This window comes from Saccostrea echinata, unplaced genomic scaffold, assembly GCF_033153115.1.
Source record: "Saccostrea echinata isolate AGI-Se365-2 ecotype Australia unplaced genomic scaffold, CSIRO_AGI_Sech_v1 ptg000008l, whole genome shotgun sequence".
In the NCBI taxonomy this organism is placed as follows: domain Eukaryota; kingdom Metazoa; phylum Mollusca; class Bivalvia; order Ostreida; family Ostreidae; genus Saccostrea; species Saccostrea echinata.
The window spans coordinates 10,747,600-10,857,453 of NW_026889757.1; the positions used below are offsets into that span (position 1 = coordinate 10,747,600).

General features: G+C 33.4%; 6 protein-coding genes across 7 annotated transcripts; 2 read left to right on the forward strand and 4 right to left on the reverse strand.

The window, feature by feature from the left end:
• Positions 1–9,761: 9,761 nt before the first annotated feature.
• LOC133181412 (tetraspanin-33-like) lies at positions 9,762–24,679 on the reverse strand. The gene is made up of 7 exons (XM_061315923.1): positions 24,526–24,679; positions 17,820–18,020; positions 17,038–17,211; positions 13,313–13,444; positions 11,156–11,200; positions 10,521–10,634; positions 9,762–10,125 (listed from the first exon to the last, which is right to left on the reverse strand). The coding sequence occupies exons 1-7, from the start codon at positions 24,604–24,606 to the stop codon at positions 10,057–10,059; spliced, it is 816 nt and encodes a 271-aa protein (XP_061171907.1). The 5' UTR covers positions 24,607–24,679; the 3' UTR covers positions 9,762–10,056.
• Positions 24,680–34,642: 9,963 nt separating this feature from the next.
• LOC133181353 (uncharacterized) lies at positions 34,643–37,684 on the reverse strand. Its single transcript, XM_061315872.1, has 4 exons — positions 37,675–37,684; positions 35,649–35,884; positions 35,186–35,284; positions 34,643–34,984 (listed from the first exon to the last, which is right to left on the reverse strand). Exons 1-4 carry the CDS (start codon positions 37,682–37,684, stop codon positions 34,643–34,645), a joined length of 687 nt encoding a protein of 228 aa, XP_061171856.1.
• Positions 37,685–47,080: 9,396 nt separating this feature from the next.
• On the reverse strand, positions 47,081–65,896 carry LOC133181413 (uncharacterized). The gene is made up of 9 exons (XM_061315925.1): positions 65,792–65,896; positions 64,315–64,501; positions 63,677–63,827; positions 61,101–61,381; positions 58,302–58,368; positions 57,695–57,853; positions 57,256–57,437; positions 54,215–54,310; positions 47,081–47,195 (listed from the first exon to the last, which is right to left on the reverse strand). Exons 1-9 carry the CDS (start codon positions 65,797–65,799, stop codon positions 47,160–47,162), a joined length of 1,167 nt encoding a protein of 388 aa, XP_061171909.1. The 5' UTR covers positions 65,800–65,896; the 3' UTR covers positions 47,081–47,159.
• A 2,072-nt stretch (positions 65,897–67,968) lies between these two features.
• Positions 67,969–88,620, forward strand: LOC133181414 (cell growth-regulating nucleolar protein-like). Of its 2 annotated transcripts, XM_061315927.1 has the most exons (8): positions 67,969–67,987; positions 68,343–68,467; positions 70,367–70,487; positions 71,057–71,164; positions 71,850–71,933; positions 72,507–72,816; positions 79,467–79,609; positions 88,259–88,620. In XM_061315927.1, the coding sequence occupies exons 2-8, from the start codon at positions 68,343–68,345 to the stop codon at positions 88,388–88,390; spliced, it is 1,023 nt and encodes a 340-aa protein (XP_061171911.1). In that variant the 5' UTR covers positions 67,969–67,987; the 3' UTR covers positions 88,391–88,620. The 2 variants fall into 2 exon arrangements, with proteins under 2 accessions (XP_061171911.1, XP_061171910.1); XM_061315926.1 differs by lacking the exon at positions 67,969–67,987 and having other exon boundaries at positions 68,338–68,467; positions 88,259–88,619.
• Positions 88,621–100,422: 11,802 nt separating this feature from the next.
• LOC133181356 (uncharacterized) lies at positions 100,423–104,936 on the forward strand. Its single transcript, XM_061315874.1, has 9 exons — positions 100,423–101,688; positions 101,876–101,975; positions 102,794–102,844; positions 102,933–103,112; positions 103,391–103,561; positions 103,808–103,975; positions 104,159–104,355; positions 104,512–104,674; positions 104,863–104,936. Exons 1-9 carry the CDS (start codon positions 100,453–100,455, stop codon positions 104,934–104,936), a joined length of 2,340 nt encoding a protein of 779 aa, XP_061171858.1. The 5' UTR covers positions 100,423–100,452.
• A 444-nt stretch (positions 104,937–105,380) lies between these two features.
• On the reverse strand, positions 105,381–107,889 carry LOC133181360 (mannan endo-1,4-beta-mannosidase-like). Its single transcript, XM_061315877.1, has 7 exons — positions 107,880–107,889; positions 107,605–107,784; positions 107,116–107,310; positions 106,553–106,784; positions 106,269–106,422; positions 105,828–105,905; positions 105,381–105,667 (listed from the first exon to the last, which is right to left on the reverse strand). The coding sequence occupies exons 1-7, from the start codon at positions 107,887–107,889 to the stop codon at positions 105,416–105,418; spliced, it is 1,101 nt and encodes a 366-aa protein (XP_061171861.1). The 3' UTR covers positions 105,381–105,415.
• Positions 107,890–109,854: the final 1,965 nt, after the last annotated feature.

A 109,854-nucleotide genomic window follows, 5' to 3' on the forward strand; every position in this document is an offset into this window, starting at 1 on the left:
CTATTGAAATCCAAAAATAAAAGTTAAATTCAATTAATCTAAACAGAATATATCATTTAAAGAATAGTATGTTGTCAATAATTAAAAAAAAGTCAAAGATGCAAAGCAGTTTAATTTCTAATCCTTGTTTTAGAATCCTTGTTAATATGCTTACCCTATTAAAATTAACTTTAGATATTTGAAATTTGTTGCCGAGTACTCATCACGCATTTGCATTGAGCGTGGGATAAGGGAAAAACGCGCATTGTCAATTTAATTGACACTTTAAGAACCCACAGTATTCAAATCTGGGGGGGGGGGGTTAATCCGAGATTCCTCTGACTCTAACCCCTGCTTTTATATTTTGACATGTGCAGGGGAGATCCCCTGCACATGTCAAAATATAAAAGCAGGGGTTAGAGTCAGAGGAATATCGGGATAAGGGGGGGGGGTCAAAATTTTATTCATTATCATACCCATCTTATCTGCTATCGCCAAACACGCAAAGTAAAAAAAAAATAAAATAAATACATAAATAAAAACTAATATAAAGTATGAGAAAACCAACGAACAGGAATTGAAAGAATATTTAGACGATTTCACTATACTGCAACAAAAAGGGGGAGGGGCTGCTATGAATTTAACATTTTCAACAGAAAAGGGTATTTTCTGAGAAAATTTCCCCACCCCACATACTACGAGCCTGCATTGTGCTGTCTCCCTACATAATGTACTGTACTGATTATACGACAATGAAGCAATGCGATTTTTTTTAAAGTTGGTTTCTGCATGGGTCTTCTCTCCATTTTTAAAGCAAATGTTTGCTCGTTTCTTTGAGGCAAAATGCATACAAATAACGTTTTAAATATCGTGGATAGATACTTTATAGAAAGCAAATTTATAGAAAAACGTTTTTAACATTTTGTACTAAGTAACTCATCTAGCGATCTTTCATAGCATATTTAGCAAATTAAAACACAATATCGGAAATGCTTGAAACCAGTTCATACCATTATGAACTAAATGTCACTTTGACATTTTAACTCTGGCCTCAAAATCATAAAGAATCTTTCTTTTAAGAGTTAGAAAGAGATATCACCTTAAGTTTAATTGCAAAAGCTAAAAGAGAACTAAAAATATATTGAAACCATATTATATACATGTATATAAATTTCTTCTTACCTTGGCCTTCGATCTTTTGACATCATTTTCAGTATTCAGTAGCTGTGATATAAAATTTCATTGCAAAATCTACTTAAGGACTTTAGAGACATCACCTAGAAACTGAAGTACATGTATATTATTCATATATATCATTCGTGAAATAAATGACTTTGACCTTTCACCTTTTGGACTCAAAATCAATAGGGGATTCATAACCTTTAGTTTCCTTGCAAAAACTCAAATAAGTGAACTAATTGAAATATTTTTTGCAATACATATTTATGAATTTCTGACTTTGACCTTTGACTTAGCTGATCTCCTAATGTGGCCCCATCCTATCCCCAGGGGCCATTATTTGAACAACTTGAATCTGTGCAACCTGCATGAGGGTGATTGCATATTAATATCAAAAGAAATACATGTTTTTGTTAATGATAAATAACACAATCTTCTTTTTTCTTTCAAAATTCAAATATCTTTGCTTAATAGGTCCCCTCTCACTAAAGAAGTGATATATACGTGCATCGTCGGAAAGCTATGGGAGATCTCGTCTTTTGAGTAAAAGTGAGTAAAAAAAAAAGCCGAGATCACAGATGGGAATCTGACAATCTGATATCTGTTTAGTTTAGCCATGACTAAAGTACACAAACCTTGGATCTATACTTTGTCAGGAAGCATCTGTCCTGGCCCATTGGTCCTTGAAAAGATTTAAATGACCCCAACTAACTTTCACTATATTTCTTAGTTATCTACCTTGGAAAAAAAAAGAACAAATCTGAATCTCCTTAACTAAAGGATGCTTTGTGGCAAGTTGTTAGGTGAATCTGGCCCAGTGGTTCTGGAGAAAAAGTCGAAAATATATGGAAAGTTTACAGATGATAGATGCCAAACGACGGATAGACAAAAGGACAGAGATGCAGGACACTCTTAGATTAGAAAAGCTCAGTTGAGCCTTTGGCATGAATAGTAGATGCAAATTTGGTCATGTTTGGGTTTACAGTTACTTGGTAAAAGACTTTCTTCAAAAAGTTTATACTTTTTATGCCCCCGTATTGAAGATTCGGGGGTATATAGTTTTTACCCTATCCATCCGTCTGTCCGTTTGTCAGCAAAAACTTTAACATTGCTCATAACTTTTGATTGGTTGGAGCTATGGCTTTCATATTTCACATGTGTATTCCTTGTGACAAGACCTTTCTTTAGTACCATCATATTTGACGTTTTGACCTTGATCTTGGAGTTTGACCCAGTTTTACAAAATTTTACCAAACTTTAACCTTGGCCATAACTTTTGAACAATTGGTGCAAGGGCTTTCATACTTCACATATGTAATCCTTGTGACAAGATCTTCCTTTGGATACCAACAGCATTGACCCTTTGACCTTGACCTTAGAATTTGACCTGCTTTTGGAAAACTTTAACCTTGGCCATAACTCTTGAATTGTTTTTGCTAGGGCTTTCATACCTTCCTTAAGATACCAACAATTGCAGCCCATTGACCTTGATCTTGGAGTTTGACCTACCTTTGAAAAACTTTAATCTTGGCCATAACTTTTGAACAGTTGGTGCTAGGGCTTTCATACTTCACATGTAATCCTGGTGACAAGCCCTTACTTTGGATACCAACAACTTTAACCCTTTGACCTTGGAGTTTCTACTTTTGAAAAACTTTAACCTTGGCCATATCTTTGGAATGGTTGGTGTTAGGGCTTTCATATTTCACATGTCTATTTCTTGTGAGAAGGCCTTTCCTTGGGCACCATTAATTTTGACCATTTGACCTTGATGTTTGACTTACTTTTGAAAATCTTTAACCTTTTCCATATCTATTCAATGGTTGCTGCTAGGGCTTTCATATTTAACAGGTACATTCCTCAGGACAAAACCTTACTTTGGGTTCCAACATATTTGATTTGCATTTGAGAAAGTTTAACCTTCGCTGTAAGTTGCCATATGGGTGCATCAGTGTTTCACCAACACATCTTGTTTCTCTTCTGGAAAATGTAGACCAGATGCATCATCAGTAGCAAGGCTAGTTACAACAATCCTACTAGGCTAACTCAAGTATTATTTATGTATAAACCAGAGTAAAGACACAATAAAATAAAACGAGGAGATTATTGTTTATTAAACACTATTATAATGTTTCTTATCTGCTGTAGTTTGACAGAAATTGATAATTCATAATGAACTCAGTATTATAAATATACATGATTAACAAATTATTATTTCTGGTTTCTTAAACCACATGCAAATGTAAACATGAATATGAAAAATTAATTTCCAAAAACAAAATAAATAAATATTAATATACCTCTTCTTGAGTATAAACTTGGTGACAAGTTTAAGATAAAAATATAGTAAAAAAAACATGACAGATCAATGTATCAATGTTGGCTGCTTATTCCATCCAAGATTTCTGAATATTAATGGCAAGCAAGTAAACATTATAATTTTCAACAAATAAATATTATTGTAAATGTCTTCTATGATAAAATTCCAATGAAACTCTTTATATAACCTCCAACATTTAGATAAAGTCGGGTACTGGAAGATTTTGCAAACAGCAGCAAAACAACCTTCATTTACTAAGCAGGCTTAAACTCTTACAATATACAGTCAAACCAAGTTATCTTGATGGGGTCTAGAAGAAACTTTTGAGATATCCAAGGATTCAAGATATTGAAGTTTAAAAACATAAAGTGATCTAGACTTCAAACTCACTTCAACATATCCATGATATTTGAGATATTGATGTTTGAGATACAGAAGTTTAAAAGTATATTTACGAAAGATATTCCTGGAGTTATTTACTCTTTTGAAAAGTAGCAAATGCAGCTGCCAATTTCCTGAATTTAAAGTCAAAGAGTCAAAATCATACTGAGAAATTGATGTGAAAGTTATAGAGAACCCACACATATTTTAACTTTTCTGTCAGATATTTTAACATTACACTGTATGTACTTATTTGAACAGGTTAGTTGGAACATATGTATTTTTGTTGTCCTCTAAAAAAATCATTTTAACTCATACCTAATGGAATTATTCTGTTTTCATGGCATCTTGTTGAAAAAATCAAATAAATTCAAAAATTTACTGTGAGAGAAAGATTATTATAAAAATCTTTAGAATTTGATTGCTATTGCTAAAGGTTCTTTAATTCTTTGCTTTTAACAATGTGGACCCTATATTCCCAAATCGAATTTTACATAAACACCTCAAAATTATTTTTTATCATTCTCCTGAGTGATTTATATATAACTTGCATATATTTTCATGATTAAGATGGAAATATACATTTGCAATTATAATCCTGGGTATTATATTTCTATACATGTGTAATATGGATATATTGCACAAAGTAAACATTCATAACATGAATAAATTCAGTCCTACAGTATATTCTGAATAGAACAAAAACGTGAGCAAAAAAAAAATTACGATTTTAAAAAATACATATTTACTGTAACTAACAAACCAAATTTTTTAATCATTGAGAACCTGCAATTTTCAATAATAAAAAAAATCATAAATATACATATAATTTGTGAAAATATAATTTGCTTATTGAGGGGGTTTAACATCGTATCAAAAAATGATTTTTAATACTATAACCTGCAATTGATAAATTTAACAAAGAATTCAGAACCAACCTGCAATTCACCTGCAACGTTCATACAAACAATACAGAAATTTAAAAAAAAAAGGAAAAATTTGACACTCCATGCATAATATGTACAATAAAAAACAAGCTTTTCTCTGAAGATGAGCAGAAACAAAGACAGAGCAGGGAATACAAAAAAAAAAATCATCCAAAAGGACTGTTTAGGAGAAAAGGAATGTCTAACTGGCTAAACCTTATGGCATACAATGAAAAAAATGTATATATTTAGTATTATATACAAAAAATATATTGCTTGTACTGTAGAAGAACAGGAAGCTTTCTTTAAACAAGCCGTTCTTGTACATAATTAAACTTATTGCTAATGTATATGCAAATGTAAAAACTTTTAAAATCTGAAAAATAACGACTAGAGGAAGGAATTTTCAATTAAGACGGATTTCTCGTTTCCTTAATAGGATTTTGATAGAAATCCACACTTATAATGAATTCATGCTTATAGTGAAGTGATTTTCATTCCAAGTAACTTTAGAAAATATTATGAACTTGACTGGTATACTGAATTACGTTTCTATCGAATCAAAATTGTTCGTATTTGCTATAAGCATGTTTTACAGTACAGTTGAGCCTTGGTGATCCAGACACTTCATCTTTCAGAAAAAAAATTGTGGGAAACAGTGTTCACATTCATACCTACCTACCAAATGTAAAAGGTATGCTTCAGTAATTTGGAGGCTTGCTTAATAATCTTGACAATTTACTCGGGGACACAAGGTTTTGGAATAACAAGGCTGGACTGTATGGATGACATGACAAGTGACTTGATTTGGTTAAAAAAATATTCAAAACAAAATGTAATGGAAACACTACTTAATAGAATTCATTGTTAGTTACTTAAATAATTTTCAAAATGGAATAAATGCACACAAAATTAAGGCACAAGCAATTAAATTGCCATATAAACTCGATGTGAAGATTTCGCAAGCTATATTACATAATTATTATGACGTGTTTAATTGGAGTATTTCATATATTTTTGAAAGCTACAGAAATATATCTATTTAAAAAAAGTATTTTTTTAAGCTTTAAACCTTTGAACATGTATTACTTGTAATTATATTTACAAAAAAAATGACACAAATTGTGAAAGATTAATGTCTCAAACCAAGAAAAAAAATCATATGGAAGTGTGACCATTGTTATACTTTGTTACTTGCAGAATATTAAAATGGATGCATTTGGCAAGAATATGTTTAATCTACAGATTTTCTCTGAGTAAAGAGTTTGATACATGTATTAAAAATCAAACCACAAAAATCACTGTATCATTATACGCAAAATCAATAAAGTAAAGCAAATGAATTGGAGATTTGGAAAAATACAAGATATGTTTGAGATTACACAATGCCCAAGATTATTTAAAACTTCTGTATGTGCGGACAAGTACATGTAATTCCTATCTGTCCTCTCACCTTCAAACATAAGTCTGATATTGAACTGACAAGACTTAAAATGGTGCATACATGTTTGTAAATCTCTCATGGTTCCAAAGTTATGACAAAAGTTATGTAATGAACAAACATACATAAATTATATACTCATAAAGTATGGTACACATGCTTGCAAGTTATTCTACAAATAAATACTAAAAGCCATTCTCTCTAATGACTTGATCTTTTACATGTATATAAATAATCTAAGATTTTCTTCGAACTCTCTTTGATGAGAGTGTTTGATGCCATTTACTCAAATCAGTCAAATGTGACATGGTTACCATGGCAATATACCTTAGTTTAAAAAATGGCACTTTTGCACATGTTAAGACTCCCATATTTAATGATTGCAGAAATGCAAACAAGTGGCAATGACTGTATTCAAAAGTTGAATGTCTGAAATCTTAAATTTGGGAAATCAACATAATTTACTCTATAAACAGAGTACATGTGTATTCAAAAGTTGTAATTTTATTCATTCATTTATAAAAAGTCAAATACTCTAAATTGAAAGCAATTACAGGTTGAAATGCAACCATCTTAGTAACATATACCTAGGATGAAATGCGATATTTCTTATTGTTTGGCAGCTGTTGCCATGGCTTTAATACTGTAAAGGGATTTCAAATATGTTCTCTTTATGTTTTCAATCTTATCTATCTTTTTAAAAAGCACATTTCTACATAACTGGTTATCAAATTTGAAAGGCAACAGTGAAGTCTTAATTTTTCACATTTTCAAATAATTCAAATTAAATTCTTTAATGGAATTTAATGTTGCTATGGAAATTATAGGAAAAAAATGGATAAAAAGCTGAAAAATATTTTTCAATTCTGACTATCACACAATCTCCAACTGGATGCCAGAAGCTACCACACAGGGTTTAATATTGCTACAAAATCAAACATTTTCCCTTCTAGGTAACCATAACAGTGTTATTTTCTTCATCAAACTTTATCAATTTATGATATTCAACTCTAGTTCTGTCAGATGATATGTTTCTTGACTAAAAGGTAACTAAATTCCTAAAGCTGCAAAAATTATCACTTTAAACCAATGGGTTGTTTCCATGACTCAGTACTAAATAGCAATTAATCCCAATTTTTCTTATACTATCTGTGTTACAAGGTTCTAACAATGTATATTTGCTTGTCTTGAATTTCCATGTTTTTCCTCAAGATAGCAGCATTAACCAAAACATCAACAATTTTTGTAGGCTACACCGTGCAGGGGTGTGCAATTAGCATCGCCCGACACCCGGGGCTACCATTTAACTTGGCATGTATACTGAAGTCAATGTAAGGTATATAGGGTATAAAACTAAAGAGATTCTCTATAGTAGTTTTCACACTATGAAACCCCAGTCGGCTCCCTCAAGTATTGGCAATATTCTAAAAATAACTTATGGTTACCATGGTAGCAGGGGTGTACAATTAAAAAAATTAAGCACTAGCCCACGGGCTAGTGGCAGAAATAAAGTTACTAGCCCCAAGTAAAAAGTTACTAGCCCAAATGTAGGGGAATGTGGGGGGGGGGGGGTAACAACTAATATTAAAAGAAAATAGTTTATCATTGAAAAAGTCAGATAGGGTTTTAATGTGATTCTTTTTAATTCTCACAAGTAAAATTTAATCGTGTATAAATTAATAATTATGATAGATAATAAAAATGAATTCAAATAAATTATCTTATCTAAAATGAAATGACAATCATTTTTTTTTTCATCTTAAATCATTAAATATGCTGGAGTATATTTTATATAAACCGCATAACACTAATCTTTCAATTGATTGAGTGATCGTAAATAATTTAATGAGATATCTGCATGTGTATTTACCATAAACAGAGGAATAGAGGGAATTCGGATTAGGAAAAACGATCGTTATTATCTATCATAATTATTAATTTATACATGATTAAATTTTACTTGTGAGAATTAAAAAGAATCACATTAAAACCCTATCTGACTTTTTCAATGATAAACTATTTTCTTTTAATATTAGTTGTTACCCCCCCCCCCCCCCCCCATTCCCCTACATTTGGGCTAGTAACTTTTTACTTGGGGCTAGTAACTTTATTTCTGCCACTAGCCCGTGGGCTAGTGCTTAATTTTTTTAATTGTACACCCCTGCTACCATGGTAACCATAAGTTATTTTTAGAATATTGCCAATACTTAAGGGAGCTGACTGGGGTTTCATTGTGTGAAAACTACTATAAAGAAACTCTTTAGTTTTATACCCTATATACCTTACATTGACTTCAGTATACATGCCAAGTTAAATGAAAATCTACCGTCTGGTTATTTTTCAGGGACCGTCTCAAAATACAGGTACATTTACTATAGGATTATATAGGAAAATACCATTTTTTCGCACTTCGGAGCAAATTATACAAATACTACTATAGACTTTTTGCTCAAATTTTATTATTTGATGGGTAATACTATATTGTAAATTTTGTGCAAGAAACACAAAATTCTACCGTCTGGTTTCCAGAGGGGGCATCTCAAAATGTCAAAATTCATGATATTTTCCTGTTTTTATGGAGTAAAACAAAACATGACAGATACCACAGATTTACATAAAAAATAATAACAATGATTGCTATATTCTCAATTTCCTATGTTTAAAATTCCAAGAGCATACATTTGATACTTTTTATTTTATGGCATAATTAATGACCCCGCTGAAAGAACTTCGGTTATTCATAACGTCAAAAACACACTATTACGGCGTCTTTCTACCCATCATTTGAAAATCGTTAAAAAAATCAGTTAATTAAAAACGTAATTAGATTTTTTGACCTCATATTTCCTAAATTTGTTATTTTTTATAAATTATGTAAAACTAGTTGCTTTAAAAGAGTAAATACGCTTTATTTTACTATGCTGCGCGAAGTATTGCGCAATGAAAACCCCAGTCGGCCCCCTTAAATACTTAAGGTAAATATTTTTATTTTTTATTTTTGTTTGACATGTTGATTGAGTTTGATCATGTTACGCCTATTATTAGTGAATATTGAGCATTTTTTCAGCATTTACATGTAAAATGTATTCCAAATGTACCCATGGTTACCACTTTCTTAGAGATATATTTTTAACAGTTTATTTATAGCATAAGTAGTAACAAAGTGTCATATTTTTGTGAGAATGGTTTGTTTGATTTTTCTTAGTCTTTATTACGACTCAATAAAGATTCAAATTAGCTGAAAATCTCAATTTTTCAAACTTTTCTGGCTGTTACCATGGCAACCATGACACAAAGCAGGTTTCTGGTGTCAAGTTGTAATAATGGACAAAGTTTCATCAAAATTGTTGACCATGGTGGCAAAAAAGTTTAAGAAGTCACAGACAATAGCTCTTAAAATTTTAAATCTACACTATGAAATCAAAGTGAAAGCTGTAATGGATTAGAGATCTGACAGCAGTTCTGAGATTTCTTTCTTCCGAGGCAGCATATAAATCTAAACAAACTTAAGTGACAAAATGATATAGCCCTGGAAACTGAAATTGAGTATGAACATGTCCAGCATAAATAGAAAAACAAATAAAAAGCTCCTTAATCTAGGATCCATATTTAGGTTCCTTATAACATTCTGTATATAATTGTGCATGCATTATAAAGACTTCTATTAATACATGACTCTGAATCTACACTGCCAGCAAAGCTGATGGTTATGGATGGATAAGATGTGTGTACATGTATCATTATGCATGATGAGGACTATGATATTTTCCATTGTTTCCTGGTTCTGTTGGCCTGCCTGTACTCTCATTGGAATGGGCAACCTCTTCACTTCATCTCCATTGGCTTCTCTGGTCCAGAATTTGACCTTCTAACAACCTTGACAGGCAAATAGCAACCAGCTACAACAACAAACCATAAACATACAAGTCTATGCAGTACAAACCATAAACATACAAGTCTATGCAGTATATACATATAACTACTGCCAAATCATAATTGTTTGTGGGGGACCAATGTTCATGGATTTCGTGGGTCACACTAACAAATTTACATCCCTATGAAGGATTATTTTGTCAATATATCGATACACTGTATTTTCTGTATAAACAAGCTTCCCATGAAATTATGTCAACATGAACCCACAAATTTGCTTTCCCCCAAACACTGACCCTCATGAATTAAAAGGATTCCACAGTACCATATATGGAATTTATTTTGTTATAATTTTTTTAAATTACCTCTAATACATGCATAATTAAATGTAAACAGATACTGATACTTTGTGTTAACTTACCAGGGGTACAGCAATTCCTATGACAATGCCCCCTACAATAGGGAGCTGAGTCTCTGCTAAGTTAAGAAACATGTCCACACAGCCTATTGTGTAAATCAGAGACAAATCCCCACCCTGTAAAGACAATACACAGACAATTTATTACATGCAAAGAGGAGGATATTTTTTTTTTCATACGAACAGAATCTGATTAAACCTGAAAAAATGAATAAATTCTACATTTGTGATGTAAAGCTATACTGTGGTTTTATTGATAAATTCTACATTTCCGACTTAAGCCACAACTTCTTCCAGTTTTTAAAAAAAAATATTCATAAGTAACATCATGATTTTCTAAAATCAGACAAAATTTATAAAAGGAATACTATTTAATTTTTGATTATTATATAGTAGTAAATGCTGCATCTCTCTATTCACTACAATATAAATGGATTTAACCAAATCAGGATTTTCATTTAGTGTACACTTGTGCAGAGTTTTGTTCTAAATACATAACAATGGCACAGAAACCATGTAGGGGGTAGCCCTAATCTCACAGGCACTTTTTACAGCATCTGATGCTAGAGAGAAGGACACAAATAATAATTCTTTCACATTTACATAAAAAGTGTGTGTGTTTTTTATGTTATACTTACTGCTTTTAGGACTTCTTTTCCACAAAGAATGTTTGGAAGACCACTCTGTAAAAAAGGTAAAAAATAAGTCCCTCATCTTGCCTTGATTATGGTATAAACATAGTTAATCAAAGATTTCGAAGCTCAGCTTGGTGAAAGTTTTCTACGAGAAAGACAAAGTCTCATACCAAATAAATGTTTTGGTAATTTGCATCCCTAGACACAACATTCCATACAAGTTTGGTCAGGGTAGGACTTACAGTATAACTTAGGTATGTACCTATGGGGCTCTAATTGGCGACTAATTTTGTAAAAAATTTTGATTGGCACCTATAATTTTTCCACAAGAAGCCAAATTGGTGACCATTATAAATTGACTTGGGGATTGTCAAATTCATGAAATTTTAACATTTTTATTTTCTGAAACTTTGAAAGCTATATATGGCATATCTGAGCTAAAAAATAAAAATAAAAATATGAGATTGTGTGTAGATAAACATGATATATGTTTTTTACATTCAAATCATTTTCATCAATTTTAGACTTGAATAACCTCATGTTTCCATAGTTATATTGAATTAAACTGTGCCTGTTATTTAAATGTGGAGTCGGTAAATAAATCGGTTATTGTTTTATTGATTTATTTAAATTGTGTAATTTACAGGAAAGCCCTATCTTTACATAAAGCAATAAAACAAATAGAAAGATCTTTTTTTATTTTAGTTAGTCTGAACTTATAAAAAATATGGCATATATGACTTTAAAAGTAAAAGGATATTATTTTTAGCAATGGAGATGTCATGTTTTTTTAAGTCACGTACTTTTTGTGTTTTTAGTAAGCACATGTCCAAACAAAATTTCAAGTCGCATCAGTGCACACATAGGCACAGCTCAGGTAGACTAGGTAAGACAATAGCTTCCCCAGGTAATTGTTGGCTTCAGAAAATCAATAATTATGATATACGGTAAATTATATGGGCTGGTGATGTGGTCACTTGTTTGCCAATTAAATTCTCACTCATTAGAGATATTGACTACATCTTAGTGTTACGTCATACTTGTATGGACGATCATGTTAATCATGTAAACAATTCTCTATACTATTATAGTTTTAAAGAATATTTCATTCAGTCCAAGTTTCTTAAAAAAGAAATGATCTATTAAAATTTTTTGAATATTAAGTTTTATTAGAGTTTTACATGCATGCTTAAGTTAAAGATTGCGTATAACTGACTTATATTTTATGCTGATTTTTTTCTTTACAATTTCTATATTAGGTTTATATTAATTATGGAAAATTAAAAGCAAATATAAATATTTGAATAGCAAAATAAGTCTTCTTGTTTTTTGTTTTACAATTTTACATTGAATATTTCCTAGTTAACATATCTCCTACATATTATCATTCCAAACATGGGGTGGGCGGCAGAGATATTCAAGTCACAACTACTTTCAAAAGCAGAAGGGGCACTAGACACTGTCCTCCCTTGACTACCCAATCAAGGGTCCCTAAATTGATTACTATCTACTTTTAAAGTTGGTGCCTGGCGACTAAAAGTTTGCATTGGCAACAAAATCTTTTTGATAAAGCACCAGCGGCGCCTAAATTTAAGAAGTCACGTAGAGGCCTATACCTCTTACGAAAACTATACTCAATCATCAGCATCAAAAGCAAGTCTGTTAGTGTGAATTCTTTTATGCAAGTTTGTTTAAGGAAGGCCTTTAGTTATTTTGACATAGATACATGTATGTTTCAAAAACTTAAAACTGGTCACTCATAAGGAAAATTCAGGTCAGATATCAATCCAGCATCCAAAGCATGTTTAGTAATGTGAATCCTTAGATGCTTCATCCATGCAAGTTAAATCACTATATGGCTTGAAGGCTACTCAGGAATAGATTATACTCACTGATGTTGAGTCCTGTATTCTACAGCATGAGTATGGCATAGAACAAGCCAGGGGTCTCGGGTTGTCTATGATACAGTTCCCGGTTATACTCACTAATATTGAGTCCTGTATTCTACAGTATGAGAATGGCACAGAACAGGCCAGGGGACTTGGGTTGTCTGTGGTACAGTTGTAATACTCACTGATGTTGAGTCCTGTATTCTACAGTATGAGTATGGCACTGAACAGGCCAGGAGACTCGTATTGTCTATGATACAGTTATACTCACTGATATTGAGTCCTGTATTCTACAACATGAGTATGGTACAGAACAGGCCAGAGGACTCGGGTTGTCTGTTGTACAGTTGTAATATTCATTCTTAGTCCAGTCTTTGTAACTGGTTACACCACAGCATTCAATCTGAAACAACAAAACATTTGAATATCTGTTTTATGTTTTTTTGAAGTCTTCATTGTAATTAATTTTTTTTCTGACTAATTTTTCTACACCATTTTTAATAATGTAATACCAAACACTTTGACTTAGAGACTTTCTTCATTCATTATAGTTAACATATGATGAATGACATCACAAACTAAAATAGACTATTTTAAGTTTGTCTCCCTTTTAATCCACATTTAAGTAATCCACACGTTTAAAATAAAAATGAAAAGAAGGAAATTATGTGACCTCATGCACTTTCTAGGTCAAATAACTGTAAACCACTTTTGCTGCATGATAGACACCTATACTACAGTACATGTATATTCATGACCTTGTTTTTTTTTTTTTTTACCAGTTTTTAGCATACTACATGTAACCAAACACCCTTTAGCTAGATTGACACCCATTAGGTTCTGTTTTCTATTTTTTTCCACCATTAGGCTACATGAGCATTAAGTGTTAAAACATAACATACAGAGCTAATATATACCTTTATTTATGATTGTTGATCTTTTTGTCACAAGGATAAAATTCTTAACTCTATAAAGTTGAAAACAGATTACATTTGCCACAAAAATTTACCCATGTTTCCTTCATAAAAGGCTCAAAATTTTCATAATTTCAAGAAAAGCTACTGTTTTTAAATATATATCACTACTCATGGAGGATATTACAATGTAATGTTTTATGTGTAACTGATTTTATCCTATTACTTACTTCATATATTTAAAAAAAAATCAATAGCTGATATTTCCTTTGATGAGAATGTGTTAAAATAGCACATTTTAAAAAATAACAAAGAATGTGTTTGTACATGTAATACTTAAGTGTCCTTAAAAAAATACTCTCAAAGCCCTCTTATAAAGACAATTATTTACACTTATGACACTTGAACCTAATGATATTAGATAAAACTCAGAGAGAAGAGAAAGTATTTAAAAAATGTTCCTTTTTTAGGGGTATAGACTAACAATGCAGCCATTGGCTGCATTATTAGTCTATACCCCTAAAAAAAAAGTAAGTAAAAGATTTGCTTGCAAGCAATTATTGTTCATCATAAATGTTTATGGTGACATTTTTCTCAATCAGTTTTAATGAATCCATCAGTGTAAAAAAAAAACAAACAAAAAACAAACAAAAAACCCCTTATTTTTACCATATGTTTTAGTTTATAGTTTAGTTTTATAAAACTTGCGAACTAATGTACATGTGTTCGGTCCCTGCAATGCTCTACTCCAGCATTACAGGACATCTCAGAATCTCTGCATGAAAATTTATTGAAAAAGTTAGTTACTCAAATACAATATCTTTTGATTTTGTAAAAAACTCTGTGGTTTGAGATAGATTATCATCAATTTGGCATCTGACTATTCACTAAGATATAACTTTAAACAGGTAAGGTTAACATTCCTTCATTTTTTTTTTACCCACTTCATGCAATAAAGAAATAATAAAATAATAAAAGTACATTTTTTTTAGCAAATCATTAGGGTGGTGCAATATCAATATTTTCTCAACAGGGAAGCATTTACCACTTTTTTTACCTTTGTATTTCTTTGCAATGTCTTTATAATAAACAGGTCGAGGAAACTATTTTTTGTGACATCAGAATAAATTTACATGCTAAATGAGGCACCCAACGTGACTGGCAAACCGACCAATCAGCTAAATGAGTTGCATTATGGGTTACTACAAAAAAATACTACATGTACGTTTCGAAAAGGCCAGATTTTGAAATTGCTCTCGGAAAGGCATGATGCATTTTCGCAAGCATTTTACACATTTAATAAAATATGTACATCATTATCTACTAGTTCCATGCTCACATTTACATACAAATGTTTTATAATGGTAAAATTTGGGTTTTCTCCACTCCATTGTATAAGTCTGTTTGTTGACAATAGCCTGGCAGTTTTTCCCGTGCTGTACTATCAGTCAGTATGAATTTCACGAGACTATTCCCTGGTCCAAAACATATCGACTCTGAGGTGTACTCACGTATTGTCACTGTTTACTATGTATACAACTTTGATATATATGCTACTCAATACACGTTCTATGATCAATGTACATGAGAATTAAAATACCGTACAGCAATAGACTTATGTTTTTTATAACTGCATTAACTTTTAATTTCTATATAGTAAACAAATAACAAAGTAACAACGAATAACACCAGTAGCATGGCAAATTTACGAATATCAAGTTAAAAAACTGGGTTCTTATCTTCTTGTGAAGACTTTGTGAGCGGTATTTCAACGTACTATTTAACACGGAAAATTGACTTTGTTTGTTAATGTGAGCAGGGAAAATCTTAATTAGTACCTATTCTTCGTGTTTTTCACAAAAACATTAAAAATAATTATAAGTTGACTTTCCCGCAGTCATTTGAAATCGCGTCCTAAATTTGCCTGACCCACGTGTTTGTAGTAAAAATATAAACATGTAGTAGACCATCATGCTTTTCGGTTCATTCATTTGACTGGACGATTGCTCACTGTAAGCACCTCTGTGCGCAATGACAACAATATCCATATATGGTAGATTCCTCGACCTGTTAAATATGTAAAAGAATTGAAGCCAACTCATTTAACAGGAGCGAGACAAACATTGAACTCCTGGGTCAGAATCATGATTAACACTTGTAGCTAGTTTTCACCTAGCCAATGCCATGAACATTCAAGCAAAAATAAAACATATCAACTAACAAACTTTAGATTTAACATACATTGAACATAAATTTTCATGACACTTTAAACTATCATTACTTAAAGAAAAGACACAGCCTAGCATTGCCAGAGTACCAAATGTACTTACAGCTTTCTGTTTTATTTTTTTGTTAACACATATGTTTGAATTGTTCATAGATTTACAAGATAATTAGTATCATGCTGTGAAAATACTTCCTATATAACTAGTTCGCCAGAGGATAAATATATTAGAATATTGTATGAAGGACTAGGCAAATCCGTAACATTAATCAACAAAAACATGATATGTCAGAACTATATTTAATTTATATCATTATTTTATAAACAATGAGATGAACTCTACATTTATAACAGAACTATAAAAGTTTAGACAGGTCTTGTTGAAGCTTAAATGCTGTTTTTTTTAAAACTCAACTCTATCAGCAAACCTTTAAACAAAATTCTTGGTTTGCCCTCTCCCAAGCTACAGTCTAAAAATGGCCTGATTGACTCAAAACTGGTTTTTTTTTTTATAAATAACCGTTATGAAGATAATGTCTTGTGAGAACAGGCCAAATGCCTTGGTATTTATTGAATATTTATATTTCCTTCTACTGGCATCATACTTCCAACTCCATCCCTGCAAATGCTTTAAACTTCTTGGAAACTATTAGTTTTTAAAATTCATTTTAAAATTTTCTTTTTCCATCAAAAGCTATTTTAATTCATATTCGCAATTTTTTTTAATGATTTTTTTTTTATCTTGAGCTGAGAGAGGGCAAGAAAACATTTTTTTATAGATGGCCTCTCATGTTCATAATTAAATCAGATAAAGATACATGTAATTGCATCAAAATCTGCAATACAACTTTAACTCACATTCTCTTGTATCCAATCAATAGTGCTCTGTTTATCAGGGTCATCTTGGTATGTGGTGATTAGATTATCCTGCAAAATCTTGGTCACTTCCTCTTTGACAATGTCCCTGAAGACAAACGCTAAAACGATGCCCACTACTAAGACCAGGAAAATGAGGATCATAGAATAATAATACTGAAAAAAAAACACATATTGAGAAATATTGTAGAATCATTTTTGTTCCTAGGAATCAATGTTCGTGGGCAATCAACATTCCACTAGCTCATGGGATGTTATTTCATGAGCATCTTGTATTTATTATATTCAATGTGCCTATTTTTTGACAAAAATTATTGTTCTTGGGTAAGGGAGACCCTCTAAACTCATGGATATTGATCTTCCACAAACAATGATGACTGCACAGTAAATTACCCAAAATGTAAAACACACTGCATGTGTAACATTATACATTCATGTACTTTATATCTGTTTTAATATGAAGCAACTACTGATATATGCCGGTTTCAGAAGTTTAGTATGAACACTAAATCGACTATCAAATATACTTCTTTTGCCTGCATCTCCTCCCCTCTCCTTTCATTTCTGTAACATGCAATTCAAAATATTAAACAATATTGGAAAATTGCAAAACTTGTTCTTTCACCTAGTTGTCTAAAACTTTCTTTAATTCTTTATATAACACACAAAACAGATATCTCTTTACTTGTAAGCAACTCTCTGCTGGACAGACTAACATGAATACACACTTGCATTGTAAGTCTATTTGATATCATTATACTTACAACTTTAAGAAGGCAGATGTTTTCCCTGAGTGCCCCTATACATCCTGCATAGCCCAAAATGAAGATGATGATTCCGATGATAAGGAAGATGATTGAGATGTCAAATATCACATCATACACAGTAGAAATGTCTTTCTGATAATATTTGTTCTTCTCAATAAATGCCCATACACCGATGCCTATAATAACTCCACCAAATAACTGAAAAAATAACAAACATATGAAAGAAAGTTATAACAGTACCGTATTTAACAAAATAAATGATTTATAAAGAGCTTTGACAGAAAAACTGGGGAATGGGACTTGACATTGCTCATATTTGGATTTTGCAAAATAAAAAAAAAGGATACTAAAAACATTTCTGGTCGCTCTCAGACATCAACTGATAGGAAAACATATTGTGTTGTACATGTTGTAATGTCTAAAATATTAGAATAAGATAATCATTAAACACAATCTTGGTTTGAATATGCCATTATGGTTTAATCATTCATCCTCTCTGTAAAGCCACCAATGTTCCTGGTATTTTTCCACTCAAAGTTTATTAATCATGTTTTACTGAGCTGTGAAGAAAAAAGAATTTAAAAGCTGAACAGAACAGACAAACTTTAGTTAATTACTAGATATGCTACTGATAACTGCTTAGTAATTAACCCTGAGCATAAAAAACATTGACTGCCAGAGAGTTATTTTTTGATAATTTTAATAGATAATGTAAAGCTATTTTAAACATCACACTGTTTGAAGTAGGATTTTCCTCTAAATGGTATATCAATGTCATTTTATGGTACAAGGACATTAAAATAACTCTTGAATGGACTATCAAACTTAGTAATAATATATATCTAGTACATGTATATATAAAATCAATGACTTATGGTGCTCTTGAATTGAAATAAATGATACTTTACATTAATAACTGATTTCTTTGAGAAAAATCTTGAGGTCCTAACTCCTAGGTACATGTTTAATTGTTTATTGCAATATGAGTTTTGCAATTTGTATATTACTGAAATACTTTTTGGAAGTATACAACAGAGTTCTTGGAAAATGTCATTTTGAAAGATTTCCCAATTAAAAGTCTGCCTGTCTGAGGGGAAGTGCTATCTTAGCAGTTCAATCATCTGAAATCAAGAGGGGGGGGGGGGGGGGGGGAGTCTTCTTATACTTCCTGTATTTTTGATTTTCAAGACTTTTCTATGAAAGTTACTGATCTTTCAAATGAAAAGTTAATGATCTTTCAAACATTTATTTTCTTAATAAGTGATGAAGTAATATGTCTTACTGTGGAAGACTCTCAAAGGAATGGATGAATCATGCCCCCCCCCCCCCCCCCCCCAAGAAAAAACATAGGTAATCAAAGATTACGAAGCTCACCTCGACGAAGGTTATCTATAAGTAAAGCAAATCTCACATCATATTTTTTCTAGTTAGTGTACATCCCAAGATCAATATCTATACAAGTTTGGTTTAAGAAGGACTTATAATTACTTGGAAATAGACCTGCTCAAAAAACTTTAACCTGGTCACTCATCTGGAAAATCTAGGTCAGATTCAGCATCCAAAGCAAGTGTGTAGTGTTCATCCCTATATGCATCATCCATGCAAGTTTGGTCCAGGTAGGGCGTATAGTTACTTGGGAATGGACCTGCTCCAAAAACTTTAACCTGGTCACTCATCTGGAAAATCTAGGTCAGATCCAGCATCCGAAGCAAGTGTGGTAGTGTCCATCCCTAGATGCATCATCCATGCAAGTTTGGTTCAGGTAGGGCTTATAGTTACTTGGGAAAGGATCTGCTCCAAAAACTTTAACCTGGTCACTCATCTGGAAAATCTAGGTCAGATTCAGCATCCGAAGCAAGTGTGGTAGTGTCCATCCCTAGATGCATCATCCATGCAAGTTTGGTTCAGGTAGGGCGTATAGTTACTTGGGAATGGACCTGCTCCAAAAACTTTAACCTGGTCACTCATCTGGAAAATCTAGGTCAGATTCAGCATCTGAAGCAAGTGTTGTAGTGTCCATCCCTAGATGCATCATCCATGCAAGTTTGGTCCAGGTAGGGCTTATAGTTACTTGGGAATGGACCTGCTCCAAAAACTTTAACCTGGTCACTCATCTGGAAAATCTAGGTTAGATTCAGCATCTGAAGCAAGTGTTGTAGTGTCTATCCCTAGATGCATCATCCATGCAAGTTTGGTCCAGGTAGGGCTTATAGTTACTTGGGAATGGATCTGCTCCAAAAACTTTAACCTGGTCACTCATCTGGAAAATCTAGGTCAGATTCAGCATCCGAAGCAAGTGTGGTAGTGTTCATCCCTAGATGCATCATCCATGCAAGTTTGGTCCAGGTAGGGCGTATAGTTACTTGGGAATGGACCTGCTCCAAAAACTTTAACCTGGTCACTCATCTGGAAAATCTAGGTCAGATCCAGCAGCCGAAGCAAGTGTTGTAGTGTCCATCCCTAGATGCATCATCCATGCAAATTTGGTTCAGGTAGGGCCTATAGTTACTTGGGAATGGACCTGCTCCAAAAACTTTAACCTGGTCACTCATCTGGAAAATCTAGATTAGATTCAGCATCCGAAGCAAGTGTGGTAGTGTCCATCCCTAGATGCATCATCCATGCAAGTTTGGTCCAGGTAGGGCTTATAGTTACTTGGGAATGGATCTGCTCCAAAAACTTTAACCTGGTCACTCATCTGGAAAATCTAGGTCAGATTCAGCATCCAAAGCAAGTGTGTAGTGTTCATCCCTATATGCATCATCCATGCAAGTTTGGTCCAGGTAGGGCGTATAGTTACTTGGGAATGGACCTGCTCCAAAAACTTTAACCTGGTCACTCATCTGGAAAATCTAGGTCAGATACAGCATCCGAAGCAAGTGTGGTAGTGTCCATCCCTAGATGCATCATCCATGCAAGTTTGGTTCAGGTAGGGCTTATAGTTACTTGGGAAAGGATCTGCTCCAAAAACTTTAACCTGGTCACTCATCTGGAAAATCTAGGTCAGATTCAGCATCCGAAGCAAGTGTGGTAGTGTCCATCCCTATATGCATCATCCATGCAAGTTTGGTTCAGGTAGGGCGTATAGTTACTTGGGAATGGATCTGCTCCAAAAACTTTAACCTGTTCACTCATCTGGAAAATCTAGGTCAGATTCAGCATCCGAAGCAAGTGTGGTAGTGTCCATCCCTAGATGCATCATCCATGCAAATTTGGTTCAGGTAGGGCCTATAGTTACTTGAGAATGGACCTGCTCCAAAAACTTTAACCTGGTCACTCATCTGGAAAATCTAGATTAGATTCAGCATCCCAAGCAAGTGTGGTAGTGTCCATCCCTAGATGCATCATCCATGCAAGTTTGGTCCAGGTAGGGCTTATAGTTACTTGGGAATGGATCTGCTCCAAAAACTTTAACCTGGTCACTCATCTGGAAAATCTAGGTCAGATTCAGCATCCGAAGCAAGTGTGTAGTGTCCATCCCTAGATGCATCATCCATGTAAGTTTGGTCCAGGTAGGGCTTATAGTTACTTGGGAATGGATCTGCTCCAAAAACTTTAACCTGGTCACTCATCTGGAAAATCTAGGTCAGATACAGCATCCGAAGCAAGTGTGGTAGTGTCCATCCCTAGATGCATCATCCATACAAGTTTGGTTCAGGTGGGGCGTATAGTTACTTGGGAATGGACCTGCTCCAAAAACTTTAACCTGGTCACTCATCTGGAAAATCTAGGTCAGATCCAGCATCCGAAGCAAGTGTGGCAGTGTCAATCCCTAGATGCATCATCCATACAAGTTTGGTTCAGGTGGGGCGTATAGTTCCTTGGGAATGGACCTGCTCCAAAAACTTTAACCTGGTCACTCATCTGGAAAATCTAGGTCAGATCCAGCATCCGAAGCAAGTGTGGCAGTGTCCATTCTAGATGCATCATCCATGCAAGTTTGGTCCAGGTAGGGCTTATAGTAACTTGGGAATGGGACTTGCTCCTAAAACTTTAACCGGGACGCCGACGCTAACGCCGACGCCGGGGGTATAGCATAAGCTCATCTAGACTTCGTCGAGGTGAGCTAAAAATATAGATTATGAAATGTGAAATTGAGAAGGAATGTAATAAAACATACATACATGTAAAAGATTACAAGATCATATATTTGTTCTTCGTTTAATTTAAAAAGTGATATGGGAACAAAAAAAAAAGTACATTTCAGTCCTCAATGAATACTTATGACACAAGCTTAGCAATACTCAAGTGTATGCAATGTTCAGTTAAAAAGGGAAAGAATGAAGAACTTGAATCAGCTGTTTAAAGATCAAAAGTGTCCAAAATTCCTGTTAACAAATGAATATAATGCTGTATATCATAAACAAGCTTTTCCTCCAATTTTTAAGATTTATGGATCAGTCAGTGCATAGTATATAGTAAAGTGCAATAAAACAAAATAGCACTTGCTTTTATCTAAGAAGAGACCCTTTAATAACTGAGGGGAAAAAGACTCCTTAATTGAATGGGTCTGTATAAAGTGTTTAACTGCCTCTGATGTCATATCAGTCTGACTAAATCAATATCCTACAGGGGGTTACAATATCATGTAACAAACACTGGTCATTTACCCGCTAGGGCATGAATATGCATCTATACTGTTATGTCAACCGCAGGAACCACATCCATTATAAATAAAAATAATGTTTTGTCAGTAAAGTCAGAGTTCAGTCTAGTTCAAACATGCTGTATGAAAATTTACAATCAGTACATGAAGTACATGAAGTACTTGAAAATTTTGAATGCTGCTTTATATATGAAAACTTTGCATGGTACACTGAGTGTACTATTACTTTTTGACCTTTCATCAATGAGCTGTGTTACTGATGTCTACATTCCATTTCAATCTACATTTCCCACATTCTACAGATATTTAAAATCATAACAAGTGCAGATCAGATTATCTGTCTTTTTTTTTATACTATTTTTTTCATGAAAATATATATTCTGTGTATATGGCACAAGTAATAAGAAACTCAGTCTGTATATAGGAGTCTAATTTTAAATTTTATGTTTTAATTTTATATTGTATGTTAAAAAGACAGTAGCACACTATCCTGCATTGCATATTTCTTTAATATATATACATAATTAAATATACATGTAAATAATACTATATATTAAAAATTAACTCATTTAACACAGATTAAAACTAGGATCTATTTAATTTTTTTTTGTGTAAACAGGAACATAATCCATCATTCAAAATATCCCTGACAACAGGATGTGTATACTTAGATTGTCAATGTATGTTCATTTTATACACTACACTTACAGGGTTTTTTTTTTTTTTTTTAAATATAGCCATAAACGGAAAGATACAAGTCATCTGTTCAAATAGAGCATTAAAGAAATGGGTTTTCAACCTTTGACAAGTCAACCACAACTACATTTATTGACAAATAATTTACAACCAACCACTTCAGAAAGATTTTGTCAAAGATTTTGCCTGCAGATAAAAATATGTGCTTGATTTCTTTCGTTAGTGGGTGTGGTGCAAGGTTTGCTGACTCTCTATTTTTTAATTGTGCGTACACTTTAAAATTCATTGTTTTTTGTTGTCATTTTGTACTAAACAATTCAATCACTTGAAGTGAATTGGAAATACAGTCATGTAAATTTGGTATACAACCCAATAAACAATGAAACATTTTATTTTAAGTGCAAATTTCACAAGAAAATCATTTGTAGAAGATTGATAGAAATCCTTTTTTATGTGAGTTTTTATTTCGATACTGCATCATTAATACATGGGAAATGATTCATTACATTTCCTTATCTGAATATTTATTTAGAGTGATGTTTTGATATTACAGGTATTTTATTATATTCTAAATGCGTTTTAAGAAAAGAGATGTTTGTTGAACAGGAAGCTTTATAAATATGATGTAGGGTCGCTCTATATTTCTTCTTCTTGAGCTAAACTTTAAGTGCATTACTTGAATAAATGCACTTTATAAATTTTAATAAAGAAAAAAATTCTATAAATATTGTATCATTGTAAAGAGAAGACAGCAACCTGATCTGTACCATTGACAGAATATTTTAGACACAGAAGACACGTCAAGATGTTATGACTTCCTAGCTTTCAAAGAAATACTTACAACCACCTCCTTATACCATGATAAAAACTGAGAACATGATCTTATATTAAAAATGATATAAACACATGATAAATATTCATGATGAACTTAATCTTCTCTTTTTCTTTTTCTTAAAAAAAAATATGAATTTAACTCTTTTTTTTAATAACATAGTATTTATCACACTTAAATTTATACACCCTCTAAGGTATATTGTTATATATATATATATATATATATATATATATATATATATATATATATATATATATATATATATATATTGTCTTTATAAGTGTTTTATATATTTTAAGTATTTTATTTATCAAAATTATTAGATCTCACATCTATTATCATCTGTTCTGTGAATATGAAAGTACAACTGTTTTTCCAGCTTCTCTCTCTCTCTCTCTCTTTTTTAAAATACCAATTTTAAAAATACCAATATTATCTAGTCTAATACGACACACACACAGGCTAATGATAAATTTCACTTGTAACGGATAACGTTATGGATTGTACCCTTCGGGCAAAACTTAGTTCTCTATTAGAATCAGAATGGTCAGTATATATGTACTTACCCAACAAGCAAAATTGAAGAAAAAGAGTGTGTACTTGACACAGGGGCTGACTAAAGTTCTCTCATTGCTAAAACACCCCATATCAATAGAAAAATTTACTGTTTATACTGCGGGAGTGACATCATTCCAGGTCGGATGTGGGCTGTGAACTCATTCGCGCGTTATATTTTCGAAGGTCGAACCCGATCTATACATGCTTCCAGATCGTAGAGGAAGTGAAAATATCTTTTTTAATAGCTAACTTCTAACTGAATTTATTTATAAATTTCCTGTTCTAATTTTTTTGGCTTTGAAATTAGACCCAGATTGGTGGAGGTGTAAGGTTTTGAAAGAACTTCAAAGAAATGTTAATTTTACTACTACTTAATGTAACCAACCATATTCAAGAATTAATTATAATATATATCTTACTGACTACTGGTGTACCAAGTCTTATTGAAATCGGACCCAAAATAGAGGTATAGAGTTTTAAAAGAATTTCACATAATTTTTCATTTTTATATTAATCATATGACAACACTATTGCTAGCGCTGTTCGTCATATCAAAATCCAGTTCATATTCATAAACATGATAGGTAATCGAAGACTTCAGAGCTTACCTCAACGAGTGTTATCTTTAATAAGGCAAAGTACCACATTAAACCAAAAATCCAGTTCATATTCATAAACATGATAAGTAATCGTAGACTTCAGAGCTTACCTCAACGAATGCTATCTTTAAGGCAAAGTACCTTAATCTATTAATCAGCATCGCTTGATGCAATATTTATAATTTATATAAATGCAATTTCGGTCCGATTATGCTTGCAGTTACTTAAGAATGGACTTGTTCTAATTTAAACTTTAAACTAGTCACTCATCCAGAAAATGTAGGTCAGATCCAGCACCTGTAGAAAGTTTGAGAATGTTCATCCCTTGAAGCATCATTCCTGCAAGTTTGACCTAAGTAAGGCTTGAAGTTACACTGGAATAAGTCTGCTCCCAAAACTTGAACCCTATCTGGAAAATATAGGTCAAAACCAGATCTGAAGCAATTCTGGTAGTGTGCATCCCTTGATGCATCATGCATGCAAGTTTACTTGAGATAGGCCTTATATATATATATAGTATCTTGGTAAGGGGCCTACTCACCAACTTATCCTCTCCGTGGCCCGGAGGACGCATGAGACCGTTCAACAAAGAACGCCACCTACAGCGGTCACTGGCAACAACCTGCCCCTCCTTCCAGCTGCTCCAACCCAGTTCACGGTCAGAAAAGTTATGTGTAGATACAGGCCTTGTCATCATCTGCATTTTGCTCTTTTAAGGATTTTTTTAATTTCTAAATTTTAATCATTTTTTTTTTTGCATAAATACTTTTAGAGAGTGTTACTTTTATCTATTTGTTATGGTACCGGTGTTCTGCAGGTTTCATGCATTTCGCTCGGCCCAGTAAATCAAAATTAAGTCATTTTGTGTCGAAATATATTATATATCAAAAGAATGTGGTGCATTGGCAATGAAATTCAAATAAACAAAAGTACGAAAAAAGGGGGGAGAGAAGGGAAGATCTTTTACGGCTTCTCCTTCTCTCTCAACAGAGCGTCGCTAGGTGTTCTTTGACCGGCTCCTTCTTCTCTTTCCCGTAGAGGCCCACGTGTACACTGTTCTTATATGTGAGCTGTATTCCCTTCGGAGGATGTGGCCTATCCATCTCCATCTCCTTCCTTTGATCGTCCTTGATAGGGGTATGGATCATTTGTTGTTTGAATATCTTCTCAGGCCAGTATATTTTTAGGATCCTCCTAAGGCATCTCCGATGGAATGTGTCCAGCTTTTCATCGTCTTTCTCGGTGGTTCTCGATAGTTCAGAACAATACAGCAGTACAGATAAAACATTTGTGTTGAAGATCTTAAGTTTGGTCTTTGTGCTGTATTGTGCTGACTTCCATACTTTGGTAAGGGATGCGAAAGCAGTCCTGGCTAAGCCTAGCCTTCTCCCTATGTCTGCCTCAGTTCCTCCCGTCTTGTCCATTGTGGCACCCAGGTAGAGGAATGTTTCAACATCTACATCCTTGTCATTTATCCTGATGGCATTCTTTTTCCCGTTTATTCTATGATCAAATGACAATCAGGGATGTTTCAAATTCACAGAAAATTACAAAGGCAAACAACATTTCTTTTTATTTGATACTTAGACCAGAATACATGTGCACTGGTGGATTTAGAGGGGGGCCCGGGCCCCCCTTTTGTGTCCAAAATATACATAAGATTTAATAAATCAATTTTTTGGTGCGGCCATGGGACCCTACCCTGACCCCAAACTGGTCGGGCCCCCTTTTCAAGATTCCTGGATCCGCCACGGATGTGTAAAAAACATAATAAACTTTTTTTCACTATATAAAATCGCAATATTTTTTCGATTTTTTTTTTCATGGGGGATACCCCTCCCCCCACCCGCCCCTCAAGATAGGTTGAACCCTTCTCATACTGGCACTTCGCGCCTGATGAAGTGACTTCAATTAGCCTACACATGACCAGAAAGGAATATATACGCCACTGTCATCCATGCATATTTGGAAAACAAATGTGCACAAAGTCATGAAAGTTTAGGATGCAAAACACTTGTATATACATACGGAAGCCCATTTAGGACCTATCAAAAATATTTTTGAATTCTATATAACGCATTGTCGAATTTTAATTCGTTACTACAAAATTTTTGAATTCGTTATAACCCATTAAATCTGTTATAATACATGTTGAATTTGTTATTATGAAATCAAAAATATATCATAACAGATTAAATTCGTTTATAAGAATTCAAAAATTTGTTATAGCGAATTAGAATTATAGCGAATTTTAAATTTGTTAGATTTTTAACTTTTTTAAAATTTTGTTTAATCGAATCGAGATTTATGGCCTGTAGGAAAATATTTATGAATTCAATTTGTCAAATTCGTTTAAACGAATTAAATTTGTTATAACATATACATATAAAAGAGTTTGTAAATCAATAATTTTATTACGGAAGCCCATTTATAAATGAGAGTCAAGTATCTGTGCATACCCAATAATGTCAGGAGTGCAGCATTTGATGTTTTGCTCCCCAGCATGAATTTTTTTTTATCAGTATACGATTCTCTGGTTTTTATTTTGGAAAATAAAGAGACAAAGAACATTTTTACCAAATAAATGTATCAATTACAGAGTCTGTGTTTCAGATCTTTATATGTATGGTCAGGAGTGCAACACATTTTTTTTAAAGATTCAAGTTATATTATGAAAAGACCTCTATTCATGCTAAGAAATATTCTTTGATTAATAATGATCTATTTGAATAATATAGAACTAAATTAATGACAGTTTTATTATTCAAATCCTTTTCTTTTTCATTTTTATTAATTCAGACGTGTTTTTTCTTTACCTTTTCTCTTATTTTTTTATGAATGTAAAAAATAAACACACAGAAAAATTGTCATAAAATTCAAGTAATTCCACCTCAACTTCAATGAAACAACAGAAAAAGTTCTGATGTAATTTTCGCTTCACAATTCTACTTTTAAGACTCCCCTGCTCTTGGTCAGGAGTGCAACAAATATGTTAGAATTATTGCTGATCAAATATGAATAAATATAAAGAAAAAAAATAATGAGTGGAATGTTTCTGGTTGACCTCAGTTGCTTACGGTGTTTGTCCTGTGAAGGAAAGTATACTATAAAATATATTTTATCTTCTAAAAATATATTTAAAATATATATAAAAATATATTTTAGTTAGTTTTTTGACTTAAATAGGGAATGATTCAAGTCAAATTTAAATACTTTGATGTTTCATAATATTATGAAGTATTGGACTATAAATATTGCACAATTTCGTTACCACTTGAGTTGTCAACACTTTATGAATTTTTGTGTTCTATGGTTTTAATTTTTAATTTTACTGCATTCAGGGGTGCAACAAAACTGTTTTAGAATTATAAATAATCTTCGTCAAATTTTACTAAAAATGAATTTCAGAAACAAAAATGTTTGATACGACATGTATTTGATGTTCAAAACATGATGTCTACATTTAACAGTCAATTCAGAGAATAATTTTCATAACATATTTTTGAAAACAATGTATACACATTACACATTGCAAATAATCATGTTTTAAACTTGCCGTAAATGATAAAAAAATATCAAAACGATGAACTGATTTACAAAGTAAGAATGGGTTATTGTGTGTTATAATTTTTAAAACAATGTTAAATAAAATACATTTTAGATGTCAGGAGTGCACCACAATAATGTAAAATAGGGTAACTTCAAAATCTAGTATTTTTTGTATTAGAAACTTGTAGATCAAAATTCTTTCTTGGCTTAGATTTAAAGAATTGACATAAATGTACAAAAAGTGATTTTAGGGGAATCTTATTGTTTCATATTTCTTTCATATGAAAACTTTTCAAATCGGGATTGATAAAATAATGTAAAATTACAATCAACAAGCTAATTCAGAGAATTTGTGTCCCCCGCTTAGGGAAAAAAGACGAGCATGCGCAGTTCGGGGGGTTGGGGTTGGGTTGGACCCCCCTCCCCCCCGGATTTGTAGAATTATTAAATGTATACATGTATATTGAAGCAAATAAAAATGCCAATATGGATATAAAGATTTGATTGCTTATTTTTTAATATGCGTATAGAAGATTCTTTTTATATAGAATATTTATTACACTGTAATAATGATTTTATGGGTTTGTACAAGCCAGAGTCATAACTTTTTCATTTCACATGCTGAATACTATTATTTAGTAAATCCAAAAAAAAAACAAACAAACAAACAAACAAACAAACAAACAAAAAAAAAAAAAAAAAAGAAATTAAAAAAAAAAGGATTGTCCGGGATTTGAACCCGGGACCTCTCACATGCTAAGCGAGAGTCATACCCCTAGACCACGGAGGCACTTGATTATATAGCAAATTGACTGCAAACATTATGTCACATATAATGTTTATATTGTCAAAATTTTACACAATACATGGTGTCTAATATAGCCTTTACTAAACAGTTCTAATAGATGTTATTAGAATATAAAGTCCGCCAACAACCTGTATTATAACTCTCCACATGCCCCTGTGCTAAAAATAGTGCCAAGCGGCTTTTAATACAATAAATAATAATAATAAAAAAAACGGGGCGGGACACTTTGAGAGGGGCGAGAGAGGCCCTAGGGTGTTATGGTATTAAACTTCATTGCAAAAGCTCAAAAGTTTCTTGAGATATCGCCCGAAAACGAAAGTGTTACACACAGACGGAATGTATAAATTTACGACCTTGAACTTTGACCTCAAAATCAATAGGGGTCTTCCTTAGGCCACAGGGAATTGTTATGTAAAATTTCATTGCGAAAGCTCAAAGGGTTCTCGAGATATCGCGCGGAAACTAAAGTGTTACAGACAGATAGAAATACAGACGGACGGACGGACAGACAAACCCAAATTAATATCCCCCACTTTCAGTGAAAGTGGGGGAAAAAAGCAATTTTTTCCACATATACAAGACAAGAAACTAAATCAAGGTTTAGATCTAATCATTTATATCCCCGATACCATTTTGAAGCATGAAAAACTATAATTACTTTTGATTATGTATTTTAGAAAGTCTTTTAGGATGTAGTGATATTTTCTTTTTTCAAAGAAAAATTTACTTATAAAAATTCTGACACTTTTTGTTATCCAATTGCCTATTCTATCATGTCTATTGTAACTTCAGGAATTTTAACTAGAATGCACGTACAATATGTTGATAAAGTGAAAAATATTCTATGGGTAGTTGAATTTTTTCAAAAAAAAAAAAAAAAAAATCAAATCAATTTAGTGGTCATTATTTTTGAATTCACTCAACTTGCTCCTTATGGTCTACTTCCATGATTCTCCTCTTGCGCGTCATTTAAGACCGTATTTTGAGGATCTTGTTTGACCTTTGGATTGTTAATTGTTTCCAAGGTTGAACTTATATCTATTTCAATACATTCTTGTAAGAACTTAAAATTCATCCTGCCATGACCTATATACATAAATACTACATAAATGTACTTTTTTTTTTTTACGGAAGCCCATTTAGGACCTATCAAAAATATTTTTGAATTCGATATAACGAATTGTTGAATTTGTTAAAACGAATTTAATTCTTTTTGAATTCGTTATAACGACTTAAAATTTGTTATAACAATGGCCTTATCAGCAAATACAATTTATCATTAAGTCAAATGCTGACTGACGTTTTTCATTCTAATTGTTAGGCCATTATTCACACACTGAATTGTCCACGGATTTTTCCGTTATTTCCCGATCATGACAAGGAGCACACGACGGGTGTGGCCGGTCGGCAGGGGATGCTCACTCCTCCATGGCACCTGATCCCACCTCTGATGTTTTAGAGGTCCGTGTTTGCTCTGCTCCAAAATTTGCACTGTTTAATGGACTTTTGAGCTTGAATACAGTTCGTTATCTCCGTACATTTCATTATAATAAAATTGTTGAATTTGTATAACGAACTCAAAAATTTGTTATGACAGATAAAATTCGTTAAAACAAATTCTAAAATTTGTAATAACGAATTAAATTCGTTTAAATTAATTCTAAAATTTGTTATAACGAATCATATATAGTCATTTATATTAATCAAATTCTACAATTAGTACCCATGGAAAGTACATTTGTGAAGTGTATTTGAGAATTCGATATAAGGCATTGTCGAATTCTTTTTAACGAATTTTATTTATTTCAAAAAAAGTGATATCACTTATTCGAAAAGGTGATATCACGTATTCGAATAAGTGATATCAACTATTCAGTTTGAATGAATGATATCATTTATTCGAATAAGTGATATCACCTATTCGAATTGGTGATATCACTAAATGGCAATAATTACCAAAATGGCGCCTCATATAAATTCGTTTTAACAAATTCGACAATTCGTTATATCAAATTCAAAATATTTTTCTAAATGGGCTTCCGTATTTTTTTTAATCGATTCATTATAAATGATAAGTTTGACCATACCACAAGCTCCCTGTGGACTACTTCCAGCATCTTCCTCTTGAGCGTTTTGCTGATCTGGTTTGACTTTTTGGTTATTGTTTTGTAGGAGACGTCTTCTTCTCATGTGGAAGTTTCGAATAAATTCTTTTACAAAAAATGTAGAATATGTCGGCTATTAAGGACGAGAATTGGCGACCATGAGTTCTTTAAAAGTGGATTATAGTGTGATGGTTTTAATTTCGCTATGTTCGCGATCAAAGAATTTTCCAAGAACATTAAGCCATCGTGAATATTGTCGACATATCAAAATAGTGTATATATGTTAAATACAAAAAAAATTCCATACACCTTTAAAAAAAAGAAAACTATTATTTGTAATATAACTATTCTTTTTCCATATGTATAAAAGAGTTGACCATTGAAAATCATTTGGAAACGCGAGTTAATAACAACGGCTGTTTAAAGTTAGCTAAAATGTTATACATACATCTATTTATGTAGTTCACAATAACTTTCTTTGTATATAATAAGGAATTTTTTTTTTTCAAAATTACAAATATCTTCTGAAGGAAAATTTCATATCCGCCAAACTAAATAGAACGTGAAATGTACAAGTAAAGAAAATCGTGAAATATTGACGTTTACAGTACCCCAGCAGATTGTTGCTTTATTGGAAGAATTTGTTTACAAAGACTATATATAATTAGATGTTGTCAAGGAGGAACCCCAGCAGCCTTTTAATATCAACTTCGGAGTACTGGTGTGAAGAATCGAAGTGCTTTTTCCAAAGTAATTTGAAGATGGCCCATCACAAGATAAGACAATTTCCGAGTTCCATCTTTATAGAGGAAGCAGTCGTATATGATATCAAAAAGCATAGTTTTTAATTTATCATATGGACTGGTTGTATAATTATAGAAATTGTAGAAAAGTCATCATTTCAATGATAAACTTTTGAAAAAGTCTGTGATTTGAAATTTTGAAATCGAAATTTGACCTTTGAAGCAGTTAAAATTTTTGTAAAGTAAATTAGCGTGAAGTTTATTGTGAGTAAAGATAAGGGCTTGTTAGAGCTTTAGCTAGACAAGACAATACATTTTTCTTTGTAAGGATTTTTATATTACGTTTAAGAATTCAAATGGGCACTAATTGGGTTCATTCCTTTATTAGCCGATCTGTTTTCATAATGTTATGAAGAAGAATTTGATAAAAAATTTCTACGTGAGAAGAATAAAACTTTTGCTATGGCCTTCAATTCGACATTTAGATACAGTGTATATCGACGAGGTTTTATCAATAAACAATAGATACTTCCATTCGTTTGTCTACTTGATATACCCTAGTGAACTCGAAATAAAAGAAACCACAGCGTTTCCATATCTGTTTCACATTTAGATATTTTACTGACTATAGACGATAAGGACCAATTAACAACTAACTGTATGACAAACGAGATGATTTCAGCTTTTCCACCATCAACTTTCCTTATTTATGTAGTAATATTTTCGTCATCACCTGCATATTGTGTTTATGTCCCGCAGCTTATTCAATACCATGCTATGAGTACGATTAATTTTTTAAATCGAGACAGGCTATTGACAAATATGTTGATGTTACATGGATTTCAACAACCTTGTGCAATGTCAGTTAAATTTAATGTAAATGTTGATGACAGAAAAAGGTTTTTAAAAATACAAAATATCTTAACATCTCGTGACGTATAAGTACGTTTCAATATGGCGGCTTCCATGTTGAATAAAATAAAAAGTCGCTTCAAGACATCGTTCTAAAATAATATTTTAGTGGATTATGTCTGTTGTCATATAATATGTGAAGGAGAAATCTGTGAAATATTTTGTTCCTGGCATGAAAACCTTGATAAATTGCAAGAAATTTACTGCAAACGAGTGGCGAAATGGCAGAATGATAAGAAAAGAAACTAAACAAAATTCTTTTATAATTTTGGTTTGACAGTTTTTGGTTTGATTTCAAATAAAATTGGTACACAAGTGAACTAAACAATGAATTAAAATTTTGTATATTGGTTTAAGATTTTGTTGAATTGTGTTATAGTGTGACTAAAACAATAATCTTTGATATTTTTTTTTAAAAAGCTACCCCTACCACATTTTTGATTTGACTTCAATTATAGATGAAACATGGATTTAAAGCATCACGATTCATAATTTGTAAATGCGAAACTAAAAAACCTAACTTAATCACAAATTCTCGTGACCCATTTGAAAGTTATAAAATTCGAACAGTCTATAATTAATGTTGTAATGGAGAAAAAGTCTCTTCAATCCATCATTATATCACACCTCATTATACAATAGACAGTTCTTGATATCCATGTGCGATAATTCGTTCAATGTCATCACGCATTGAAGACATAAATCAAATCTTTAGATTAATTTACTATTACGAATAGGTGGTTTCTGAGCTTTAATATGTTACGTTACATTATCATTAATTACATTAAAGAAAACTTTTATTTATCAGCAAGGACAATATACGTCTTATTTAACAGTAAATACAGGAGAAAAAAACAGTGTCTGCCAGTATATGTAATAACCATATATGATGCTCGATTTTTTGTCGGATTTTGTAAATACTTATTTCTTTATAAGTTATCCCACTTTGTCCTTTAGAGACTCTGTGCCAGTATTCGTATTACGGCTTACAAGATTTTGTTGATGATTTCGTACACGCACAACTTGGTTGCTTTATGACAAAAACTAGCAGAACATAATTATTTAATTTTCTTTAGTCTTTATTTAATATTTGACAAAATACAATTTATTAGAAAAATTAAGAAATATATGGATATAAAAGAAAAAAATATCTGTTTTTCAAAGTGCAAGTTCAAAAAGCATTATAATAATTGAGAAAGATTTTATTAGTACATGTGAGTAGATTTTTTAAAGTGTTTTTTTCTATTAAAAATGTTTTGAAAATATACATTGCATCTCACATCAATATAGAAAATATCACCCGTAAAAACGATTAAATCTTCAATAAATAAATAAATAATTTCAGTAATATTAAAATTGAGAGAGAGAGAGAGAGAGAGAGAGAGAGAGAGAAATAGATTTTATGCAATTTAAAGATAAACTAAAGCCTGATTCCGGATTACACTATACGCTGATTCAATTTCTGGTATCAAAGCTACTGCAGTCTGTATTCTATTCAGCATCCACAAGGCAAACATTTTCCTTTTGCCAGTTCCTAAACGTCTGAATTTTACAATATATGAACAAGGAATATAAACATTGTCTTCAGAATTAACAGTGGGTAAAAATTGGAGATAACACAGAACATTTTGTAGGGTGTTGTCTGACCATCCGATCGTTAGAGATTTTTGTATGGCGTATCCAGTATGAAGAGGTTTCATCAATAAAGAGGTTTCTGTGAGGAGTTCCACCAATCGCAAATGAGCACGAGTCTTTGAAAAAAATATAAATTCTTTGTTATACTAATCAACGATAAAAGTATCAATAGCAACATGAACAGACACCAGTAATAAAAGTATTTGAATTTTTTTCATTTTTTTTTTTTGACATATACTTATATTGTACGAGGTAATTAATTGCTGGGAGAATGATGAGAGAGTAAAACATACAATTGAGGCAAATTGGAAACTTACAATTTCACAGCTTCCTGTGACTTCAGTAGAGATTGTCAAGTCCTCTGCAGTTTCAATTTGGTTAATAAGGGAGATGTCATCTCCAAAAATCGTTCTTTCCTGTCGAAAAAGGATTTTTCATATAATTGTTTAAGAAATAAATACACACGATATTCAAACACTCTCTACGACATTGCCTTTAACCTAGTCGATTTAATTGATTATATACACCATTTACTGGCTTAGCTTTAAGTCATTCGATTTAAATGATTATCAATACTAATTAATAGCTTATCTTCATGTTATCCATTTTTTTTTTTGGATTTAAATCCCTCCATATTACAGACGGGTAAACCGGGCATCTAAGATTTTAACTGCTTTATAAAAATCACATGTTAACTGGTACATCTAGTCTTTCGACTTTGATATTTTTCATCTGGTGACAAAATTATAAGCATCCACAGTGAAAAAAATATATTCTTACATATTCTCGTTTGGAGTTGTTAAGATGCTCGGTTAACTCCCAGACTGAGCTCCTGAGATTGTTTAAGGTATTCCGAAGGTTTTGCTGAACAAGAGGTAAACCAAAACCTTCTATCAAAGATCCAGAACAAGGATGACATACATCGATACAAAACTGGTGGCTTCTCAACCGCTCATTACATACAACAGATCCATCTGTTTGTAGAGATAGGGACAACGCAATGTGGATCGCAGTGACTGAAATGAATATAGACACTGTTAATTTTTAGTGCTCTTATGTTAGACGTGCCATCCATTAAGCATTTATGTAGTTTTTGGAGATCAGGTCTTCCAATGGGTACCTATTGTAAACTGTTATTTAGACAGATCCGTTTTTGTGTTCACAGAATTTATTCAGGGGATGCTCACTCCTTCATGGCATCTGATCCCACCTCTGTTTCTGGAAGTTCATGTTTGCTCTTCTCCCGATTTGTATCGTTAAATTGGACTTTGAGCTTGAATATTGTTCGTTATCTCCATATTTCTTACAAAAACTTCTACAAGAAAAGAAGACTTTTGCTCTTGAGAGATACATGTATATCGACGACGTTTTATCAATTAATATTCATTTTCATTTCAACGTTCATCTGATATATATATTCCATTTGAAGTTGAAATGAAAGACACCATAGAGTCTGACATTTCTGTGTTACATTTGGATATTTTTACTAGAGAAAGACACTGATGGCAAACTAACAACTTAACTTCTTGATAAACGTGATGACTTGAACTTTTCTATCGTCAACTTCCCTTATTTACATATATGTAGCAATGTACCATTTTTACCTGCATATGGAGTTTATGTTTCCCAATGGATTCGATACGCAAGAACATTTTCTACGTACAAATGAGGCACGGTTGATGATACAAGGATATCAGCAGTACCTTTTAAAGTCAGAGTTTTGCAAATTCTATTGTTGATACAATAGCTCTGTTAGCAAATAAAATCTATCCTGAAGAATCTTACAAAATGGTTCAAATTAAAAATTCAGGATGGAGACGGTATGTTTTTCCGAGAATTTACAAACCAAAGGCAGTGGATATAAACATTATTTTGTTTTAGCCTCATTCCTATCTATTTTTTTTTTATTGGGAAGAACTGATCTTCAATAAATCTTTCTTATAGAATATTTTAAATATTTGAATTACTAGTAACTGTTCAAATATTAAACTGTGTAAATTTCTGTAATTAACGAGAAACTTTAATAAAACAAAAGGCTTTTTGGTCATGTACGTTTATTAGTACCCGATTACCTGCGTTTCAAGAATTTCTTTGGCTTTGGCCAGTTAAATAAGGACCACCTGAGACTGAAATTCTGGACTTCTGTGCCATGAGTTTACAATTTGGGAGAAATATTGCATTTCATGAAATTTGTCTCTTATGATCAGGAGTGAAGAAAATTTTCGGAAGTGCAATGTATTTACAATACATTTTTCAATACAAACTGAGACTCACCCTGAGAACTGAAATCTAGACCCAGGGGGCATAAATTTAACAATTTTAATAAAAAGGCCTACTACTCATCGTAATTATACAGAGTTTGCCTGGGAGATGTCTTTAAGAACGGACGATTGCATGCACTGTAATAGTTGTGGTACGGCCCATACTGTTGGAGGAGGCTGCGACTATGAAATTAACAAGTTTTGTTTCCATTATTCTCTGGATGATATTTGCAAAATTGGTCAACACTGGACTAAAATTTTGAGGAAATTTCTGACTAAAACGTAGAAAATTCTAAAATAATCACCTCAAACATATCGTTTAAGATGGATATTTCTTTCAATCATGTTTATAAACAGTCGTTTTGAATTAAAAAAAACGTAAAGTAAAGAAAAAAAAAATCTTTCTACTTGGATTTTGCTTAAAAAAATTTACTCTTATTCAAAATCTGTAATGTAAGAAAAGATATGGTTTAAAGACATTAATTTAACATTGTTAAGAATACCACTAAAAGTTTTGGAAATAAGTGACAATGCTTAATCCTTACCCAGCTTCATCTTCTGTTTATAATCTAATATACACTTCTACAAATAATTGCCTTTTGTTGCACCCTTATATATACACTCAAAATGGAAACCGAAAAATTTAAAAATTATCTTAATCTTAAATAGTTAGATTTCCAAAAAAGTAAACGTACTATCACTTGATGGTAAAAATACATACATTTGATTAGCAAAATTCTTAAAACGTCAACTTTTTTGCGAAACATATTTTGTTCATTTTTACATGTGCTAGTTTTCTTCCTAATATGAATCATTCAACAAAAAAGGCGAAAGAAAAGGTGTTTGAAACAATAAAATTGTTTAGTTTAATGAGCTTTGTTTCTACATTCCTGTGGTTCCATTCTAGTAAAGAATTAGAAAGGAAATTGCAACAAAAAGGATACTCGATATTTAACTGTATTAAGGCTCCTAGGTCGATAGGTAAACCTGCCATTCATAAATCTTTACCAGATATATGACTGTTCACTTTTACACTTTAAGATCGTATCTCTTTGAACATTTTTCGCACCTTAAACCACAGTCAACGAGGGATTATTTTTCAAAGTCTGTGAAATTATTTTCATTTATTCGAAAACTTAAAAATATTTAAACATTTACAGGTCGTTCTTAAGATGAAACAAACGCCAGTCTGACTTCTTTACTAGGGTATGATAGATATTACATACTAGACGTACAATAGGATGAACAATATAGTTACAAAGGCTTAAAAAGTTTTATCATTTTTTCCCAAACATTAAAGTATATGAATACTAAAATAGATACAGAGATACTGTTATCATTTTCAAATAGCGAAAAAGACCATGATTGGATTTCTTTGATAATATAAAATTAAGCCACAGACAATATATTGTTATGCATAAATATTTGTATGATCTATTGCTAAGATATCCTTGTAGTGCATACTGGTACAAATTTTTTAACCTGAAAAGGCCATTCCTAGCGCGTTTGCGATGAATTCAAGGAAGTCAAAAATTCTCTGAAAATATTGATCTTTAGATCTTAATCAGCATGACAATTTGATAACATTCTCATGTAAATTTAAATTTGAAGGTATTTTTCATTAGTCCTTTTTCCATAATTATAGCTTCTTTTCAAAATACTTGCCTCTGAGTCAAATTCTATTGCAAAGGGCTTTTCCTAATCAAGAGCAAATTTCTTAACTTTCTAGTAAGTTCATTATTAAGAGGGAATTAACGACCTAAAGCCAGACATTTTGCAAGACTGTGTTTAAACTGGTTAAAATGTTTAGTTGTGTGAGAGGCAAGAGAGCCATAAGCCATCACCAGAGTTTCACGATTTTTGTAATTTGGTAAAAAGGTCATAGCTTACTGTCATTCAGTTTGGAAACGTTAAGATTTCAAATCCATGTATATGTATTACGCAACCTGCTTTTGAGGCCAATTCTATTTTAAAAGGCTTCTCCTAATGCAAATATCCGACTTGTTCATTGTAAAGAGAGAATTTACAGTCTAAAACCAGACATTTTGCAAGAATGCATTTAATTAAACTGGTTTAAAATGTACAGTAATGTAAGAACCAAGAAACCCATAGGCCTTTACATCACCAATGATCATTTCTCAAAATTTTCATTAATAACGAAGGTCGTGTCACAATATCATGATTTATGCTACGATTACCCACGAATCAAAAAAGTTGAAAATCGCCGTTCATCGCCAGGTTAGTCTTGCCATTTTTCCATAGCGTGTGGAATTTTTTGCTGCAAGAATTTAAGGGGGTGTCTGTGCGACAAAGTACGATGCTTGTACGATTTAAGTACAAACTGAGGCGACAGCATTACGAACTGCTTACGATATTTCCACGATTATGAAGGATTAAACGCGGTTACATACGATACTCGTGCGAAGGACTACGATATGGCACGATATACACACGATAATCCTATGATTAATGATGATTTCTTACGAATATATGTGTAATGAAATGCATATAGAAGAAAGGCGGAGTTGTTTGAAATTATTAAACATAGTAAAGTTAATTAATCAGAGTAAAAGCTACAGTGTGGAGCTTTTGATTATGTTCAATCTCTCCGTGAATTTATTGGACACGGTCTTTCTAGTTTCTGTGTAACATGCATTTTCTTATTTCACTTTTCTCAGCTTCTTTCCTTTTATTTTATGTGGTATTTGTCTTCGACAGTGTTAACTCAGACAACGTCTGCCTATATTGTATTAGTTCAATCACACAGTACTCGTAAACTAGCACACGCCATCAATCGTCCTTCTTCGTATCAGCTTGGAGGGAAAGTCGTACTATGTTCCTATCAATTCGAAGAACACTCACAGTATCTCGTAGGACACTCACAGTAACTCGAACGACACTCGCAGTAACTTGCAGGACACTCGCATTGTCGCTAGTACTACGAAGTTCCACGAATGTCGAAGATTTAATTTGAACATGCCGAAACAATCGCCGAGTTTTGCGATTTGCTGTGATTCAACACGATTAAGGAGGATATCCTTCGACTACCTCTACGATAAATCCCGATTTGCTTCGATTTTTGAATTCGCAATGAATTGTAGCTATAAATCATGATAGTGTGACATGGGCTTAATTGGTAAAGAGTTCATAGCTCACTGTGATAACACATACAATTTACTTGTTTGATGTTTGGAATAATAAAGATTTCAAATGCAGAAATCAATATAGGACTAACTCATTAGTTCGTTAGTGTTATAAATGTAAGATAAAACCAGAGACTTCCGAGTATTTTATTCCATGGTCTCTGGTTTTATCCTACATTTATAACCCCAACCGGAAGTTTTGTATCCCATCTAAAGTCTTAATAATTATGTATCGAAGTAATTTTCGAGGAATAAATGAGTAGTTTACAAAAAAGAGACCAGAGACGTCTGAAGCGATTTATTTGAAAAGAAAGGTCTCTCGAAGCGAATGATGTCATTTTAAAAGTTGGTTAATGATTGAAGAGTGCCTTTGAGATTGCTACATTATTGCAGCTAGAGCCCCCCCCCCCCCCCCAAGATGTTGCTACGGGTCCGTTTCTCGTTAGGAAAAAATGTAAATTGTGCTGTGTGTACCATATGTGCCGTGTTTAGGTTTTCGATAAAAATATAAGCAACCCATAATCACGATTATTTTAAGTACTGTGTAAATAAACGGTGTAAAGAGAGTGCATTAATTGTCCAGAATGAAAAGTAAAAGTATAAAATGAAGAATTCAATACTGAATGGAACTCGCTCAAAATTGTTCTGATCGGAATCGGTTCACTGAAAACTTTATGAAACTGAATGTTTTACCCTGTGTTTCAGTATTTATACCAAACGATGGAGCGTTTTATTACCATATATGGTGTCCAAATACGGCCATTTGCAAAAGCTCAAAAGCGCGTTCAGAAAAACACGCCGTCGCGCTAACACACAACACGCCATCGCGCTAACACATCATTGAACAACACGCCGTCACGCTAACACAAGTCAGCACAACACCCTGTCGCGCTAACACACAACACGTTCGTCGCACTATCACAAAGTTGTGTTAGCGAGTTGTGTGGCAGCGTGACAGCGTGTTGTGTAAAGTTGCGTAAGCGCGACGGCGTGTTGAGTAAAGTTGTGTTAGCGCAACAGCTTGTTGTTTGAAAGCGTGTTAGCGCGACGGCGCCGACGTGTTGAGTATAAACGCGATGACGTGTTTTGTATAATTGTGTTAGCGTGATGGCGTGTTGTGTGCTAACGCGATGGCGTGTTTTTCTGAACGCGCTGTTAAGCTTTTGCAAATGGTCCTATCCGGACACCATAACCATATAATATTGTTGTCTAATTCAATGTTTACTACAGTGCAAGAACCCGGATGTAAATCTATCCCCGACTGACCTTTGATACAACGTGACGTCGGAGAGTGCAATAGGACTCATTTTCTACAGTGCAAGAACCCGGATGTAAAATCTATCCCCGATTTACCTTTGACACAACGTGACGTCGGAGAGAGCAATAGTACAATTTTGCTTGCTAGATTTTCATGAGTTTTTTGAAAAACAATTTTATTTCCCAGACCTATTCTATAACAAAGAAACTGTTCACTAAAACTAAAGAAAATAAAGCAGCTATCAGGGTGGGCCCTACTAAGCTCCAACTATACACCTATATATCTATTACTTCTAGCAGCATGCATATATTGAAGGTATATCATAGATTTTGTTAAATTTGAATTCTACATATAAATGATTCGTTGCAATGACTTTTGTACCGTTTACTTTAGTGCATGAGATATTATAATTATATATTTATAAATATAATTATGCCACGCTGCCATGATGAGTCCACATCATCCCACAAAAGTTCATAATTGACTCATTAGGCAGCTCTATAGATTTTTATGAGTTAAGATCAGGAAAAGTAAATTGAATTTTAAAACGTGAAAAACTTCGCACCACAGTAGAGCCTAAGTTAATTTCAAAATATTGATTTAGGGCTAACATATCCGTATTAAAATCATGCTAACAATTTGCCTCTTAGCTAGATCGTGTGTAGAATATTTTCAAAAATGATTTTTTTTTTTATTTTATAACTAGCTTAGTTCCAGCTTAGGACGTGAAGTCGTGAGACGTAAGCTTTATAATTATTTATTGGTACACGGCTTATTGCTAATATTTTATTTTGTAACCAGATTGCCTGCTGGATATTCATGAATATAAGAGATTTGAAAAGATATACAATGAAATTTCATCTTTGCTCCAATCTGAGATCTGATGCTTGCATGGGGACATGAATTTCGTTATTTGTAGAGGGGTTAACTAAACAATGCAGTACAACAAATAATAGGCGACCAATCTCCATAGATAATTCCTAGTTATTTTTTTTATTGGAATCGGACCAAAAGTGTAAGAGAACTAGAATTTTTGAAAGAAAGTTTTATGTTGAATGAACATGACAACAAAGATATCTGATTCAAATAACCGTTGAAAGGAAATAATAGTCTAAATGTATAGTCTTCTTTTCGTGTATAGTTCGTGCATACATGTAGTTCTATTATTCTAGTTTATTTAACCGCGGCATCATCGACATTTAAAAAAAAAACGATGCTTAGATACCATCTTCAAATGTTTAAGTTTTACTATAATAAGGTCAAAACTGTACTAGGAATAAGATTTTAAAAACAGACTTCTACATGTAACAAATGCGTAATGGTCTTTGACAATAACTAAATACTAAAAAAATAAAAATTAGTAAAAATAAATGAATTACTGTAAAAAAAAAATAATAATGAATAGAATAATCGCTTAGAAATATCGAAAGATGTCGCACTTTCACTATTTATATTTTCTTAAATTGATGCTAAGAAATTGTATCAAAATTCAATAGAGTAGAAGGGCATCTCCATCTGACCTATATTGCCATGAGATTACTATGATCTGATAGCAGATATGAATGTTTGTGCGCTCGCACACACAAACCAGAGAGAGAGAGAGAGAGAGAGAGAGAGAGATGTCCATATAATCTTTATACAATCCTGACCGACACAAACGTTGATGAAGAAGCTGTTTTATTTATTTTTTTTTTACATGCACATGTAATTTCTCTTTTCCATTGTCCAGGATACTAAATTGGGTGAAAAGTAGTTGATTCATTTAGTTAACTTTAAACTACTGCATATTTTCACTCTGTATGTTAATTACAAATCTTAAACTCGTTGACAAACAATACTCATCTAAGGTCAGACGACACGTTCCTCAAATATCTATTTTGTATCTCTTCGTAATATACAACAAATAAATAAGTATTATCATTATCTTGTGATTTATATTCTTTTTTCAGAATGTATCAAAAATAAGTACTGGAATAATTGTGATATTGGCAATATTGGTGATTTCCTATAGGATTATCTAAGAAACACTATCCTTTGGTATCTTGCGGTTAGGTATCCCAATTTTTTGTGAGGAAACTTCTTAAAGTAGCAATACTTCACTAACAAATTCTTGGGAGAAATTATATATCATTGAGGAACGTGTCGTCTGAAAGTGCTGTTCAAATGAATGCTTAGTCTTACTAGGGTACCTGTAAACTACGAAAAGAAAAGAAGCGCATAAAAAAGAAAACAAAAGAAACGAAATGAAAAGAGAAAAAAAAGAAGAAAAGAAAAAGAAAAAAAAGAAAACATAAATGAAAAGAAACGAAAAAAATTTTAAAAAGAAAAAAAATATATATACATTAAGTACTAATTTTAAGGTGGATCTTATAATATTGATTCAATAGGTAATTTAAAAGCACTTAATATGTACATGATTTTGTGTACATTGGAAGTAAATTAGTAGTGTGTGTGTGAAAGTTTGGGTCTAATTCTGAACGTTGATTACCATTTTTTGTTTTGTTTTGCAAGTACGAAAGCCTATTAGGATCAATTTTAAAAGGCGTTATAACGCCTTTCAGAAAGGTGTAATAACGCCTTTTTTGAAAAGGCGTAATTACGCCTTTTTTGAGTTAATAGAGAGGTTAAGCATTTGACCGTGTGCGTCTACGTGTACGTGTATACCTAGAAGTGATTTTACAAGTACACGTAACTAACATCGTGTTCTTTTTAACAAACTGTACGTGTAGAGGTACGTGTAAAACGTCATTTCAACAAGTCACTTTACAATCCATTTGTATCAAATAATTCTATGACTTTGATTAAAAAAGATTCATAGATGTACGTAATAAACTCTCAACATCACAACAAACACCGCCTGAAAAATATATAATATGTTGACGGTGCGACCGTTGGGGCGAGCGCATTGTTCACTTCATTTTAAGATCCGCCTCTTCAAACCGCACGAGACATTTGGAACGTCTTAGACTGTGACGTCACATGACGTCGTACATTAGCTGCATTTCCATAAACAAAGTTTAAAAAGTGCAAATATTTTAACAAAGAACGTTTAATCTACTATCTGCATGCAATAGCCATTAATTAAGGTGAGTTTATTTTTTGTGAAATTTTAGTTGTTGTCACCGCGTGAACGAAGTTAGCAGCGAGAACAAGAAGCGATGCATTGTGGGTCAGAATTACTGCGGAAAAAAATTCTATTGAATGAATGTGCAGTAGTCCGAATTTTCTCTTCGCCCAGGCTTTGTCGTTAGAGCTCGCAGTGACGAGCGGCGCTTCGCGCCGCTCGCTGCGCTCGCTATAAGTGACGAGCGCTCGCTATAATTTGGGTTTAAGAAGCTACACGTTCTTTCCTACGTGTACATATGAATCTACGCTGTGTACAACTTGTAGAATAACGCGCTATGCAAAACTGATGACGTAAATCGCAGTAAATTAGGGGATTTCCCTAGCTACACGTACACGGTCATCTGCTTAACCTCTCTATTACGCCTTTATTGACGTTAAAACACCTTTTTACTTCGCGTAATTACACCTTTTCTCGGGTTGAAAGGGTGTTATTACGCCTTTTAATTTTGTTTTTACGCAGATTGATCCTTATAGGCTTTCGTATGCAAGCACATTCATAGGATCGAAAGAGGGAGAATGTTGGGTCGCGGTTTAGCAATGTGCAAGATTTGTAAATTAAGGTATGTCACTCGTCAGCCTTTTAGAAAATTTCAGTCAGAACCTCTTGCTTAAAAACTATTTATTACAATTCAATCTTTATAACATATTTAAATTAAACGATGTAAAATGTTCAACATTCAATTAAAAAACTGCTCAAAAATTCACAAAGAAGCAAGATTTATAAGGGACTATTTCTTGTGGCGGAAGGATATTTAGCAGAAAATTCTGCAAATCTACACATTTATTAAATTTGATATCTTGGAACTTTAGCCTCACATACTTTTACTCAGAGAATATTTTCCGTTATGATATGCCTGGAATATTAAATATAGGTCTCAATTTATATTTTTATAACAATTTTTACACCTTCGCTCAACAAACATTGCCAAGAAATGAAGATATATTAAGGAAGTCGAGATAAAATTTACACAGTTTTTTGCCTGAAAATCGCATATTTTAACCAATATTTCAAAATTTACATCACTGACCCAAACTTTTTCTTTCATTATTTTAAACTACTCGATACTTTTGACCGATCAGCACTTAAGTCGTAAAAAGTTTGATACAAGAAAATATTCTATTGCCTATTTAGATTTTTAATACCCCAAATATGAGACTTTTTTAGTGCAAAAAGGTCACACAATAATTTACGCGCATTAATTTGCATGATTTGTTCAATGATAGATATTATTCAAACTATTTTACGTAAAATAAGATTATGTTTATTGCCATGGTTACATCTTATAAAATATGATAACGGTTAAAGTGATTAACCAAAGAGTTACAATTTAAGTGCAAAAAGGTCAACTTAATTGTACCGTAGTTCAGTTAGATGCACACTGACCCCCCATTTTCTCTGCGATTTTGAGTCATACTATTTGAGTACTTATCCAAAATATACTTCTCAAAAAATCCTTGATATAACAAATTTCACGAGTGACATACCTTAAGTGGTTTTGGACGCTGCATGCTATTGCAAAACGAATGGACACAAAAGTTAAACTACAGTAAACGGTACCATTGGACCGGAGCTCAGACAGAAGCTCTCTCAGAACTTTTTTTTAAAAATGATTCAGGATTTTATTTTTTATGTTCAGTATATGCGTTTATATACCAATCAGGGACCCTCGAATAGCAAAGGCTTCCCGGATAATTTCTGCAAGGGTAAACCTCGAGACTCAACGTCTGCAAACTCCTGTGTCTTCGATAATTCAAAAAAATGTTTCTATCCCATTTGTTGTCAAAAGAATGTCTCATTACATTTAACGCATACCCGTAGGAAGCAATTTCATTTTGGGACAGAGGGGGAACCAAACAATTTTTAGTTTGGGTGGACACTACCAAGCAAAAATTCCTTGACAAGAAGAAAATAGAAAAGGTTATCAGACCTAATTAATGAGGGGTATATCCATGAGGTAGCTTTTTTCCTCATTATAGGCCTACTACATGTATATATCGGCAAAAGTAATGGGGCTACCCCCCCCCCCCCTCCCAAGTTCCTACGGCCATGTAATGAGTGTCTGTTTTCTTATCTCCAAAGCTTTTAGATTATTTCCTGTACAACTTGGCACAAGTTTTAAAAAAAATATCAAGATTCGTAATTCTGTGAATGTAAATCTGAAAAATCATCATACTTTCTTTTATTGCAGCCGTTCTCCTAAACTATCATAAGTTTAAACAGTATCATACCATTCATCAATTGCATAAGCTTATTATTACAATAACTTTTGTTTGGTAAACCTCGTAGTTTATCCTGCATCAGACAATAACCTGAATAATGCAGAAAGGATTTATGAGATTATAAAAACAAGCTTACGTATTTTTCTTGTTTAAATATCACACTTTGATATATTCACATTTTATTTTACATATGTACAGGTAACAATACTTTATTCAAACATTTTGTTTGCATAGCACTTGGTCGGAATATTGCTCCGAGACATTGGTTTTGACTTCATTTACATCAGGTGATCCATTCTGGCCATGGTACCAACAAGTACTGAAAAAGAATCATTTGAACTATTATGAATTATAGAGTAAGAAACTACTGTTGAAGAAAGATCCTTTTCACTTGTTTCTATTCAATTTACAAGGGAACAAATCCTTTTCAAGCATTATTTGGGAGTCTTTATGTTTTTTTTTTGTTGTTGATAAAAACAGATTATAAAATCTTTGTAGCCCCTATCCCATTCCTGGTGAGATGGAGAGGAGAAAATCTCACATTTACTGTTATACTGTCATTACTAAATTGGTGTGCTTTAAACTTTAATCCCTTTAGTTGGGTAAACTCAAAATTAAAACTGGTTTTATATGTAAGGTACTAGCAAGTCAAATCTTTCTTTGAGGTATAAAGTATCAATTATATGTATATCTTAGTTGACGTCGTATATTGAATCATTGCCACTGGACTTTGCGATCCTATATTTGATTGATTAATTGGAGTTAACATAGCTGATATATAGCTTATGTATACTAAAGAAAACATAGTTACTTTATGCTCGTGCCCCTCAATGATAACATATGATGACCTTTTGATCTCCTTTATTTGCTTGTCAAGGAATATTTGCTGGGTAGAGCCTTCCCCAACTGAAAATGTTTGGTCATTGAAAGACGCAGCCAACTACATGTATAATTGAACAAATTTAGACTCGGGCTTTGAACCCAAACCAATGCATAGGGATTATTTCGTGCCAGTGCCTACGGACACGCGGATCCAACCTTGTTTGATATCTCCGACGAAAGATCAGTGACCTCAAAAATTGTAACAGTCACTACCTGTGATGAGCCGTGGGTTCAAACTTCACGAGGTAAAGAAATGTTGAAATCATGTCATAAAAAGTGTCTAGTAAGAAATTATAAAAACTTGATCATTGGATTTTCAAAACTTTGACACATCAAAATGTCAAGAAGGACTATGAAAAGGGAAAGGGGCAAACTTTTGCAAGCGCTGATCTAGGAATTTATTTCCAGGGAGGGGGGGGGGTCCACACCGGACCAGTCCCCCAAAAATCCAACTCAGAAATTACTTGACAAGCAAAATAAAATTTCAAATAATAACAAACGTAAACTCCTTTCCTAAATGTGAAACACTTATTTCGTGGGGGTGGATGGGTTTTCGGGGTGGTCGGGGGTTGGGGGTTAGACGCTCCACTTTTCTTCTTAAGCTTCATATGTATGACTTTTCCTAACAACTTAACAGGGGTCCACGTTTTTTTTTTGGGGGGGGGTCCAAGGTCAATTTTTAGTTTCTTTAGTATATCCATTTGATAACTCTGCAAATTCCAGGGGTTGGGGGTGGACCTCCCTTCCCCGATCCCCCTCTAGATCCACGCATGCATTGATGTGTGTCAACTTGATTTATTCGATTAGACCTTCAATTTGAATTCATAATACACACTGTACTAACTAGACTTCTTGTCAAAAAAAATCTACAATTTGTACAGAAAGATTTACTGTGAAACAAAAACAGAAAAGTGTAAACTTGTTTCTGGAGTATAGAAATACTACATAATACATTTTAAAGAGCCATTCTCTGTAATGATTTTAACTTTTATATAGGAGCTGTGGCACGCATAGTCTCAAAATTTATTCAAACTCTCTATGATAAAAGTCTTTGATAACGTATATTCAAATCAGGCAAAAATTGGTTGCTACGTGTCATGATTACCATAGCAACATGTCCTAAAGTTTGAAAAATGGCATTTTTTTTTAACATATTCAGAGTCCCACAGTTAACGTTTGCAGCAAAGCAAACAAGTGGCAATGACTGTTTCTGAAAGTTAAAGGCCCGATGTCTTAAATGCATGATAAACATGTTTGGTAAATCAACTATTACATGATTACTATGGAAACAAAATATTCAAAAGTAATAATTTTGTTCAGAATACATTAAAAGTCTGTTTGTGAGAACAAAAGTTAAGTGGATAGAAGAAGGGGAAAGCCAACAAAGTATTTTTTAAGTTTGGAAAAAAGAAATTTTATAAATAAAACAGTAACCAAACTAGTTCAAGATAGTGGTAATATAATAACAGAACAATCTGAAATTTTAACAGAAATTGAAACCTTTTATAAAAATCTATATGCATGTTGTGATGATAAACTAAATGATATTGACTTGAAAAGCATTTTAAATATGGAATATGTTAAAATATTAAAAAAAGAAACATGGCATCAGTTAGAAGGTGTAATAACCAAAGCCGAAGCTTTAACAGCATTGAAAAACATGAAAAATGACAAAAGCCCAGGAAGTGATGGAATAACAGCTGAGTTTTACAAATTTTTTTGGAAAGATATTGGACAGTTCCTTATTAGATCAATTAACTATGGATTTCAAAAGGGAGAATTATCTACCACTCAGAAACAAGGAATTATATCAATTTTACCAAAAGGAGAAAAATCGAGAGAATTTTTAAAAAATTGGCGACCAATATCATTGCTTAATGTTTCATACAAAATTGCTTCTGCATGCATTGCAAATAGAATAAAAGATGTATTAGATTATCTTATACACGACAATCAAAAAGGTTTTCTTAAGAATAGATTTATTGGTGAAAATACACGCATAATTTATGACATACTTCACAGTGCAAAGACAAGAAATATACCAGGAATTATTTTACTTATTGATTTTGAGAAGGCTTTTGACTCAGTGTCATGGAAATTTATGTACAAAACACTGAAATTTTTTAACTTTGGACCTGATCTTATTAGATGGATACATGTATTATTTAATCAAACTCGACTATGTGTAATCCAAAATGGTATATTTTCATCATTTTTCAAAATAGGGAGGGGTTGTCGCCAAGGAGATCCTGTCTCTCCATATATATTTAACCTGTGTGTAGAGATTATGGGATACATGATTAGACAAAATAAAAATATAAAGGGAATAAAAATAGGTGAGGAAAAAATATGTTTACTTCAATATGCAGATGACACAGTAATGTTTTTAGATGGTTCAGAAAAAGGCCTAAAAAGTGCTTTAGATCTTCTTTTTCAATTTTCAAAATTTTCAGGACTTAAACCAAATATTACTAAAACAAAAGCTGTATGGATAGGTTCTGAAATAAATTCCAGAAACACATTATGTAATGAAATAGGACTTCAGTGGACAGTGGAACCTTTACAGTCCTCGGCATTACATACACTGCTGATCTAAAAAATATGGAACAGCTAAATTTTGAGAAATGTTTTCAAAACATTAAAAAGGAAACAATATCATGGTCAAAAAGAAATATATCTCCATTAGGGAAAGTTACAGTAATAAAGGGTTTATTTTTATCAAAACTTACACATTTGTTTACTGTTCTCCCAAAGCCAAACAAAAAGTGGATTAAAGATTTGGAAAAACATTTTTATAAATTTATATGGAACAATAAAACAGAAAAAATCTCAAGAAAAACAATGCAACTTTCCAAAGAGAATGGTGGTCTTAAAATGACCAATATTGACTGTTTTATTAAATCTTTAAAATTAACTTGGATCAGAAGATTACTATTTACAAAGTCTAGTTGGATCCCACTGTTCACTGAAATAACAAAATGTAATATTGTAAACCTGTCCCATTTTGGGCCAGAATATTCAAAAGCTAAAGCAAAGAATACACAAAATAGCTTTTGGAAAGATGTACTGTATGTATTTTCAGAATTCTTAAGTCTTATAACATGTAACTTGAACCAAGGAGATATTTTGTTGGAACCTCTGTGGTATAATAATAAAATTATGACTCAAAATAAGTATGTTTTTTCAAGGCCATTGTATGAAAAGGGATTTATTGTAGTTGGTGATTTATTTGACAGTAATGGTAACTTTATATGCTTTGATGATCTTGTTAAAGAATTTTCTTTAAAAGTCCCTTTTACTATATATGAAGGCATAAAAAGGGCAATTTTGCATTCTTGGCCAAATGTTAGAAATGTTGGTATAAATTCTGTCACAAGACCTTAGCAGCCAAAATTTGTGGAAATCATCAATAAAGATAAAAAAGGTTCTAAAACAATTTATGATGCATATTTGTCATTACATGTATATACTTCACCAAAGTGTGAATCAAAATGGGCTAAAGAACTGCAGTTACAGCAGGATTTTAATTGGAAATTAATTCATAAAAAATATTATTCAACAACAAAAGACACAAGGCTTTTATGGTTTAATTTTAGAATCATACATAGGATTCTTGGTACAAATAAATATATTTTTGTTTTTGTCAAAAATGAGAGAAAATAATCTATGTTCTTTATGTCAGCAAAATGTTGAATCAATTGTACATATTTTCTTTTATTGTCCTAAAGTTAACCCATTGTGGTCTCTTTTAGAAGATTGGATATTTGAAAAAACTGGAAAAATAATAAGATTTGATGTATGCACAGTTATACTTGGTTCTTCTAAAGAAGACACAATTATCAATCTTATATTGCTACTTATTAAACAGTACATTTTTCAACAATCAAGAAAAAACCAAAATATAACTATCCAAAATATCATTAAATACTTGTATGTGTATTGTAAATTTGAAGAAAAATTGTATAAACAATGAACTTCATGTGTATAAAAGAAGATGGATTAACTGGAACCAGATATTTGAAAACATAAACATATAGATAAATTTATGTCATGTACATTATTATTTTAGTATATCTTGTGTATTCATTTTTTTTTTTATATATTTCATGTTCATTCCTAAAAATCTGTATGTAAGCTTTCCAGTGTTTGTGTATGTATGTTTGTTTATGTCTAAAGTCAGTCAAAAAAAAAAAAAATTAATTAAAAAAAAAAAAAAAAAAAAAAAAAAAAAAAAAAAAAAAAAAATTGTTCATTTAATTTTATAAAGTCATACACTTAAAAATAAAAGCAATTATAGGTTGAAATGCAAGCATATAATAGACAAGAAATCCTTGTAACATATACCAAGGACGAAATATGATATTTCTTATAGGTTGGCAATGGTTGCCATGGTTTTAATACCACAATGGGATTTTAAACTTACTCTCTTAGTGTTTTAATCTTATCCTATCTTTTTAAAAAGCATATTTCTATATAACTGATGATCAATTTTTAAAGGCGTTGGTGTGACCCTAATTTTTACATTTCAAAAAATTCATATTCAATTCTTTAAATAGAGCGTTGCTATGGAAATTAGCCGAAAAAATATGCATAAAAATCTGAAAAATATTCTGTTTCCTTGGATACGTACCCTTGTATGTAGATTCCCAAAACTTTTATGTTTGATATAAATGAACAACTAGCCTGACTTTCAATTTTGACTACCACCCAATCTCTAACTGGATGCAAAAAGCTGGCACATAGGATTTAATATTGATATAAAATTAACAAAATCGAGCATTTTCCCTTCTTAGTAACCATAGCAACAGTGTTGTATTATTCAACAAACTTTATCAATATATGATATTCAACTTTAGTTCTAGCTGATAAATACTATTCAAGGTGAGTCAAATAATATGTTTCTTGATTAAAAGGTAAGTAAATTCCTAAAGCAGCAAAAAAAAATATCACTTTAAACAACTGGTACGTTGTTTCCATGGTTACACTGCAAAGTAACAATTAATCCCAATTTTTCTTAGGTTGTCGGTGTTGCAAGGTCCTAAGGATGTATATGTGTCAGTCATGAATTTTATTGTTTTTCCTCAAGATAGTAGCATTAACCCAATCTTAGCAACAGATTTTGCATGGATACACTGTGCAACCATGGCAACCATAAAAAGTTATTTTTAGAATAATATTGCCAATACCTAATTACTTAAGGTCAAATATTTTTATTTTTATTGTTTTTCTTTGGTTGTTGATTGAGTTTGATCATGTAACATCTATCATTAGTGAATATTGAGCGTTTTTCAGCATCTAAAATGTATTCCAAATGTACCCATGGTTACCACTTACTTAGAGATAAATTCCTAATAGTTTCTTTATAGCATAAGTGGCGACAAGGTGTCAAGTTTTTGTGAAAATAGTTTGTTTGTTTTCCTTACTCTTTATTAAGGCTTAATAAAGATTCAAAGTAGCTGAAAATCTCAATTTTTTCAACTTTTCTGGCTGTTACCATGGCAACCAAGACACATAGCAACGAAATTTTATTTGATATATTTTTCTGGTGTCAAGTTGTAATAATGGGCAAAGTTTCATCAAAATCGGTGACCATGCGTGGCAAAGAAGTTTAAGTGGTTACAGAGAATCGCTATTAAATAGTAAGAGGATGTCACTTGCTATGTAACCTTTGTATGGCCAGAGGGTACCCCTTTTCTGGAAATCGTTGCATTTAATGTTTGAAGGCACTGTTGTGTTTACTTATAACGCGGTATCCATCCTCTAGGGTCTAGTGATCACTTGTGCAATTGAATGAAGTTTAAAAAACAAATCTTAATTGTGAGAGCAAAATATTATTTAACACTGGGAGTTTATCTACCGGTAATTAGTAGTAAGTAACCTGTGTGCTAAGTATCAGCTACAGAAAATCATTCACTGAAAACTGAAAAACCTTGCAGTCTTTATCCCGATTCTTCCTTTATGTATTTTTACTGAGTACTAATTAATGATAATATCTGCAGGATATTTTTCTTGCAAAGTAACAATGCAATTACTTTTTCCCCAATCGTGGAAATTAATTGTCGCGGATTGATTTCAATCTGACGAATCGCGAATAAAAGATGTCGCGAATAAAAGTTGGTTTACAGTAACCACATTGATACTGATGGTATTATCATGTTGTAATTATGAATTCACTGGAGGGAGGGGGGGGGGGGGGTAAATGCAAAAATTACAGCGTTATTTATAACTTATCATGTTGTAAATTTTGCAATTGGCTCTCCCCTAGTTAATTCAAAATTTGCAGCATGATATTATCTTATTTGAAAAGAATATTGCTCTTCGAAGCTATTGTTCGCTACATCTGGGACCATAACTTAATTTTATACTGAAATGTAAAAACACATAAATATGTAAGAATTAAAACTCTAAGCGCCATTTATTACTAATTTAATTGTCTTCTTTGTATCTAACATCCACCTTTAGATCTTTTCCTTTGTCCACCACCGTTGCCTGTACGCCGTAATGATCTGATGGAGTATATGGTAAACCTGGTACGTATTCTGTCAGAACTCGCTGTAAAATATAGATATATAAGTATAATGATTCTCTTTTGTATATCTTACCATCATATCTTTGAAATTATAATTGACATAAAAATTTACACTACAACTAAAATTGTGAATGTCATGGATTAGCTCCCCTAGGACCCTGAACAGTGGGGCCCAACTCCTTAAAATTCATGCAATCTTGCAATTTTTATTATGCCCCCGTAGTAATCGAAGATTCGGGGGCATATAGTTTTTGCCCTGTCCGTCCGTCTGTCTGTCTGTCTGTTTTTCCGCAAAAACCTTAACCTTGCCCATAACCTTTGATTGGTTGGAGCTATGGCTTTCATATTTCACACGTGTATTCTTTGTGACAAGATCTTTCTTTGGGTGCCATAAAATTTGACCTTTTGACCTTGACCTTGGAGTTTGATCCATTTTTGCAATATTTTTTCACACTTTAACCTTGGCCATAACTTTTGAATAGTTGGGGCTAGGGCTTTGAAACTTCACATGTGTATACCTTGTGACAAGACCTTCCTTCAGATACCAGCAACTTTGACCATTTGACCTTGACCTTGGAGTTTGACCTACTTCTGGAAAAACGTTAACCTTGGCCATAACTTTTATTTCATATTTCACAGGTGTATACCTTGTGACAAGACCTTTCTTTGGATACCAAAAACTTTAACACTTTGACTTTGACCTTGGAGTTTGACCTACTTTTGCAAAACTTTAACCTTGACCCTAACTTTTGAACGGTTTGTGCTAGGGCTTACATATTTCATATATGTAATTGATGTCACAAGACCTTCCTTTGGATATCAACAATTTTGACCAATTGACCTTGGAGTTTAACCTACTTTTGAAAAACTTTAATCGTGGCCATAACTTTTGAACGATTGGTGCTACGGCTTTCATATTTCACATGTGTATTTCTTGTGAGAAGGCAATTTCTTGGGCATCATTAATTTTGACCATTTGATCTTGACCTTGATGTTTGACTTACTTTTGAAAAACTTTAACCTTTTCCATATCTATTTAATGGTTGCTGCTAGGGCTTTCATATTTCATAGGTATATTCCTTGAGGCAAGACCTTAATTTGGGTACCAACATATTTGATATGCATTCGAGAAAGTTTAACCTTTGCTATAAGCTGCCATACGAGGACATTAGTGTTTCACAAACACATCTTGTTTTTTTCTTATAGGTTTCTCACGTTTGGGAAAGGAGTTTAAGTTTTTTATTAGTATTATTATTACATGTATTTTTCTCTTGTCAAGAAATTTCTGGGTTGGAAATAATTTGACAAATGGAAATGTAAAAAAAATTGTAGATGGAGAAAAAGAGGTCAACCTTGACTTCTCAGCCTTTGGATGAAGGCCACAAAAATTTACTTAAAAATTGGGGCGGGTGGGCGGATTTTATTTTCTATTACTGTAAACATCTACATAACGATCTTATACAAAATTTTCACATTGTAAATGCCAGTATGGATAATAGATTTGATTGCTTATTCTTTAAAATGTGTAAAGATTCTTTTGATATAAAATATTTATTTTTTTTAATTTGATTTATGAACGTTTGTACACGACACACGTCAAAACTGCTAGTATGAAATTAGTAGCGGATCCAAACTCTTTGTGTATATTGGTGCTTTACGTGTTATTCACCACTTCTCAATGGCTTTTTAAAAAAATATTTGAAGAACAAATACTTGTGCTTTGTCTGAAAATACCACAGATTTCCATAGTCCGAAGTATCTGACGTTTTCCAGGCTTTTTTTTTACGATTTTGATATGTTACGTGCCAGGAAAACTGGCACGTAATATATCAAAATCGTAAAAAAAAGCCTGGAAAACGCAAGATATTTCGGAATAAGATATCCATTGTCCTTATAACGTTCAACTTTTCGTTCTTGACACGTTCGATATTGTCAAAATTTTACAAAACACATGGTGTCTAAAATACTAAACAGTGCAGTTCTAATAGATTAACCATGTAATTATACAAGGTCCGCCGACAACCTGTACTCTCCAAATGCTCTTCTGCTAAAAATAGTGCCACGCGACTTTTCATATAAACGGGGAGTAACTCTAAAACTTTGAGCGTCATCGATGCCAACAAATTTCCAATTGACTTTTGATAAAAAAAAATTACTAAAATAAAAAAAAAAATACAACGGGGCGGGACACTAAGAGGAGCGGACGTAACCATATGGAGTTACGGTGTGAAATTGCATTGCAAAACTCAAAAGCTTCCTGAGATATCACCCGAAAATGAAAGAGTTACACACAGACAGAATGTATGAAATTCTGACCTTTACCTTTGGACCCCAAGGTCTTCTTTAGACCATAGGAAGTTGTGGTACAAAAGTTCACTGCAAAAGCTCAAAGGCTTCTCGAGAAATCGCCCGGAAATGAAAGTGTTACAAACAGACAGAATGTATGAATTTATGACCTTTTGACCTCAAAATCAGTAGGGGTCTTCTTTAGGCGATAGGGAGGTGTGATGTAAAATTTCATTGCAAAAGCTCAAAGGCTTCTCGAGATATCGCACGGAATTGAAAGTGTAACAGACGGAAATACAGCTAGACGGACGTACGGACGGACAGACAGAACAAAATTAATATCCCCCACTTTCAGTGAAAGCGGGGGACAAAAAACCCAAAAAAGTTTTCAGCATATTGTAAAATCCGTAAAATCCAGAATTTCTATCAGAATTTAGGTCGAGTAGAGTTGGTCATAACCTGAGATAACTCAACTGAAGATACTTTGGTGATCATCAAGGCCTTTTCGCCTCTAATTTCAAATAATAATCTGAGAATTCTTTAAATTATTGAAACACATGAAGTTTTGCTTGTTGTTACAGTTGTAGCTTTCCACTGATTATCATATAAGTACACCTAAAAAGAGTTCATAATCATTATTGTTCCAACATTTTACAAGCAAACCATACTCAATATAACTAACCTGTATAAAAACTACAGAGACACCGCGTACAAATATGTGATCAATGATGTTGCTCTGAATGCTTTGATTTGTCATATCGTACTGCGTCAGTCCCAAGGCATTGTCACTACAGTAGGTGCATAGACCGACACGTTCAACGTAGGGACTCTTGTAGCCAGCTAATTTAAATTGGTAGTATGATTCTACAACAAATAAAACATATACAAAATAATGATTTATAATTTTGGTTTTAGATTTCATTCCTCTTAAACAATACCAAGCTGTTTTTACAAATTTAAAGTAAACTTTTCTCCAAAGTCTTAATGCTGAATAAATTTACATGAAAACTTGATCACCCACTGATATTGTAAATTTTATGCGGTAACCTAAAGTATCTAGATCGTATATTATAGGGTCTAAATGTCGGAAAAGCAACAGCAAAGTTAATTAATACACATACTTTCACATTCCTCTACGATATTTTTTTCAGGAAGTCCTGGACCGCAGTTTAGGTCACCCATTATAACAGCCCGTGATGAGGACGATAAATAAATATCCAATGTGACGGTTTCAAAAAAGTTCTGATCAGCATAACCCTCGAAGATTCCCTGAAGATTTGCTATAATACACGCAATAGAATCAGCAGCAATTCTCTTACACATACAAATAAATGCAAAACATTTACAATTATTAATCATTAAAATGGATAAATAAATTTATAAAGTACGAGATTATGTTACGATTTCCCTACATAATATTTTTTTTTAAAAAATTGCAGTTGAATATTTGCTTCTGTAATTAACTACTAGAAATAACGCGTGTTTCAAAATGCTAAATGTAGCTGCAGAAACTGTAGCCTTATGGTTTTATATTTTAGTCTATGGTCAAAGACTAAAATATAAAACCATAACGCTACAGTTCTGCAGCTAGCTTAAATTTTAAGCATATTGTTATGGATATTTTAATTTAATACATTCCCATTTGAAGAAAACCATCAATGTTGTAATGACATTGATCATATCAGAAGAAGATAAAAAGTAATAACTATATAAGATAAATATACTTACGTTCAACATATATGGGTCCCAGTAATGGTGTTAAATGCGTACAAACTATGTCGCCGACTTTTACATCCTGAAGAAAAAAAGACTTCTTTCACAGAACGTTTCTTGAAAAACATGAGTTAAACTTTGCTGTTAAATAATCAAGATATTACCATTTGCTGTTAAAGAGCTTTTTAGCAGATGTTTGTCTTGACCTCTATTTAAAAAGTTCTGCAAAATGTTTTAGTTCTTACATTAAATTTGTATTCAACAATGCTAATTAAACTATATTCAATTAAAACCCCATGATTAAATTCCATACTGAAAGCATTAAGTAAGGAACTATATTTTGTGGCGGAAGGTTGTTTTAGAAGAAAATGATCAATTCTACAGAACACTGCATTCTTTTTTCCATTTCTGCCTTCGAGGAAAACCTGGGTACCCACCTCGCACCCACTTTCTTCATATTACAATCATTTTTCAAAATACTCTCTGTCGTTCCATATGATGTTACGATTTCAGTAGCAATGTCAAGCACAGTGCATCGGCGGTCCACATCCATTTTCGCTCTCAATTTGTCTACGAGGAAAGAACGACCTTCCAATAGGCTGCTAGACCTTTCATCATCTGAAGTTCTACTTTCCATAAATTTCTTACGCCACTTAAAAACCAGTTGCTTACCGTACTTTTGTTCTGCATGTATCATAAAAATATGCGTCTGAGTCAGAATGTATCCAAGATATTCACAAAACTTATTAACTGACCGAATTTTGATGTTGTCTAACGATGTCATAATGATCAACAAATCATTAATTAAAAAAATAAATATCCAGTGAAATCAATAATTTTCCCCACAAAGGTTTATAAAAGTTCAAGCAATCGTAATTATGATATCATTTTCGTTTTAGATGACACTTTTTCTCCCGCATTTTCTCCAACAGTGTGTATCAAGAATTGAAATGATAATGAGCAAATAAATATCTCCCCCGCATTTTCTAACGTCCGTTTCTATGGCAACTGCCACAGTGTTACTATCATGAATTTTAAAAATATTTTTATTCAGAAAATTCAACAAGCGTCTATATTTTCACCTGTAATTTTCAATCATTTCCATTAAAAAATAGAAAATAATGTAAAGAAATTCCACGAACTTTTGGATCAACCCTCGTATAAGTAAAAGAAAGCATTTCACGTGGAATTGACAGACAAACAAGGTAAAAAAAAAGGGATATGAGCAGTTTTTCAACTTTAAAGTGTGATTCCTCCCTGCTGAATAAATCTATATACCAACTCTTACCGGAGTTTCTCCTTAGAATTTTTGATTATCAAGAATTAAAATAGTTCTATATTTCCTAAAAGCTTCACAATAAGTTGATTTGAAATAATTCATTTTTTTCTGAAAGATAATATAATTACCCAGACAAACAGGGATCGACATTAACGGTTGTCCGATTGACCGGGGCAAGTAAATTCTCAGTACGGGCAAGTGAAACTGCTGATGTACTTGTCCGATCGGGCAAGTGAATATTTGATAGATTTTTTAAATCTTACATTAGTTTATAAACAAAACAATAATTTGAACATTTGATTTCTACCAGGAATATATGACATTCTTTTTGTAGTCGGAAATTCCTCGGTAGCGCCGTTTATTCAAAAATCGGGTTCGTTATTCCATTTTCTTTCGGGGTAGCTGACAAAACTGACTTCTTAACATTCTTATTATGAAATATGATATTTAAAAATAGCTCATTTATTTACTCACAGAACATAAAGAAAACCAGTTATTCTCGGCACACGATGTATTCTGATTAGGATATTTATGTTTCAAAACATGGCCAATGTTTTTCTTTAGCATGGCTTCAGTTTTTTCAGGGGGAAAAAAATCTAAATTCACAAAAAGATCATTAAGAAAATAATTTTCAAAAATATGAATTTTATTTAAAAGGAGATATTGCTGCATGGCAGTGTGAGTTTACAAGTATTTAAAATGTAGCATCACCTGCACATCAAGATATTTTTCTGGCACTTAACTTGCCAAATATAAAAAAAAAATATCTCACTTTATTTACAATAATAAATTAAAGTTATCGGTTTCCCTTCTTTCTAAATTTTGGGCAACCAAGTTTTGTATTCGGACAAGTCAAAGTTTGAGTTCACTTGCCCAAGGGGCAAGTGAATCTGTAAGTTGATGTCTATCCCTGACAAAGAAATCCTTCTACAGGCAACATTAGAAGTACGAAGAAACTCGTATTTATAAATGATTTTCCCAGAAAGCTGTGAAAGCTCATACGTTATACAGAGTTGTATCTTAACCGTAGGGTACACTATGCAAATCATGTGATACAGAATTTAAAAGTCATTGTTGTGGCCACAAAATTAATAAACAAAGAAACATTTTGAAGCTCATATTTTGAAATACTCAGGATGTTAATCATGTATTAAACAGAATTGTTAACAATAATATTTTCACTCTTGAATATCTGATAAACTTCACAATTTTGACAATTCACTTAAAAATTGTAAAAATTCATATTACATGTATGTGACTAGTCTTAATTCCAAGTTCCAGGTTTGTCTGAATTGTCATAGCTTTAGAAACTCGATACTCCAATGACCTTAAGCTTCAACGCCCATAGGCCTCTTTTCAAGTACATACACTTTCAGAAATTAATTTCACGACGGGGGAATTAGTCCATTATGGCAATCCTAGTTTTGCGATATGGACGTTTGAATGTTTCCTTCTGTATGTTACTCTAATACCAAAAGCGCGTGCATCCTTATATTAGAAACTCCAACATTTTCTGAAAGTATAATTCTAAATACCTGAAAGTGTATATATCCTCTGTAAGCTGTCTTCTTTGCAGATGGCAAAAAATATTTTACCACAGGGTAAAGCATGGGTCGTTTACTTAGAACCAAAAGTCCAGGAAGATTGACCTCCCCTTGGGTTGTCACGACACAGTCTCTAAGAAGGTTTGAAAACGAGAAGTCATTTGTAGATGATATTGCCAGACAGGAAATGCACTTTTGTGGTAGGTTGAGAACCCCGGTTTTTTCCGTCGCACACTGGGCTTTTTCTGCGGAGGTTGCTCGTTTCGTGCATCCTTGATATAAATAAAAACTATGTTCTGAATTAAATCAAAGAATAATCCAAATATATTTTTTAATTCAAATTGTTTTAATAAACATTATTCAGTTTTTAGCTCACCTGAGCCGAAGGCTCAAGTGAGCTTTTCTGATCACATTTTGTCTGTAGTCCGTCTGTCCGTCTGTCTGTCTGTCTGTCCGTCTGTAAACTTTTCACATTTTCCACTTCTTCTCCAGAACCACTGGGCCAATTTAAACCAAACTTGCCACAAAGTATTCTTGGGTGAAGGGGATTCAAGTTTGTTTAAATTAAGGGCCACGCCTTCTTCCAAGGGGAGATAATTAAGAATTCATTAAAAAATTAATGGCATCATTAAAAAATCTTCTTCTCAAGAACCACTGTGCTTGAAAATATGAAACTTATGTGGAAGCATCCTCAGTTAGTGTAGATTCAAGTTTGTTCAAATCATGACCCCCGGGGGTCGGGTGGGGCCACAATGGGCGATCAAAGTTTTACATAGGAATATATAGGAAAAATCTTTAAAAATCTTCTTCTCAAGAACAGCAAAGCCATGATTGGTCATATTTAAATGGAAGCATCCTCAGATAATGTAGATTCAGATTTGTTCAATTCATACCCCCCCCCCCCCCCGAACCACTTTTATATTTAAACTTTTCAACCTTTCAAGACTGAACTGATTTCTGCTTTTTCGTAGCCATAGTGCTCAGGTGAGCGATGTGGCCCCTGGGCCTCTTGTTTTTGTTTGTTTTGTCTTGTTTGTGATATTACATTGATTGATTGCTTTTAGTTTGACGTCAACCAGAAATACTTCAGCTTAGGACTAAGTAAACCAGTTAAAATGTATTCTTTTCCAGCACCAAAGTAACATGTGACTTGATTATATGGGGATTGTTAGATTCTTTGACACACAGTAACTACAAAAGAACATCTGACGAAAAAGGCCCGAGACTGTTAATTAAGTTTACTATTTATCTTCAGGGGTGAACTCAAAAATAATGACCAGCAAATTGAATTTTTTTTTAAATTCCACTAACCATAACATATTTATTTTTCAATTATAACATCATATTGTAAATACAGTTAAAATTTCGGAAGTGACAATAGAATAGACAAATGCATAAAAAAGTTTCAGAATTTTTTTAAGTACAACTTCATTTGAAAAAAAAATATTACTACATGCTAAAAGACTTTCTGAAATATATAATCAAAAGAAATTATAGCTTTTTATCCATTAGACTTGCATTAGGAATTATTCCCTATTAATGTCACAAAACTAGCTAAAATTTATTAAGAAGATAAATGTATATTTCAAAGGACATTTTACTTCATGTGACAAACACTGTAAGCAACTGAGGTCAACCAGAAACATTCTACTTATCAATTTTCCTTTACATTTATTCCTATTTGTAACATTTTTGTTGCACTCCTGACCTGTGTGAGTAGAATTGTGAAGCATAAATTACACCAGAAAGTGTTCTGTTGATTTATTGAAGTCGTTGTGGAATTGCTCGAATTTTATAACAATTTTTCAGTGTTTTTTTTTTAAATCATAAAAAATTAAAAGAAAAGAAAAAAAACACATTTGAATTGATAAAATTGAAAAAGAGACAGATTTCAACAATGAAATATGAAGATAACGAACTTGCCATGATCGGGTAATCACGGAGAAATTCGTAGATAGTTCAGTGTATAAATAATGGCCTAACAATTAGTATGAAAAACGTCAGTCAGCATTTGACTCAATGATAGGTTGTATATGCTGACATGGTCATTGAATCGACCGTAAAACTTGCGAAAAGATGACTTCAAACGAGACTGTTGATATCCTTGTTTCATCAACTTGTTTGTCAATAGCTTGCCTCGTCAATGATTTAGTATTAATATCAGAAAAAAAAATTACATGTGTTTATCATTTCAATTAATGCGCGCAGCAATTCTGTAAGAGAGAGAGAGAGAGAGAGAGAGAGAGAGAGAGAGAGGGAGCAACTATTTTTAAATTAGTGCTCTCTTCAATTCATTATATCCATAATTCAAATAATGATCTCTTAATTAAAGTAGGAGTGGTAATCTGTATTCGATTAACCGGTTAATCGGTCGGAACGATAGTAATCGGTTGGAAAATGTGTAATCGGTTGGTCGGGAAAAAAAAATACATGTATGTGTTAAGTTAAAACACAGTTTCCATAAAATTCAAGTTTTTATTAAAAAGTTAATATTAAAATTTAAAAAAAAAAACTATGAACGTTGATACTGTAACCTGAATTCAAAATTCACTTGATAGAAGACTTACCATTTGCCAATAACTTAAAAAATACACTAATGAGCGAGATGTTGGCGCATGGGGGCTTTGAGGAGGTTTCGGTGTTGACAGCGCTAAAGAAATAAGGATATTTGTACTGGTTGGTCGATGTTAGCAATTCTACATCCCTCCTGAGCCAAACCTGAAAAAAACATTATAACTGCATCAAAGTTCAAAATAATAAGAATTAAAATAATTATGTTTGCATATTTATATACTTCTAAAATCTATAAATCATTATTACATTCCATTTAGTCCCAAGATATATAATTCGATTGTTTTCTGTCAAATGAAAATAATAACCATGCTAGTGAAAACGGGGGTTATACCTTCATAATAGATCGTAAGACAGCAAGTTATAATAAGATTTCCTGATTTTTAAAACAGAGGCCAATAAAGGGTGGCTTTAATACAAAGAATATTTTTTATGCAAAAGCAAAAGGTAGATGTGTTAAGGTGTAAGTGTTTGCGGAGGATAGGACGAGCAGTCTGAACTGAGCACGTGATAATTTTTGCATAAATTTGGTTTAGACATGCTGCTTTCCAGATATTTTCAGTGATGTAGGAATTATATATTTATTTATCTATTTTAAAAAGTGTACTGGAAACGGGCCCCCTTTCTTTCTTACCTCCTGTAAACAGATGATGTCCGGGTCAGTGTGTCCGATGTTGGCCGCTATGTAGTCACCACGTTCCTGTTTATAAGGAATACTCCCCAAAAGTCCAGCATTGTAGGTCAGTAACTTTGTCTGTGCTTGACATAATTCAGCCACCACAACCAGGATGTACGAAAACAAGACAATAATTTTCTTCTTACTGAAATGAATTAGAATTTTGTCACGTAAATTTTGAATTTACCACATGGCAATAAATACAAAAGTTAGAGCTGTTGTAAATTTTGTATTTATATACTACTATACCCGGGAAATTCAAAATTTACAATATGTCAATTTTTTACTTAAGATCTACAAGTTGGGAAGCCGGTGTTTAATAAAAAGAAAGAGATATAGATGAAGGGGTTGGGGGTCATACTTTTAAAATTTAACTCTCATATACAGTAACTGTTCTGTGGTGTAGTCAAAACTTGCCCCATAAAGTTAAGTTTCACTTTTTAAAAAAATTGAAAGTCAATGTGCATCTAGTATTATTGCATGTTGGGTATTGGATACCCCCCCTTTAATTTTTTTGTCAGTTTTTTGGGGGAGGGGGTTTAACCCTCCATGGATTTCATTACACATGGGACACCTTTATCTTCCTCCTTTCTACTATCATACGATTTAATAAAGAAAGAAAGTAAAACAAATCCTAACTGCGCTTAGAAAACCGAAGTTATGAAATATTGTTAGACCGTATAAGTAGTACTATCTTTTTATAACCTATACATATGATTAAGTTATGAAAAATTAATTGTTGAAGCATATTACAATGTAGTAGATTTTTGTTTTTATATCCATTTTATTTCTGCACTATCCTTCTTTAATTGAACATTACATCATCAGGAATCATGAAATTATACATTTTATAATGTAGATATTGACTGGACAAAAAAAACAAAAAAAACAAACAAACAAAACAAAACAAAACCAAAAAACCATGCTTCAAAGAGTCAAATGAATGTAGTGTTGGTCGATATTACGCACTGATAGCTAAGCAAGAATTTCTTGTGGAAACCTATCTGTTAAAATTCTATCGGGGAAGAGATTTATTAAAATCTCGCTGGTACTCAACAAAAACAGAGGGCGAAAAACAAACAAACAAACAAACAAAAACAAAAAACAAGGCAATTTCTTTATTCTAATGTTAAACAAAGAAATTATTACTTTCATCCGCCAATATACCAGATAAGATAATTTTATTTTCCAATTTTTTGGGAGACCCAGAAGGCAAACAAGATTTTTACAATGATAAGATAGAAAGTTCTGAAAGAAAGGTTACATATATACATACATATCTATATAAATTGTACAGGCATATATACATGATACATATATAATCTATACAAGTAACTGTAGGTGCGGCAGTAGGGGTTATCAAATTTCAATTGACATGTGATCATAAACCAGTATTAACAATATATACTAGTACATGAAGTATAATAATGCTTACCTCATCATTTTCCTCACACCTAAATGTAAGGCGTTAGTATCAACTACAAAGGTACATCCTTGGCTTTACATTTAGTATTTATCACAGTTGTGCACTGAATTCTCATCTAATCCAAAAAATAATCACTAAACCGTACTTTGAAAAATTAAAACTCTGTCATCTTGATTAAGTTTCCAGTAGATATAGAATTCAATGAAGTCAAGAGAACAGTTATTTAAGGAAGTGTACGAAAAAGGAAAACAGTACGTAACATATGTCAAATTAGGTACCCACGGGGTGTCCTTGATATAGTACATATGTGTATTATCATCTATTTGATCAGATGCTTACGCAGGTATCATGGCGCATCTGTTTAACATGTCATTAAGCAGAATTGTTCAGAGATGGTTTAACGTTACGTTAACATTTTGTATCACCTTTGATAATTTGGCTGGGCATACACTAATTATACTCTTAACCAATTAATTAAATTTGGATAAAATCATCATAAATTTTGTATTGATTCAGTTAGTTTAAGTTTATGATTGATAATAGAAATATACATGCACCTAATAATAAAAGAAGGAAATCGTCATTTCATTATTGCTAGAATACAATACATAATTGGGGTTGGGGTGGGGGGTGGGGGGTTAAGTATGGAGCACGTTATAGACCTGTTTAATGCTATATACCGAGACTGAATTGAAGGTCGGTTAAATCATGCTTGGTTCAGTCGCTCTTCGAATTCAGTTTTCCCAGAATAGCATCTTAACATGATCCAGGTATAACATCTCAATTAATGTTCCATTTATGTACATGAACAATCCAAATGAACCGTTCCTCGGGCACACTTGTTGCCATCCACGTCCCAATATAAGGCCGTCGGAACGGGGGGGGGGGGGGAGGGGGGTTACGTTGCAGCTTTTCGGAAAGAAAGGTTTTAATTTTCCGAACTAGTTAATTTTTATTTATTTTATTTTAATATGTGAAACGACTTCAAGAATGACCAGATTCCAATTAAATGATACCCATGCACTTCTAAAAAAAAATCTGGCTCAGAGGAGAGGGTTGTTGAGTATCCCGCCCGACCCATACCCTTTTCCAGGAATCTGTCGACGGTCAACAGCGTACACCCTTCCACATATCCCAATATTTTTTTTCACAGTTTGTCAGTATTAAATTAATATTTTTCTATTTAAGTTGCAAATATCACCATTTTGAATATAATGAACATGTATATGACTGTAAAATGTGATAATTGCAAAACATTTGATTCTGAAGGGGCTGGCATTTTCTTTATTTTTATTTTCATGCCAGTCAAGGGCAGATTAGCTGTTTTCGAGATGATCAAGGGCAGATTATTTATTTCTTCTTCTTCGCTGGAATAAGTTTGATATATAAGCCCCCCCCCCCAATAAAAAATCGAACTCTAAAAACTATTTCGTGGTGGTGGTGAAGGGGGGGGGGGGGTGTAGCACCAGTCAAGGATTTTCTTGCCACTTGAGGACAAATTATTTATTTTCAATATTTTTGAGATTTATTTCTAAAGTCTGCCACCCCCTCCCTTCAGAATTAAACGGTCGTCCACTAAGGCAAAAGAAATTTATTTCCTCGGTACGAGATAAGACACGTGGTACCAAAGGGACCATGCATGGTGCTGCAGCCCCTCCCCCTTCCTTTTTTTTCAGAAACTCGTCATTTTCTGTTTATCAACTGTTATATATTAACTAAAGTATGTTACAAAGTTTTTTTTTTTTTTTTTTTTTTTTTTTTTTTTTTTTGGAGATTGTCAATTAAATTCATTCCACGTCATGGAGTAAAAAAATATTATTCGGAAAAGAATGTTTCAGTGATCTTATATACTGTGATTATGTAATGTTTATTAATATACACTGTACATGTACATGTATTTCTATTATAATTTAATTTTTAAATATTTTTCAGAAAAAAATCGAAGAACAGACCCCCCCCCCCCAACCCCCTTTCAGAACCAAGTCAGCTGCAGCTGAATTTGTACATTTTATTCAAATTTTTATTGATTATATATAAATTTAATAAATTATAGCTTTGCCTTCACCCTTTTCGGCACCTGAATATAGCTATATGTTTTATTAGGAGCGTTAACACGGAATTAAAAAGTGTGGGTTAGACAAGTTTCCAATTTAGTTTTATTTGTTGTTTTCCGCCACATGTTTGCGAGATTTTTTTGAAATTGAAGTGTCGAAGGTAAGCCGTGGCGTTTTGCCGTGGTGTTTGCTTTAATGAAAGGAAACTTTATTTAAGTATTATGCATAATGACTAATTTAGTCAGAAATTTTAAAGGGAGATTGCATATATGCTGTAAACATGGTACATGTGTAATAGGTGTATTTCATCTACATATGCTGGTATATGTGATTATCAATGTGGACTGTACAGTATGCTGATTTAAATCTATAGATGTTTCGAACTGTTTTTCAGATAAGTACATATGTACTGTTAATGACAGATATATTATCGTATTTTTTCCTTATTTGACTTAATAGTTATTTTCGTATGTTGTATTTTTGATAAACATCACATTTTTATACAGATGGTATTCTTTTCCTGCAATGCTTGTGGCGAATCACTGAAGAAAAACCAAGTGGAAAAGCATTACACAACAAAATGTCGCCAAGCTAAGTCGTTGTCCTGTATTGACTGTAGCAAGGAATTCTGGTATGATCAGTTCAAGTGTAGCAGATCCAATCACAGGAGTCAGCGATTTTATCAATAAAGTAAAAATAAAAGAGAAAACTCATAAATCCTACTGGTGAGTGTAGTGAACTTTTGCTTGGCTCGCAAAGCTCACTGGTAGGATTAATTTATTCTTATTTATTTTCACTTTATTATATGTCTGTTGATTAAATTGCCGACTCCTGTGATCCTATAACTAGTCTAAATGAACCCCGGAAACAGAGATATTGGAAATAGGGAATTGAAACTAAAAAATATGCTGAAAACAGAGTTCAGGCATGTGTACAAGCACAAAAAATGTCAATTTTTTTCCAGCAAGAACCAGGGGGTTTATGAAAATTGCTCGTACAAGGAGATGGAAATGCTGGCAATCATGACAGTACTCTGAAATGCTACATAAAGTCTTGGAAGAGATTGTATTTGTTAGATTTTCAATTCTATTTGCCAAAAAAAAGAGTTATTTACTTTCAAAGTTGAGTTTTACCTTGAGAAACTAAACACATTTCTTAAGTACATTGTAAGTCATCGTATTACACTTCCCTATCATTTTTTCATGGTGAAGTATCAATCTTTTTACTAAATTAATTTTAATTTAAGTCTTATGAATATTTCTCTTCTGTGTCATTCAGAAAATATTATAGCACATTCAATATTTACTGTGGCATGTAATAGGATGATATTTAAAGCGACAGTACGACTGCAAAACGTGTGTTTTTCAGTCAAATATACTCAATATATCATTAAGAAATGAGGTATAAAGTTGATGTCAACAGTTTGAGAAACATGAATATTCTCTCCTAAAACAAAATTAACTTAATTAGAATCTGCCGGAAATCAAAGGGTCGTACAAACTGGAGCAATCTTAGATCTGTTTATCTGTACCATGTGAATTCTGAATGACACATACCTATAAACTGTATAGATAACAATTATTATGGAATATGAGGTAAAAGCAATTCCCAAAAGCAAAATATTATAACTTTTCCAATAAATTATTAATCGTGAACCTTCAGACAAATTTTAAAGAATTAAAAGAATAAATATTGACGTTTTGTGTATTGGGGTCCGAGAGGGGAAAATCACCAAATCATGTGTTATCGCAGCAAAACGTCAAAAATGTTTTCAGGATAGTTGCATTAAAATTTGCACTTTAGATGGTAATAATATTTGTATATCATAGGTGTTGAGTTTACACTGCTTTTTTGAAAGCGATGGAGATATTAGAAATGATAACATGTATCAACAAACCTGTCGAGGAGAACCTTCGTGAGCCCTATTTGAGTCTCGCCGAGCTCCCGTTTCTTCTTCCACCATTAATCCCCCAAGTAAAATTTGGTCAGGAAATTTGCTTTTTCAAACTCTTCTTTCAGTTTTTTTCTTCTTGGTTGACTTTGTCAATGAAGCAGGCCTCTTTTACCATGCTGTTTTGTTTATGATAAGTATGATGCATGAATGACATGGAACGCGTTGCGATGTATATATTTATGGTCCATAAATAATAATAAATTTTAATGAAATAATTAAAGTTATTTAGTTATGAAACTTGTAATTTTCTGAAAGTTTATACATTTATGAGTAGTAAAAAAATTCCAAATCCTATCGGAAAATTTTATCAAGTCTGGTTTTTTGATGAGATGCGCCATTACTGTCTCTTTAAAGAATATTGACGTAACATTTTGAAGTTATTTCCCTTTGATCAAATTTAATGCAAGTTTGTTAGCCATTCACTTAACTTTTCATCTTTCACATAAAAGGGAGACAAAAAAAAAATTAATTGCTGCTTTTAAGAATACCTGTGCAAATTTTATTGAAAAGCCATATCCATCTATACACATTTCCATATTTATATGTAAAAATAAATTTCTTTTGTGAATTTTTCAGGGGGCAAGAGTATGATAAGCACACAAAATGTATATCTGAAGAAGAGAAATACTCTGGGAAAAACTATGTATCAAAGTCAGGGGCCAACAAAGGGGAACAGAAACAGAATCAGTGGTTGGAGGTAAATTCTGAATAATAAATGATATTCATCATATTTACAATGTATCCAGTACATGTATATTAGTGAAATGTTTAATGCGGTACAGTCAGAGTTTGTTATCTCAAACCCATTGGGACCAAGGAAAAACTTCAAGATACATGTATATATGAGGATTTAAGATATTCAGGGTTAGATTCTTAAAGAATTAGTGGTTGGGATTTCCAGATCACTTTGACATATTCATGGTATTTGAGATATCAGTGTTTGAGATACCGAAGTTCAACTGTATTTTAATAAAACTTTTATTGAAAATTTTAGAATTTTAAGAATGTATAAATCATCAGACTGAATAAAACAAATTTATATTATAAACCAGAATTGCCTCTTTCTTATCCATAAATTGTAATGTCTGGTTACTTGTACATTTTAATGAAGATATGTCTTAAAGTTTGTTTATTTAGCAGTATTCGCAATGTACGTCAGTCCTATTTGCTATAATTTTGCTAGCAAGAATAATCTGAAATGCAGAAATATCCCCCAAATAAACACATTTATATGGCTTTATTTATTGCGCACGTTTTAACTTTTAGCAAGTACATGCTGCCATCAATGGTGCACAATCTGACAAGAGTGTCCTCCACCTGTTACACCAAATTAAAGACTATCCTAACATCCCACGCAAGCAGGCAAAGTTTAAAGTAAGTGACAGGAATGTCCTACACATCAAATAAAGACTACACTAACATCCCAGGCAAACAGATATGGTTTAAAGTAACTAGTCATAATAAAAAAATAGTAGGTTTGTATAATGATGGGGTTCAGAAGATTGCCATTTTAAGTACAGTGAAGAATCAAATCTATCATTAAATTTATTTATTATTTTTTTGGAGGTATTATTTGAGCTAATTTTAGCAACTGTATTCTGATTGTCCATCTTAAGGCCATCTGACTTCTGATGTGTGTTGTGGTTTTCATTTTCTAAACACAAGCATTTATTGCTCCTTGTCATAAATCAGCTGTAATAAAACTATATGTATTCACCTCAACTGGAATCTTTTTCTGCAAGTGTATTAGGTGAAAACAGTTTGAAGTTTAATTCATTTTTGCAGCTATGTATGTCTCACACAATTGTTTTGTATGAAAAGAGTTTTTAAAATAATTTTAGTTTCATGTAAAATTTTCATGTGAATTTCAAATTATGTGAAAAAAAAAATTCTGGTGAAATTCAGAGACAAGGCAAATTTTCTCTTATCCATAATTATGTAATGCAATTTATTTCCATACATCTGAAAACACCATCATAATGATTCTAAGAGGATGATGTGGTTTATTGGACAATCATTTGTTTAAAAGTAAAACTTAAGAAAAAATTATTTTCCACAGAATTTCCTGAAGAATTCACTGCGAGTAAAGAAGGAATCATTAATAGACGAAGCCTGGAACCTTATAATGAAACACGCTGAACAGGTTAGTGAAACTGGAGAAGTATGAGTGACTGAGACTGATCAAATTTAGTATAGATACACTAAAACTCGTTTAGTATGAACACGGATAAGCGAATTCATGGATATATTGAAGTTTTCTTGGATCCCCAGCTATATAAATTTTACGAATTCCTTATACGGATATAATGAATTAAGGATATAACAAATTATGGATATAAGTAAGTAATTTCACAGGTCCCAGTGACTTCGTTATGATGGAGTTTTACTGTATACTGTATATGTGAGATTACAAACTGAGTAATACTTAAGGATAAGTGTGTGCAACGAAGTTAATTTGACCTTATTAGTTTCTGTAGGGAATTTATTTCAGACAAAATGACAGAGGCCACAGTAAAAATGTAAAAAATTAATGGACAGCACATTATAGTTGTGCCAAACATTCAAAAAGAGCTGTAATGAAACAGATTAAACTTTGGCAGTGATTGATTCTTACAGAGACCCATGAAATAAACAACTTAAATTTCTGAACTGATGATCCATGTCAATTATGATTATGACTTAGATTTTGAAATGATTTTCTTGTACAATTCTTCAGACCAAGACAACTGAGACACAATCACCAGAAGCTAAACCAATGAATGGAAATCATGAGCCACAGTCCAAAGCTGAGACAGAAATAATTCAGAAAGGTCAGACAAAAAAGGAAAAGAAGGAAGAAATGAAAAAGAAGAGGAAAGAAGAAAGAAAGAGGAAGAGAAAAGCAGATGAAAATGGAGATGTTAAGGAGGAGGAGGAGGAGGAAAAACCAAAGAAAAAGAAGAAGAGAAAGAAGGAGGAACATGAAGAGGAGGATATGGCAAATGGAGATGTGGAGGCCAGTACCTTAACGCAGGACCTCAGTCAAGGTATATTTATGAACTAGAGTATTCCAAGGAATGCATGTGTCACCCGCTTTGTAGCTTCATTAAAGATGTAAATAAATCTAAGAGAGGTCAGCTATTTATTTACTCCTAGAATGATAGCTTGTGCATTTGCCTGCACAGAAAAAAAAAATCCACAGATAGTATAAAACTGGGATAGAATCTGACAATCAAAGAAAATGTGGTTCCCAACCCTCAAATGAACAATTGAAATTAAGAAAAATTGTTATTCATCATTTAATAAATATATCCATCAAAAGAGATTTCAGTCTGTCTTTACTGCAATTGTCAGTCTTCATGATCCATTGTTGAATACTAATCCTGAAGTACTTTCATGGAATCTAAATATAAGTTTGTGTGGTAACTGAATATCATACAGTTTCAAAGTACACTATCATGAGCTCATAAACTTGTATAAAAATCGATTATCAAAATCCTGCATCTCAAAATTCAAAAGACATTTTTTGCAATATAGGTCAAAGGTCAAGGTCACATGGATTGTAACCTGATATTTTTCATTATGTTAAATGACAAACACTGCACATGCTAAATAGGATTGACTTACCTCTTAAGAGTCATTCTCTGTAAGCATCAAAATGGGCTGGAAATAGACTCTCACCGATTTTGTTCAAACTTGGTGACATAATTTCACTATAAGCCCATTTTAAAAAAACAGTATTGCAATTGATCAATTGGCATTGTTTCCATGGCAACGGGTCACCTATTTTTGCACGTAGGTGGGAAATAACAACAAAGGTCATTTCACCCTATTAATATTTATTTGATGAATTTAAATGACTATTATTAATTTTTATCTTTAAAATTATTTGTGAATTATATTTTCTAAACAAGAAAACTGCAAAAAAAAGTTTTGGACCTACCAAGAAATGCAAAGTAATGTCAAAAAATGCTACTAAAAAGGTTGGGAAAACATAACAGTGTACCCAAAAAAAACGCAGGCACTGGTGGAATATTTTGATGCTCCTAATTTTACCCTAAATAATTATTAAGAACATATCAAAAAATTGGAGTGGTAATATTTAATTTAAGAAAATAAATCAATTATAAAGTTTGTAAAAATCTCTGAAATTACATACTTTTTCACCAAGAGTTGTTTCCCTTTTCGGAAATCTTCAGCCAAATATCAAGAAAATGAAAGTGAAAGTAGAGAGCAGAACATGATTCAGAGGAGTTAATTCTGTCTGTTTTGGATATTTTCAGTCATTTTAAACCTACTTTGTATAGTATTTCGTATAACTGGAAGTTAAATGTTTGGTCAGGCCTTGCTGTGCCTGAGAAATATATGTGTTTGGTCGTGAAAAGCCTGAAAATGGATTTCACCTTACTGAAATTCCAAGTGTGACACGTACCGATGCACTGCATGAACAATAGAAGCATTGGAAACAAAATGTTTATAAGAAAGCAACATCAGTTACATGGATTCCAGAACTACAGTTAAGTTGCGTTTGGTGATAAGGCCGTGATGTTGATTTGAAAGATACCTGGCAGTAATAAGCCAACTAGGCAAGTATCAAAGTACAAAATCATGTAAAAATTATTTACCTTTGTCAATATTTACTCTTAACTCATGCATGTTGGTGAATTATAAGTAAATTAATTAATAACAGTGTATGAATATCTATAAGAAAGAAACATCAAAGTATCAAAAAAAAAAAAAAAAAAACATCAATGACATTTGAATTCAATTATTAAAAAAATTAATTAATAATCGTCAAGTTTTCAACCTGCATATAATAATATATACAACTGTTGTTGAAAATTATGTTATCCATACAGCATATATGATAAAATCTACATTGGTTTTAAAGTTACATCAAATTTCAGTGTTTGCATAAAGGGGGAGGGGAGGGGGGTTAACAATATATATATAGTTACTGTCTTGCATTCATTCAATCATTGACTGTTTTTACATGTTGATCCAGGTAGAATGTAAACACATGTAAAACCACCACATTGCTTAAACAAAACACAACATTGCAGGTTTTGTAGGTTTCAGTGTGTTCAGGGCTTAATTTTGTTTGTTGGTATGAATTTTTTTTTGGAGGGGGGGGGGGGGGGGGGGCTAGTGTCATGTGCTATTTCATTTAAGAACTAATTATATAAAATTAGAAAAACTTTTAAATTTGTTTTATAATCTCTAATTACATTATATAATTGCAACTACGTAAGAAGGTTTAAAATATGGAAAGAAATTTTCATTATTAAAACAGTACTACTTCACACTTAATAGAATTCTGTAATTAATGAGATATCCTTATAAAATTTGATATAAATTCAAGAATCAAAATATAAATTTTTGTATCTCGGTAATGCAAAGGCTTAAAAGTTCATTTTAACTTCAGATAATCTTGTGTATAGAGTGTAGTGGAGATTTGCTTTTGTTTAAAATATGGAAAAGAAAGGGGGATGATTGAAGCTATATTTTTATATAATAAAATTGATGCATGCAGTTGTCAATGTTTGCTGCGACTGTTGCCCGGGCTTTGTTTTGGGAGAACAAAAGAGATCTCACTGCATATTATTTTTATATGAGGTTGAGGGGTGGGGGTTGGGGACTTAATCATATCTCATGCATTATTTGCATTTAATGGCTCTTATTTTTTTTTTAAGTGTTTATGTATGTAAATGCCAATTGATCTGTATGTTTTTTTTTAGGAAACAGTGCACAAAATTGCTGGAATACTCATTTGGAACTGAGAAATTTATGCTTAATGTGGTGATTTTACAAAGAAATAATCAAAACCGAGAAAAAATTTGCAATGACATTATGTGATTGCACAAGTGAAATCATCTAAAATGCAGAATCCAGAAAGATGAAAAGAGAGATTTTTTTTTGATATTGAAGATTCACAAAATAATTTTTTTCATGAAATTATGCAACAATTATTGACAATAAGCATAATAGGGATGCTACTTGATGCCTAATTAGAAGTGAAGGATTGTTTTAGTCATATTATTTAGTAAATACATATTGGTATTAAGTGGTCAACTAAACAAAATCTTTACTCAGGGAAATTTCATGATTTGTCAACTAGAGCAAAATATGAATTTATAATTTTGTCAGATTTATAAAGTATCATTATGTTAATACAGGTTTTTTTTGTTGTTGTTGATCTTATTGAGTATGACAAGTTAAAAATGTTTGGGTAGACAGAGTACCCTCTAGTTCATGAGAGTAATTTTTCATTAAAGTCAGAATTTCATATTGTTCTGTTTCTTGGCATGCCAGCAAGAATATTTAGTTTTCTTTAACATAACTTTAATAATTTTAACTAAGGCCAAAACAAATAATTAGTCTTGTTTCCTGCTACCAGTCTGACCCTTTTTTTTGCGCCGACCCTAAAGTTTTAGTTTTGGAAGAAAAAATAGGGATTTTAATTTAATTTAAACAATATTTTATTCACAGATGTAAGAATGAATAGGATTGGGCAGCAGGCTCAGCCTATTTTAGCCCTCTCCCTACATCAAGGTCAAGGCAAATACATAGTAAATTAATTATTAAAGCAAAAGTAAGAATATACAAAAGAAGAAAGCAAACACAAAAATGAACAAAGTTACAGAAGGCAAAAGAAGCAAAATTGCAGAAGGAAAGAAAAAAGAAAATTAATAAAAAAATAAAAAAAAAATAAGCAAGAGTACAAAGTAGTACCGGTTTGGAAAAATTGAAAATATTACAATATACCACATATGTATATGACAGTGTTTATATAAATTGTTTTGTTGCTGCTATAAATGTATGTACTGCTTCAAATATTTGTATATTAATATCAAGTCCATGATTAGAACTACCATTTAACAATAAATCACATTCAGATATATGTTCACAATTTATAATATTATGTATTGATTGAAAAAGTACATTTCTTGGAATTATATATCTTGGACATACAAAAAAGTAATGGTAGCCATCTGTCATGGATAATGATTTCAGAGTCGAACATTAGCATGGTTGAAGTTCTGTCTTCAAGTTGTATGAAATTCAAGGTAGCAAGGTCAATGCAAAATTTGGTCAAGGTCAATGTCAGAGTCAATGAGTATAATCAACATTAGGAAATGTAATAGCAATGCAATGAATAGGGAGGGGCAACATCACAAAATCTTGAAATGTTTGAATTGTGATTATCAAAATTAATCAGTGTATGATGATAGACAGTTATATCTTCAACAGTTTCTTTTTAGACAAGCAAAAATGTAAACTGATGGAGGGCAGAAAGGAGAATGGAACAACAAAGACGAACATGACAAATTATATACTGCAAACCAATTTTCTTTCACGTGCGAAAAATATCTGCGATTTTCACTACCTATTTTAACTCGCGAATATTAATCGCCGCGAACTATTTATCTTGCTATATATTTGTAAAGGACATTTCCTCAGTTACGAAAAATAATCGTCACGGATTGTTTTCAAACTGAAGAATCGCGAATAAAAGATGACACGAATAATAGTAATGGTTTACAGTAATTTGTCATGTGAATCTTTGTTTGTTCCTTTCTCCTTACTGCCCTCCATCAAAAAAGGAGAATGGAACAACCAAAGATGCACATGACAAATTATATAACTTGTCATGTGCATTTTTGGTTGTTCCATTCTCCTTTCTGCCTTCTATCCAACCATATTTTGTATTGCAAAATATGAGGCACATAAAATTGACTTTCAAAAGGGGGGGGGTAACTGCAAAGGGAATTTCCATTGAATTCTATATGGGCAGTTATTGCTTATACATCCATTTATTGTTTGTTTCCAAGGAAACAACATAGTGCAAAACCACTCCTGTTGCAGTAATTTTGATATATTTGTATTTTATTAATTTAAGTGTTCGTCTGTGTATGTGAGGGTAAGTGCATGATTAGAAGTTGATCAAGCACCGAGTCTCTAGTTTTGTATTTTGTTAATATCAATATAATAGGGACTGTTCCTAAACTATGATAATGTGGTTGCCAAAGCAACTGTTTTTTTTTAAATGAATTTCTATTTTAATGCAACTGAAATGAAAAGGTTAATTAGCATGATTTATCTTATTGAAGAAGAAACATAACACATTCAACGATGTGTACATTGATAATATCAATAACAATAGGGATTGTTCCTGAACTATTTGGTTGCCATAGCAACTGTTTTTTTTAATTATGAATTGAAATGAAGTGAAATGATAAAGTTGATTAATTTGATTTATTTATTGTTTCAGAAGAAGAAATATAATAATGCAATGTGGCTATGGTTATTTTATATTGTTAATATCAATAATTATTTGAATAGTTCCTGAACTATTTGGTTGCCATAGCAACATGGTATTTTTTCAAATTTTAGATTTCTTTTTTGTTTAAATGTTAAGTGAAATGAAAAGGTAAATTAAAAAGTTATTTTTTCATTAAGGATTTAATGAAAAGCAGATATGTACAAAAAATCAGTCAAATACAGATTCTACAAATTAATCCAAATTCTCCATAGCAACCATTTTTGTTTTTATTTTATTTTATTTTAAGAAATATTACCACTCTAGAAATTTTATATTTTGTTGAGTATGGAATGAACTTTTACCTGATGGTGGTCATTTGCTATGGAGTGCCTGCATTTTTTTGCTATTATTTGTAGAAAATGTCCAAAATCTGCATTTTTCAAAATTTGTTAAATTTGTAAAAATTGACACTTTTCATTGAAAGATCATTCATTCATGACCAACTACTGAATTAATACACTAATTGCGGTAGTTACTCCTATAAATAATACATCAGAATAGGTAACCATCAATCCTGTATGAAATGTGTATAAAATAAAAAAATTAAGATGAAGTTGGTATAATTTTAGTAGAATGCTGCTCATTTATGAGCTAAAAATGGCGGTTTTGGTAACCATGGCAACCGGTGCTCAAATTTGTCTGTTGACCCCAAATATGATCTATACATGGCGTTTCTACATTACATGCAAAATATCAGCCAAATCTGTGATGTACCATTTCCAACCTTTTTCTAAATTCTTTGATGCTTACAGAGAATGACTCTTAAATGTCAAAAGTATGCTGTATATGGAGTTTCATAGGAATACATGGGGAAATTCTTTAAAATTCCTTTTCTCAAGAACAGCAAAGCCGTGATTAGTGATAATATTTATACTGAAGCATCTTTAGGTAGAGTAGATTCTAAATTTGTTCAAATCATGACCCATAGGAAAGGATGGGGCCAAAAAGGCCAATCAGAGGTTTACATAAGAATATATATATATATATATATATATATATATATATATATATATATATATATATATATATATATATATATATATATATATATTATATATATATATATGAAATTCTTTTAAAAGTCTTCTTCCTCAAAACAGAAAAGCCATGATTAGTCATATATTTGGAAGCACATCCTCAGATTTAAGTTTGTTCAGATCATGACTCCTGTGAAAAGGGTGGAGGTAAGAGTAAATTGGGGCCATGATATATTAGCTTAATTTTACATAGGAATATACTGGGGGAAAATCTGCTGAAAAGAACAGAAAGGCCATAGTTATTCGGGTGAGCTTTATGGCCCATGGGCCTCTTGTTTAAAATTTTATATCACCAAATATATTTATAACGTATTGTTTTTTAAATTACAATAAATAGACAAGCAAGTAGAAGAAAAGATAAATCAGGAAAATATGGATGAGAAGAGCAACAAAGTAAAGGCTAAATTTGATTGGGAGCAAGTCATAACTGAAGTCTTACATAAAAAAGGAGAAATTACACTCAAAAAATTGAGAAAGAAGGTAAGAAAAAAAAGACTATTAAAAAAAATTAATGTTATCTCCATTTTCCAGTGGAAATGAAGTCGCGTCTTGGAATTTTGTGACTCAATTTCAATTATTTCAAGTATAATGGAGGCTTGTATCAAACTGCAAATGAATCAAAGTAATCACTATTTTTGTCTCTGTATCCATGACACTTTCCTTTAATGTATCTTTCAACCTGATGCAGAGGCAGAAATTGCTGTGTGGTAAAGAACAAGTGTTTAACTTTTGAATATGAGGTGTGGATTTTCCAAATAACAACACTGTGGAATCCTTTCAATTGACTTTTTAGCTCACCTGAGCCAAATGCTCACTAAACTTTTCTGATTAAAGAGTGTCCTGCATCTGTCTCTCTAGCTGTCTGTCTGTTTTAGGTGTATTAGGTGTTGTCTGTAAACTGTCTACATATTCAACTTCTTCAGAACCACCAAGCCAATTTCAACCAAATTTGCTACAAAGCATCTTTGGGTGGAAGAAATTCAGATTTGTTCAAATGAAAACTACATCCTCTTTCAAAGGGACATAATTAAAAGTGAGTGAAAATTTAATGGCATTTAATAAGATTTCTTCTCAAGAAGAGATGAAAGTTAGTTAAAAGCTTCATTACAAAGTGAGGACAAATTCGTTAAAATTATGACCCTAGCCCTGGGGGTAGGATGGGGCCACAATAGGTGATCAAAGTTTTACATTAAAATATATATAGAAAATTTTTTTATATTACCCCCCCCCCCCTAAAATATACCTAAATCAAGATCAGTGCTTCACTACTTGTCAATCATACTAGAAACAATACCTACTGATTTGATTGACAGGCAAGCTACCAGTGCTACCTGATGTTTTGAAATTGGAAGTTTTGAATCACAATTACCTGACCAAATGTCAAGCTCTGTCATGTGTTGTTGGACTAGTGACTTGGAATAAACACTGGTACACAGAAAAATATATTCGCTGTAATAGGTATTGCAAAATTCATGGCCCTGGGGGGATAGGGTTGGGCCACATTAGGCAATCAAAGTTTTACATAGGAATATATAGGGGAAAATTGAAAAAAAAATTCTTCTTAAGAACAACAATGCTATGATTGGTCATATTCATATGGAAGCATCCACAGGCAGTGAAGATTCAACTTTGTTCCAGTCATGACCCCTTGGGGTAGGCTGGGGCCTTAGTAGGTGATCAAACTTCCACGTAGGAATATACATGGGAAAAAAAAGCCATGGTTAGTCACATTTCAATGAAAATATCCTTATGTAATGTAGATTCATGTTTGTTCAAATCATGACCCTGGTGAAAGGATAAAGCCACATTAGGCAATCAAAATTTACATTGGAATATGTAGGAATTTTTCTTAAAAATCTTCTCAAGAACAGCAAAGCCATGGTTAATCATGTTTATATGGAAGCATTCCCAAATATAGTTTTGATTAGGGCCCCACTCTGCGGGTGCCCTATAGTGATCAGTCCATCCCTCCATCCGTCCTTCCATCCATCTGTCTGTCCAAGATCTCTTGTCCGGAGCATATCTTCTCTCTCCTCGGCCCAATCTGGCTCATACTTCACCCACAGAGTGTCTTTGGGTAAAGGGTTTGCAGTGACCTTGAACCATGTTTCTAGGTCTAAGGTCAAGGTCAGCAGAATTATATGAAAAATCCTTGTCCGGAGCATAACTTCTCTCCCCCTTGGTCCAATGTGAACCATACTTCACTCACAGAGTGCCACTGGTCAATGGATGTGCAGTGACCTTGAACAAAGTTTCTAGGTCAAGGGTCAATTTCAAAAATAGCCTCTCTGTTTAAAATCTTTGTTCGGTGCATAATTTCTTTCCCTTAAGTCCAGACAGCCTCAAACCTTACCCATTGACTTAGGGTATGGAACATTTGTGATTTTCCTTTCATATTTCTGATAGAGGATATGCAACAATTTTCATAGAGGATATGCAGCATTCGTGATTTTTGTGCCGTTTTTCGATAGAAGAGGTATTGAGGACTCGTGATTTTCGTGCCATTTTTTAATATAATAAGGATAACATTGAAGCCCTTTAGACTCAAACAACACATCCCTTAATAGTACACAAATTTTCCTCTTCAAAATAAAACCTTTTCAGCTACCTTACATTTTCATGTTCATTGCTGAAAGCGGGGCCTTTTGAGATGGCCACCATCTCAATGATATCTAGTTCATGTTTGTTCAAATCATGACCCCTAGGAGTAGGGTGAGGCCACAATAGAAATTACTTAAAAATATATAGGAAAATTTTTTAAAAAATCCTCTTATGGACAACAAAGCCATTATCAGTCATAATAATAATGCAGGCATCTTCAGGTTTTGTTCATATTGGGGTCCTTGGGAATAGGTTGAGGCTACAATAGCACGGTGTAGTACCTAAACGGTTGCTATCAGAAAAAATGCGCGTACATTACTGCTATCTGAAAATTGTGCGATTGCTATTGGAAAAAAATGGACGAAATGGTAAGCATTTTTCTTCGCTGGCTCAATAAAATGGTCAATAATTCAATTATCAAAATTTAGCTGCTTATTATCCCCTCGCGCAACTAGTTGCGGAGGGGATATAGCATCGCTACTGTGCGTATGTGTGTGTGTTAGTGTGTCCGTTACAGCTTGTGGGCAAGATTTAAAGAGAACCTTTGCACTGTCAATTCTCAGCCTTCACATACTTATGTGGCATTGTTAAAGGACGAACCCTATTCATTTTCAAATTAATCGGTGAAATAGTTCTTAAAATATCGCGTTTCTACTACCTTCAAACCCTGCAATTTTATGTACGAGTTGACAATACTCACTTCCGGTAAATATAACAGGTTAAAATTCGGGTCGTTTCGATAGAGCCGCTTCTGTAAGTTCTTCTTTGTATTTGCGTATTGTCATATTATTGTGCGTATCTTGAAAAAATTTGTATGAATTAAAAGTGTCATATCTGTCACTGAGTAACTGAAATAATTTGATGAACGTCGCGGTTTCAATACCAAATTACCACAGGTACTTGGGTCTTGGTTTATAAATATGTATGTACCTTATTGATATGTAAAAAAAGTACTTTTTTTACATATCAATAAGGTACATACATATTTATAAACCAAGACCCAAGTACCTGTGCAAATTACCACACGTGTGTGTTTACTATAGGGGCCTGTGGAATCTAATCTTATCTTGAGGCGTACGTAATTCTTGAAAGCTATAAAGTTGCACAAGTTTCATTGACATCTCAACACAGGTATTGTCATTTTTCAATACAAAAAATATTACTTCCGTGCGTATTTTCAGATTAGATGCATATTGCATGCTACTGTGAGGTTTACTCAGGTAGGTAAATTAATGAAATTTAGAGCACACGTGATATGTTTCTGCTAGGAATAAGGGAAACTATGCTTGTTATGACAGCCCCCCCCCCCTCCACCTTGACTTTTGTTAAAATTTAATTCAGTCGGGTTCTAATACATTTTAATTTCTTTACCTTATTTTAAACTTTAAATAGTAATACTGGATACCCTTGATTACTAGGCCTAGATGATTGTATCTTGTTTAGCGTCCCTCTTGAGAATTTTTATGACGTCGAGCTCTTGGAGCTCGAACGTCATCTAGCGATCGGCCAAGTGAAATCGCCAAGGGATGTACGCGACCGAATGTGTCAGTGGATGCATCCGCAATAGAAAATAGCAATAGCTATAAACCAATTTCTTTTAAAACGCTCACAATGAATAATTATAGCTTGAAAATGAAATTGCATCAATTGTATCTACAATTAATTCTTTTACAAAACAACGATATTATGTTTTATTTTCACACAATAAAAACGTGATGGTTGTTGCGGATGAATTTCTACAGAAAGGTGCATCGAATGACATGAATAACATTTTGGAACGATAACCGTGGAACACAAACAACCCAACAGGCGGTAAAATAATTTACAAAATTACATAAACACGAATACTATAAGACTGAAAAGATTGAATTTGTAAATCTTAGCTTTACTTTTACAATCTTCTGACCAACTTTATCCTAAAAACCGATGATGTTGACCAGTATTACTGTATTTCTCCATTTCCTCCAATATACCACCCCCTATCGTAACTCGATCGTACTTGTAACAGAGCAGAGTCATGGTTGTAGTTTAGATGCAATCACCAAAACAACGCTTTGACATTGGCAATTAGAAAGAATAATATATAAATTCATGAAGTCCTTCATAGTTCTTCAATTGACTGAAAAGATATTAGTTTGATATTTAGCATGAACATGTTCGACGGTGTCTGGTCAATTCGAACCCTGCTCCATTCGGACCATGACATAAGGCCCCAGACTGTAATTGTGACATTTTGTTTAAAACTATTTTTTTATTATTATTATTATGTCACCAGAGTCACTCACTCGACCTATTGCTATCTTCAGATTCTTTTGAAATTATTTTTCTTGTTCGACGTCATTGAAGCCTTTCAGGCTTTTGATTCTCTCATATGGAGACATTGCCATTACCGGTGAAGTTCCTGGCGCGAGGGGATGCTCCGCTTAGCGGTGCTCTTGTTATTTCACCCTTACGGAATATACCATATCTTTTAAAACTAACATGTATCTCTAATTTTTTTATGAATAAAAGGATTGTTGATGTATAGCACGAAAACTGTCGAAAGTCTCGGACACACTTACATGCACATAAGACATATATTTGATTAGCGTCAAAATGTGTAGATATTTGATAAAAATGAATCGACAGATCGGTGTATTTTTGTAAAACGAATTGATTATTTCATAGAATTACCCATTTTAATCGGTTTCTTAAAAACAAAAGCATTTTCATGCGGAGAAACTTATGTTAAGGCTACTATTAGACAACAACACCGGTTTCTATTGGAAATGTCTTAAGTTTTCAATTTTTCATTAATACACGTCCTTAATTTACATCTATTATGCAGTAGTTTAGAAAACTATATTTGAAATGTTCATTCTATATTCTTTTTAATAACTGACTGTTTATATTACCTTAATTTCGATCCTATAAGAATAAATGGGTTTATTTCAATATCTATATGTATGGTATGACTAATAATAATAGTAGTGTTTGTAAATACCCTGTACATTTACGAAGTATCCTGCACACAATAAAATTGTTAGTCTTTAAATTATGTGCACCTTCTATTGAATTTATTAGACTTCACCTGGGTATATTACGCGTGATTCACAAATAAAAGATCTCTCATGTTTTTTGTTTTGTTATTATTTATTTATTTTTTTTGGGGGGGTGGGGGGGGGGGTGGGGTGGTGGTGGGGGGGGGTTGGATATAAACTTTTATCCAATGAGTTGTGGTAATATAATTTCTTTAGAATGGACTTGTTTCAAACACTTTTCAAAAATTTAAGGCCAGATCAGCAGCATCGGATCCTATGTATAAGCAAGGCAACCCTAGATACACCATCCTTACAAGTTTCATCCAAGAGAACTGCTCGCTCGAATAACAGACCTTATTATAGATGCTACTATATTATACATCCAGTTCAATAAACTACTTTTTGTAAATTCAATTTTTGATGTACGAGTACAGTATGGTCAAACACTCCTAATGTCCAAAAACTATGTACATGTATTGAAAATACGAAAGTATACACCCCTCTTTCTTTTTCGAAAAAGACTACATATGTCTGTAAATAACTGTAATGTTCTCTCCTTTAAATGAATTGTACATAATTATACATTACTTACTGGATAGAATATTAGTCTTTTTCATGTTCGGATCTCCACCTTTTTTAAGGGGGGGGGGGGTTCCAAGCCCACTCAAAAAAGACAGAGAGAGAAATAGAAGTAAATATAAGAAAATTGAAAAGCAAACAAGTAGCTCAGTCTTCTCCATCTGAAAAAACCTTCTTCTTTCGAGCCCTCCCTCCCCCGCGGGGGAGGGAGGGCTCGGGGGGGGGGGGGGATTGTCTCTTCTATCTGCATAAATGTAATAATCCAGAAAATCATCCAAAAGGAGGAATCGGACATCCTCTCCATTCAAGATCCGATGGTTTGAATAATGCGTGTTAATTGTATTTTCTGATGCAACAGCGTACCAAAGCACTACTGGCAAAGGTTATACTGAAAATTTACTAGATATTATATAGGTCTAAGTATACATATAGACTACAAAAATTTAAAAAGAAATAGTTTTCGAAAGCTTTCCAAAGCTTTTGAAGTACTGATGGTAAAGTTCTTTCATTTAATTTAAACTTACGTTTCCTTCGTATAGCTTTCTTTTTGATTTTGTATAGTGATGTTTTTCGAAGGTAAGCTCTACTTGGCAGAACACAAAAAAATCGAGTTAAGTTGATAAATGTCAATTGTACATGTAGACATTGTGTTCCATATGCTCTTTGGATGTTTTAAATATATTTTCTATGCCTGTGCAGCCCTAAGATTTTTAATTTTCTTTTTCTTGATTGAAAAACAAATTATATTTCAAATAGCAGCCGGTGCATTATATTCAGTTTATAGCCGGTGCATACATACCAACATTTCTGATAGTAACCGTAACTTAAGAAGATCATGTTTTGTCCAAAAATCTCTTTCAAAATACACTTTTTAATAGAAAAAATTATCATATCTACGAATTATTCTAGATTTTCACATCTTTACATACCAAAATGAACTCAAACTAACCTATAAATGATGTAAAGAAGCATGGAAACTTGGAGTATATTGACTTAAGAATGGGTACATGCTTCGGAAATTTTACTATATTTAAATTTTTAGAAGGTTGTTCTACAAAATACATCTGGCATCATTTAAAGAAATCCCTTACTTGTTTCGTGCACAATGATTTTTCTGAGACTTAATCTATTTGGGGTCACTTTCTGACACTTTTACCTCTTGTTCCAAGTTTTTCCGACATATTTATTTCAGCTAGTAGCCGTAAAATTTACGAATAGAAACAATGAACGCTTTTTTGTTCTGATAGCAACCGTTTAGGTACTACACTGTGAATAGGGGGTTAGAGTTCTAACAAGGGAGTATATATTCATGACATTAGGAAAAACTCTTTTCAGAAGTAGCAAGTATAAATAATCAAAACATTCAAAAGTTGTGTACAATCCATTTTTTTTTTAAAAATTATGATTGATCCTGGATTAGGGCTGGGCTGAAATCATATGTTCAAATTTTGTGCAGGAAAAAAAATCTTCTCCAAGAACAGCAGGGCTATGATGATCGTACTGATACTGAATCATCCCAGTGTTGTGGAGATTCAACTTTGATTAGATGATAGCTCCCTTATGGCTAGATTCTGGTCTGCAATAGGTTGTCCAATTCTTTTATGAAAACAAATGAGGAAATTTACAGATAAGATGGAGAACAGCAGGGCCAAAGTAACTCAGATAAGTATTGTGGCCCATGGATCTTTTGTTCATTTTTCTCATAAGTTTATAATCAGAGCTAATTTAATATCAGTGAAAATAGGACTGTTTAGTACAACTGACTCCTTCAATGACCTTTCTTAAGAATTTCATTTGTTTTTAACATATGCTTGCAGCAGACACACCTACTAATTTTGTGAAAAGAAATGACATCAAACACACTGGAAATTAGCTATACAGTGCTTTATTAAAAAAGAATTTAATTTTGAGCAGACATTGTGTCAAACATTGGAATTTGTTGTTTCATGGTTTTCATGACCAGGTCTGTGGTAGCTTCAAAAAAGCTTTAAGGTTATTCATTATATTAAGTTCATTTCTTATTAAGATTTTTTGACTCTGCATTTTTATCCAAGTTATTTTTTAGGCCAGAGTATTTTTCTTTGAAATTGTATGAGATGTAACAGTTTAGCTTAGGATATTAATGAAGTTAAAAAGGAATTGGCAACTTGGCATCTGTTTTTATATAACAGCAAGTCTTTGGTACAGACTTAAACAGCAAGTCTTAAGTTCAGACTTTTAAAGCAAGTCTTTGGTTCAGACTTTAACAGCAAGTCTTTGGTTCAGACTTTACAGCAAGACTTTGGTTCAAGCTTTTACAGCACATCTGTGGTTCAGACTTTTACAGCAAGACATTGGTTCAGGCTTTTACAGCAAGTTTTAGGTTCAGACTTTTACAGCAAGTTTTTGGTTCCGGCTTTAACAGGTCATTGGTTCTGACTTTTACAAGTCTTTGGTTGAAACTTTCCAGGAAGTCTTTGGTTTAGTCTTTTACAGAAAATCTTTGTTTCAAACTTTTACAGCATGTCTTTGTTTCAGGCTTTTACAGCAAGTCTTTGGTTTAGACTTTTACTGCAAGTCTTTGGTTTAGACTTTAACAGTCTTTGGCTCAGGTTTTGCCAAGTTTTGTGCCAAGATAAGCAAGTATTTTCTCAAACTTTTACAGTGTGTCTTTACAGCAAAAGTTTTGCTTAGATTTTACTGCAAATTTTTGACTCAAGTCCAAAGCAATTTTTTGGTTCAGACATTTACAGTGAGTCTTTGACCAAGACATTTCAACCAGTCTTTTGCTCATACATTTCCAGCTACTTTCTTGCTCAGTGTTTAACAGCAAGTCTTCTACTTTTGTAGCAAGTCTTTGACTCAGACTTTTGAAGCAAGTCTTTGACTCAGACTCTACAGTGAGTGTTTTTTTCAGACTGTCACCTAGACTCTCTTTTATTTGTGACAGGTTTTAGCTGAGTATGCCTCTGTGAGAGGGGAGCCTGGATCAGAAGAGAAAATATTGGCCAAATTCATGAAAAAAGTCAACAAGAATCCCAGAATCAAAGTTCACAAAGAGAGGGTCAAGTTAAAGAATTGAACTGGAATTACTATAATATGTGATATTAATTTTTTTTTTTAATTTAACTGTGTTCACTATGTTCAATAAGATTGTCAAGATTTTAAACTGGTTTAAAGGACATCTGACTTAACATCATTATATTTATACTGTACAACTTTTAAATGCAATCAATGTTATGATTTTTGTTGAATGTTAATGCAGTTTTGGTCTGGTATTATTAATTCACCCGGTTAAAATCATTGTGAAAGACTAAATTTTTTTATTTACTAAATATTGCAAATGTGATGAAGATTTGACTTTTTTCATCCCATCAAAAGGTTTGTGTTTATAGGTTTTTAATTGTAAATATTTATGGTATTTTTCTGTCTTAAAAACTATTATCAGTTTTATTCAGACTTAACACAAAAATGATGTGGGTAATAGAGACTCAGTTAGATGTAAATCTGTGACTATGGCCTTTGAAAAGCTTTTGTAGAATACTGTGCATCCTCCCAATGCCAGAGTTCCTGAGTCAACATATTGCCGTGGGATCCCTGGCCAATTTCATTCAGTGGGCTGACTGTAGTGACGTCTTTTGGAAAAATTACAAATCTTGATTGTTTTTCTTATCTCTCAGCCAATCACATTAAGCCATTCTATGATATAAAACTTGTAACACATGCATTTGAGGTGTTAACTGAATTTTTTTGTTTATATTATCTAACTATATTTATGAAAGCTTTAATTTGATTGTTGCTTCACAATTAGAGAAGCAAGCCCTAAAATTTCAAATGAAATTGGCCAGGGGTCCCAAGGCAACATGTTGACTCAGGACCCCTGGCATTGAGAGGATGAATACTGTGGGAAAAATAATTTAAAAAATCTGTAGAATCAGAGAGACAGAAATGGCCTGAAGCAGGATGAATGAAAAAAGATGTATAGAATTCTCTTACAACTAAATATTTAGCTCATCTGAGCCAAAGAATCAAATGTGGGCAACTTGTCAAATTTGTCACAGAGTATCTTGGCTTTCATTTGTAATAAAATCAGGGATGTGACCATTAAACAAAAGAAAATAATTAGGGACTTAAAATCAAAAGTAGTGGTTACTAAAAAGTCTCTTTCTCGTGAACCAATGTCCCTTGGGCAGAATATCATGAAACTTATAGACTATAGGATAAGGATATGTAGATTAATAAGAATTCAAAGCATCACCCTTAAGGGCAAAGAGCATGGTCTCAAAGTCACTTCAAAGTTGACCTAAAGTGATATTTTGATAAAACATTGGTATTTTGCACATTTTAAGTACTGGGATCATCAGGTCTTGTCACTTGATGCATCCTAGGACCTTGAGTTATGTTGCTCCAAAAGTAGGTCATGGTAACCTAAAAGAATTAAAAATGAATAGCTGCAAAATTCAAAAAGGTCATAGTGACCTACTTTTTAAATTTTGAAGCTATTCATTTTCAAATTCTTTTAGATGCATATCTTGGACATGGTGAGATCTAGGACCATCAAACTTCAAACTTTTTCAGCTGATGCATCTTGGGGTCTCAGGGCCTTGCAATGAAAAAGTGAGTTACAGTGACCTGCTTTCTGAATTTTATGGCTATTCATTTTCAATTTAATCTAAATATTTCAGATACTAAGAGGCTTAGAATCATCAAGCCTAGTTAGTTAATGCACCTATGGGCCTACTTTCAGAATTGTTTGGAAATTCATTTTTTTTTATATTAAATCTTTTAAACTACACTGTATATATTTTTAACACTATGACCTGCAGTCAACAAACTTACAAGTTGTTACATCTTAGGGTGTGGCATTTGTTCATTCAAAAGTAGGTCACAGTGACCTACATTTTGAATTTTATCATTATAAATTGACAAACCAGTATATCTTTAATACTAGGATCATTAGATCTTGTCCATTGTAAGTTGATATATCTAAGGACAAAGGATATAGAGACCCAAAAGTAGCTACAGTGTCCTACTTTTTGCATTTTATCATTTTTCATTTTCAAATCTTTCATTTGTTCATTTTTATCTTTGATGCTACAAGGCAAGGAATCATTAAACATTGTCAATTGATACATGTTAGGACCTCAGAATATACTGACCCCAAAGTAGGTCACTGTGATTTATTTTTAAATTTTCTTATTTTTTATTTTCAAATCTTTATATCTTTGACACTAAGAGGCCTATGAAAAGGAAAACCTTGTCATTTGATGCATTTTCAGACCTCAGGATATGTTGACCCAAAAGTAGGTCACTGAAACCTTCTTTTTACACTTAATAATTATTTTTTAAATCAAATTTTATATCTTTGATACTAAGAGGCCTAGGATCATCAACCTTACCAGTTGATGCATCTTTGAGCCTCAGGATATGATGGCTTAAAAGTTGGTCACAATGATCTACATTATGCATTTTATCGTTATTCATTGTCAAATCTTAAATCTGTAGCTAGGATCACCAAACCTTGTCAATTGATGCATCTTGAGGCTTGATAGTGTGGCAAACAAAAAGTAGATCACAATGACCTACTTTCTGTATTTACAGCTAATCATTTTTAAAACATTTTATCTAGATATTTCAGATTCGAAGAATCATCAACCTTTGTCAGTTGGTGAATTTGGTGCCATATAGCAACAAGATTTGCCAATTCAGAAGTAGGTTACAGTTTAATACACTGTTATTATTTTTCACCTTTTTCATCACCCGTAGATTGGTTTTTTGTTTGAAAGACATTTAGTCAAGACAGTGTCTCTTTTGTCATTATTTTTTATGCTTGTCATTTTTCTCCGAAATCAAACGTGTTATTAATTACTTGAGGCCAATTAATTGTGTTTTTCCAGCTTTATTAACCCGTGATTGGTTAAAAGTTAAAGTGTACTGAATTATTATAATATGACAAGGCTTGCAATAAACCTTAATTATGCATTTTTTGCAAACAACCAATTTAGTCATAAAATAAATACATACAAGACATCAAAAGAAAAATCAAAGTACGTTAACAGCTGTCTCCTCACATGTATGCATAAGTATGTAATAATTCTTGTTTTAAAAAAGTAAATTTATCCAGGCCAACTTTAAAATGTTTGCTTGCCCTCTCACGACTGAGGATGAAAAAATTGAGTCGGTTTGTTGGTGAGAATTTTTTTTAAAGAAAACTTCAAAATCAATGCTGAATTTTCAAAATTTATTTTCAGGAATGCATAAAAATAATTGCTTCTGGGAGGATAAAAAGGTTTTGAGTTGGGCCATTTTTAGCCAGTCGGTCGGGAGAGGGCAACCAAACATTTTTTTAAAGATGGCCCCATATCACAAAAGCTTTGACAACAATAGACTAGCTGAAAGAAAAAAAATTCTCTGTTTATCAACTTGAAAGCAGAGTTATACCATTAAATAGCATATTTTAATGAGTAACCGAGTAAAGAATAATAAAAGACCGAATGATAGTCGAGTGCTCGATATATTCGTTGTCAAGTTGATTTAGAGAGAAGAAATCTACTTTGTTCACTGTTCTACTGTGATACGGAAGGTGGCAAGTACTTTTATTTAATTACCTATCAATATGGATCAGTACATTTATTTAATTACCTATCAGTATGGAAGCCTACCTGCTGGTCCAGGAGCTTGATATTCTGTTGCTTTCATTCTATCTAAAATAGCTACTAAGTACTTTGTCTGGTACCGACAGGGGTAAAATTTCCTTGGTAGTCACTGCATTTCTTTCTTGGGTAGTTTATACTGATACCATCTTTCCATTCACTAGAGACCTATTCATTTTCCCAGATTTTATATTACTGAAGAGGACTTTGCAGCTTGTCACCTGTTGTCTCCATGTCAAATTTAAAAATATCTTCTGTCGGTATCACATCAAGTCCTGCTGTTTTCCCATTCCTTAAGGAATAATAATTTTCTTGATTTCTGCTTTTGACAGTGTAGCAGTGCTTAGGTTAGGACTTCCTTGATATGTTCTGACCATCTCTTCAGCTGCTTCTTTCCCTATTGTTTTGAGTAGGTCCCCATCTTTATCTTTTACAGGATTGTCAGTCTGATGAAATTTGCCTTCTTTGTCACCATGAAGAGAAATCGGAGGTTTCCCTGACCTGCTGCATCCTTTGCCAGTTTTTCAGGCTGTCATTGTGTTACCTCTTATCATTTTGAGACTGATCTTCACTTTTTAGCTCACCTGAGCCGAAGGCTCAAGTGAGCTTTTCTGATCACATTTTGTCTGTAGTCCGTCTGTCTGTCTGTCCGTCTGTCCGTCTGTAAACTTTTCACATTTTCGACTTCTTCTCAAGAACCACTGGGCCAATTTCAACCAAACTTGCCACAAAGTATCCTTGGGTAAAGGAGATTCAAGTTTGTTCAAATGAAGGGCCACGCCTTCTTCCAAGGGGAGATAATTAAGAATTTGTGAAAAATTAATGGCATCATTAAAAAATCTTCTTCTCAAGAACCACTGTGCTTGAAAACATGAAACTTATGTGGAAGCATCCTCAGGTAGTGTAGATTCAAGTTTGTTCAAATCATGACCCCCGGGGGTAGGGTGGGGCTGCAATGGGCAATCAAAGTTTTACATAGGAAATATACAGGAAAAATCTTTAAAAATCTTCTTCTCAAGAACAACAAAGCCATGATTGGTCATATTTATATGGTAGCATCCTCAGATAGTGTAGATTCAAGTTTGTTCAAATCATGACCCCTGGGGGTCGGGTGGGGCCACAATGGGCGATCAAAGTTTTACATAGGAATATATGGGAAAATCTTCAAAAATCTTCTTCTCAGGAACAGCAAAGCCAAGATTGGTCATATTTACTAGGAAGCATCCTCAGGTAGTGTAGATTCAAGTTTGTTCAAATCATGACCCCCTGGGGTCGGGTGGGGCCACAATGGGCGATCAAAGTTTTACATAGGAATATATAGGAAAAATCTTTAAAAATCTTCTTCTCAAGAACAGCAAAGCCATAATTGGTCATATTTACATGGAAGCATCCTCAGGTAGTGTAGATTCAAGTTTGTTCAAATCATGACCCCCGGGGGTCGGGTGGGGCCACAATGGGCGATCAAAGTTTTACATAGGAATATATAGGAAAAAATCTTTAAAAATCTTCTTCTCAAGAACAGCAAAGCCATAATTGGTCATATTTACCTGGAAGCATCCTCAGGTAGTGTAGATTCAAGTTTGTTCAAATCATGACCCCCTGGGGTTGGGTGGGGCCACAATGGGCGATCAAAGTTTTACATAGGAATATATAGGAAAAAATGTTTAAAAATCTTCTTCTCAAGAACAACAAAGCCATGATTGGTCATATTTATATGGTAGCATCCTCAGGTAGTGTAGATTCAAGTTTCTTCAACTCATGACCCCCGGGGGTCGGGTGGGGCCACAATGGGCGATCAAAGTTTTACATAGGAATATATGGGAAAATCTTCAAAAATCTTCTTCTCAAGAACAGCAAAGCCATGATTGGTCACATTTACATGGAAGCATCCTCAGATAGTGTACATTCAAATTTGTTCAAATCATGACCCCCGGGGGTCGGATGGGTCCACAATGGGCGATCAAAGTTTTACATGGGAATATATGGGAAAATCTTCAAAAATCTTCTTCTCAAGAACAGCAAAGCCATGATTGGTCACATTTACATGGAAGCATCCTCAGATAGTGTACATTCAAATTTGTTCAAATCATGACCCCCGGGGGTCAGGTGGGTCCACAATGGGCGATCAAAGTTTTACATAGGAACACATAGTAAAAATCTTAAAAAAAACTATTTGTTAAGAATAGCAGAGCCATGATTGGTCATATTTATATGGTAGCATCCTCAGATAGTGTACATACAAATTTGTTTGAATCATGACCCCCGGGGGTCGGGTGGGGCCACAATGGGCGATCAAAGTTTTACATAGGAACACATAGTAAAAATCTTTAAAAAAAACTATTTGTTAAGAATAGCAAAGCCATGATTGGTCATATTTATATGGAAGCATTCTTAGATATTGTACATTCAAGTTTTTTCAAACATGACCCCTGGGGGTCGGGTGGGGCCACAATGGGTGATCAAAGTTTTACATAGGAATACATAGGTTAAATCTTTAAAAATCTTCTACTCAAGAACAGCAAAGCCATGATTGGTCATATTTAAATGGAAGCATCCTCAGATAATGTAGATTCAAATTTGTTCAATTCATGACACCCCCCCCCCCAACCACTTTTATGTTTAAACTTTTCAACCTTTCAAGATTGAAGTGATTTCTGCTTTTTCCTAGCCATGGTGCTCAGGTGAGCGATGTGGCCCCTGGGCCTCTTGTCTTTCAGATGCCATGTATTCTTCCAATGCTTTTCCTTTCTCAGCTTATGTTTGGCTTTCGTTATGAGATTTTCATGAATTCTCTCACCTTTAGCTTTTGCAGGGTAGCAGTGGATATCCAACCGTTATGATGTGTTTTCCTTCTGCCCTGGACTTCTTCTCAAGTGTACAGTCAGACTTTCTTCATTTCCTGCCACTGTGACTTAATATCCATTTCTCTCTTTAGCAGCTCTTGTAGTGGCTGAAGCTTATCTAACAAGTTAAGCTGGAAGGTAATCTCTATATCCCTGTTCCCTAAGCAGGCCCACATTGACCCTTGTTCGAGAATTTATGGTGATGGAGTACTTCTTCAGTCTCAGGCTTAAGTGTTGACATCATTACAAAATGATGATCGGATGCCACATCAGCAACTGTTATCACATGTACATCATGTCAGTCATGATTTCCTGAACTTCTGACTGATGCCGAGATGATCATTTTGATTCATTATGTCATTGTGGTCTGTGGATATCCATATGGCTTCGTATGGCCTTGTCCTCTTATATGGGGAGAACCATTTGCTTCGAGGTATACAGGTCTGCAAAGCGTTCATCTCTTCCAGTCAATGTGTTCCCATAACCTCTTTATATACGATATACCCGTATTCCGATCCAACTTGGCATTAAAATCTCCTAATATTAAGATTGTTATATCCTTGGCACATCATTTGGCGTTGGGTACAAAAGTCATTTTTTGTCATCCTTTGCTTCGTAACCGGTCACGGTCGGTAGCCTAGAGGTAGGGCGTTCGCTTCTTAATCAGGAGGTTCGATTCTCGTTCGCCGTACCGCGTCAAACCTAAACCTAAGAGTGACTGTTCCTTTGCCAAGCGCCCGGCAGTGGAAGTAAAAGACACGGGTTTTCCTGATGATACCTCAAAAACTGAGGTCCCCTGTCATGATAGGCGTTGGTAAGATAAAGAACCCTCATTGCTCAATGGCCCCAAGTGCCGAGTATAGGTCTAAATTGAAAGCCCTTCACCGGTATATGGTGACGTCTGTATATGAATGAAAAATTCTCGAATAGGACGTTGAGTCATTGTGTGTTGTTTTACGTCCCATTCAAGGATTTTTCTCTCATAAAGAGACGTCACCATATACCAGTGAAGGGCTTCAAATTTTGACCTTTACTCTTCACTCAGGGCCATTGAGCAGTGAGTGATCTTTATCGTGCCAACGCCTGCCGTGACACGGTGACTCGGTTTTTAATGTCTCATCTGAAGGACCCGCAACTTTCACTTCAAAGTGCCGAGCGCATGGCGAAGGGACAGTTGCTACCCATTTTTTATCGACTTAGGTCAGTCGCGGCCGAGATTCAAATCACGACCTCCCGATCACGGAGCGAGCGCTCTACCGACTGAGGTGGCGGAGGATAGTTTCGGATTAAGTGACGTCAAAAATTAGACAAAAAAATAGAGGAACCTAAGGTTTGAATGTATATTATAGGTAATTTTATTGCTAGAATATTTTATGTGTGCATTTGGAGGGAATAGGTGGCCTGGTATATTTTATTGATATATGACACTTTAGTGTCACTACTATTGTTTATGGGATATGGACTAGAAATACGAAACTAAGATCAAAAATCACTCTTCCGGTATTTCACTAGAAAAGCGGGGTGGGTTCATAGGGTGAATTGTAGCTTGAAAACGAGGTGGTTGACCATTATCTCTTGCTGTTCAATGGTATGTACAAGTGTCGGTCTGCAATTTGTGTGGTAGCTTAGGGCAATAGCACGGGCCTGGAATCAGTTGCGGATCCGGCGAAATTGTGGAAATAGGCTTAATTTACATGAAATTTTGAGATTGTCCCTGTGCCATCATTAGGGCTTATTGTGTAAGTTGTACATGTTTTATTCCTAAAAAGTTCAAATTCCTCAAGGGACTGGACCATACTATTATTACATGTAGAGAGAATTTAAAATTTTCCAATGCACATTTTAAAAGCAGCTCAATATTAAGGAAACCGTCAGTCAAACGTTTTGATTGCCAAAAAATTATCCTATGCCACCTGAGCTACCGTGAACGGTGGAATAGGACGTAAAACTATCCACAATCAATCAATCCTCTGCTTTGTTGGTGGAATGACATTTAGTTTAATTTTTTATTCTTGGTTGCAAACTTTGCTGTGATAATGTGCACTGACAGGTTCTCAGCCGATGGGCGCATGATAAGCATCTGGGATAAAGCATAAAGGCCATGCTATCCATGTGGTAGACACATTCTTCTGTATGTCCAGTATACAACAGCCTTAAGCTTTCTCCTCATGTTAAATTCAGTTGGCTTGTCTGCAGCCATCCTTTCAGATTTGATTATTTAGTTTCTTTAAAGCTCTCTTGATATTTGGGAGTTCTCCCAGTTTCGTACAATGTTCTGATGTTCCAAAGCAGCTATCCGCATATTTTCCATGGTGGCAGAAAGATACTCGACCTTGCAATGTCCTTTCGGCTTTCACTGTTACCTCTCATTTGCCCTCTTCATGTATTTTTTCAAGACCATTCTTTTTTCAGAAGAGGTTGATTTTGGTTTGTCGACAATGCTTCTATAACTTGTCTTTTTTTACAGACAGTGATGTTGGCCCTACAAATCTCTCCTTCTTTTTTCTTGAGACGGACACTGGGCTGCCAATTTAGACCACTCAGAGGCGGGGTTGTTTGTTTGTTTTTATAATCTGGAAACATAAAGTTTGTTTATATTTAAAACAAGATGTGTTTGTGAAACACTGATGCCCCGGTATAGCAGCTCATACAATGTTTCTCAAATGCATGTCAAACTCCAAGGTCGAGGTCATGCGGTAAAAAATATTGGTACTTGGTATTGAAATACACTTGTGAAATATGAAAGCCCTAGCACACACCGTTTAAAGATTATGGCCAATGGTTTTAAAGTTTTTCAAAGTAGATCAAATTCCAAGGTCAAAAGGTCAAAATTGTTGGTACCGAAGGGAAGGTCTTGTCACAAGGAATATACGTGTGAAATATGAAAGCTCTATAGCACCAACTGTTTAAAAGTTGTGGCCAAGCTTAAAATCTTTCAAAAGTAGGTAAAACGTCAAGGTCAAAAGGTCTCAATGATGTTGGTACCCAAGAGGTAAGGTTTCTCACAAAATTGAGATGTAAAATATGAAAGCCCTAGCCCCAAACGTTCAAAAGTTATGGCGAAGGTTAAAGTTTGGTATAATTTTGCAAAAGTGGATAAAACTTCAAAGTTAAAAAGTAAAATGTGTTGGTACCCAAAGAAAGATCTTGTCATAGGGAATAGTCATGTGAAATATGAAAGCTCTAGCTCCAACCGATCAAAATTTATGGGCACGGTTAAAGTTTAAACGAACAGAGCGAAAATTATACGCCCCGAATATTCGATTACGAGGGCATAAAATTATTGAAAACTTATTTGTACATGTAATATGTTATTAAATTTACTTGTACATTATGTCTTAATTTAGTTCATTACGAGTAAGCTAATGTGCATTAGGTCAACAGGGTAATCCATTTTAATCTTTTGTAATGGTAAATTATGTGACTGACCTGGATTAGTTTTTAGAAATCCGGCCAAACTTTAATTTTATTTAATCCACGAAGAATCGTGTACAGGTACTCAGTGTCGGGTAAGTAAAGATGCTAATCAAGAGATATAGAACAAAAAAGTGGTAAAAGTTTTTGAAATTGATGAATATATATATTTTTTAAAATTTAATTATATCTATATAAAACTTTTTTCACATGAATTGAACAATATACCTAAAAGAATTTAGCGGTCGTAATTTTCCATAGTGCCTGAACAATATTTTGAAGATTTTTTTTTTAAAGATTTAAAGTTGGTAAAATTACACACTTAAAAGAAAATTTAATTCCGCTAGAAATATCAGTGTCGGGTGATTAAATACGTATTCACTGCATTTGACTTTAGATTTTTTCCTCTCAATATCTGCTATAAATAAACACAATATATCCTCGAAAACGGTTTTTTGTTACTGAAAATTTGAAAAAAAAATTGCGGATTTTGTTAAAATCGTCAAAGTTTGTGTTTTATGTAGGCGAAAGTATTACATGGCCAACCAAATGTCAGACATTTTCTCGGTTATACATAACTAAAGTTAGATTTATTGCATTTCATTTTCCATTTCAACCAGAGGCGAGAAAATAAAGAGATAAATCAATTAAAGGCACGTAAAAGACATTTCTGCTTCGCGTAGAGAAACATATCTTATTCATGTTTAATTATATACTACATAAAAAATGTATGTCATCCAAAAAAAAAAATGTTCTGCAGAATATAATATGTATCATTGCTTCTTCGTTAAGAGTGATATTCATAAGCTGTTATTTATTTTTTTCTTTTAAAAATGTTAATGATAATTTCATTTTTTTTTCCAGCCCTAATACTTTCTATGTTGGTTAGTAAAATAAAGTACAATGTATTACTGTAAATTACACATGTACATGTCATGTATATATATGCATACATTTTTGGACTTAATTTAAATTGATTAAGCAACGATTATGAGCACAATGACTTCAACATAAGATTATTAGAAAACTTGCTTGTAGGTACTGTATCTAAATGCACAGTTCCCGGAACAAGTTATATATATATATATATATATATATATTTTAATTTCATTTGAGTTGTTGTGCTATATATGATCAATCCTGAAGTTCCTGAATGCTTTTACAAAAAGAAATATCTAATATGCTGATGTTTGTGATATTTTTTTCTCATAATTTTCAGAAGAGACCCCCTAGCAATGATACTTTTTTGGATCGTTGTGGTGGCGTCTGTCTTGCCTGGCGTAATTGGTGAGAATATTTCGTCTCTCTCTTATCAATATCTAATAAAAAATATTTTACGTTAGGAAAGATGAAGGTCTAGAAAATGTTATCGGTGAGACTTGATTCATCTATGAAAGTATGAGACAATCGCACATATTGTTAAAAAAATGTATATAGGATTTACATTAAAGTTTGATGTCCTGTTTTGTATTATAATAATATGATATAAATTAAAATAATTAATTTTGTACGACTATATAGATTAAAATACAAATACATAACATGTTTGAAAAACCCATACAGTAGTCTAATTTTAAAATCATAATGTTGTACTATTTGTCTGTAGATTTAAATTTTATGAGCAATGATTTGCAAGTAATTATTAATCTTGGCATAATAGGTTTAAACCACAATATTATGGACTTAAAGATCTTATTAGCTGTGACATTTTACACTTAACTAATACAGAAACATGCATTTGAGAGAGAGAGAGAATCTATAAATGTTCGTTTGAATAATTTGACTTCAGGCCTGTAGAACGCGAAGAACGCCCCTCCACTTTTTTCCGAGTATAGAATTTTGCTAAAGTAAATGTTCCTTCAGATGCTGGTTCTCCCCTTATTTTGTCGCCGTGAGGCCGAGCACTGGCAAATTCCGGAATTTGGACATTTTATTCATTTATTTATTTTTGCTTGTCACATTATTTTGTTGCCCCCCCCCCCTCATTTTGATCAGTTAAGGTTTTGTTTTTATTTTTATTATTTATTTATTTATTTTTTTGCTTGTCAATTTTTTTGGGAAGTTGAACCCCCCCTTTTTTTTTTGAAAATGTTGCTACGGACCTGAACATCTTTATATAATGAATGTATTTTTCAATCTTGCAGTAAAACTTCTTTCTCATTATAAAAACATTTGTATGTCGTATAAATTTAGGTGTGCCAGATAACCGAGGAACAAATTTTGTCATTGGTTTCATGGAGAATTATGCTTCCAACTTCAATCTCGAAATCTTTGTTACGACGTACAAATCACTTCCGGTCAGCGTATCTGTTACGTCACCGAGATGGAGCAGCCCTTCCATCAGCGAATCATTTACGGTTACTGTTGGCACGGTGAAACAGGTATTGGTCAACAATGCACTGAGAATGACGGGATCAGGAAAGAGCACTAAGGGAATTCGAATAACCGGATCCGACGAAATAATGGTCTATGGAATCAATAAGGAAACGAACTCGAACGACGGCTTCCTTGGGCTTCCTACAGACGTTTTGGGTATGACCTATTACGTGGTCACATATTGGCCCTCCGACAGAAATACAGAGATATTAGTCGTGGGTGTTCATGATTCTACTTCGGTAACTGTACAGTTTGGTCCTAACACGGGATTAAATGTGACTTACGGAAATCGAAATTACTACAAGAACGATAAACTTACGACAACGCTACATTCGTACTATACATGGCAAATACAGGCACCTGGGGATTTAAGTGGCAGCAAGATCACAGCAAATAAAGTCATTTCCGTCTATAGTGGAAATATACTGACAAAAATTGCCACAGGAACACGTGACCATATAGTTGAACAACATGTTCCAGTGGAAAAATGGGGAAAGACATTTGCCACTGTGCCAATTCCTGGTCAAACCATCGGCGACTATTTCCGATTTGTAGCCAGCGAATATGATACCAGAGTCACCGTCAACGGTTTGAATAACGGTGCTTCCTTTACAGAAACTTTCACGTTGTCCACGGCAAGTGCTTGGGTGCAAAAGGAGTACAGTTCCAAGTTTTATTCCTTAATCACTGCAACGAAGCCGATATACGTAATGCAGTTTTCTAAAAGTCAGGCTTGTTCTTCCTGTAATGTGGCGGATCCTGCAATGATTATTATTCCGCCTATTGAACAGTATGCGTCAGACTACGTTTTCACGACTCCGAAAAAATCAACTGGGTCGTATTCGAATTACTTCATGTTCGTAGTAAAGGCCTCTGAAAAATCGGGGATTCGAGTCGATGGTTCTGCGGTATCACCAACATACAACAATTACCCGGGAGGGCAGTATGTAGGAGGATACATAGCTTTGTCGGATGGGACTCACGAAATTCGTCACATTTCGCCAAATGTTGTGTTTATGGGAGTGTTATACGGGAGAGCGCAATATGAATCCTACGGGTTTCCCTCCGGCATGAGGATGGCATCAATAAACACAGTGAGCTACACGAGGACTTTATGGTTTTCTTCTCAGAATCAATGCAAAACGCATTTATCCTGAATTAAATTGGCTACCTTTTCAATTTTTGGGCAATTTTTTTTTATCAAACTGTTTTAGAATTGAATAACTTAAACGTATTCACTTTTTCAAGCAGTGTTTAGAAAATTTAAATTTTTATTTTTAGCCGTGCACGATGACAACGATGGTCGTTGGGGATGGAATAGACAATGACTGTGACGGCAAAATAGACGAAGAAATGTGTACTCTGGCTAATAACTATGCTGGTAAACAAAATTTTTACAACGATATTAAAATAAAGAACCATATACCGGTGCGATAAAGGTATATTTCTGCCCCCTTAAAAGTCAAATTTTTGAAATCTCTTGAAATGTGCACAATTGTATAGAAAATATATTCTAGATTGAAAGGATTATTGGCATTTCTAGTCTCTGTGACCTCAGAAATTATTTGGATTTTCCGTTACTTTTAAGAAAGAGGGCAAATACTGTTCAATTTTGAATATTGTATTTATGGAGTGGAAACTTGCTTAAATGCAATATTCACAGATTTCATTGATATAATCATTCTGCACATCACATCAAGTGCCAATTTTCACTCGCCATATAAAACTTGCAATGAACCAAAACGTCCTCGATACGGTCATACCTAGCACTGAAATTTGAAAGCAACGGAAAGGATAGTTTATAACTATGTAAAGTTCCAGAACTGCACGGAAAGTCTACGCCAAACTTGTTCTCTTTGGACTTTCAAGAGTGCAAGTGCAAATTGGCAGACGATAGAAGGGAGTTATTCAATCACTTTTGAAGCTTGATCTCGCTGGACCCGGTAGGAAAAGTGTAGATACTGAATAAAATCAAAAGTGAACCGAGGACCCCCTGGAATCCAAGATGGCGAGTGTCATCCCTTTTCTATTGTTTTATGTACATTGAAATACGATTTTTTTATACTGCGAATTTCATCATTTTTTATTATAATCAGTTTAATTAGACAGACATAGAAAAACAAAAATACACAAAATAAACCATCCTGAAACTGAGCCCTACGGTATTACAAATGTATTAAATAATTATTTTGACTTCAGATGACGATGGAGATGGTTCGGCAGAAGAAGATTGTGCTAAACCATATCCAAGTGAGTTAAACATACATTGATTCGACTTCGAGTAACTAAAAGGCGACATATAGTTTTTTGCATTGATATACAAATACATACATTTTAGTTGATGGTGTATGGACTTCCTGGGAGACCTGGGGTCCCTGTGCGTGCACGGGTGGAGGAAGAGGATCACGTACACGCAGGCGCAAATGCGACAATCCGGCTCCACAATATGACGGAAAAGTTTGCCCTGGAGCGGATGTGGAAACAGACACTACATGTACTCCACAAAATGGATGTGTTTGTAAGATGCAATTTCGATGCAATTTCGTCGTTTTGTCTCTCTAAAATTTGGTTTGATTTTTTTGGTTTTAGTTGTTTAAGGTATTGAATTATTTAATACTGATTCATTATTTACAACTAAAAAGATTATATAATTTTTTTGTAAAAAAAAAAAAACCTACTGGAATTTTGATTAATTCATTGTTAGTCTTTTATTATCAATATCACGTGAACTTCGTTTTAATTTTACTTGAAATCATTAAAATTTCTATATTTGAAATGGGGCTTTTTCCTTGTTAGTAAATGGAAATTGGGCTCTGTGGGGTTCTTGGGCTTCCTGTTCTGTGACTTGTGGAACTGGAACCCAGAGCCGAACAAGAACATGTACAGATCCAGCCGCAGCTAATGGCGGCACTCCCTGTTCCGGGGATGGTACGAAGTCGCAATCCTGCAACACTCACAGCTGTCCAGGTAAGGAGATAAGGAGACTTCTTTTATTGATCGATCGTTAGAAAGTAGACTGATGCTTACTAGCTGCATAACTATTTTTTTTTTTTTACATATAATAGAGTATATGAAAAATTAACTTTAAAAAGTAATAAAGAATGCAAAATAGGTTTTAATTCATTTATTACCGAATCAAATTTTTCAGACGCATCTTGTAAAAATAAATGATTCTTTTTAAAAAATTGCAAGAATTATTATTTCCAATTTCAGTTGATGGAAACTGGACACCCTGGACGGCCTTTAGCAGTTGTTTGTATGTCTGTGGCGCTGGCCAGTCAGAACGAACTCGCACCTGCACCAATCCACAGCCTCAATATGGAGGAAAGACATGTCTCGGAGACACCAAAGAAACACAAGCATGCACTGGAAGCTGTGCAAGTAGGAACTTTTCTTCAGTTTATCATTTAATTCTTTCCTTAACATTTGAATTTTATTATAACTGACACGATTGTATGTGGAATGTCAGAAGTTGATCTTAGATTTAAAAAAAACCAACCACCCAATGCTGTCATTAAATCGTGCTTGTCAAATGTACTAAACAGTATACTGTTAATTACATAGAGGATGGTGGATGGAGCTCATGGAGTGTGTGGAGTCCCTGTACAAAGACATGTGGATCAGGTACCAGAACTAGAAATAGGGACTGTAACAACCCAGTCCCAAGTAATGGAGGCAACATGTGTCCGGGAGACCCGACGGAGTTTCAGGCTTGTAATCCCACAGCATGTCCAACTGTCGCTCAGGGCACTTATGTACAAGTCAGTATAATAATGGTTGATGTTAAGTTTAACTTGGGTACATCGTAAAGAATATGTAAATGGAGATTTGGAAGTGCTTTGTCCGCATATTCTTCGACATACCCGAGTAGGGGAAATTTTGCAGTTCTAATTTAGTTCATACCTTATTGTTTGTAGACATGCCCAACGGGGTGGTTTACGTGTGAATCTGGAGGTATGACTTGTATTCAGATGTCAATGAAGTGTGACTGTCAATCTGACTGTGACGATGGAAGTGACGAATCAGCCACGTGGGCAAGCTGTTCATTTAATGCAACCGACTGTCACAACGACGCTGCTGGTATATTTCAAAGTTAATCGTTTTCAAAGTTTCGAAATTAAATTGTAAAAAGATGAAAATGTATAGTTTTAGAAAGAAAATGACATATGAGCAATATAACTTCTCTAAATACAAGGAAAAGAATGGATGTAAAGATTCACTTTTAAAAAGAAATGAAATATTCAAGCTTCTACAATGCTTATTTTCAGAACTGACCACAAGTTATATTCATTTTCTACCGCTGTTTACTCTTCTTTTCTTCACAATTTGGAACTTACTTTGATCATTTAATGGAGAGGGAAAAAGAACAACCAAAGGCATCTACATATGTTAGAGAACAGCTTCCACATATACATCCTTTATTCAACACCAGCTTTGAAAGATATTTAAGAAATGAACTATATTCTTTTGATATTGAATATAACGTTGTTAATGGTGTATTTTCTACGTGTGTAAATCAGCTGCTTTAGAATTTGTCAGGAGGATCATTAATTCTGTTGCCAGTATATCATATTGGTAGTCAACGAACAAAAGCCTATTTTCAATCTGCTGATATATCATTTTCCTTTGAAGAAATGTATGCGTATTTTATAATTGTTCTTAATAAATCACACAAGAATACAAATATCATTTGACAGACGATTACCTACATCGTGCCTAGTATAGCTTTGTTGATCAAGACTTAAAAAAAATATTTTTTGTTAATAAAGCATCCTAGTTGGTACAGTTCTTTATTTATTTGAACAAAAAACTATAAATTGTCTAAATCGTAAAGTTGACTAGTCCGCCGTTTCTTTGGTCATTTTTCCCTTTGAGAGACCTCATTCCTGCTTCCTGTGTTGCTAAGGTGTCAGTATCGCTTCCGTCCGCGTTTGCGTGCCAAGACCATGCTCCAGCGTAACCATGGTAAAATGCGTATGTAAACAATTGTTCAATAGTTTGATGTCCTCCTCGCACCTGGTTAAACTCGGCGATTATCAAAGGTTTATTTAAATTGTATTGATTCTTCGTGTGCTAAAATGGGAAAGAACGTTTTCAGATAAACCAAATAATAGTGTTATTGAAAAGGCATGATTCAGTTTTAAATAAATCCAGAATTCTACTTAAAATGACAGTAACTCGAATACGGTGTATTTCAAATTTTATGAAAGTCTAAACATATCAATCAACTTACTTTGAAGGGCGAGTAAGGATCGTATTGATGAGTATTTTTGTCGTCATACGTGTGCGTAGAATAAAAATTCAAAGTACCCTGTTTATAAAGAAGTTAATAAAATTTTATTTTACCTTACAGTAACATATATGCCAAAGTCTTGCTTAAAAGGAAATAGGGGATTCTCCTGCTTGCCCAGCTAAATTTTTAAGCTTGTCGACATACTGTATGTGTACTTAAAAAGCGGGCTTCATATTTTAGCAGCTTTGGCGTGGACAATAATGCGCTAATCCATGGTTGCTGTTAGTAAATCATTGATAAATACAATATACGACACAGACATATGTCTGACATATTTCACAGACTAATTAATGCATGATTACGCCAACCACTCAATACCCAGTGGTTGCGCTAAAATGTTTATGTACACGTACAGTAATTTGCGGTTTATTTTGTACTTACTGCATTATCATGTCCGGCTCTGATGAGACAATGGTCACTATAGAGGTTCTTCATTCCATTCATGTTTGTGTTGCTTTTTGGGTTCCACGATCCAGCTGTCACCAAGGCTTGTGGGTCTGTCTTACGTATAGCAGCGGCTTGCCAGTTTATAAATCTACAAGAATGATTAATATTCCATTGTACATGTTGTATACACGGAATTAGAGACTGCTTAAAAGTAAGGCGATCGAGATAAAGTGGAAACTTACGAGAACCTCCACCAAAAATAAAGATAAAACTCATACCGTAGAAGTTGTTCTGCTGAATAGATGTGACCTTTCCATCCCGCTCCAGAAGGACCTAAGAAGGTGGTATCAATGCACTGTTCAGAATTGTGTAAATTAGGATTGATGACGCCTTCCATTTCATTGATTATGTCCCAGCCAGCTAATGCAGGTTGGTCTTTCAGAGCCTTCACCATTGGGATGAGAGCATGGTTGATATAGCTGCGGAGTTTGCCAGTGTCCTTTATTAATCCTTTGTACAACGAAAACCTCAGTTACATGTAGGAAGTATTGGTTTCGTTAGAACAGATAATAATAATTATGTTACCGTTCTTGATTTTCACATATTATACTTCAAATCATATCATGTCTATCAGCCTCGCTCTACTTTTCAAAGTTATAAGGGTCTGGTTCAAAAAGTTGCGAATGAAACACAATATAATCAGGACTTTCTTTCTTATGGATTCTACAGCCTTTCTTGTACTCCTCTGAGTTATAGCTTATACATTGTATGTCATAGACATCTCTAATCTATAATGTTCCGATTCTAAATATAAACACCGAAGAAAAGGGAAATGTTATACCCTCCAAACGGACGTTTGTGCTGCCTCTTTCTGCGCCATTCCACAAACAGAGAAAGACAAAAATCTGGTGGTTCCTAGCGTACTGCAAATATTCTTTCAGTTCATTGATCAAGGAATTGCTGGAGTCTGTTCCACTCACGTGACCTGTGTGATCAAATTCCGGAGATGTCTGTCCTTCTACGTGAACCCAAACACCTTTAAAAGAACAAAAACCTTGTAGAAATACAGATGTTCAGGTATGCTTTTTTAAGACAGGAAAAATACCTCATAAGGTAATATAATTATTATATCTTTTAAAATGGTAACTATGTTTTGCTAAAGTAGTGCTTTGGTCATCAGAGAACTTCTAAAAGAAAAGTGATAATGCAATAAAAAGCAAAGTGAAACACCACTGTTACAGCAAAGATAACAGCCGTTTTCTGAATTATTCCTATACAATGATCAGTCAAACTACAATCGTTTTTGGCACAGTAATACAGAATAACTTACGAATTGAGTTTCCACCATTGTTCTTGACTGCATTGATCACAGACTGGAACTTACTTCGTCTGTACTGATATTGGTTATTTCCCCAGTCATAACCGTAAGACACCCATGCCTGGTTTACTCCACTGAAGAATACCCTCTGGCCGTTATAATAAAAATGATCCCCCTGAATGTAAAGCCGCCCTGAAATGATAATTATCTGCTCACCAAAATGATAATTAACTGCTAACCAAAATGATAATTAACTGCTTCCGATCAGATTGGTAATCAACATTTACCTTGTATCATGTTGCAATTTTCATTCCCAAACAGGTATTGTGGAATCAACCCTGAGAACTAGACTCCGATTCAGTAATGACAAATAATTCTTGCACAAGAAAACAAGCTGGATCAAAGCGTGTTTCTTCTATTGACCAACTTCTAAGAATAATCATACAACTGTACCTGTACTTATTCGAGGGTTTTCAAATTTCATTCAATTTAGGTTTGGACTAATTAGCACAATAAGGAATTTGTGCTATTAGTGGCTCATTCATCACAAATCACTACCGGGGGTAGTGTGGGACCACGATGGGGGATCAAAGTTTTCCATGGGAATATTTAAGAAAATATCTCTAAAAATCTTCTCAAGAACAGCAAAGACAGGATGAGTCATATTGATGTGGAAGCATCCTTAGGTATAGTGTTTTTTGTTTGTTTATTGTTTAACGTCCCTCTCGAGAATTTTTCACTCATATGGAGATGCCACCACTTGATGGTGGAGAGTAGCAAATTTTGACCTAAACTCGGCACTGAGGGCCATTTAGCAGTGAGGGATCTTTTTCGTGCCAGCACCTACTGCGAAATGGGACCTCGGTTTATATGGTCTTATCCAAAGGATTGGGCTCTACGTCCTTCAGTGGGATTCAAACCCGCGACGTAAGGATTAACTCACTCTGCGACCCTAGAGCGAACGCTCTAACCACTGCACCACGCGGGCGACCCTCAGGTAGTGAAGATTCAAGTTTGTTCAAATGATAACCCCTGTGGGTAAGGTGGGGCCACAATGGGGGATCAAATATATAGGGGGGAAAAAATCAAAAAATCTTTTTCTCAAGAACAGAAAAGCCAAGTTGAGTCATATTAACATGGAAACATCTTCATGTAGTATAAATTCATGTTTGTTTAAATCATGATCCCCAAGGGATATGGTGTGGCGACTGTCTCTTATCCTTTCAGCAAAGCCATTAGTTATACTCGTATGGAAGCATCCTCAGGTATAGTAAAATTCAAGTCTGCTGCCCCCCTCCCCATCTCCTGTAAACATTTCAATACTGAACTGATAGCAATGTGCTCAGATGAGCGATGTGTCGCCTACGACAATATGTGCCGATGCGTGACTGTACATTTTGTCGTCCATTATGCAAATGAAAAAAACAAGATGTGTTTGTGAAACACTATGCCCCCGATGGTAACACAATTCTGGAGTGGGACATAGACTACAGTGCAATAGTTATGGCCAATGTTAAAGTTTTTCAAATGTAGGTCAAAGGTCACAGTTGAGGTCACATAATCAAAAATTTCTTTATCAATGGAAAGGTCTTGTCATAATGAACACTCATGTCAAATATTAAAGCTTTACCCTTGACAGCGCAATAGTTATGGGCTAGGTTAAAGTTGACAACAAACAGACAAAGAGGACAAAAACAATATACCCAGGGATCTTTCGATCCAGGGGCATAAAAAGGCTCGTCTCGACACATATTGTTGCCGGCGACAATACATGTATGTATACCATTGGACGACAATATGTGCAGTGAGGGTAGGTACATACTGTCGCTGACGACAATATGTACAGAACGTTAATGTGTACCGTCACACACCTTGTAACACAGCCGTTCGCTTGAAATTATGACTATTAAAATTGCAATGCTTTCGGCATTTATATACTTAATTTTTCTATATGCTCGAATGATTTATAAAGTAAATACATGAATAAAGAAAAATTAATATGGTTCACTTTGAACAAATGTTAACTATGTTAAAAAGGACTTACTTAGGTAATTCATTGATTTTTTTCTTTAAATGTTTGAAAAGTTTCAGAAATACATTCTGTACTTCTATTTTATTTATTTTTTGTTCCCTTGTCAAGTAAATTCTGTTCGTTTATGCAATTCTTTCCCATTTAAATGAAATTGATTTCTGCATGCACGTGCCTGGCTATGCAGGCTTTACTTAGGGAGGTCCTTGCGTGATCTGTATTCCTATTCGCAA

Coding starts and splice junctions, on each gene's coding strand:
- LOC133181412 (XM_061315923.1), bottom strand. CDS start 24,606: ATGGGGTGTTTTAGCAATGAGAGAACTTTAGTCAGCCCCTGTGTCAAG. Junction 11,201..13,312: donor GAATACAGGACTCAATATCA/GTGAGTATAACT, acceptor CCTTTTTTACAG/AGTGGTCTTCCAAACATTCT. Junction 10,635..11,155: donor GAAAAGAAGTCCTAAAAGCA/GTAAGTATAACA, acceptor TTGTCTTTACAG/GGTGGGGATTTGTCTCTGAT.
- LOC133181353 (XM_061315872.1), bottom strand. Junction 35,285..35,648: donor ACAACTCCAAACGAGAATAT/GTAAGAATATAT, acceptor CTTTTTCGACAG/GAAAGAACGATTTTTGGAGA. Junction 34,985..35,185: donor TCACAGGAAGCTGTGAAATT/GTAAGTTTCCAA, acceptor TTTTTTTCAAAG/ACTCGTGCTCATTTGCGATT.
- LOC133181413 (XM_061315925.1), bottom strand. Junction 57,438..57,694: donor TATCGTAGAGGAATGTGAAA/GTATGTGTATTA, acceptor TATTTGTTGTAG/AATCATACTACCAATTTAAA. Junction 54,311..57,255: donor TCTCTGTAGTTTTTATACAG/GTTAGTTATATT, acceptor TATATTTTACAG/CGAGTTCTGACAGAATACGT.
- LOC133181414 (XM_061315927.1), top strand. CDS start 68,343: ATGGTATTCTTTTCCTGCAATGCTTGTGGCGAATCACTGAAGAAAAAC. Junction 68,468..70,366: donor GACTGTAGCAAGGAATTCTG/GTATGATCAGTT, acceptor TGAATTTTTCAG/GGGGCAAGAGTATGATAAGC. Junction 72,817..79,466: donor AACGCAGGACCTCAGTCAAG/GTATATTTATGA, acceptor TACAATAAATAG/ACAAGCAAGTAGAAGAAAAG.
- LOC133181356 (XM_061315874.1), top strand. CDS start 100,453: ATGGAGAATTATGCTTCCAACTTCAATCTCGAAATCTTTGTTACGACG. Junction 101,976..102,793: donor TCTGGCTAATAACTATGCTG/GTAAACAAAATT, acceptor TTTTGACTTCAG/ATGACGATGGAGATGGTTCG. Junction 102,845..102,932: donor TTGTGCTAAACCATATCCAA/GTGAGTTAAACA, acceptor CATACATTTTAG/TTGATGGTGTATGGACTTCC.
- LOC133181360 (XM_061315877.1), bottom strand. Junction 107,311..107,604: donor CAATGGTGGAAACTCAATTC/GTAAGTTATTCT, acceptor GTTCTTTTAAAG/GTGTTTGGGTTCACGTAGAA. Junction 105,906..106,268: donor GAGCCGGACATGATAATGCA/GTAAGTACAAAA, acceptor CTTTATAAACAG/GGTACTTTGAATTTTTATTC.